Below are 144,179 nucleotides of genomic sequence, written 5' to 3' on the forward strand. Positions count from 1 at the left end.
CACATAAGAAAACCATGGTTCAACGATGAGTGCAAACAAGCTAGGAAGGCAAGGAAAAAGGCAGAACATTATTTCCGTCGCCATCCTATGGTGCATAATTTAAATAAATTTAAGATTTTAAATGCTAAAGCACGGCGTACTTTTAAACAGAACAAACGCCAATCTTGGCAAAATCATGTATCCAAAATAACTTCTCGGACACCCATGTCCAAGGTATGGAACATGGTCCAGAAAATTAAAGGTAAAGGTACTAAAGCTACTGTCCATCATCTTAAACATGGAGATCAATTGCTTACTGATAAATCAGACATTGCTAATACACTGGGTAAAACCCTTGCTAAACATTCTTCTTCTTCAAATTTTGTACCAACATTCCAGCAATATCAAAAACAACAAGAAAAGAAAACTATTAATTTCAATTCCGATAATGGGGAAGATTATAATGAAACGTTTTCTATTCATGAACTCCATACTGCACTTCATCAAGCTCATGATACTGCTACAGGAGCTGATAACATACATTATCAACTCCTGAAGCACTTACCAGAATCCTGTCTGGAAACTCTCCTAAATATTTTTGATGATATTTGGACATCAGGTAACTTTCCTCCTTCATGGCGTGACGCCATAGTAGTACCAATACCTAAACCTGGACGTGATCATACCGATCCCTCCAATTATCGTCCGATTTCATTAACAAGCTGTGTTTGCAAGACCATGGAACGCATGATAAATAATCGACTAGTTTGGTACTTGGAAACCAATAACATTATAACTGATATACAGTGTGGTTTCCGCAAAAACAGAAGTACTGTCGATCACTTAGTGCGTTTAGAATCATTTGTTAAAAATGCACTAATTAATAAACCACATGCTGTGTCTATCTTTTTTGATCTAGAAAAAGCATATGACACAACCTGGAAATATGGTATTTTAAGAGATTTACATGACTTTGGCTTGCGAGGTCGTTTACCTCAATTTATAGCCAACTTTTTAAATGATAGACAGTTTCAAGTTCGAGTGGGTTCTACCCTGTCTGATCATTACTATCAGGATCAGGGTGTTCCACAAGGCAGTATTTTGTCTGTTACACTTTTCAGCAAAAAGATAAATAGTTTATCAAAAGTTTTAAACGATTCAATTGATGGATCCTTATTTGTGGATGATTTTAATATTTCTTGTCGAGGGAAAAACATGCATACTATTGAACGGCAACTGCAGTTGTGTTTAAACAAAATAAATAAATGGTGTCTTGAAAACGGCTTTAAGTTTTCTAAATCCAAAACTAATTGTATACATTGCAGAAAATATAAGCCACATAAAGACCCTGAACTATCTCTAGATGGCACTCCCATCAAATTTGTAAAGGAGGCCAAGTTCTTGGGCCTAATCTTTGACTCCCATTTAACATTTCTGCCTCATATCAAATCCCTTAAAAATAAATGCCTGAAGGCTCTTGACTTGTTGAAAGTTGTTTCCAACTCAAAGTGGGGAGGGGATCAAGCAACCATCTTACACCTATATCGATCACTGGTCCGTTCGAAACTTGATTATGGCTCCATCGTATATGGTGGAGCCTGCAAAAGCAACCTTAAATTTCTTGATTCTGTCCACCATCAAGGCTTAAGACTTTGTCTTGTGTCTTTCAGAACTTCACCTATTGATAGTCTCTACGTTGAGGCCGATGAACCATCTCTTACTCAACGTCATATAAAAGTGTCTTTACAATACATTACTAAATTATATTCTAATGAATCTAACCCTGCCTATAACTGCGTGTTCAATCCCCTTTATGAGGATTTGTATAACAAAAAGTCTTCTCTTGTTCCACCTCTTGGGCACAGAATTAAACCATTTATATCTGCTGCTAGTATTGAGCTGGAAAGTATATCGCCTTCACGTCTTCTTTCTTCGCCTCCTTGGCAGTTGGTTAGGCCACAAGTTGAGCTAACATTAACTGCATTTAAGAAATCAGAAACAAATAACGTACAGTACAAACAAGAATATCATCAATTAAAACATAAATATAGTGATTACAAACCTTTATTTACAGATGGATCCAAGGACGGTGGCGCTGTGGCTTGTGCCACTGTCATTGGATCCAGAACAATATCTTCTATATTACCCGATAATAGTTCTATTTTTACAGCAGAAGCAAACGCCATATTAACAGCTCTTAAATATATTCAAAGACACCCTAAACGTAAACAATATATAATCTATTCCGATTCTCTTTCTTGCCTTCAGGCTATTAAAATATTTCTTGCAAACATCCACTTTTAATAGAAATTATTGAATTGTATAATGATCGTGCAACTGGCCAATACGACATCGTCTTCTGTTGGTTACCCAGCCATGTAGGGATCTCTTGTAACACATTGGCTGACCTTGCTTCTAAGGCAGCACTCAACAAATCTGTGACAGCATTGCTTATTCCTTACAATGATTACAAAGCGAGCATTAGTTCTTAGATCCGTGATTTGATGCAGAAGAAGTGGGACACCCAAGTGGGTATAAATAAATTACATGAGATAAAACCTTACATTGGTTATACCCACTTGGGTTGTCAGTCCAGATTTGAAGAGGTTATTTTACGACGATGTCGTATTGGTCACACTAGATATACTCATTCATACCTGTTAAAAGGTGAGGATCCTCCATTTTGTATCCCTTGTGATGAGAGAATCACAGTCAAGCATATCCTGCTTGACTGTGTTGAACTCTCCATCCCAAGAGATCAATATTTCAATGTCAAAACCGTTAAGGATCTTTTTACAAACGTCAGTTCTCATTTAATTATTGGTTTTTTAAAAGAAATTGATTTTTTTGTTGAGTTTTGAATGATGTGTTCAATAGATAGATGTATTTTAGTTATTGGAAGTTTAATTTCGTTACTGCTTGTTAGTGGCTGTACCCTCGAAGGGGGTTGAAGTACCGTAAAATTATTGTCCTCCTGAGATGGTACATAAGTCCATAAACATTACAGTAAATTTAGACTTTCCACTGTTTTTAGTCGTAGCATATGTGTATTTTTAATTTGTGGCTAGATGTGTCTAAATTGCTGACAGCTGAGGGGACGATGTAAATCCAACTAGGGTCCATGCAGGTAGCAAAGGTACTGTATGTCCCCATGGTCCCTAGTATGGTGATCTACCTTCAGTTGTTGGCAATCTGTAGCCTGATTTTATATTGTATTGTCCGAATAGTGACATAAGTTTTAACTTTCAACGCTAGTTTTAATCCCATTTGTGATATTTTAGTTGTTTTACTGTCCGTCGTTGACAGGCTTTTACTATACATATATTTCATTTCAGTATTAAATGTTCTCGTCACAATATGGCTGAGATATTGCCGATGTGACGTTAAATATTAACTCACTCACTCACTCACTCACAACTTCGAATGTGAGGGTAAACCTGGATTCATCGTTAAAGACGACTCGATTCCAGTCTCTCTGAGTACATCGGAGGTGACGCTGGTCCTACAGCAGACGTTGCCGTTGATGAAACGGCTTCAATATTGGCCCACGATGTGGACGTCGAGAATGGAGATTGGCAGTCCGTAACCGATTTCGAATGGTCTGTCAGGACAGTCGTCATCGAAACATCTCAGCCCTGGTTCGTGTAGCCGGCAGAAATCTGTCACGTAGGTGACGTAGGTCTTCTGTTCGTGACGTCACACTTGGACGACCCGACCTTGGGCGATCATAAGTGGTGCCATTTGTTGTAGACGACCTCCCAAGTTATACACAGTACCACGGCTACTCTTGCAACGTCATTGCTCTTGCAACGTCAATAACTGATCTTCCCGCTTGCAACATGGAAACGTCACGTTTTTCACGTTGCACATTTGACAATCGTGGCACTTAAAGTACTATTAGACTCGTGGTATAAAAGAGGTTTTTTTTCAGTTCTTAAGGCCAATGCAAACATGTGCAAATGAAGAAAACTTCGATGCGAAGATCATTTGATCGACTGCACGTGCAAAACTGATCTGGCACTAACGTCATTTGCCCAACGAATGGATGGGTTTGAGTGAGTTTTACTAACGTTTTTCTAGAGTCTAAAGATAGGGATCCAATTTCGGATACACAGATGTATCATCAGAGAAAAATTATTCATTATTTTTTAAAATTACATTTTGTGAAGCTTCTTTTTAAATAATAATAAAATAAATAAATAAATAAATATGTGGAAAATGTGTTTTTATGCAATTCATGATGGGACTTACTATAGTATCATAAATTGTAACATATTGCTGCATTCTAGTCTTGCTTCATTTTTTACGTTCGAACAATATGTCCGCTTTTAGAGTCAGAACGTTTCGTCTATTAATGCAGAGATTAATTAGGTTTGCAACTGAACTCATGTGGACGTTTGCACTCAGATATCTGTGGGTAGTCTCAGTCTTCAACCACCTGAGTACCTAAACTGTTTACTTTGACTGAAAGAATACGAAAGAGGTTGCTCAGGCTTCCATCTAGCTAGTGAATGGACACAGATGTTCGTTCATGTCAACGTATCGTACCTCAACAAAGGCCCTTAACAAAAGCAGAATCAAGGTAGACCAAGGTAGACAACATGGTGTGTTCTGTTAGTATTGATAGCAGGAGTGGCCATATATCTTCCGTCCATAGTACGACAGATGGTCGTGTGTCAAACGCGTTTTATTATCTAAACTCGATAAGAGTTGACATTTTCACTATTTCCACTAATGATAAAATATGAATCGGTTTCTGTGGTATTTCCAATACTGTGCAAAGTGTGTTTTCTGATATCGTATTTAACATGTTTTCGTCTTTATCCAGTGATATAAGGCTTTCTGAGATGCAGATCTCCGAACAACACATATAGTCGTCTTAGATCAGTGTAAATTGGCCTAGTTTGTTCAAGACTGTAAATTAGGTGGAGGTTTTGACACATTCCGCTGATGAAAACATACAGTCCCATCATGTCACACGAAACCGAATGACCAACGGATACAGCTCACAAATCTACAACACAATTATGAACAATCTTACTCAGTGCACATGAACTTTTTGCTTGCTGAAAAGAGGAATCTTCCGCGAACTGCCAAGCTGTAGAATGGATATTTTGCTTTGCAATGGAAGCATGATGGCGACTTAAACCTTGATATTGTAACAAAATATGTCGAAAGTTTACGAAACTTCCCGATACAATGTACTACCTCCTTTATTCATCAGTTGTGCAAGCAAAAACAATGCATGGAACAAGGCCTGGTATTTTAGGCTGTAACCTGCACCAACGTCCTGCCATGGCAATGCGCGGAGACCCAATGGTCTGGACTTTGGGTTCCTGTCAGGACAGTCTGTTTTCCGGTGTTGAATGCAAGAGCAGAAAGTTGAAGCTGAAAACAGTTGGAAAGAGCATAACTTTATGTGTCTGTACACAACTTAAGGGATAAACCTATTGTATTTTAACCGTAACTGCAGATGAGATATTTATCGATTATGTTTGGAACAAACGTTTTGGAAAATATCGTATATATAATAGGATCAAACACACTTTAACCATCCATTACAAGTGCGCTCAAAATTATCATGCTCTCTTGGGTCGAGCGACAAAATGTTATACAACTGTTATTCGATGTTACGATTAATTAGCCTGACACATGTTTACAAGGTTCCGTCTATGTTTCAAAAAGTCCAAAGATTTGCGACACGAATTGATAGAATATACTCCCATAAACTATTTCATTACATCGGCCGGACTCGAAATTATGAAAACAATTTATCATTAGCTCGAAAATGAATAAACGCAACCATGTTGTGAGACGACATATCTGACAATCTGACGACATTTCAGACCCTAAAGTGCCTGATTTTAGCGATTTGCAACGCATATTACTGCAATTCAATGTCCATAATGTAATGTACAAACGCACGGGGTGATTGTGCAATGTTTGTCATCATCTCTATCATTACCTCAAGTGCCTCAATCTTAGCGGGGTCGTGAACGTCCATCTTCTGGGCGTCGGACAGTGCCCACAGGTAGCAATGAGTCTTGGATACCATCACCATCTCTCCCTGCGGATGATCAGTCAATGGATAGCGATAATGTCGACATACACGGACTTTAACATTTTATGACTGTTATGCCCTCCTAACGGGTTAGCTTTGTGGTATTCAATACGATATACTTTCAATGTAAAAAAACTAGAGTATTAAAAAAATCCAAAATAAACATGTCACATAAAGTGTGCGTGACTTTGTAAAGTTACGAAATGCACAAATACAGTCAATGACTGTAAACTGCATACTATATTCCGGTCATAGGCGAATGAGAAGGAGCCATGTACGGCAGGTCTGTGGACAGCATGGGTGTGGGCCGGATGGGTGTGGTGCGCAGGGGCTTGGTGGGTGTGTCCTGGGTGGTGAGACGGTGTCGGTGCCTGGGTTGTCTGGGCCTGGAAACAAAAAATGCTTCGTAAATACCGTATAGTAATGAGTGAACTGCGTTTAACGTCTGTTATAAGAGGGTTACATCACGGTGTGTCAGCGCTCAGGATATAAGTCCGAAGTGATGCATAGTATCAGCTTTTCACCATTTTGATGACCCACCAGGACGCCTGCTGTCATAAAAAAAACTTGATCAGTGTTGATACTGAACATACAATCATACCTTTTTGAACTACAGTGTAGCAGAATGCCTAACACCCCTAGGACTTAAGGATCGGTACCCTTTCGCCCACAGTTGCATTTCGCCTACAGTGCAATTTCGCCAACACAAGACTTAAATTTCCACCTGATTACCCTGTAGTAGGTCTGTACTCATAAGTGGACTAGTCCAATAACTGTTAACTGTAAAGACAAAGTAGGAATACTAGATTTAGAATAGAAAACAAAATATGCGTTTATGAATCAGAGTTTATTGCGTGATGAATTTTGTAGACATTGCATACAGCAACTGGGGATATTCCAGGATTTTATGTACACCGCATACAGCCAGAGATGTTGCATGATTGTAACAATTTTATCAGCCTTTAAACTTAACTAAGTTTCCAAATGCGTCAAGAAACTGCATAGTGGTCTTAGTTCCTACTGCCAACTGAATCTTAGGGCGTTCTAGGCGACAATCCATTTCTCTGTACACACGTAGGCGAGGACTGGTTGAGGCCCCAAGATCAATTTGAGCTCGCTTGACTCTGTCTTTGGCCTCGACCTTCTTGATGTTGTTGACAAATTCATATATGTTAAGATGTGGTTTTCCTAGACGTAATTGTAACTTGTTATGGAAGCCTTCCAAATGGCTATTTGTTCGGAGACCAACAGTTCCTTGGTGATTCCAAATTGGTACCTTAAATACAGCGTCATAGGCTAACCAAGTTCTTGTCACATAGTCGTTAAAAGCCTGCATTCTCTCTGTTGCTGGGCCGTCGTTCGTGATCTCAATCCAAGCATCTTGGACTCGATCAATGGGTAGGAGTGAAACTCGACGAACATGGGCTTGAAACCCTCCTCTGCTGCTCGCCTCTGGATTGCTTGGGTGTTGTGGAAAAATGTGGAAAAACCTGTTGCCCACCTCGCTGAGACGTAGCATATTTCACACGTTGAATATTTGCCACGCAGGTATCTCAGGAACATGCAATATCTTCATTTATTTCCGTTTATACTCCATACTCTCAGAGTAAAAAACATTGTTGCAGAGATCACTTAGCCATGACTCCACATCTATAATATCTTTACAAAGTCAGGCGTTTAAGACTGCTCTAATTCTTCATAATAACATCACTCTACTCACATATCTGGACATAGCTGTAGTAGTTCAAATTAATCTCTTTACAAAGTCAATTGTCTAAGACTGTTATAATAACAGCCCTGTACTCACAGATCATTAAGCCAAAATGTCAATGTTTCTTTACAAAATCACCTCCGTACATGTCATTTGTTTTAAATTAGGAGATTAACACTACTTATTGACTCATTGTTGTATGGGGGTGTAGGTTTCTGCCACTAATTACTTCTCACCAAATTTAAGTGTAGGCAAACTGCACCTGTAGGCGAAATGAGAACAACCCAGGACTGGCACGTGTGACCACCGTACCACCACACCATATAAATGATCGCGAATAGAACTTCAACAATCCTGGAGTACATGCTCCATCATACATGTGAATGCACGGGGAAGAGAAGTTCACTATAAAATCAAAGATAAGATCAAGAATGGTTGTCCACAACCCGCTCCCCCCAACTCACCCCATCCTTCCCTCACAACAAAAACTCAAGCACAGCCCTTGTAACAGCAGCTATACCTTCTGGTAACAGTCGCTGTAGCTTGTCTATACCTCACCATAAGAACACCTTCCCTTGCCGTCATAGAAGACTTCCTTGCCGTCACAGACACCAACCCTTGTCATAACAGCAGCCTTCCCTTGCCAAACAGCAGGTTGTAAATCGGTGAAGGCCCACGGTAGAACAGGCCTTCCGCAACCCAGACGACTATGCTTGTCGGGGTCGGGTGGTCAGGCTCGCTGGCGTGGTTGAGACATGTCATCGCTTCCCAATTACGCAGCTCGATGCTCATGTTGTGGTTCACTGGATTGTCTGGTCCAAACTCGATTATTTACAGATCGCCGCCAAATAGCTGGAATATTGCTGAGTGCGGCGTAAACATATACTCGCTAACATGGAAGTACGCGCTGAACGGACAGTATCATAATGAATTCTATGATAAATGACGTGTTTACCTGGGCCAGGTACACAACATAGGCAGTCAGTACAAGCTTCAGCATGGTGGTGGAAGAGGCGTAGCTGCAAGTGAAGAAGTGTCACTGGACAGGACCTTTTTCTACTTGTTCTTATCAGGAGTTTTTGAATTCCAAAGATTTCTTTTCCGACACGACTTTCTAAATATATGCACTCGCTCGATTAGGAAGATATTTCTCACCAAGGTTTTCAAAGGTTCACTTAGAAAACAAGCATGTGGTGTTTTAGGTCAGACATACAGTCAAACCCCGTTGTGTCGAACTCGTCGGGTCCAAGGGGAAAGTTCGACTTATCCGAGTGTTCGACACATCCGTTAGCATTGAAAAGACCAAGAACCAACACGACCACGGTGCTTAACACATCGTTATTTTGCAGTAGGATACACATATGTGAAATGAGCGGTTGAGTGAATAAACCTCATTGTAAATATGTCTACAGTACATCATCCATATTATCTAACCACCAGAAGATGCTTTATCAACCAGAGGCAATATTTCTATGGACATTTATGTTTTCATCTAAATCTGTCAGAATCTATTTTCATGGCCTGAAGAAAAGAAAGGAATTAGTAAATGGAATGAATTGGTTACGCTGAGACTGAGCATTTATATATTTAGGAGTTCTTAATGTATACACATGCACAATAGTTAAGCGCTACTAGTTTCATAGTGTCTTGATTTCACCACTGAAGATCAGAAATACAAACTATAAAGGTTTATGACTGAATTAGCCTTCCATTGATTCGTGGACCTAAGATTGTCAACATATGACCAGAAAAAACGTTCTGCAGGTGCAACTCCATTTCCCTGACATCTGAATCTTGAAAATCAAGTTTCACACACTTGGTTTCACCGGTGTGTTGTGAGATTCTCCTTTCACTTTAGAGTTAGAAAATCAGTCATAGTGAGGAGCAAGTTACCTACCCCTGACATGGCATGTGCTAGGCATGAAAAATGCTGTCATGTCATGCAGGGCCATTGCAAGGCAAATGGGTCGTTTAGTTGCCAAACATAATCAAACCAGTGATGTCAGTGTTAGTCATAGATCGTTGTGATAGTTATCCATTGAGTATCCAAAGTAGCAGATCACAAAAACAATGGGTGCCGCTTAACTGTTGTGCATGTGTATAGGTTTTTTATTCTGGTGATCGTGTTGATATCACTTTGGGTGAAATACAGATTTGTAAGCATTGTAGCTGCCACTTGATTATTAACAATAGCCACCGAGAGGATCGCAGAATTTCGCTGCTTTTAAAGCTTTCATAGGAGCGTCGTCTAAAGTATTGCTTAGCTTTTTTGACATCTGTATATATGCCTGGAATGATACCTCATTTATCAAAGTCTGTTGTGATGAGATAACAATACTCACCTGCGTAAGTAAAAGTTTCCACTTTCTAAGGAGTCGTCATCTTACTTTGATTCTGTATGAGCGCGTGTACATGGTTTTACAAACGCATCTCTCTGTTTTGTGCATCTGAAGACAGGTTACGAATAGTGCTGTTGAAATTCACCCTGTAAAACGTATATTCTTTGTACTTAGTGGAATTGTACTGTTTTTTGTCCGTATTTTTTTATTTTTATTTTTAGATATGGTCGAGGTAACGTTCCTTCGTTGTTTGTAAACAAGTGTGCGTGCTGGGAAGCCAGCTCTAAGTTGAGAGCTGTTGCTAGCAGGGCGTAGATCTGGGACTCAAACTCATTGCTGATACGACACGGCTGCTACGGCACACAGTCGTACGGCTACTATCTCAACAGCTTGCTGATGACATGCAGGTGATTCCGGTGATGATAATTAATGGAAAGGTTTTCAACGAATTGTTTTATTCATTTCTGTGTGGCTACTTGGTGAATACAATGGATGTGCTATTTAACGTTCTGTAAGTCTATGGTGTAAAGACATTGTAGATGCTTTGCATTGTTATGAATCATTTAAATCATTTCTGACTACAATTCACGTTATTTAGTGACTGATAATTGCAATTCATTTTAATGTCGTTTGTGGACTTCGCATTGACACATTGTTGGATTAACCTTCCGTTTCTGTATGGATAACGACGGACAACAGAAATCGGCGCAGGAGGAAATCATAAGTGAGTGTGATTTCTCATTATCTTTAGCAATAGATTTGAGCATTTACTGAAATGGACTTCATTAAACACACGTGAGGAATCAAACCCAGGTCTTTAGCACGATGGGCGGAAGTATTATTCATTTTGGTAAGCTCTAAAGCATGAATGAGATCGAAAACTTTGTGTGCTTTTAGAAAAGATACCATCCAGCGAGTTTCCTTGATCGGGTGTTAAAGTGGCATTAATACGGTTAGCGTGAATTTAACGCCAACGGTTTATGTGACAGATATGTGAGAAGTGTCTTGAGGCTTCCTTGGTGTAATGGCACATCGTATGAAATAGTAAATGTCATAACCGACGCTGTGTCTAAAGGCATCCTGAAGACGTATAGAACAAAATGAGCGTGTTAAACCATGTTGCTAGGATGCGGGGATTCATTTCCAGGGATTCATTTCCAGGGATTAACACACTGCACTGTGTAACCAGTCGAAGCTGAGGTCGACCTTATTTTATTGATGAGATATAAAAATCAGCATTCAAGGAGGATATGTGCGGTACTTTAAGCTGTAACCTGCACCATGGTCCTGCCATGACAATGTGCGGAGACCCAATGGCCTGGACTCTGGGTTCCAGTCAGAACCGTCTGTTTTGATGTGTCGGATGCCAGAGCAACTAGTTGAAACTGTAACAAAATGACCAATGCTTTATGTGTGTTTACATCAACTGTGCTCCTCGTAACATCGGGAATCAAGCTCCAGCGGACGTTATGCCTACAAGGCTGCCCCACCTCCCCTAGGGGAATAAGCCCCCAAAGGATTGGAACTCTCTACCCATATTCATTATTACTAACTTATTCGTTCTATATTTATGATTATTCCATTTCAAATTAATGGTTACAATAACATTACTGGCGAACTGAAATAGAACAGTATTCTAAATTTTATTGCATACTTGTTTCAGTGCTTGGACACAGCCAAGTTGTCTCTCGAAACCCCCTACTATATGGTGGCCTTCTACAAATACTCCTAACTAGTCTGCAAATGCTCACAAACTGTCAATATTTCCATTAGACGGCGTCGTACAATATCATTAAGTGAATTACGTGATGATATATACCTTTAGCAAACCGCGGCACTCACTTCACAGTCTAGAATCTTTTAAGGAAGTTTCATTAGAATATACGATTAATACATTGTACCTAAACCTTGTTCTGTTCTTCTTGATTACCAGTTTGAACTTGAATGTCTGATGACGATTTAGCAATAAGATAGTAAAATCACTGCAAAGGATACTGGATGTGGGCTTCATACATTGTAACCATGAGAGGGAACCCAGCCCGGGACTTGGGCGTGACGAACGAACACTTTCTCCACTAGGCTACCCCACTAGCCCCACTAATATAACATTTCTCGCGCCGACATCTCATCATGAAAACTACATTACAGCTACATTACCTCAAGTGCCTCAATCTTAGCAGGGTCGTGAACGTCCATCTTCTGGGCGTCGGACAGTGCCCACAGGTAGCAGTGAGTCTGGGATACCATCACCATCTCACCCTGGTAACATGTGCGAACAATGAGACAATGGCGACCGACATTGCCCGACACATGTTTCAATACATTATGTTATCGTTTCAACAATGACACATCATTGTTATCTCATAATTCAAACAAGAAATCTGAACCCATTAAACGCCGATACTATTCTGAACATATGTGAACGACAAATCAGGCGATTATGGCGTTTTGTGCCAAGTTAACCACATGTACCAACGTGCGACAGCGTCAATAAATGTCACCACCACAAACTTTATATTACTGAATTTCCATCATATATATGTGATAAACACATTCAGCATGACGACAAAAGCAAAACATCAAAATGATTGACAAGACAGCTACACCATATCCTAATTTCTGACTTTGCTGAGAAGAAAAACAGTATACACATCAACTCGGAACTACACATATTATTCTGCTTCTCTGAAACGTTTAAGAATCGCATTCGTTCAAAAATACTTCCAAAATTTTGAAACAAAATACTTACACTGTCTTCGTCGTAGGAGAAACCAAAGGCCCCGTGAGGGGGAGGTGAGGGATGTCCGTGGGGCGGATGAGAGGGGTGGGGTGGGTGGCTGTGTGGATCATGTGGAGATGGATGGACGTCCTGGGACTGGAAAAAAATGTGTCACAATCATTCCGAAATTCAAGGTATATAAATGGTTCTGAGGCATTCTAAACTAAACTCAATACACACACTATATTGTACCTCCTCCATTCTACCAGTTGTACAGGGAATAACATAACTAAACTGAATAAACACGCTGTATTGTACCCCCTCCATTCTACCAGTTGTACAGGGAATAACATAACTAAACTGAACACACACACTCTATTGTACCTCCTCCATTCTACCAGTTGTATAGGGAATAACATAACTAAACTGAATATACACACTATATTGTACCCCCTCCATTCTACCAGTTGTATAGGGAATAACATAACTAAACTGAATATACACACTATATTGTACCCCCTCCATTCTACCAGTTGTATGGGGAATAACATCACTAAACTTCGGAGAGGAACCGAAGTTCTATGAAGTACGAATTTCGTTTGCATTTTATGTGTGGACAAAGGTTAGCACATAAGGGGGAACGGTGCTAAGAGCAGCCATATATAAAGAAGGCATTTGATGTCACGCAGAAGGAATGTTTACCTGAGCCAGGTACACACAAGACGCAATCAGTACAAGCTTGAGCATTGCGGATGTGGGCAGAGGAGTTAGGGGACGTGTTACGTGGCAGCACCTTATATACACCTATCTACCTATCACATGGTCCCTTCCCTTACTGCTGTCTTCTATCACGACATTCCAAAAATATGCAATCTCGGTTTATCGGATTAACAGATGTGAAATACCACATTGTTTTTAAATGCAGTGTTTGTGCATTTCGAAATGAGACTCATGTGGAGATATCAGGAATGTTCAACAAGATGGAGGTTATCGGAGCAGCATACAGTGTTCTCGCAACGTGTTTGTTGTCCTACATCTGCCGGACGCAACATGTGCATTGATATATAGCATTGCCGTGACTGTCTTTAGAATGGAAAGCAGGAAGTATATGGCACTGGGTTAAGAGAAGCACGGATCCTCACATGCTGTCCAGTATATTTACCCTGACCTTAATTTATTTACTCAACGCCTGATATGATAGATAATCATGAATGGCACTCGCATCAGAATATCAACCGTTCACGTTCGATATTGGTGCAAAACGTTTTCCAAAGTTCTCATTTAACATCTGGGTATGATGTCATATGCGCCAAATACTGACCTTGAAAACATTAAATAGACATGGCCTTCATCGTAAATACATATTTTGTCATTTCCATGAACTCTCAAAAACTTGAATGTTAAATTAAGCTTATATTTTCAAGCGTGATTGCGATTTTGCCAGTATGTCTCGTTACTGTTTTGGACAATGAAAACCATTTGTTATCCCCTAATTTCCGTTCTAAATACGTAAACAAATTAAATGGTCAGTCTATGATCGTAAGGACAACGATGCCTGATGATTCGTTATCCTCAGGCAGTTTAGCATCTATTCTATATTGCCATGATGAAATGTACAGTAACCTAAACACACGTTCAAAGCGGACACAATTTTTATGTATTATTTGAAAATAAGTTCCACACTCGTTTCAACATGTATACTTCGCTATGTGTATTTTGTGACAGGATTATTCATCGGGCTCCAGGACTATTCATCGGGCTCCAGGATTATTCATCGGGCTTCATGCTCCCCTTTGACATACAGTGCTGGCAATGGCGTGTATTTAGACTCGTGCGATATTTGGGCAAGATTCCGGAGGGTACTGATGATGCAACCCTATGGGCCATTCCAGTATGTCCTGACTTCGGGAAAAACTTCTGGATTCTTTTTTCTCTGCAAGGGGCGCTAACGCATACCGCGCATCCCACATAGCATGAAGACCGCCATATGTGTGGAAATCACTCTTCCCCTGGATGGTCAGTCTGGGCCCATTTGTCGCATCGACAAGTTTTCATCCATATGTACTGAAGTGAATATTACCATTATTGTATGTATTTCTAACATTATTGTACTTAACTGCCTTTCAAGTAGTATTGCCACTCTGCTTTGTACTGTCACTGTGACTAGTAGAATGACGATTATGTGGCGAAGTGTGTTGTGAATTCGAGACTTATATTGTCATGATCATTGCCTGATTTCATGATAAGATTTACAATTAGACTTTGTTTACTTCAGCATTAGCATGTGCGTGATTACCTGTAGTTTAGAAAGTGTATGTGAGGATGCAATAACAAGTGAGACGACAAAGACCTTAAACAGATTTCACTGGATGCAAAATAAAGATGTACGATTAATGTATGAATCACCTCAAAGCAGCAAAGATACACGTGTTCGGGAAAAAGTGTTTCCATATCCTGCCTTTAGGGTAGCTCATGTCACTCACTACTGAAATACAGTACAGTAGCCTTTACTCAGCTGTACCACACTTGGCATAGGTAAAGTTTTACATTTGGCATGTGCATTTCATATTACTGTACATTTTTTGCATATGTTTTTAATGTATAAACTGACCGACAGAAAAGTCCTCTAAAGTGGTGAAATTGTGAAATTATCCGTTATCCCTATGTTCAGTAACTACTTAATACGATTAAACCAGTACCTCATGCTATAACGGAAGATATCACCTCTGAGTTGTAGAATAACGTGCTGAAAACACAACTTTAAATAATGAAGATAAATATGTCAGGCAGTATGGTTCTTTAACTTAACCAGTCTCTTCGCAGTTAGAATGTGCAACGTCACAGTGATCTGGCTCCAGGAAGAGCGACCCGATTCGTGAAGTGACCCAATAATACATTTAGTTGAAGCTATAAATGAGAAGAAAAATAAACATATCTAAGAAGAAACATGGCGGAGTATTTGACAAACAGTCTGTGTGCATCTCTTATTCACAATCACCCAATTCCAATAGAACTGTGACAAAATGTTTCCAAAAGATTTAGTGGTGCTTTAAAATACTATGTGATGCACTCAGTATACATGACTGTGCTAGATGTGGTTCTTTATGGATAATCCTTGCATTTGACGATTGATATTGATTGCAGCTGTGATATAGCAATAACGCCAATGTGCCAACAACATACTTGAACAGCATTGCCGTGTGCTATTTGATTTTGGCAAGGTGATGAACGTGCAACCTTCCGGCTGGTGCGAGCGAATACGACCTATACTAGGAGTATGCCTTGTCATGACAATTTCACCCAGTGGGAATCATTTTTGCACGCCTGTAGATGAACATTTTACGGAATGACATGTATTATGTAGTCACGAAAACCATGCATAGCAAATTATGCAATCAATATTAATCTTGTCTAGCTCAACACGCAGTTTGCTATAGTTCATGTAGTTTGGTTATGATACGTGTATTGATTGTCAAGATAGCTGGTATGATTACAGCATTAAATTTTTGTTTTGTCTTGGTAAATGTTCCTTGCTCACTTACACCCCTATTCCTCCTCCATCTCCCCACCCAACTCCACTCACAACCCCCCACCCGGCCCCACTCACAACCCCCACCCAACCCCACTCAACCCCACTCACAACCCCCCACCCATGCAACCCCACTCACAGCCCCTCACCCATGCAACCCCACTCACAACCCCCGTGATATTGCACAGTGAGTAGGAATTGCAGTTGTCCACAAACAATGACGTCGTTGGTGACAGAGACAGTACAGCGCCACACCATATTTCTCTGCCTCTTACCTCGAACCGTAGGTCCGACTTTGAAAATGAATGTTCCCTTAAATTGACTGTCATCCCCTCAGAAGTATTCAGTAATGCTCAGTGTGAATGTGGGCTGTTAATATGGATGTAAGTGGCTACAGTGAACACAGGACGACGTTCCACGGTACTTGGTTTCCTTAACTGGCCTACCTAACCTGTGTACAACACATATGTTGTCGTGCCTCTGAGGGGTCAGATTCTACAGACACGACAACCAAACAGAGGAGTTATCTTGGAAATACTTCCAAATAGTCATAAGCAACGCTTAGATAACAAATTCATTTTTAACCATACCTAGAAAGGCGTTCTGTTAATCCTGCTTTGGTCCGCCATGTCATTTGCACCTCTGACGCATCAGTGGCGAAAACGAGAGCATATGCTATCCCCTACTCTGGCCTAGGTACCGCGTCTAGTCATACTATGTCATTACAAAAGCATATATGCAACTTCTAAAACAGTGGAAAGTTTTAATGCAAATTTAAATGCTTATGGCCTTACGTATACTCTCAGGAAGACAATATTTTAAGGTACCTTAAGCCCCTTCGAGGATACAGCCACTAACAATCGAAGGTACTAATCTAAACTACCAATGATTAAATACATCGATAGATTCGAAGCATATTAATCAGAATTCCTCATTGAACGTAAGTTTCCGCCGGCTTTTCATTTCAATATGGATATTTGTACATTGTTTACATGTGGATAGTGAAAGACGGTTTTCGGATTGGATTTTATAATACACTGTTATGTCAACTGTCACAATAAAGATTATAGTCTGTTGATGTTTCCAAAGAGACGTCCATAAAATCTCAAAGCTGCAACATAATCACCAGGGCACTTTGTGTGTGGAAGAGACCAGGGCACATTGTGTGAGGAAGAGATTGTGTTTGGAAATCTGATGTGCGGTATAAAACAGCTGGGATGTCAAATATGTGTTGACTACATATTTCTTAAGTTGTCGATTGATTTCGACTACGAGGCAGCTGATTCGAACTTTTATATTGGGTAAGAGCGGAACAAAGCACAAAAGGAAATATCCACGTATTTGATTTTCCTAACACTGAAATGAGTCATAATTTGAATGTTCTGAATACCTTCCGAAACAGTGAGTCACTCCCAGTAGTCACGACTTGTTGCTCGCAAGTACCTGCCAGTCGACACATGAGAACTACGATGGTATTGTGCTGTGTTTCACACAGACTGCAGGTGTTTCCTGCGTGCGACAGTCACGTTCAACCAACAGTGTTGGATGTGACAGACATACTGTAGTGAGACATACATCACTCACTCACTCACTCACTCTGTCTGATGGCAAGCAGCACGTTCAGGTGTGAGTTTCCATGTGTAGGAAGCAAGCTATCAATGACTATAACAAGAACTGTGGTGTTGTTATACGATACAGGTAACGTATGTTTGGAAACAAATATTCTCGCAATACAAATAATCAAACCAAAACCCGTTGGTGGTTGGTAATTGATGGTAATTGGGTGAAGCGTCAAAGGGTTGACAATCTGAATTAAGGACCACCCCCAGTGTCAGGGAAAAGTAGAGTGACGCTGTTGACGTCATAGTACTTGTCTAAAGCTACTATAGACATGTTTTGGTGCCACCTTTCACAAGCGAAAGCATGTTTATACAGAGAATATTTGTCTTCAACTCTTGTCTTAGTTAAATAGTTTTTTTTTCGATATTTGAGAGCTGATGCGTGTCAGATGCGGTGATGGTCTAGCTGTGTTTGGCAGAAGGTATGTGTATCGTGGACAGAGCCGCGTCAGTGTACAGAAGTTCCTGTTTCTATACAGATGGTATAATGAAAATGTATTGACAACAGTTACCAGAAAAGAACAGTTTGATAAACAATAGCACTTTATTGTTCATTTAAACATTTTCTTGATCGATTGGAACGTCTAAATGCATTTCAATGTAGGTCGAATTTAGCTGCATCTACAAGGGCTGTGAAAACACATGTCAACAAAGTATGAAATTATCAACATTTTCCAAACGACATTTATTGCGATATGTCTAACAGTGTACAAAGACGACTGTGTACATTCAACAAAATCAATAAGAGTTTACGGTTGTACAAACACAATTACTGACAAAACCAATACTTATTACTTCAACATAATAAGCTAATGCATCTACTATTGCAAAGGATTGACAAATTATATACAGGTACCTTCTCAATGAGAAGATTGTGCCGTGTTTATTCAAACTTTCTTTCAAATACACCTGCAAAACATATGTGAAAAGACACACAATTTGTAGTGGTTTAGAACTCAAAGGAGCGTCTCGTAAGCAGGGCCGTTTAGTGCAATGAACACACAACGTAATACACGTGCTATAAATAACTGGTGGTACATGACAATGCAATCTCTTGTCATTTCCTGCTTTCACGAAAGAACCAGCTTTTGACTCACATAAACCAATACGACCTTTGAAATAAAATTATTAAAATGCATCTGATTCATAAAAATACTGTGAATATCATTTTCTGCATCACAGGGATATGTTCTGTGAAGTTTATACCTAATATAACAACAGTGAACATCAGCATTTACATATAAATGCGATCGTAAAGTGCAACAACAGCTCATCGCCACCAGCCCATTGATTTACAAACCTACTTTACCACTTGGAGAAACAGGTGTGCATCAGTGACTTATTATTATTATGTACTTTCAGACACGTCTAGCAAACCCATTCTGCAGTTGTATCATATATGTACATATTGCTAAAAGTTAATGCATTCCTAACAACTGTTAATTAAACTACAGAAGATATCTAATAAAGATATTACTATGTAAATGTCTAACTGTAATATAATAGCATACTTACTATAGAGACAGCATGACAGACTTTCATTTTCACTTTGTTCATTAATGCGTTCTTGTTTTGTCTCACATTACGTTAATCTGCACTGAACATTGACGGGGTGGTACTCCGTAACATGTAATATTCCATTCGTACAATGTTCAAAGCCATGTCGCTCAAAATACATGCTGGAGCATGCGAATAATGGAGGATAGTGCAGATGTCATGTCATATATATCATCACGTTCACTTATATTGTATTCCCACTGTATCATGTCATGTAACATTCAACTCATTCAATCAGAATTACAGAGGTGTCAATGTTGATGAATGTGTGATTACTAGACAGCAGGTGCAGTGATGGCACCTTCGGCAAGTAGGGAGTAATGTTCTCACCTTTTGATCATCAGTGTCTACAGCCCACCACGAGGAACATGCCAGTGATAGATCATCGGGCAGCTCATTATTGGTTGTCTTCAAATTGCTTGTTGAACATGAAACCCTCATATTGGAGGTGTTGACCCAGTGGATAGATCTGTCTTCCAGACAACACCTCTTATTTCAACAACTGACATGCCAAATACACCAAACATTCCTTCACAATTACCAGACGTTTAATCTACCAATTATACATGTGCTTAGTACTAAAGATTATGCTTGCTAGAGATATGACAGATGAAGCATTGAAACATTGAAACTCCGTGATATGTATGTATGTATGTATGTGTGTGTGCGTGCGTGTGTGCGTGCGTGCGTGCGTGCGTGCGTGCGTGCGTGCGTGCATGTATGTATGTATGTATGTATGTATGTGGGTATGACTATATATTGCCATTTGACCTGTGCATGTAAAGAACGAATCTGTAACATATGCATTTATTAGCTTGCAAAGGATACAACGATTTAAATAATATCGATGTTGTGCATATATCAAGGTGTTAACTATACAAGGTAGATGGAATTTACAGGATGTACATCCAACAACTTGTAGATATGATACATATGTACATCCAGCAACTTGTGCATGTTACCGGAGATAGATTTGATATAGTTGACAAATACCCATCACCATTTTCATGATACAGGGGTACAGTTTGGTGACCATGCAGGGCGAGATGTAACTTAGACGTTATGCAGCCATAAAGATGTTAACGGTAAAGGGATAAATGCAACATTGCACACATACATTCCTCGTCGTGATCATGACACAGAGGCATGTGTGACATATATCCACCAACAGTAATATTTTCATGCATATGTATACGTGTGATAACTCATGATTTCTAAAATTACTAGTTTGTAACTCCCTGAGGAAAAAACGCCAAATGGTTGGTCCCTTACCACTAAATCGATACATGTTTTATATGGCGTGTCTTGATGAAACAATTGCTGTTTATTGCAGCATGACGACAATTACAATAGCAGCGCATATATACCAGGCCACCACACGTTAATGCAACCCACCGAGGAACTATCTTCACGTAGCATTCTCAGCATAAGCTATGTACAGCCGCGTCAGTTCTGACGACTTTTCCACTCCATCTTCCTGCTTATGTTACCGCAATATTCAGAGGAGTGCTTTGTACTATACAATTTGAGGTGACGTACGGTCTGTGGACACGTTTATCGTTACTCCAGAGTTCTGACAGCAATAACCGATGTACCCTTGTCGATCTGACTTGACAATACATCAGATAGATCCGGGGAAATATACTTCAATGTCACATTTGCAAGGGAAATATATTCCATTCTGACACATGCTCTCCAGTTCAACAAAACACCTCAATTCGATTGGTTATTGTTAATGAGGTGAATTTATCCCTGCTTTCAAGAGTGTTACTGCTATATCACGGCGCCGTGAAAGATGAATGCCCGCTTTGATGACAATATTAGACGTCCATCTGTTCTTGTGAAGCCCCCGAGCAAACCCAAACCAAACATCGTCACTAGTGGCGATCACATCCAGAAGCATCATACTCAGCTGCGCCCCGGGAATGAATCTGCAACTTGAAGCGTCTTTTCGAATTTGTTTCTCAGTGTCCTATTTGAATGCCCACATATCTACAACGTTTCACGTGATATGATTTCCAGTCCTCGTTAAATATCACAGAGTTTGACAGTTTACAAGATTGTGCTATAGATCTGACATTATTGCTAATCGTTTATTACGTGCAAGATCAACTGAATATTTTACTTTATACCTGTCGTTCATGCGGTAGTTTTGGGGCGAGGCTATCGTAATGCGCTGTGCAGAATAGCGTCCCTTACACAAACATGTGCCATCTGATTGTGGGTTCGAATCCTGGCGAGTCACGTTTACGTTGACCAGTTTTGTTATCACCATGATCCCGTACCCCGTGCCCGTTGGATTACGGTTGTGGTAAACATCGGAGACTCACAAACACTACGCCGTGATACAGCTAGAACACTACACAAAGTGGTGTTTAAAGAAACTCACTCACTCAGTAATTCACTCATGTGCTAGTTGTGTGGTATTTCTTGGAGTTGTTGTTGCCGCTCTCCCGCGTAAAACCATTCATTGATGTTTGAGTGGTATATATCGACGTGTTGGATATGTTGGAGTTGGCTGTACGCATGATGCTTGTGAAAGGCTTGCGACCGGACGTCAAGCAACGCAGCGTGTCAGTGAAGCGCCGCCTGAAGCGCCGGGCTGTGAGAAAGTACAAGTAGAAATTGACTGCATGGTTGAAATCGGAGAGCAGAAATATCAACTGGCTAACCAGGTAATTAACGGCTTGACCATGTGATCCCGCTTCCACCACCCAGTAAGGTTTGGCGATGAAGAAGAGACAGTTTGGTAACACCAGCAAGACAAACACAACAGAGACGACGATAAGCATGATGGTTATCTGGCGCTGTTGTCGAAATTTCTCAGCCATCTGGTCACTTTTGTTGTTTGTCAGATCTTTCTGGATTTTTCGTGACTTCCTGATACCAAGGATGATGAGTCCATTAAACATGACGAGAAGAATGCAGGGGATGATGGCATACAGACAACCATCTATCCAGTACCATACTTTCTCAATAAATTCAATGTGTTCTTCGCTGAAACTACATTGAACATCCTTATGGCCTATCACCTTCACTGTAGACGTCCACAGGAAATGGAGGTCTGCGCAGATGATGATGAAAGCAATGATGACCATGAGGATGATGGACTTAGTGCCGGTACACAGAGTCGTGACGCGAAGTGGGAACCAGATGGCAATGAAACGCTCTACTGACATCGCCACCAGAATCCAGTTGGCATACATGATGAAGAAGGAACCAAAGAAGTACAAGGCCTGACAACCACCTGGTCCCATGTGAACATCATGGAGCGTCAATTGATGAAATAGCAGTTTACATATGATGCCAAGGTTGTCCATCACCGCTAGCGCTGCAACATATCCCGTTGATGACGTCAAAGGAGGCATGCGCAATACAGTCACAAAGCTTGCAATATTTCCTGGGAATCCCACAGCAAATACTACCCACAGATAGTAGAGGTTGATGTAATATCCAGCCCAGAACTCACCATACTGTTCGATGGGCCCAAACCTACCCCAGGGGCTCGGTGTAGTGGTAGGTAGTTCTGTCGTGAGGTTCATGTCGGTGACATTGTCTCCGTTGGAATAAGACGCTGTCACATTAAACACAGGTTCCACGCTGGACATACTTGTCGTCATTATTTTTCAGTAGTCCAGATGCCCCGATCACCTGAAACAGAGTAAAACCATCGATTACTCCAGGACAATATCAGTACCTTTGTAAAATATCAATTAAAACATGATAAATTTCAAACGTCAGAGACAGTAATGTAACATCTAATATTTGGGATTACACTTTCTCAGTAAAGTACAAATTCTAGTACTTTTTTCTGTTGAGCCCCATCCGGGATTCCAACAGATATCCTCACAATCAGGCACCTAACAGCCCGCTCAAAGTCAGCCGTCTAACACATACACAAACATGGAAGTTAGATAACTGGTAATCTATATTACGGACTTTGTGTACCCCTCTGATAAATGTAAATATGTGTGCTGGCGATTAGATGTTTGGCCCTGTGGGTATGGGTTTGAATCCTGGATGATTCAACTAACCCAACAAACACTAGAATTTGAACATAGCACATGTTACAGCTGACCACTTTCTAAATGGCATTGTGCAATCACAGACAGAAATGTCGATTATACACCTTATCATATTGTATAGGGGAACATAAACAGGAACAACAGTTTTGAGAACTGTACGAAAGTATCACGGAAAAATATTCAGGACATAATGTTCGTGAAAGATGCTCTATGCTACAGATTTAAAAGGTAAATAATTCCTGAACAGTGCCAACAACCACCCTCACAAACTCAGTCGACTTAAACGTACGTGTTCTCTTGAGCTGATAAACGACAAAGGTAACCGTTAAGTTTGATCGTTTCCTTCATAGTAAGCAACTGAGACGTGTCATAATTCAGTTACGATATCACTATTGCACGGAGGGTTCCAGCATCGCCGTTAATGGTAGAATCATAATCATCTCTAGTTTATAAGCGTGTTCGATTATAAGATGGTGATATCTGACGGTTGGTGTTTGTTTTGGGTAATAACATCTGAGCTGCGCTATGCCCAGTTAATTACGTTGACCTGTTTTGATGGCGAAATAGATAGTCATGAACGCAAAGCCTGTCCGGTCGATTCATTTCCGCCGACTCTAACTGGAGACCTGTCTCCTATTGCCACTACACATTCGTTGATACGAAGCTATTTCAGCAAATGCAGGCTAATATCGGAATGTATAATATGAACTATGTATTATGTTGTATTTTGAATTAAGTGACATTGTATATCCATGATAACGTCACTTAGTATCGAATAGTCCTTATTAACATGTTTTCTGAACGACAGAACTATTTTATGATTTACATAGCAAATAATGTGATACGTATCAGTCGTCGCGAACATTTTGATCTGTCCATTATAATGCCAGCAGCCGGTTCATGCCGGTTCTGTGAAGATGACACACATGATTTGGATGATGTTATGAATGCGAGTTGAATGTCGGATCGAGAATTGTTCACCCACATGGGGATGTGAGTTGAATGTCGGATCGAGAATTGTTCACCCACATGGGGATGTGAGTTGAATGTCGGATCGAGCATTGTTCACCCACATGGGGATGTGCTTGAGCGTGAATGTGTTCGGGCTTCTGGGCTTCTGGGTGCTCAATTATATAAATCCACCAACACACCATACCGGGAGTTTAAGATGAGCCAGATTCAGTCTGGCATTACCACAAACCAGAAGGGTTTCTGTATGTTGTGTCGACATCGGCGTACGGGTGTCTCGAACAAAAGGGCTTTTTTTCTTTTGTGATCTGTAGTTTGGGGTTGTAAAAAGCCTTAAAATTCTTGACGTATTTGCTTCCTTAAGTAGATGCTTTACATCTGTGTTTGACTGTACAGTTTAGACTTATGAAGAGTCATAACACTACGGGCGAGGCAGAATACTCTAAGACTTATAGTGTCTCTCGGCGTGACAAGGGGATCGAACAACCTACCTAAAGTTCTTCTAGAAGGCGATCTATCCCATCACTGAGGCATTTATATAGATGTTACATGGGTAAAATCTGTCACATTTGCATTTGGAGTTATCGGATCATGTCATTCTGATTCTGTGAGAACAGACTAAGCATTTATATGAGGACAAAAAATGTCAAAACGTATTGGCCTATGAAGCAAGTGATAACGGTGTTAGAACCTACACTCAAACGTCGCTCTCATGGTAACAAAGAAGTTGTTCATCAATGTATTGTCATCATTCCTCACTACTCCAACTTCTAAATGCCTCTCAAAGAAGATATCCTACATTGTTAAAATCTGTTACACATATAGACTTTGTCACCCTGCATCCACCCACATATCCGGACATACATCATCGGTCTCAATGTGTTTTAAAGTCGTATGGGAGACAACCTGTTACAAGTCAGACGGAATATGTCTCTTCTGTAATTAGGCACGGCGAGTTATTGCCACCCAGACTGCTCACAGACGCCATCATCCCACTTAGCCATCACAGTATATACATATATATATATATATATATGAATGACATGAATGTAGATGTCGCTATAGGTATGTACGTTGTCGTTGTATATTATGTCTATTGGACAGATTCGCCCAAATATGTATCTGTGAAGTATGAGTTAGTTTCACGAATGTAGTGGCCGGCTTCCAATTCCTTTATGCCGATGGATATATCATTCCGATAAACCATTCGTGTCGTATACATGCGTATGTTTAGTATACATGCGTATGTTTAGTATACATGTGTATGCTTAGTATACATGCGTATGTTTAGTATACGTGTGTATGTTTAGTATACATGCGTATGTTTAGTATACATGTGTATGTTTAGTATACATGCGTATGTTTAGTATACATGTGTATGTTTAGTATACATGGGTATGTTTAGTATACATGTGTATGCTTAGTATACATGGGTATGTTTAGTATACATGTGTATGTTTAGCGATACAATGACGGCATAAAATCATTCAAATAACATGAGCGTGGCTTGACTTTCTTATAAAACAATAACATGATAAACAGATTAAACGAATGCTTCTCGTGAGCGTCTGTATTGTCTAAAGGTTCAAGCTGAAATCGTTGTACACTGTGGACAGTGTCCTGGACTGATTCTTCCCTACAAAAGATGCATCTTGCTACGTCAGTTATTCTGAAGAACATTTGCACAATGATTTCAAGTTTGTACATCCTCACAACGGTTTCCAGATACTAGTAATATTGGGCGGCACTACGTGTACAGTATTGTATACATGTGTGAATCACACCTTGCACTGGAAAAAGAAATAATCCATAATATATTGAGAAGCACATCGACACTGACACAGCCATTTATCAATAGAAAGTCTTAGTGAAGCGGCAATGGAAGGCCGGACTTTGAGTTTGAATTACCACATGAATGCTACATCATAATTAAAAGAAAGCATGCACTGTTCCGGAATTTCACAGTGGGGCACGGGCCTTTGTAAACTTGTAGTATCTTCATGGGATCTCATGTCTGCACTCAAAGGACACACAACGACATGCGACAAGTTCCAATCACCCGCTTTATACTGACATAGTACACAAGTTACGTTATACACATGACGTGATCGCAGAGGCTATAGGCTATACAGCTATCTCAGAATACTACAGCTATGTTCACCTGTAAATTGTCCTCTTGACTCCGTGAAGCTGCGGTTTAAAAACGGGAAGGTAAAGCCATTGTGTATGATAGTTTCCCATGGCTGGGGATAGTCATGTGTATAGTGCCGTGTGACGACAATGTGCCTGGACATGAGTCTCATTAATATTACTCTGTTAGAAGCACACATCGTGTTTGGGTGGCACCTCGAAAAATCGTCGAATCACACTCCACGAGTTACAGGAGACCACAGGCATTTCACACGGATCCATCGCGCCAATTCTTCATGAACATCTCGTCATGTCTAAGGTGAGCGCAAGGTGGGTGCCAAGAATGCTTACAGATGAAATGAAGCAAACAAGGGTCACCATAAGTAACTCCATGCTAACCAGATACAACAAGAATCCAGAAGATTTTCACTTTAGGCTAGTAACTTGTGATGAAACCTGGATCCACCACTATGATCCTGAGAGCAAACAAGAATCCATGGAATGGAAACATGTCACTTCTCCCAGGACCAAAAATTTCAAAGCCTCCAGATCAGTGCAGAAGGTAATCGCGACAGTCTTCTGGGATAGCAAGTGCGTCATCCACATAGATTACTTACCAAAAGTAAGAACAATGAATGGGGATTATTACACTAACTTGTTGAGGCAAGTGCGACAGTAAATCAAGGAGAAGCGCCGGGGCAAGATCAGACGTGGTATTCTTCTACATCAAGACAATGCTCCAGTACACACCTCTCGCGATGCAGCCGCTGCTGTCCAGGGATGCGGGTACGAAATCTTGCCGCATCCCCCCTACTCTCCAGACCTGGCACCAAGTGATTACCATCTGTTCCCAAATCTCAAAAAACACTTGCGTAGTCGTAGATTTCAGGATGATAATGAGCTTATTGCTGCTACTGAGGATTGGTTTGAGGACCAAAATGGCGCCTTCTACAGAGATGGCATCAGCGCCTGACAGAAAAGATGGAACACGTGTGTTGACTCACAAGGTTACTATGTTGAAAAATAAATGTGGTTCATACCAATATTTTGTGTTTTTCTATGCAAGGCTCAAAACTTATTGACACCCCGTCGTATGCGTAGATGTAAACTTCCACAACTTTAGCGCCGTACGGGAAAGGAGCACCATGTACCAGGCGTCAGCTCGGCCGTGGTCACAATCAACCTACTGTTCCCTGATTGTCTGATCAAGGAGATGGCGGACTAATTGTACATTATAGTTGAACAATAGCATTGGTTTATGTGATGTGATTTAACGTGCAAGCTCATATTGTTGACATGACATCAATCATGTATAATGATAAAATTAATGATTAAAATTAATGGTGTGTCAGCATTCAAATTGACGCCTCAATAAACGCAGCTGTAAGCTTTAGACAAACCTTATTATGACAAACCTTATTATTATAATGACTTCTTGGAAAACATTCATACTCTTAGTATTTCTGATACACAGGTCTATGTTCCGTCAAAGATGGCCCTTGATAGCGTTTAATGGAGGTTACTGCCTGCCATCTACAATGCTCTGTTGCACAACATCAAAACACACGCCAAGCGGAGCCCGCCTTTACTTGGTAATGACCCTCTGAAATACGCATCACTACCTCATTATACTGTCGATTATATCTAAGGGCAAGTAACCCGCCATCATCCACTGCTAAACCGTGTTTCATTCCAACTGCCCACTTCCGGATAAGCTCTGTAGTCACCCAGAAAGGGTCACCAAGTGGTCAGTAGAATGCTTGTTTTTACTTTGGTGTAGGTCTTTCATTATTTCTAAGCCGGTTCATATGGCATGTAGACGATGCGGCAATGCTGTTTACGCTGCAGAACGCGGTGGAGGGCTAACTTTGTAACACACGGCTTTCTTCGCACATTAGAACTGGAACCAATGTGTTTCGCAGTTTAGTGATAGTGTGACGGTCTAGACGTGTTACTATACAAGCATGAACTAATCGAAACTAATAACCCTTCGCAGGCCTGGTTGGACAACGTTCATAATAGATCTTAATACATGTTACTGCGAGGATTTGGGGTATATGTAATGAAACCTCTCCCGATAAGGAATTCTCACAGCTGTAAGCACCCACATATGTCCTGTATGGAGTGAGGAGTGTAACACGATTTTTGCATACAAGAAGCAAATGTTATGACACTGATACAAAGCACATTGCAACAGCCTGTCATGGCAACTGGTACGGTATTGATTGACGGACGTCGAGTTAAATTTCGTTGATAGATCCTGCACCTATGATTGGAACATGATGAAGATTTGACCCTCAGGGTAGACACTGAACTATGTTGTGGATTTCTTCGTTTCATGGAAACAGAAGTAGCATGTGCCCCAAGGCTGCAAGCGTCGTCAATAACCTTCTTATTCAATATGTATGGCATAAAGTTCCATGGAAGTCATCATCATTGTCAGCCACATGGAAGCCGATTCATTTAAATTTTAAATAGAAAAACGCAATAAAGGATTTTAATAAGACTTAGAATTCCTTGGAATAAATCTCATTATGTGGGACAGTCATATGAGATGTGAGGACGGGGCAATTTAGATCAATAACGTTCATACATTATGAAAGGCAAAAAAATCTGCTAAGGATGCTGTGCGATGCAGATCAGAACGTCTAATGAAATGAGGCTCCCCGTGAGGGTTATCTCAGTGTTATGGGTTATACGAATGGGTTTTTGTTTTGTCAATGATCGATATGATCATTATAACAGCGATCAAGTACAAATAACAACCCCTCCATAACATACTCCTGTGTTGTCAGGTTTAATCGTTTCTTCTTGGTTTCCTTTAATTAGATTGTGAACATTTCATGCCGAAATGTTACTTTTTGATCAACTTATTTCAGGATTGAAAGAAGATGAAACAGTACTATGTGCAGCCCACATCCCGTCTGAACAAGTTTCATACAGGCAGACTGAGGTGGAGTCATCAGTTTGCATTGAAAAAATTCTTTGAGATTTATTCTGTGATCACTCTTTGAAAGAAACCATCTCCTATATTTGCCTCCCCAACGATGTTATCTTACATGTCTGGGTTAGGGATCAGAACCAAATCTCAAGTAATAGAATTGTTTCACAAAGGACAAAGCATATGCTGCCTCACTAAAGGATATATTTCCTTTATGTAGACTATATGAATATGAACCTAAAATAAACTAGACAGGCAGGGTTAGAACTGTATTGCCCAAACTTGGGGTTGCGTGATGTTTTGTAAAATGATTTTGGAAGTCGAGCTAAAATTACTTCAAATGGTTCAAGCCCGTCTTATTCCAGTGCGCAGCTGGTTTCAAATACTGTTGAGGGTGGCAAAGGTTCAAGCATGGAAAAAACCAAACGTTAGACACAACATTTCTCTAACCAGAACATTATGTTACGACTGACTCAATCTGATATTGTCTAAACTATATAGTAAGTGACGTTTGATCACGCTCTGTTAAACAATGGACATGTCTGTCAAGATCGCAATTATTATAAATGTATACAGTATATGCTGAGCGTTAAATTTGAAGGGTGACGAGTTTGGAGCGAGGACTTGGAGTGAGCGAGGGCGGTGATGCAAGCGGTGAGCACACTGGTCACACTTGACTGATTTGTGGAATGATTGAGCTGTCTGACAAGTAGAACGTCTGATGCTTGGGAGTGAACCCCTCAGACACCACTTGCATCATAAGGGTTGGTTTGGAGATTGTGAGTTGGCAATCAGTTGGAAAGTGTATGTGTGTCAGGTTGGCTGTCTTCTCTATATATTCAGCTGGTGTGAGTATTATGATTTTGTGTTATCTTTTAATGAGACTAGTTCAATGAATTGTTTGTGTATGTATTCAGGTTAAGCATTCACCTTTTAATATGTAACCATAACTTAGATGAAATATATGTAATATAATTGTCGAAGTTTGGAATGTGAAAGGATTGTGATTTATAATGGAAGCATTTGAGAATGTCCCTAAGCTAGCACGTTGGGGTAATAATAAAGTTCAGACAACAGTTATATGTAAAGTATAGTGATAGTGTGGTATATCAAGTAACTGTAAAGCAGCCGTGTAAACACACCTTGTATGTGTAAAACCCATTTGTGGGACAACATGGGCATGGGGTGCGTTTTTACCCCTGTCCGGGGTAGGTGTTACACCCCGCAAGGCTGTCCCGACGATCGTGAGGGATTCACCCTGACATGCCGCCCGTGTAAAGTTGAACTGACCTGGGTGTCTGGGGAGCGTGCTGTGTCCCGCCAGTACGGCTGCACCAGTTGACCATTAGGGATCAAAGTGACATGCCGACAACGTGTTTGGGGGTTAACACATAGGGGAAGTACCCCTAATATATCACCGAAGTAATAAACACATGGTGACAACAACATCGACTGTGATTTCACAGAGCATGACCTCCAGTTTGGATTCTTCATTTTGACTGATAGCTGTGGCCAAACCTGTCACTACTGCATTCACTACTGCATAGTCCATGATTAATGGACACTATTACTGTCCAATAGTGTGCGCGCTTGTACAGTGGATGCTAATGAGTAATATTATCATTCATTTGTGGCGTATCTACTCCTTCTTGTCAACAACATGTAACATGCATTGAAATGAAATTTATGTATATTGTGTTGAGATACTCTAGGGTTTTATAGTAGTACAAACAATTTTCCTCTTTGGAAATGGAGACCATTACAAGACGAAGACCACTTATACGGAACGAGTGTGAAGTGTTGTGCTCTTGCTTGTGCGGTACATAATTCTACAAGCGTTTCGCACAAATACGACACACTTGTTCGAGTGTAACACTTTCTTTATTATACATTCTACTCGTACATATGCGCAGTAAAACACGGCAAGCAAGGGTGACGACCTTGTTCCCTGATTGTTTGATTGCTTAATGACGCCACAGTCGACGAAATACAGAAACAACGCTTTATATCACGTTGTATCACTTGACAAGAAAAACATTAGTCTGAACTATCACAGATATTTTGTTTGAACATAGATATGAAACCACGTGATTATATCGAGATACTGGGAACCCACATAGGCGGATGCAGGCAAGGGGACCCTCTGTCACAGTATCTCTTTATTTATGTCGCTGAAATACTTGGTTGTATGATTAGATATAATGAGAACATAAAAGGTACTGTTATTTACAATAATAAGTATAAATTAAACAAATATGCAGACGATGTGGGTCTATTTCTAGACGGAAATGAACAAAGCTTAAAGGCTGATATTGAGGAAATTAATATATTTTATGAAATGTCAGGACTTAAGATAAGATAAATATTGATAAGACAAAAGCAATATGGACTGGATCAAAGAGAAATGGCATGGACATATTATGTAAAGACATTAAGATAGAATGGCAAAATGGTGTGTTTGAAGTCTTGGGAATTAAATTCCACACAGATCGTAACAGTCTATGGGTAACCAATACAAGAGAAAGACTAGACGAGATAAATAGACTGCTGTCACAATGGAGGAAAAGAAACTCGACACTGATTGGTAAAATACCTGTCATAAAAACTTTGGCTTTGTCATAACTTGTCCATATATTCAGTACTCTCCCTAATCTTCCCAAAGACTTCATTACTTCATAGGAGAACATATTTCTTAAATTAATTTGGATGACATCAAAAGGACCAATTTGAAAAGAGTATACAAAAATGGTGGTTTAAGGATGGTTGACACTGTAACATTTTGTGACGCTTTGAAACTAGCTATTCTGAGATCTTACTGTAGAAAAACAATGGTTGAAAATCCATGTGATATTCCTTTCGATGTCATTTTAAAATCTGGCAAATGTTGATCAAGTAACACACATCTGTAACCCTTATTGCAGGGATGTTTTGAAAGCTTGGAACAAGTATTGTGAAAACAGTCATGTGAGTTCTGGTAATATTTACGAAATCCTAGCCCAACTACTGTGGTTTAACCATAATTTCAAAAACCCAACATATTACAATAAACACTGGACAAGTAAAGGCATTCTTTCAGTTAAGAACTCATGTGACAATACCTGTGTTTTGTCATGTGACAGGCTGAAGGAAATGTGACATTAAATGCACATACCTGGACTATTTGCACGTCTTGAATATACTTCCTGATTCTTGGAAATATACTATTAGACATTCTAGAAATATCCCAGTTTTTGATTTACTCATAACTGAGTGTCCCTGGAATTTATTGTAATCATGCAAAGGAGCCAGAATTTTTTATGACGTTTTGATTTCCTATCTAGTTTTAGCTAAAATGTGTCTTAAATGGCAAGAATCTTTCGGTCATATTACTTTTGATTGGAATCAGATATTTATCATGGTTTGGACTGAAATATGTTAAACTACTTGATTTCCAATACAAGTTTTTACACGGTATTATCTATACTAAAAATGAACTATTGAAAATGAAACTTGTTGACAAATACTGTTTCCTGTTTTTTGTGATGAGCTGAATGAGAATATTTGTCATGTTTATTTAGAATGTAGAGTTACACAAACATTCTGGAATGAACTTGAAGCTAGAGGAATGATCATACTGAGAATACACTTAAAATAACAAAATATCTTGCTTGGTTTGGAACTATATACACAGGCAAATTATCAAATCATATTATCCTGACTGCCAAAAAGTATATTCATTCATGTTGGATTAATCAAAATACTCCAAGACTTCAAAAGTTTCATGTGTATTTTGAGAGAAAATTTCAATGAAGAAAAGTTCATTGCGTTAAAACATAATTGTCTCCAAAGTCATTACAGAGAGTGGAGGTCTATATTCCCAACTTAGCAAGGACATTTGTCTCTATATTCGGTCAATTTCTTATGTGAAAAAGATAATTTTGTGAACTTTACAACTCTACCGACCAAACTGTAAAATGTAAACTGGTGTCTCATTGATGTACAATTGTCAACAATAAAATATTATATAAAAAGCAAGAAAAAAACCGGCATAGAATTAACGATTGGTTAGAACGATGTATAATTTCACAGATGTGTAATAAAAGTATTACTGCTGCTGACGATGAGTAAAACTAAACTTGTGCTGTTTCAGCCGACGCAGTAGCTAGTAAATATCAGGAGTCAAAAAGTGCCTTTCGTTGTGGAAATAATTACGTAGTACGTTTGGACGATTTGAAGGTTTGTAAGAAGAAACACCATATTTGTGTAGTACCAAGGTTATCAAAGATTCATCACATGCTGTTTCCCTACCTTTGTATGAAAGCTCAGGAGTCAATATTTGAAATATCATCAATACCATGCACACTTGTGCAACAATTTGGTGCAGACATATAACGTGTATTCACTGCACTTTTTGACAAGCTATGTTGATGTCAATTCATACAAGGTTAGAATTTTGAGGTCTATATTGTTAAAGGGTTACTGGTCGAAATACAAAACACATAGCTGATCCCACTGATCTGGTTGTAACAGTTCCCTTACTCGATACGTGAGTTATCGATATTTTCGAATCATATGTCCGTCTCGCGGTGTGGCTAAAATGACGAAATTTTAACAAACCTACGCTCGTTTTAGCCCATAGTTAGATCGATTTCACTAAACGGTAATGCCAAGAGGTGGCCAACGGGTCGCATAATCCAGCTGCTGTAGCTTGGTACATACAGTGTAAAGTAGTGATGTCGATATTTTACTCTATATAACATAATATTGGTCGATACCTTACTCAAAGCATCAGGCTTTCGCAAAAACGGACATCGTCCCGTCCTACCCTCCACCACTTACATTTACACAATGTTCAGGGCAATAGTAACTGCTGCTTTGTTGCCTAACCCAACACTCAGCTATATTCTCTAGCAATAATTGAATAGAGGAAAGAAAATCCATTGGCTGATATTCTGATACCCGGTATAAACCTCGTCTGACCACCTGATCCATCACGTTAAGTCCCAATACACTAAGAGATGTAAAAAAATCAGCGTGAAGGCCGGGGTATGGGATAGAGAGTTGCCAAGCGACAAGTCCTGTTTCATGCACTCATTTAAATGTTAACCATGACACGTCTTGACAGACGGAACCAGGTACGTGATGGCGAAACTTTAACTAAAATTTTCAGCTGTTAACAATGCATGCCTTTCTATGAGAGCAATGAAAAGTTCTGAAAGTTCTGCTCCTGAAAGGAGCACAACCACCAATTTCTGTCTAAGTCATACCTGTTGCCATGGAAACGCCAAAATATTTTAATCAGAATACCCAAATTTCCAACCGGCACCAGTGGACCACTACACCAAGCCATGTGCAAAGTTTGCTAAGGAATTCAGATTTAGAGTTTTGAAGAAAAGAGCACTTGTACAAATTTGAGTCGAAGTCACACTTGTTGCCATGGAGACGCCAAAAATATTTTATTCAGAATACCCAAATTACGAAAAGACACCAGTACACTACCAGATCTATCTATGTGCCAAGTTTGGTGAAGAAATAGTGAGTGGTTTTAGAACTCTGTTCCGGAAAAGAACACTACCACCAGTTTCTCTCGAAGGTCCAGCGTGTTGCCATGGAAACGCCAAAAATGTTTTGCTCATAATTCCAAAACTACCAAAAGTCACCAGCAGAGCTATCTGTGGGCCAAGTTTGGTGAAGAAAATTAATAGTGAACCGTTTTAAAGTTCTACTCTGGAAAAGATAAATGTGGACGGACGGACGCACAGAAGCAGGGACGCACTGACGAAAAGAGCGCAGTTTAATATCCCCCGCAAAACGCCAACTTCTGGCTATTCTTACGACATGCTCATCACACATTATAAATGCCGGGAAAAGAATCCGGTCTACGGCGTGACGAGTGAATGTGTAATCACTAGACTACCCACCGTCCAATACCTCTAAGGAAAGTTCACAACGGCGTAATCACAGAGACACATCGTTTTGTATCTCAGTGTGCATAATTATATATACATGTATGTATGTATGTATGTGTGTGTGTGTGTGTGTGTGTGTGTGTGTGTGTGTGTGTAAATCAAACTCATAACTTTCATACAATCCACCGAACCATTCACAATATTACCACATATCCATGCTAGACAACATAATTAGATTTGCTCGATAGCCGAAAGCATGATCATTACATTATCTTATGTGGGTCACTGAAAGCTTTGCCGTGTCAATTAGATTGAATTTTTCGCCTAATTCGCCATGGAGACTGAAGGTCATGAGTGCTCGGTGGTTGCAGGAGCTGGTTTCAAGAAACAATGTGCTCGAGTTGGTATTTTAACCATATTATTCGTCTGTTTATTCGTCTTACCAACGTTGTAAACGTCTACGATTGTTCCTACTCAGGCTTGGTCATCACACTTCCCTGACTGACAATGTCAGATACATATACACACAAGTCTTAGGGGGAAGTCCCGGGAACGGGGGCTCGTGATCCATCTGGGCATCATGGGGTCTGGTTCTCTGACAACGAAAATAGGATTGCCACTGTTGTCTTCTTCTGTCAAATCACCGAAGGGATCCCGAATGCTAAGGATAATCTCAATTATTTCAACCAAATGGTAGGACGAATACCAGAATCTTCATGTCTTCTAACCATCAGTTGGGAATCAAAGCCGTGGTATCTATCTATCTATCCATCTATCTATCTATCTATCTATCTATCTATCTATCTATCTATCTATCTCCTTAGCAACCTCTGATACCTGAATGTACATGATCAATTGACTACTCAAACTTGTGAACAATTTTAGCCTACCTCTATATCTAGTATGGATTTATTGCCGAACGCTGACCTCTTCAGTACCGTGTGTTGATATATTCATTTGCTATAAGACAGACAGCTATAACTGGCTAGAGCTGACCGTCAAAATACTTTACGAGTCAACGAATAAGTCACTGGGTGAAATGCTGTATTACATGACATCCTTTCGTGCAGTCGCTAGTGATCCCTTAGGATGCATACTACTTCATATCTCTTACAACACATCCAACTGTTCACCACTGCCCCCCTAATTGTACACTCCGGATGATCACTGGTTGTTAAATGTGATATTCTGTCATGGATATGAGAATTACTTGATTCTTACTGGTTAGTGCTCACGGCGGGAGTTCATGTTTAACAGGTATATTTCTCGTGTTTCTCTCATTTAGCACGCTAGCCGTGCAGATCCTGGTTAGAATCGATATTTAGAGGTCCATATCTGTCGTAAGGGGGCTAACCAATCACTTACCGCTAAAGTTTACATGTAACCCCTCGCGTTGTTGTAGTTTCAGATCTATCTGAGCTTTGTAACATCTAGAAGTAATGTAATGTGAGGTAATGTTCTGCATTGTAAGTCGAGTACGTTTATTTCATAAGTAGCGATCCTTGCATCTTTGAGAATCATTGCGTATTCCAACATTGATTTCTGTTTCTATGTATTCGTGCCACGTGTCCAAACATTTACAATCTTTACTTAATTAAGATGGCACACACCTACGGCTACCCGCTGCTGGTAATTACAGGTAAACATGGTACACATTCAGTCGATGCTTTAAATTAGGTTTGTTCTAGTATCTGTTCCCGCCAATTAAGTGTTCATTACTAGACTCATTGTATCACGAGAAACATCAGCTTTCATCCATAACTGCTCCTTTGTTCTTCATTTGAACCGAGCGTCTGTTTAACATGGCGGTATTAATAGTATGTGTCGCTGTGTCCCCTAAGGCAGTCATATACTGATGACCTAATCACTGCGATTCACAGCTGTGAAGACACCTGACTCATGAACTACGTGTAGGTAAGGGCAGACAGAAAGGCCCGGATGTTAATACTTGCTGAAACCATTTCTATGGTTCACTGAACATCAGTACCTACCATGGTTAAACATCACTCCTTTGATAACCGTTTAACAATTAAATAAAAATGCGAGAATCTATTGGTACTAGGATAATACATGTGTGACACTGATGAGAGGGAGTGGCGCCACCAGCAGCAAACAACCGAACAATATGGCTTAAAACCATTTCCAATCATTCTCTGTTTCTCTTTAGTAGCGTTTTCTTGGCGAGAAGTCAGGCGGAGAAAAGGTTTGACACTTAATGCCTGTGCGTGCGACATGTCTGACGGTAGACGTCATGATCCCTTACGAAATATGTGTCCAGACATAAATTGCTTCTGGAGTTAGTGGTGAAACTTCATAGCGGACCATCGGTCACATTCATCTTACGGGGGTCATGTTGATGGTTCTGTTGTGAGCAGCCATAGTGTTTGGAAAAGCTGGTAATTTGACGAATAGGTGGACGTCCAAGTGCGGTTCAAAAACCCTTGTAATACAAGTGTCACACTGCACTACTTTGATAGCTCTGTTACGTTTAGCAACGTTGGAGTAAACGTCAAGTCCATGTCGCCGTATGCGAGTGGAGCAGTTATGATATTGGATAGCACCTCAGGACTGAAACAGACCCACTCACGGAACGGCAACTGGACAGTGCTGTCGGGACAACATGCTGAACAAAATACCTCTTTGTGTTCCATTTTCGTCTTTAAAAGACGAAGGGTGAATACTAGTCAATTGCTAATGTTCAATATCCGCCAGACGTGCCAAATAACCACAAATCCCCCAAGCCCATCCTACCTCACCTTTGCGTATTATCATCAACTGAACAGATCCGCAGGTAAATCCCATAGTGGTGGAGCAAAATCATTCCTAAATCATGATATGACGGGATTAAAAGCTTTCTGTCTAGTTCACAATTTACATTACTCGACATCTATGATATTACGGATTCGTAAAATTCATAAATGTGTTAATAACTGGATCAAAACGACTGGCTTGCTGGCTTGTGGCAACGAACTGGGTATCTATTGCTTATTCAAACACACCTTTTCTGTTGAATACTATGTAAAAACTATTCTTAATATAATCGTTCACATCAAAGTATCCTCAGCAATTTACGATGCGGATTGACTGGAAGTGGAAGTGGGGTTCTTCACTACTCACAACTTCATTAGAAAACATCACCCGCAAATTTAGAAAAAAGTAACTCTGTCGACAATGAGGTTCACACGGTTGATGAGTGTAGCTTTTATACTGACTTCAGGCATGGGTTCTTTAATACACTTAACGTAAATGAAGGATCCGTCAATGCCTTATCTTCAGTTGATAAAACCATTTCTATATTACCCAAAGAGTCTTCAGTTGATAAAACTATTTCTATATTACCCAACAAATGCCGTGCTAGCCTCAAATGTGTCTACCGTGTTTCGGCCGTGGGAGCCGCTCCAATTTACACTTATCATAGGGATACTCAAAATACGCAATCTAGACTACCAGTTGTCCGACTTTCATTAAGCGCATTTTTCAGTGGGTATGACTGAAAGAGTTTAAAAAAATACGCTCCCGAAATCTTTTGAAAATGTTTTAAAAATGTTACGAGAAAAAAAAAACAATAATAAGGAATTTTGCAGAGTATCTAACTAAATGCTGGGTATTTTTGTGCACCCAACAGGAGCCACTAACTTGTAATGACATATACCGGGCAGAATAGTTAGGGATATATGAAATATGCATAATGATCTATGTATTCATTGACAGTCTAATGAAATATCAACCATGGAAATATCAATATCAATATCAATATCCCTAAATTATGTTGTCCATTATACATACCTCTATATCGCAAGGTGAAAATGTAGCGCCGATATGTCATTTTAAACAAATTATCATGGACCCAGTCATCACCAACGTCAATTGAGCACATCTATATACAACGAGACCTGTATAGATGCAAAATATCCCTTACCTCCAGGTGCTAATCATGAGAAGCAAGCAGTTGCGTCGGAAGGTCAGACTCTCCGTATTGGATTATGCTTGTCATCGTATCCCATTTGAGGAGATAGATGTTCACTATACAAATCATCTGGTTCAGACTCGATTGTTCATAAACGGCTGTCAGGTAGCAGGACGATTGTGCGTTCAGCTTTAACAATAACAATTAAGATGTTTACCCAGCACTGGTACCTGCCATACAGTAACATTGCGATATACAGAACTGACTTACCAGAAAGTATTTTCCCTGTGGTTTCCACGTTATTATTATTCACAGTAAAGGTAATGTATGGTACTATAAACTCCTGTGCCACATGCTAAGGACTTGGTTAAACCGAAGTGTCCAAGGAAGTCTTCTGCTTCATAGTCCGCTTGAGTTTATGATTCTCCAACTACACAAACGGCGAATCAATGATGACACTATTTTCTCTATATGGACCAGCTGTGTGTTATTGGCAGATCGTCAAATGGCCCCTGCTCTAACCAGCCCGTGATCAGTGTGCTGGCAATATGCTCCATATGAACCTAATAGAACCTCAAAATCTAATTTCTCTTCAAAGTTGATGGCTGCGTGCTTTCAGCCAATAAGGAGTAAGTATTCCTACACGTGACATTTTCTACCAATAGACATTACCAGAGGGCTTGACCCCGTGGGTGCTTTAAAAGAAATGGTTCTGCTACAATTAATGGTTTTCTATTACGTTATGTTACGATGTGTGTGTGTGGTTTTTTTCTTATTAGTTGTAAGTGCAGATTTAGTTTGAGGTTCTGGGCTCAAAGGGAGACCCGGCAAAGGAACCTTGAAGTATTCTTTATATGTTTCCTCGAGATTCGCATGTAGCATTTAATTCTGAATGCAATAAAATCGAATGGTTTACTATTATGTCATACAGAACATTATTAATGATGGTATGTTAGCATCACGGATACACGGAAAATCAATAATATAATTTCATATATAACCACGCTGGTCTGTGTTAATCTGTTACAAATACAAAATTTACTTTTTTTCTAAACGAACCCTTGTCAGTCATTGTTTTACTCACTTCCACTGTACTTAACTTGGTTTAAGGAAACACGATCGCAAGGTTTAAGTTTAAGATTCTCATAATGATATCTGTGATGACACTTTGGGTCATATTTAACACAACTGGATGCGAATCCAGCTGTAGATCAGGGTCTACCAACTGTACAATACTCTGGACAAAATGCTGGTTATGAATGAATGAATGAATGTTGCAATTCTTACAAAAACAGGGAAAGTAGGTCAATGGATTAATGAATCGTAAGTAATGGCAGGTCACATATTATGAACTGTGTTAGTGTATGTGAAATGACGTTAACCGTGTAAAACTGACCACGCCCTTCAGACCAGGTCATATGACGGTACACAGGCCAACATGCCGTTTATAGGAGTAGGCAAAGAAGCTAAACAGAAGGTGTGTTTAACTGAAACATGTATCTTAAATTGGACTCAGTAGGACTAACATGGTGATCGCTTATTACGTAGACGTTGGTTTCAACTGGTACTATTGGCATGTAATAACAGTGACAACTGACCTACAAAGACACACCTAAATGTACATGGACGTACATTGGAAACGTACTGCTATGATAGTGATGTCGCTATTGTTTATTGTCATAGTTTGTATCGTTTTATTTATGATAAATATGGGATTATGTTCCAATTGTTGATGAATAAAGTCACAATGCTGCCTGCATAATTGAAAATCAATAGAACCGTCTGTAATATTGATATTCCTAGCTCAGGCTGTATATCATAGCGAATACATGCAACACATGTCCCATAAGGAACAATAGAGCCTTATCTAATGGTCATAATCCATGATGATAGCAATCTATCTTTACAGCATCATATATCGAAGAATGTGTATGCAGTGACACAGGTGCACACGAAAGTAATATATTCTTCGTAGAACTTGAAACTTGTAAGTCTGCAGGCTAATCTTTCAGTTTGAATCGCCCATGGTTATAGTACTCTCTTTCTAAATCCTGATTGTTTATGGATTCCAATTTCGTAACCACGCATCAGTTGATAATGACATTTGAAACATATCACAACATATTATATTCCTTCAACATTCACGTCACTGGCATCGGCCAGGTCATTATCTTTCTACCAGGAGACCGTTTCATTTGCGCAAGGGGGAATATATGAAAACCAGGACCGCTTCAGTATAGGTTTTAAAGCTGCTAACTACACTGCAGGCGCGAGGAGACATGGCATTTGTTTTTATGTTGCATCGAAAAATCTCTTTTTTTTCAAAGAGATCTGAAATAAAGACAGAGAATGGACTATGATGCTACTTATGATATTAAATGTTAAATACTTTGTCCTAAAGACATCAGTCATGACTTTTTTTCATATTAGCGACGATGGCTCTGAGAAATGAATAGTTAATAATTTGTGATTTGGGATTCTTTGTAAAAACACTAAGGTACTTTTAAATGAGAGTTTGTGAAAATACACGTCATTGTAGCCCTAGAAATTATAAGACGTCGCTCATCCAACCTAAGGAAATGCACGTCAGTAGATCAGTTCAAATCAATCTGTCGGTCTCACCGAGGCATCTAGCTTCGTCAGTTCTCGGTTGACGCTCTTCACCGACATACACATAGCATTTGTCTTCGTTTACTCTTGTTAATTGACACATGTTCACGCTTCATTAGCTGGGTGAAAATGGTGTAGAGCTCACTAGGCGTCGTGTCATGTTGTCAGTCGGTCACCAAGGTGTTGGTATCTTGATTCCCTTGGCATGACTGTAATGAACAATTGGCGTGATGGTAACTCTGGCAGGTGGAACAGAGACTTGCCAGTGGCGGTTCCGGGGTGATCACTGAGGTCTTTCATACCACCTTTGTCACACTGACTATCAATCAGAATGTCTTGAATGCCCGCGTCGACCTTTTTGTGATAAAGATATTAGCAAAAGGAAGAATCGCAGTCTGTATACTTGGCACGCACGAAATGGTAATGGAGAATCCTCAGATGCTGATATATGGAATCTACCATTTTGTTTGACATAACCCTGACGTCAACGCAGTCTATCTGAAAGGAAACGATCACAAATGGACTTGACTACAAGGTAGCAAGACAAGACAAACACACGGACTGACAACAGGTTGCAGGGCAAATCGACCGTTCGATGTATGTTGAACTTCCTACCTTTTGTAAGGCAGTCTGATCGGCAATTGTTTCAAGTTCATCACTAAATCGCAATGCCGCATGATGTACGTGCAGAAAGAGAGCATCACAATTTAACACGGCGGAATTATTCCCTCGTGTGCGTCCATGTTTGCAGTCACACAACCATTACTTTTTACTACAAGAACGTTTGATTGCACAATACTCTAAAATAAATATAATTACAGATTACATTTACAAACTTCCGCAGACACCGTGACTCGTGTTTTTGTGGAAATTGGTATAAACCGACCCTAAGACACTATAACTGTTTGTTGAATTAGGCAATGGTAACAAATAATTGAAAAAGCGTATTATACATAGTTAACAGGAACGTATAGGTTAATTACTACAGATGCTTCAGTGTTATTGCTCTCAACGTTACCTCCTTTTTTATAAACAGAACAGCGGGGGCTTATCTGTCAATATATTAATAACCAGACCACAGATAACGACTTTATATCGACTTTCTAATAATTAATTTCACGCCAATGCCTATCTAAAAGCTATTATGATTGTTATCAGTCTGCCTAACACATTATTTCCTGGGATGATGTGTCGAATTATATTTGAAATACCTTCAAGCGACCCCAGACGTTACGGAAAATTGTGTTCTTTTTAATGCAGAATTATGGTCTTAAAGAAGCATGAAATGGCGCCACTGATCCTGGTTTTGTGTTTGAATGGACTACTATTTCTTCTTGTGCAAGCTTCCCGCCAGCACACGCTAGCCTCTCCTTCCAGCACTCTCATCAAATAATATCCCAGAGCCAACGACCCTTAGTTCGTGTCGTACCGTAAACGTCAGTGATGCATCAGAGAGCGGAACACTATCGCTGACCACAATCGCTACACAACACGTTCGATAACAATCCAATGATTGAAATCTGTAAGTAATTTCTGGTGGAAAGAGTCGTGATAAGGCCTGTATTCAGACGTGCTGAATGTGCACGATTTGACCAGTATATGACTTGGGTTGACCATCACTGGAAATGTTTACTCAGGAGATTTCTCGGATAAGGTCTGTGGACTGATCTGTTCAGCAATGTGCCCTGTCGAATACTGAAATGCAAGTGCCCTAAGATAACTCTAAAGAAAGTCTACCTTACATAAGTCATTTCCTCCACTTTATTGAGAAAAACAGTTAAGTGTTTTACCAATTACTTACCAATCTTGAATCAGTTGATCAAAGGTTCGATTTCTTGTTATATTTATTTGTTTTGCGTCGCAATCGGACGTATCTCGCCAGAATGTCACTTTATATATACTCGAGTCCGAAAACATAGAGACAGTCCGGTGATTGACGTTATGAGCATCGATTGACACAACTGGCATACCATGAAATTCACCAACATCATCAAATCGGATCAGCATGGACAGATGAAAGCCAAACCCGTATATCTTCACAGGAAACAAGCTTGGAATTGAAATCAGTTCTAAACTGGATCTTCAAAGTTTCGAATTCGATGTTTGTCCCGATTGGAACGCAGCATGAAAATGCCTTTAACTTCCGTTCTTAAATTGTGATGACGTACAGTGGTACTACTGGCATAAAGAAAGTGTCCGTGCGTTCCCACTCATTTCAATGTTAAGTGCCATCTTTTTTAAAAAAGAAATCAAGGTGTTCGTGTTCGGCATTTTTGGGTCGATTTTATCATACTATCTATTACGAATTTGAATATCTTGTGACATACAGGAATAATGAAATTAAAACAACATAGTTGTGTTGTTTAATCGATGTGTCACGGCTTTTCAAAGAAGGACATCGATATACTTATAGCATTACTAATTACAGTGGTAATTTGTGGATAGATATAATAATGATTGCAAGTTTAAATTACAAACATAGCAGTTAGTGGCTGTACCCTGAAATGGGGAGTAAAAATATGTATAATTATTGTCTTCCTGAGAGGACATGTAACTATCAAAACTCTCAAAATAAACACAAATCCTACCACGATGTTTAAAACATAGAATGTTTTTTTCTATGTTTGGATACATGTTCCCTACAGTCGCCAGGGATGGTGTCAATCTGTCTTGGCTCCATGCAATTAGCAAAGGTACTATAAGCCCCATGGTCTTGAGTATGGTGATCTACCTTCAGTTGGCGATCTAGAGCCGGTTTTTATATTCTGTTGCCCAAATAGCACCATTAGTATTAACTTTCCACGCTAGGTTTAATTCTAAGTGTTATTTTCTAGTTGTTCTATTGTCCTTTGACCATAGGTTTATATACAGTACACGTGTTCGATTTCAATGTTAAATATGATCCATGTGGCTGAAATATTGCCGATTTCACGTTTAATAGTTACTCACTCACTCACTCAATAAAAAGATAAGACAAAAACGTATAACAAGAACCCATTTTAAACTGTTACCATTTACTACTGAATGCATTAGAGGTGAACGCATGGACTCGTAAGTGCATACAGCAAACGGGTTCTTGACGATAAATGGATCTCTGGCATACAATCTTTTTCTTTCATGAAACTAGACTATATGTCTATATGTTTTAAAGCATGAATCAATCATTAGTAAGCTAAAATATGGGGATCTGATAAAGCCAGCTAAGGTGCAGGGTTATCCGTAATTGCAATCCGTAATTACTTATCACAGAAATACATTTCTGAATCAGCCAATCACGCAGGTTATATTTGGAGTATAATGCATAAGCGTTTACCGATACCCACGTTAAGGACATAAACGTCGAAACTGCAGATACAAATAGTTTCTCATTAATCAGTAAAGTGTCGTGCGGCACCTCCGAACCTGCATTATTGACACCAGAACAAGGGGTTTTGTTTCATTTTACCAAATACAGCTCTACATATTGTGGCAAGTATGATAGCGCGTGTATGTAATACTGTAGCTGAAACATTTAATCGTTTCGGATTGCGATCCATATTTTGAATGCCCAAGGGGCAAGGGTGGTAACTTGAATGATAGTGGACCATGTGCTTCGCTGCGGCGAAGATGAAACTTTGTGGGTTTACAAATTTTGTAAGTATAATTTTTTAATTACAAGTAATGTAATACGCAGTTTGTATCTATTACAGTTATATGCATAAACCTGCTTCATTTAGTCACAAATGTGCAGTTATTTCAGTTTAGGAACACGTGGGTGAGCCAAACTTAGCGTCATGTTCACGAGTTTATTTTTTTCTTGACTGTTACACGTGAATAGTACCCTCATATTTAGGGTCTTTGGACATGTAGGAGTTGTTCTTGCAGAAATAATTTCACACTCTGTCATGAACTAGTGAATCATAATGTTGCATTACACCAGCCAGTGTTTGTAATGTTCGTTTCTGGCTACTAGAGTAAGTGTATTTCATCTACAAAACATTATCCGAGGATACATTGTTTACCATGATTATGTAATTGGGGGGAAGTTTTGTCAGTAGGTATTATGTACTATAAAGTATAAAACATCATGTCTTAGCGTCTTCGTTTTGTGAATATATATGCACCTCTTGCCTTCATTGTACAAAAACAGCGTAGAATAGGCAACGAATAATGCCATGCGCCCAGCTACCCGAAACAAGAAATCCTCAAGTGAATAAATTCCCTGTTGTGAGGACGATCAATCAGGACGATCGAGCCGAAATCTTGGGAGCTCGGTTCCACCTCGGATTTGCACTAGTATTCATTGACGGAATTTTCTGTCTCTTCTTTCTCTGTACATCACCTTTGCTTTGTTAGTTATAATACTGAAGGTGACTTCAGTTGTTTACCTAGGGACCTAATCCCAGACAGGCAACCTCTGGCTAATGATGAATTGCAAAGCATGATGTTCGCAGTCGTAGTTCGCAGTGTGCCGGTTCTTACTTGCTGCAACCAATTATTATTCATTGTGTCACGGTAAAAGGTCGTTTAATACAGTGACCAATGTATGCAATCCTGCATTTCACATAGATATCTGTATTGTGTGCCTACCGGCAGCATTGTGTGTCAGTGATGTACGTGTCAGCCAGACATGAGACACATGTGAAACCAACACACAAGAACATGTGCCATTACCATTTGTATAAAATTTGAATTTACACACGTTTATACAACACAAACTACTGCAAGTGAATTTCGACGGCGTTACGAGTTCACAGTTGCTGTACCAGATTCAGTGACTGGAAACTGCATTAACAGTGGTAAGTTGGTAACAACGATAAAGTGATAACAATATTCATCTGGTTATAGCCGTAGTCAAGTCCAAAACTAGGGAGATACTGTGAAATATGTGTGATCTGCACAGGCTTTTGGTACTGATGTAATGTGAGTCTAGAGAGGAATGAATTTGTCCCTTACGCATTGTCGTTAATCACATCTTGGCACTTTCGCCGCTTGGCTGGTTTGGTCAAATTGTTGTATATTCTTCGCGAACACACTTGAATTCACTCCAAGTATCCCAACTACCATCTTCACCTGAACAATAGCAACGCATTAAAACGAATTACACCGCCACACACGTCTAAAAACACAAAATAGAAAAAAAAAACACTGCAAACAAATCAGCCAAGCCAATGAAAACATTTGCAGCACTGCCTAGATAGACTCGAGTAGTTTGTATATGCTCTTCACCAAGATGTTGTATCACGTTTGTCTAGGCGTAATTACCTTCATGATGAAACATAAGAACATCGCAATACTTCCTGTTTAGTTTACAGGTTCTTTGTGTAACACAATTCAGGGTATATTCGGCGAGGAAACACCAGCTTGCCACCAAACTGCCTTGTCGGGCTTATTTCATGAAGATAAATACTTTGAAGGGTTTAACATTATTTTGAAAAAAGATTCAAAGTGATTTACTTATGTATGTCTATCGTGGTACAGATGTACCATTTGGTAACATTATACAGAATGTTTGTATCTGCGCACATACTTCTCATAATTACACAATGAGACATATTCCTGTCAGTTATTCTGCGCCTTGATTTTATAAACTCTCTTAGCGCTAAGATAGTGGTAAGTACTATACATAATTGACATAGGTCTATCTTAGCGTGAGGAGAGATTCGAAAATCTAGACTCTATTTGTGCGACAACCATTACTTTTATGATTACGTTGTGCCGTTGAATGAAATGAGACTATACGGCACCAATGATTGCCAGATTAGAAACTAAATCACCCATTAAAATGTCTTGACCACACCTGAAAAGCAGCATGTGCTGTTTGACATGATGTATGTGTTTATACCAGAGTACTGGAGCGGTCGCCACAGATGGCCCTCACCATCAAGCTCCAAATCCCTGTTCCTGAGCATGTTCATTAATGAACATTACACGGACAATGGTAGTCCGCACTTCCCTTTACCAGAAACTGTATCACATAATCCTTGACCAAGAGCAAATCCCCACTCACAGAGGGGGGAATCAAGCAGGTTTGCTACGTCACAGACCCAGATAATACTTGTCTTATGTCGCTGCTCACTTGCACCTACACTGGATGCAGTCGTCAGCATGTCTTGCTTCAAAGCTGACTTATATGTATTGTGTTAATGGACTGAGAGTTACATTCAATTAACATCTACATACAGAATAAAAGTACTCTGAACCAATTCACAACAGCTTTTTTATTTATTCTCAAACTGCAGCCATATCTAACATCACATTATGTTTCATGTAATTTTCCTGGGAAACAAGGAAAAGCTGGACGGACACCGAGAACGCGTTTGCGAAAAGTAGGCGCTGCACGGCATAGAGCTCTTAGAGCATTTGATTTGTGAAAGGTAGAGGAGATGTGGACTAATGTACGTGCACAACCTCACGATGAAATTGCCGCGCGTAGCTGCATACGCCTTCCTCATAAGACTCTCACGTGGTCGGTGTTACGGGTCTGTACAACCTATGCCCCCTTCGCGTACACTGGCAAAGGCCAGTGGCACTCATACACACTAATACAGGTCAGCTGTCAAGTCGGTGCTCAACATATTCTTGTTTGCAAGAACCTGAATATGGTGAGGTAGTCAATTATGGAGTGTCATAAAATAGGTCCCGTATAGATGAGAAACAGAAATTATGTACGAAAATACATCGACTCGCATAATTTTATAAATGTCCCTGGCATTCCCAAAAGATGTTACTGGCATGTCACACTACCAGACCAGAAGAGGCGACACATCTGCTGTGGATGTGTTGCAGAAAGCGATCGGCAATAAAATGCAGGGGTGAAGTGTCGGCAGTTCGATTCCGTTGGAACTGCCCCAACTTGTTAGCAAGTGAACAATATCTTGACGTATAGATCAAGTGATGCTATGGGATCAACGGCCATTTATTTTACCAAGTAGTTAAAGGCAAGATTTGCAAAGGTAGTCAATTACGCAAAGTTTGCGACCGTAAATATTTGAATAACTGGAGGTGTACTCAGTTGATTAGTAGGACGGCTGCCTGCTCAATAAGTGGCACATCTTGATTTCTTTCTTAATCTATGTCTGCATTACAATTTTACTGTGACAAATTATTTTGTTGCTATTCTAATCTGTAAATGAATTACTGACTCTTTAAAAGTTTAGAAAGTAATCAAACTTGGAAACAGTTCAAATAAGAACACCAATCCTTCCTACAGTGAGACTCTCGAGGGGGGTGGGGTATAGTATGGAATTGTAAACATTCTGGTTGAGAATACGCGTGTAGGGATATCGATTTATCATAATTGTGTTTCGACTCATAAATGAATAATTGCTACTTTCAGCCTATAAATTCCGGAGAGTGATCAAAATGTATTTATTTAATCATAGAATTTCATTATATATGCAGTATGTATAAAATCCTGTTTGTGTAGAGCGTTGGTAGAGCTACTGATTTTGAGTGATAAAGTTGCTGACAGCGGATGTCTCCATATCCGAGCTTTATGGGTGGTGATATGCATCATGTTGTCACAGATTCATATAATGCGGTGAAATATTCAACATGTTCTATTTGCGACTTGAACCGATCTCAAGTTCATGGCATGTTCTGTACACATCATAGGTGTCAACGAGGGAGTTATGACACGCATGATGGACGCTTGTGAGTCCCCAGTTGCTTATCCTCGTCAAGCTGTACAGACAAGGGCAGCATGCGACCTGTTACAACAACAATGTGTTCGCGAATTTGAAATATACTCATTGATAGCTATCTGTATGTTTGCCTGGACCATATATTCTTAAGTGAAAATGTTTCAAATAAACGATCACTGTATGTCATATGTAGCATCCTCCAAATATTGCTGCAATGTTACTGTAAATACCGTATACTGGGTCCACATCAGTAAGACATGATGAATGACCGAATGAGGATCTTCCCTAAGATGTAATTCCAAAGGCACGATAGAAGCTTGTGTCATTAATTGTGAAGTGAGCACAATAGAGTCCCTTCAGATTACGGTAATGGGGTATCAGAACAATATTATTGGTTGGTTTTTATTTGGACTATTACTTCAGGAAAAGAAAATTTAATTGTCCACGATCCAACATGGAAATGATGCTTGCAGTGAATGATCTGAAGAAGTTCGATTAATTAAATAGAAAGAAATGCACCTTTAACCAAACACCATCGATTACATTAGGAAAGGGCATTGGGAAAGTTACTGAAGAAAAGATACTTGCACATTGATTGCAATTTGAGTGGTGACAAAAACCACACTGGCGATGTCAATGGTTCCATAATACGAATTTTTTTATTGCCCGAGACCATGATTTGTTTCATTGATCCTTCAACCGTCGGCAAGATTCCTCAGTCCCTCGATAAGGGATCCCCGACAAGGGAACACTACCAATGACACGCTGAGACGATCTTTCGGAAGTAGTAGGTATAAGGTGCTGGAGGATACGACTATTCTGTACGAAATCAGTCCATGGTTGCCCCAGGCAATAAAAATGTGGCAAGTCATCTAGAGTCGCGATCAATGCACCACTGGGAAGTAAGTTAAAGTGGAATTGATGCATATGTTTTGGAGGTTCATTGGTGACGTCTGTGTTTGTTGGATATAACGTTCCATCCTGTTGTGATGGAAAAATCTCTTTTCTGTTGTGGGTGATAGATATATCTTTACGCCAATATATTTCATAATATCTAATGTATCATATTCATAGATTGAACCTATGATGGTAGCGAATTCTGGATGTGCTGTGTAATATTTATGGTCGGACGTATGAGACATTAGTGTACCGTTTATCACGCGAACGCCCCACAAATAATAATGATACTGCTGTCGAATCCACGTTATACCCTTCCCCGTGGACCCTGGCTCGTGTTATGATTAGACGCCACCGGCCTGTTAATGTTCCAGATGAATACCGCACAAAGCTTAATCTTTGCTCTACTTTCATTGAGTTAGATGGAGAAGCAGAATCGGGCGAGGTTACCTGAGTGTGTACACCATATGTGGATGTTCTTTAGGAAGAGACACTGGTCCCAACACCAAGAATCTATACTTTATTATCCTTTGAACGAGTCATTTGACATCAATTACTTTTTTAACTTTAAATCTACTCATACATTCGAGGGAAAAGCCTGGAAAATCTCCTGCATGAAAAATGCATAACCGTAGTTGGATGCTCGTGCTAATTTGAAAAACTAACGAATTTCAGAAAGCGTACTCTGACGTCATAGCATACACACTGGGGACCCACGTCTGCTATACATTCCACATTAATCATTTAGTCAAGCGAGAGTTGTGTAAAACTCCTACTAACTTACTGACACTTATATAAGATGCCTTATGTGACATGAATATTGCCTTATGTGACATGGTATGAAGAAGTCTGCACGACGAAGCTCTTCAGCATCAAGCAATTTTACACAGCTCAGATGGTATGCTGCATGAACTTGGAACAAAGATGAAGCACGGTTTGATCGGGAGTACATTGTGTAGAGGACATATGTTAAGCTGTGCTGTGTTATATCAGGTGCCTAGTACAAGCAGACACACATACGCGTGCACACAAACACACACACACACACACTAATAAAAAGATCCAAACACATTCTCACCTTGTCGACGAGATCTTAAGACAGCCAAACAAGTAGTCTGTGATATTGAAGAATAAATCAAATTTTTTGGGATGCTTAATGGACAATAAATGTCTTAAAGACGTTCAGACCTGAGCAGTTTCGACCGTAATGATCGGTGGAGCCGTTCCGGTCAATGCACCCAGTGGCACTCACAAACCAAATGTCACGTCCCAGCTGAAAATGACGTTTCGAAGCTACGTTATGATCGCTAATATCTCTCTCTCTCTCTCTCTCTCTCTCTCTCTCTCTCTCTCTCTCTCTCTCTCTCTCTCTCTCTCTCTCTCTCTCTCTCTCTCTCTCTCTCCTCTCTCTCTCTCTCTCTCTCTCTCTCTCAGTGACTCAAACCTTTCTGGCACAATCATTGCAACGACACATAGTTGTACACCTAATGGTACCTGACACAGATACGTTGCAATAAATCGATGATAGCAGAGTTGGATCAGTTCAGAATTTATTTCTAATCAGAGATGTGGGAAAGTCGTAGCGGCTCTGGCCTATTACTGTACAACCATCCAGTATATCAAACTCATTTGTCATATGCAGAAACACCAATTCTTAAACAGTCTTGGCGCTTCAGGCGTAGAAGTCATCTCTCTGTTATACCATGGTCCTCATGCACAACGCAATCTTAGCGCTGTGACTATCTTTAGCCTGTGTTGAAGGATGGGAGTTATAATCATTGTAGCGCTAAGATCGCTTCGTGCAAGTCAGCTTAGAATATTTTACTCGATCCGTCTTAAGTTGAGATATAATGCCGGTGAATATTTCCTACATTCGCAAACAAATCAAACGCAGTGCATTCTGCTGCCCAGGGTTTCGATTCCTATGAAAATCTCTACACGCACCGCGAACAGATGGCCTGTGCGTGAGGTCTTCACAGTATCATTTAGTTGCTGGCTCAGCGTCAGTTTTGTTCAATGGGAGAGATCAGTTGCAAGGATTACGCCAGGAAAGCTGTTCTGAGTTGATTTTGGAAATGCATCAACTCATTACAGAGAAAATCTTAAAACGTTTTCCTGTCAAATTTCAGGCTTGATATTATTTGTTTGCTGAGAGCACATAGCCTTGTCAATTATACGATGTAAGACGATATTAATATTCTATTCTCAAAAGTCGTCCATCATGCATTTGGAAGAAATGACGTGTCAGTTTATTCGACGAATGAGTAAAGAGTTCAAAGTTAGAGAGTGAAAAGCTGATAAGCTGGTTTAGAGGGATTGTGTAAGGACTCAGTGTTGATTCCAGCGTGGACAGAGAGTCCGGGCGAGAGAGGTGTGATTTATACAGTTTCCACAATAGCTCACACTCAAAACCATCTTAATTACTATCTAATCACATAAATTCCCTTAATAGCTGGAGGCACGTTTTAGAGAAAAAGTTAGTAATGTCTTGTAGCCTCAGTCTATTCCTGTGTCTGGATGGTTCCACGCCGTCTTGTACGTTATTTGCTAATAAATCTTCCAGGGCGTTTAACAATGTTATCCTGCTAGTCGGTAAATAAGAACACTTTCAATGGTGGACTTAAACTTATCAAATTATCCTAAGTGGCAAAGGATGGATCCTCATTCATGTATATATGTATGGCTTTCAATCACACACGACATTTACAAGCCACGCATAATGGCTATATATCTGAGCAATTATGTACAGTTCTCTGTTGTTCTTAATCGCATTTCCCAATCTACATACACAGAGGCGTAAACCTCATGCAACGCAAAGTAGGCAAAGGCTTCGACAGCTACAATTACGCTACCACTACTGACATGTAAAGCGTTTAACCTATCCTGCTGCAACATCTGGGGAATATGCACTTGTATATGGTGTATACTTACCACCCGCCTGCCCAGTTATCAGTGCTTGATGCATTTACATGCATGTGGGTATGAACGAGGCTCTGCATTGTATTCTGTTTCGATCAGTAGGCGGATTGGTCAGTTCTCGAGTATTTACTGTTATCTAGCTTGAATATTGCCGAGCTCGGCTTTAACAACAAACAAACTAAACCACTCAGTTTCTAAATGGCATAGCATTGTACATTTAATATCTTTCAGATTTCCAAATTTCAAATGTTCACGTCAGCTCAACAATATTTAATACTTCATCTGTATCGGCGGCTAGTATGTTCAGCTTTATGGACATGATTTAAAGTACAGGTCATCGCTGTACGGCTCTGAATCAGGGGCAGGCCTAGGATAATGTCAATCACTATCAATTCGAGAAATTCACCCAAAGGTGTAGCTCGTCAATCATACCAACAATATCTTAAAAACACGACCTGCACATGTTCTGGACACGTGGTGAACATTTGAAAACATTCCAAGGGCCTTCTGAAACCAGGATGGTGTCGTTAGAGTTGGTATAGGCAAAACATGCAAATTCAAGTTTGCGGGGAAAGGTTTATGAAACACTTTTGGCTCTAGGTGCATTTCCACTGCGATACTAGAATAACACTATGACAGCATCCTACGGTATAAGCGTCAGCATGTTCCAGAACATACCCCGCCACCAAGTTACGAACAGCCCCTCCTCTCAACTACCAGGATACTTTTGGGTTCGCTTTTATGTTTCATCCTGATTACGATTTTTCAAACTGATCTTTCATCGTAAGCTTCACTCGGGTGGTTTCACTTAAACCAATGTCCTAAGGTGAGCTTGCATGCTTGAATGCAATTATTTTGAAAGAAATACAAAGCTATCAAGTTAAAAGTCATAGGAAATCTGACCCTCCAATACTTTATTTAAGATCCATTCAAACACTTGGCAGGTCTGCATGTAGCTATACTGATAATATTTTTTTCACTTTTCAAAACATTACATTGTTCTTGCTTCATTTATGCTTTGGGGGGTAATAAAGAAGCAGAGATGTCTTTAAACTGTCACTTTTCTATGTTAAAAGATATGAATACGCATTCTACTTGGTTCGTTAACTGCATGCATACAGGCGATAGGTTCGACATAGTCCGTTACTGGAAACACATGTATTGACTATATTCCTGCACATACCGCAAACAATGGTGAAACGGATCACCGACTATATCAAAGTTAGCCAAAGCAGTAACATAAAAAATAGCTCTCTAAACTTTGCCGATTTGCAAAGTTACGTATGTTGTAATTCATTTGGGTTAAGAAAACACCTTCTGCCAGAATCCATCGATAAGGTCTGATAAATGACTCTTTCAACAACAGACTGTTTACAAGCTACTGCATCTCATCCAAATTGTTTCCTTTCATCATTGTCAACCTTCCAACTGTTCTTGCACAGGGTAATCATATTGAATGGATGAGGCTGTAACCCGTCCAGCTGATTTCCGCTCTCGCATCAGTCAGTTTATCTACCACATCATACTTGAACTGAACCTCTCAATACTTCATTATATGCCACAGTAGTGGTTTTTAAAAGGTAGGTGGGAAGTTTCAACCGTTATATGTTGATGCTGTGAATGCATTTGTCCTAGCAGTTCTGTTGTGTGTGATTGATTAAACAAATAGGTTTTGGCTGCTGTAATGTCTACGCCGCGACATCACGGTGAGTTAATTAGATTTAGGTTGACATTCATAACAGAATATTCTCAATTTAGCCAAATATCACTTCCAAATCTTGTATGTATAGGCACTGTATCGAATCTTAAATAGTGCATGCACCAACTGCTGTGGAAACATCAGGTCAACAAGCTTGGTCTTCTACTTTTTGATAATTTGGCCAAGGTGCCAAGAGGTATTTGTAAATTTAATAACGGAAAAAGTTAATGCCAGATAGCATTTGATGAAGAAAAAAAAGCCCGTTTTCTTACTAAGCCAGATTTGATTTATAGTTGGATGGCAGGCATGGTCAAGGATGCATCTAGACAATTCGAATTAACTCTACTACAAGCACCCCAGTAATTATAAGAATCAGTCATGTTAAATACGACGATGCGGAGAAATGTAAGAGTAATACAGTGTGCATGTACTTCAGAGTCATCAGTATAGCTCGACTTGGGAGTGTCTTCCAGTGTTTGAGAATATTCTTCCTCGAGAAAAAGGAAGAATTGCCTTTTGTGTCATCCAGCGTAACGAAAAATTCAGGATTGCAATCAAGAGACAACGTTGCTCCAGAGGATCACCACAATCAGAGGTAGTCACGGGGGATAGCGTTTGTGAGTAACACCTCAGTCGTGATAAAAGTCTTTCTGTAAAATTCAAGAAATGTAGATATTTCTCTGCGACCTGTTCTCCAACATGAATCCACAGGGTGAACGACCCCAGTGAGGAATCGCGATTGGTTAACCATGTATGCTGGTATCGAGTGAGTGAATCCAACTTCATGCTGCAAATGAAAAACATTTGAGAACCATGGAATCCGGACCAGACGAGCCGGTGAACCACAGTGTGTGTTGTGATTGCAACATTTTTTTAACACGAAATCTAAATACATCTACCCCGTCCACATTTCAGTCAACGTTTACAGTCCAGGACTATTGGAAGGTACTCTGGTAGACGTCAAAGATAATAATGAGTGTTCCTACAGTTACCGATGCAAAGGGTTCCATAGTAAAAGCTCCATTTAACAAAAACTGAACTGTCCTCATCGAGTTTGGCTGTCTTCTGACCAACACGTAGCTTTTACTTTGACAATCGTACTCAACGCAGATCAAGGTTTGTAGGTTTGTATGTCTGTATGTTTGTAGAGTACTTGCTACAGCTCTGAATTTGAAAATTATGACCGACGATATTTCCAAAAGATTTGAACAGATTTTGAACAAATATAATTGCGGTCGATGTTGGGGACGTCAAATTGAACTGCTTCTGTCAGAGGCTGTAATGTCATTTGGAAGCTGGTGTGGACCAGGCAAAACTGAATCATCTAAACGAATCATTAAATTGATTAATGGGAACGAAATAATTTAAGAGTATTAAAGTTTGTAGTAAAAACTAATAGATAAAGCGGGGATCGCCTTGTGACCATCTGTGACGGGAGTGTAGGTGTGCGTGCTATTGTATCAAGAATTGTTTCGCGAAGACCCGTCGCGATTGTGTCAAAACGTTGTTCATGCTGCCATGGCCCCGTTTGCTTGCTCACGACTCGGTAGCACCCAGACTTTTGTAACTACATAGGTGCCTCACACATAAACAACAGTCGATAACTCCCTCTTTAACTGGTGTGTTTTCGTCTATAATAGATCTCATATTGGATTCTATGCGTGCGTAACAACATCATTCCCATTCATCAGTCCGCCTTAGGCTTTGTAGTGATTCAATAAATAGTTTCCTCTCACTAGCTCTATTGCTATTATAAACGTGGAGTGGTATCAGCTTTCAGGGGCCATTGTTTCTGACACTTCATCAGGGCACTTGTTTGACTATTATTACTAGCTGCAGTCCATTATACACTCCACCGAAATCCCGCTACAGCAACTCCTTCAATACGTCCTAGGGGATTTAAAGTGTCGCATCCAACGTTACACTGATGTCAGACAGGTCCTTGAGCTTAGTGACACAACGCAGCTCTCAGCTCTAAAACAATGCTCTGGAGTAAATGATCGCCTGACAGGACTCGATGAATATACATACAGTTAACGAATACTTCAGTGACGTCTGAAGGAAGAAGATCCCTTTAACTTATAAATATACACAGAACAAGCCGACATATCTTCGATGCTACACAACGCGTGTTATCATTTATGGTGTAACCGACAGGGCAGGGGAAGCATAATTAAGGTAGATTGAAGTGTTGAGACTATTAATGAACATTATTAGTGTTTGTGTACGCGGGACACGTGAAATAGCAAATGCTGTTAGCCCAATGACTCCAGACGGGGCAAATGAAGTTACGGCTGACATAGGGAGGTGTCACTGTAGATAGAGTTCAGAGGCCCCCACTATGTCAGCAGTGTGTGTATACAGCTATTGATGAACTTATTTATGAGCCTTTCAGTTGTGTCGTATTGTTATCAAGGATGTATGAGAACTGTGTAACGACCAATATTCTTAATCTATTGACTTAAAACTGTCTGTAAAAGACTTTGATATTCCATCAGAGCGGAACATTTGTGGAAGATAAATAGACAGATACATGATACATATACATATATTAAAACTACAATATATCCTAAATGGTCGAGATGAATTGCACATAAATCCAAGAAATTAAATTGTCTGAACAGCAGCGGACGTATATCTGAATTACATAAAAATATGATACACGGACACTACCTTTAAATACGGTGTTGATGTGGCGATAAAGCATAAGCCTGATTGTAGTCAATATCACAGATTGACGCACAAATGATACAGAGAGTATATACATGATAGATATTTTATGCCAGTGCACTGGTATGCAAGTATTTTTCTTAGGTCAACATAGGCGTGTCAAGACAGTAGGTAGCAGACTGTAGTTCTTTGGGAAGGCTGTGTATTCTTCATGTCGCTTGTCCAGAGATGTGACGCTCCTCCACCCCCACACAAATAGAGTTTGTGTGATAGGGCCGAGAAGTGGCTTGTGTTACCATGGTTTCGCCAAGTCCAGTTGCCTAAGGCTGACAGAGGATCTGTTGTAATAACCCACTGATACGTGATGACCAACTTGTTCACTTCCCACACACCACTTTGTCTATTCTGTTTGACCTGACGTGTAGTTCTGAGAAATATCACATCCACAGACACAATGTATGGATGGGCCACTTTCAACGTCCCACACAGCAGGTGTGTTTTATTGATGGAGTTGTGAAACTCACACACGAATATCCCTTCTGGCTGTTGAAGTTCGTACATCTCACAGGTGTAGACGTACAGGAAGCACTAGTGAATGTCACAGTCACAGTATTGTATGCGGTTAAGAAGCCGAACGTTTTTGTATTTTTCATAAATTGAATATATTTCAATAACGTACAAAAAACCTCGCAGGTTTTACAAGGAAAACAATTTTCAGAACAGAACATCTTGTCGTATAGACTAATTGGACGGTTTGCATGCTATGATCAAAAAGATGTCTCTTCGCAATGAAGGTTTCAAACCCAATAATATTAAATGTCCAATGTCTAACAAAGCTGAGGAATCACAGGGTCACCCGCGCCCGCTGTAATCGTCTTTAATCACAGTTGCGGGTGATGCTGACATTTTCGGTTTCTCGACCTCCCTGGGGGAATTCATATAATGATTTCCGCCAGAAATAGTGATCCCCGCTGGCCCATATCAAGAGTATCTGGGTCTAGCCGTTTCTAAACATGGATATTTTCTCGTCTCAAGAGTGATTATTTGTATTACTCATATAAGAGGTGTCTATTGATGCCAAATATACACCGATGTATGTGTGTGTATGTATGTATGTATGTATGTATGTATGTATGTATGTATGTATGTATGTATGTATGTATGTATGTATGTATGTATGTATGTATGTATGTATGTATGTATGTATGTATGGATGGATGGATGGATGGATGGATGGATGTGTGTGTGTGTGTGTGTGTGTGTGTGTAAATGTGTGTATTACTTTCTGTATGGCCTCCTCGCCACGTGGCTATGTACAAGATGTATATCGATAACCCTTGAAAGAAGCTTCTTGTGATGTTGATTAAATACAGTGACAGTGAGGCCTCTGTGTGTACGGGAGCCAAGAGTTACTCATAATAGCACCATTCCAGTCCTCGGCCTACAATGGTGTCATGTTGGATCATATGGGTTATGTATGTACTACAATTCACACATTTCTAAAGTTACAATTGCAGGTGCATAAATGGAATGGTTATCCTCAGATCAATAATTATACTTTAGTTATTAAGCGGTTGTTCTAGGCACTGGTATGGACTCAGCCATGAGCATAGCTGCTGTGTGTGAATTAAGCTTCGACTGCAGGGACCCTCTACCATGTTATCAGCCATTGTGTTTCATACCTGAATGCTAAACGACTGAGATACATAATTGATTTCATGAACATACTTTTGGCTTTCTTACTTTTAGTATCATGGTACACGGTTTGTTACCCTTGTCTATTTTTGGACGAGATACTGTGCTTAGTGAGTGCATGAAATCTTCCACACTGGTTCCGTGTTATAGCATTGTACAATGTAGTTTTAAAACCATTAGTGACAGAACTCAAACCATTTATACCACATAATTAGAGACAGAATGTGTTTTGTAATATAACGCCATCTGTGCGTCAAAGCAATGCAGTAGGGTATCTCTGACTGCATGGTCTCGGTAATGGCGGACCGTTCTTAGCGTGTGTGTGAGAGAGAGGATTGATAGGATAAAATTTACTTCTTTGGAAACTGGAAGCGTACATATACATATCCCGGGACAACGAAACAGTTCGAGTTTTTGGGGTTTTTTTGTTTTTGTTTTTTTTTGTTTATTACATAAAGCATACTTATGAGGATTTACCAACGGGGATTCACGATATCCAGTCTCTGATATGGTCAATATTAGAAGCGTGATATATTGTATGAAAAAAATACCTCTGTGTTGATGAGTTTCACCAGTCGTCCGTGTAAGTGCTGCAGCAGTGATCTGTCAGCTGCCGCTCTCACTAGCAAGTCGATACGGATAGTGGACAAGCCGGGTTTACCTGCAAAGTGGAAAATATATATTAATGGGTCTATATATTTAGGTTATTTCTGTAATTGATAATGACAGCAGTTTGAGGATTATGATTCAATAAAAGCGAAAAAAACCAGTTTACATTGAGAAGAAATCGCGGCTAAAGGCAGTGTACAATTGTGCCTATATCATGAGTACATGTTTCTTCCGGCAAAATTACACCTGTACGATGTTGTGACTTTCTCTGTGCGAGAGTTTATTTTGACAAAGGGTGTCCATGTGAGTTGGTGATAGAATACGTGCTTGATACTTTTACTTACATCTCGAAATAAGGAATAGCTTCTTCGCCGTTGTCCTTTTACTTTCGGGACTGAGTTTGAGTTAAAAAAGAGAGGATAAGTTATGTGTTTTTTCCGTAAACATTTATTCGTTTGTAAAACAAAATTACGGTTTAATTATTGGGGTAAGACATTTCGCAATAAATACAGGGATTGGGTCTTGTAGGAGACATTGTGTATGCCGAAGGATAACCGTCGTTACATGATGGGACCGGATGTCTTCAGTTTCTGCAGCTTGAATTAATCCAGTAAAAGATGTCAGTTGATAGCTATGATTGTCATCTACAATCTTCCTGTCTGGGGCTTCAGGGGCCTATCTGAGGCAGTCTAACTTAAATCTAATCAGCAACTGGATGGTGAAAATAATACCACACACAGGAATTACCGGCCGATTACAATTCTACAAATGTATACGAACTACTGCAAAGGGCCATTGGAGTTTCCCACAAGACACAAGAGAGGCAAACAGTGTTTGGCATTTCATATTGAATTTGAAGCATTTTCGAACCAGTGCAAAATGACATGAGGCTGCTAGGATACAGAAACACTGAACGCCAACTTTAAAGACCCCGAGTTACATCATCAGTGTAAATTAGCCAAAAGGTAAATCCGCTTGCAGTCGTAAACAGGTACTTGTCATGTTTTAACACTGCGGTGATTTCAGTGACGGCTACTGTCATATCCAGCATTATGGCCATCTTCTGCACATATCCGAGTGAATCAGCCAGTCTAGGGGTTGACATTATGAACATTGAGACAGTGCGATAACGTGCAATGAATATAATGTCGTAGTCAAAAGGTCACTTTAAGTGCTGTAGTAAGTCAGCAGTTGATAGGGGGCACATGTGTAGAGCTGCTCTTTTCCCAGTGTTGTCAACTCATGACTGTTTGGGGTAACAGTTCCTTTCTATTGAAATTGAAATTCCCACAAAGAAATTCACCCAGGGGATAAGCTGAGTTTCGGTATCTTCAAACTGATGTTGACAGACAGACGATTTAGACCATAAAATATTAGACCTGCACACACTATTAAGCGCATCGCAATAAGCGTTTGATTATAAAAGCAGTCTGGTATGACCTACCAGGTTGTATATAACCCCCCTGCTTTAACTAACCCGCTCTGCTGGATCTTGTCTAGACTCCTGGACCTCACCCAAACACCATAACTGTCTGACTAGAAATAATATTTGTCATCACATTACTCTTATGTAGTCAAGACGTGACTCTGATAGAGCAGTTGTAGTCGGAAAGAGTGTATAGCGGCTTGCCATGCGTCGTAAGGACGGATCGTTCAATACTGCAGCGCCCTTATGACTTTCTGAACAAACTTAATCACATATATTCCCAACATCGGATATGGTTTGATAAATAGGGAGATATGGTGACTTATGATACATTTTGGAAGATATATACGTTAATGGGAAATCGTGAAAGTAGCACAGAGACATGTCTGTGGAAGACATGATGATGATGATGATGATGATGATGATGATGATGATGATGATGATGAGTGTTACATGCAAGTGTGCACAACGCGCATCACACCGTCTTCTCTCCCATCTGTGAACACTGCCTCTGTATCACATGTGGGTGTAGTGAGAGTTTAAGACCACACATTTGAGGAAGGGGCATTCCACCGTCTTTGATGACAGCATTCAGATCTACACAATGCAATCCAGCGTTCAATGACACTGGAATCAGTGAGTGTGGTCTAATGAGTACAATCGTACAGCCATCAAGTAAAGTCCTGTCATATAGAATTACCATCGCCTAAAGGTCAGAGTGGTGGGTTACACTGCTGCTGGCAGCCCCTTGTCACAATGACAGAGACTCTACTGTGCTTCCGGACCTTGTGTCAGTTAACCGATACCACGAACCCACAAGTTATATTTTACGTAGAGTTTGTGGTGGTAAGAATCATTGAAATGTACGTATACCATCATTTTATAGTACCGGCGACTTTACCTTGAACACTAAAAACCAAGGAAACCTGAAAACGCTTGTTGTGGAAATATGCTTCCAGTAGAAAGTACAGTATAGAAATATGACCAACAATAGTACACACACAGCCAGTAAACATATTAATAACAACACCTAAGTAAATGTAATTCGTCAACAGACCCTCGTGTTGCTTAGAGGCAAGACAAAATACAAAATTGCCTTTCTTTATATCACTTCTAAGTGCCGTTGACTAATCTTTCATGTATCTTGTAACTCATGGCACAGACAGCCAAACATATGTTTGCTTCTACTGGAGGATCACGTTCCGTTAATGTCAATGATGACATTTCCGTTTGGGCACATTTTCTCCGTGTAACGTGACAAGTTGTGTGATATACATGTCTGCATTGATGCCAAAACGTAGGATTCATTGAGGCGAATCAGACTGAAACGGTATGGTTAAGATATTTCCATTCCAGAAGGTTGTAATATGGCTTTAAATTATGGTGTTCCACTATGTGCTACATACATTACACACAAGATCAGTACTGTTCATTCTCCGTGTAGTCATCCTTCTGGAGATATATTCTACGTTGTTTATTGAAAATATCTTTTACGAGGTTCTACGGTACCATATTCCCTTGTCCCGACCTCGGTATTTACTCAACATACATACGCAACACAGCGTTTGCATCAACTCGGGCCAAACCCAGTATCCTCCAGTCTCCTCTAGCTCCATTAAAGCACCCATTTGTTTCCAGAAAATAGAGCATTGTTTTGACGGAATGTGATGACGCCTTGATTTCGATCACGGCTTGATCCTGATTACTTTTCAACAGTTTTCTTTACATTGCTCCCTCTTGAAAAAGGCTTTTGTATGTGCTCCTACAAGCCAAAACATACTATCTATTGATTACATAAGAATTGGGTTGTTATCGTTGTGGACTGGCGTTTATCACAAACTAAAATGTTTTATGGCACGTGAATCGTTAGTCAAGACTTAAAGAACCTTACCTACACATCACTGGAGCACCACCGTGAAGTCTGTATAATCCATCTAGCCAGCATGTCTCAGTTCTTCATTCCAAGAGTTTACAGAGAAAATCTCAGGTCATGGGTTAATATTCCGTTATATTCAACTGTTTCTGACTCTGTTAAAACATGGGTCTGTCTGATTAGTTGCCACTTGTGAGCTATTATATCAGTGTGTTCACTTCCATTTGAATTGAATGATTATTCTTCTTTATCTCTCTGTCGACAGTTGAGGCTGTGTCTAATATCATAGAATGGTATGCCTGTTGCGGGGTTAACAACAGAGCATACAAATCTCCAGAACCGTCACTAACGCAATCACAAATACTCATTACTCAGAAAGGCCACGACAGGGACGAGATATTTCATTCCAGGCTCAGAACACACTCCTGGAGTGGTGCATATTTACTGTCCACAAATAACCGATGTCCACACCTTCACTTCATTACTGTTAAAAACGCAGTTGCAATAAAATTTTGTCCACGTATTCCTGCCATAAGCTATTTTAATCACAAATTGCACTTCGAGGAAGTAGCGGATTGCCAACGATTTATATTGAACAGACTGATAATTATTTTTCATGAGTTTGATTGTAATCTCCAGTTGTGAATCAATACTACATTCAAATGAGGTAGTGTTGGAGTGGCTTGACTGTGAATCAATGATAAGAACATTGCGCTCTAATTTACAAGACTGCTATGGTTATAATCCTCTTAGCACAAACAAAGGATGAATTTGAGGTCTGCTTGAAATAACAAGTGTTTATTATGCAAGTGGAGCAATCTGCTTTCTACTACGAGCAATGAAATAAGCTGCACGCTTCATGGTTTGTACCAGCATGTTCACTTTTATGAACTGGTTGGTGAGATGCAGAAATATCCCTGTTTTGAACAGCAAGAGGGACGTTATGTAGATATCGATCATGCAATTGATACGTTTCTCTGTCTTCAGAGCTTTGCGTTACCCTGATGTAATGTGTCTCTATACCAATATTTAATATTGCTTCCTCTCGGAGGTGTCAACCGTAAATCAGTGATGTGACAGTTCAATTTAATACACAGAAATAGCGTTTGCCTCTCGCGTCCATATAATCGGTAATGCATTTCCACCCTGGAAGGTTCTATCGCGGGAACTGTGTAGTACATACATCGACTATGCCTGCCTTGTGTATCGCTCTCTCTATGTCAGTATATTGCTATTGTTACCCTGCACTACGAATCAGACTCTACATTACTTCAAGGCTATACAGGAGAGAACTGGTCTTCAGCAGCCATCGCTTGTCGTAGGATCATGGCCAGGATCGCTTACATGGTTGACATATATTATCGTATCTCAACCGCTTGTGTACAGATCGATGCTCACAGCGATAATCACTGGATAATCTAGTCCGGGCTCGATTATTTACAGACTGTCGCTATACAGCTGAAGTATTGCTCAGCCCGACTCAACAGATGAACAAAGACGCAGTAAAAGGTTCAAAACAAAAATAATAGATGAGTTCTAGCTCAATTACATATGAACTTTTCCCACAGCATTGCGACGATACGATCAGATCCAAGACATGCTATTTTGTTTCCATAACTATGTGTGTGCGTGAGTCTGTGACTTATCCTCAGAAGTCAGCAGTGTTATCGTTCATTCGATCACTATGACGGAATAATAATAAAAACACCTCTAGCTGTCAGTCTAATTAGTGTAAAACCTCTTGCAGTGTGCGTCGGCTGTAAAGGGAAGATTGTTTTGCAACAAGTATCGCAAAGAAACCGAAAAAACGGCATCCCCATACTGAATGAAGCTTTGAAGCTTTTTCTTCAAGGTTATCCTTTTTCATCGTCCAAAACTTTGGAAGTTTTAGTACTGAAAGAATATTGGAAACTTTACGCCAGTACTTAGATGCAAAGTAATTTATTTGGCTTTTCGTGACTTAACTAAAGGAAAGGAAAGCGTGGGTAGTTCAAACCCAGATTGTAATTCTACTGCTTATCATGATGTAGCCAAGATGAGTGACCACCAGCCGCGTGGTCATGGGAAGTAGTGCCATATGGATAACAGGATAACAGTAGATATGATAACAGTAGACACGTCAGTAGATGTGTTCCAGGGATAAGTCTGGTTCGTTTCTCAGGTGAACACTGCCTTGTCTTTGCATGTGTTTGTGACGGGGTCTACCAGTTGGGAGGAGGACGTTCTTCTTTATTGAAAGAAAAACAAGATATGACTACTATGTGGCAGTAATTACACAGTATGTAATAAACTTATACTCATACGATCATACAAACCATTCAATGGACTTTAACCAGATATGTCTTATTCTGATGGAACTGTAGTAATGATATTACGGCAACATTATTGTACAAACATATTCTCAGATACCGGCTGTACAAACATATTCTCAGATACCGGCTGTACAAACATATTCTCAGATACCGGCTGTACAAACATATTCTCAGACGGGGAGGGCTGAAGGAGATTTTACCGCAGTGTGAAACATCTAAGAGTATATCGTAGCTTTTTTTGTGGTGAAAGATAAACTGAAACTGAAAAATGCAAATTTAACCTACTCTAAAAATCGAAATAAGCTGTCGATGTTTTTGAAAGCCCGTTTTATCAAGCAGGGATTCCCTTGAATATTTAAATGTTGTTGTCGCAGTTATTTGTTTTTACATTTATGACACTTTCTGTCTGCTAAAACACAAGGTCCGCAAGATCGGTAGAACTGACGCGTCAAAGAGCACGTTATACCGAGATTCAAGGACTAGATGACTTCATTTGCTGTGATGAAGCTCATTACGTCGATGGCTCGCATTGTAACACCCGTCAATTTCACAGTCAGCTGAAGCGTTTTGATCCATCTATGTCTCGTGCCATAATAGTCATAATTGATGTTAAATACTCCATCGTTAACGACATAAGTACGGGAAACACTGGTCATTGCCTCAGGGTGTTCTTCAAAACGGAAGTGCAGGAAAGTTAATGTCGTACTGACGTTAACACTGGGTTCACTGATTTGGCATGAAAAAAGTTCAAATTCCAAATGGGCAAATGTGACTACAGGATAAGAACAAACGTGTAATCAATCTCAAAAAGTCAGAGACGAGACAATGTAACACAAATTCTAAAGGCTCTAACCTGGTTTCCAGTTTCTCACAGAATCACATTCAAGGTTCTTTACCTAACCTTCAAGTGTCTCAACAGTCACTCTGGGACTTTAGCTACAACATTGCTGATGCGGCGTTAAGCAATATTTACCTACTCACGACCTACTCAAGTACCCTAGCTTTTCGCTGCGCTTTGAATCAAAGCAACTCAGTGTGCCAAAAGTCAGAACAACAACTGATGGTCTACGTTCATTTGCTTTTGCAGTCGCATCATGTTGGAGCGCTTTTCCTCAGATGATCTGTCACAGGAACCCATCTTTTCAGATCAGCTTTTCTTCCTAGATTCTGCCAACTGTGTGTCTCGAGCATACAGTTAGCATGGAACTAGCGCTATACCAACGTTATGTTACGTTATAGATTCGAACCAGGGAACCATGAACTGAGACTCCTTTTCGACCAGCTGGTAGGCAGAGTATTGAAGAATAGCCATAAAATATCTATCGACGACAAGGGAATCATTTGGCGACGTATGTTATGTCAACGAGAAAGCAATAATCACAGGTTTGAATATGAACTACGTTTCATTCTACAGAAGCCTATTTTTGCTGTTTACTATTAGACAGCCTGTTATTTGTCGTCCTCTAAGATCCAATCATTCACAGCACTACAATATCTGAACACATCTGGGAAGCATTCATATAGAACTCCCTGAGATTGATCTCATAAAATATCTTGTCATAATAATTTGTTCTTGTTCAATAAAGCTGTTAAACCTCTGCACATCATTGAGAAGACACAGCTTCATTTCAAAGCGCCAGCTCGATGAAGAAAATCAAAATCAAGATGCCACGTCAGTTTTGTTTCATGCATGACCCAGATTCATTATAATTTGAACAGTGCATTTGACTGTGTTCATCTGTAATGTTTATTTGGCGCGTTTGAATTGGCGTGGGGATTTCCTGCGGAATAACGTCAATGCATCGAAGTAAACCCTTCAAAAACTATTTCTCGTAGACAGGATTAGAATATTTGCTCCTTGGGGTCTAATCCACTAACACTATATGTTCGGATGCGATGAAGTTTGTGAATCAAAATGACCATGTTTTTTTTTAAACATTGTTTATCTAGCAAACTTATTTCTGTTAAGATCAACATCACGATTTAAGTTTTCAGTTAATTTTATATAGTCAAATGAAAACAATCGTGAGCTGAGGCATTGACATAATTCATTAGCGATCAAGTTGGCCTCAAAATAAGTATTAGTATTCACCTGCCTCCATGTGAACGCCTGGTTGCCGACGGTTCCCCAGCAGCACCGATTTGTCTGATGTAATTTGAAGTGATCACAGCAGTATTGCGAGGGAAGCCTGGCAACAGTACAATAACCGGTGATACCTGATTCTAATCCCGCGTCCTTCGACTGCATCACAGACGCAATGAGGTCACTCTCCCAGAGTGTTAAAGGACTGATCACGGAGCAGTCGAGTAATCCCATTTCAATCTCGCCACTGACAGATATGGTGACGTGGAAGTTTGGACCCTGTGTAAGCATGAGCCCACTCACAAATTGTAGACATGGACATTTGACCTGACGGTGACATTTGCTACGTCGTCATGTGTAGCGCTTGTGGACGAAATGTATGTTGTCGAACATAAGCAGATCTCAGGCATACCTTAGCTAATAGGGGTTGAATGAATTTGATCGGATCCCTCGGAATAGGGAAGACTAAAATGACAGTAAGGACACCATGGAGATAGAAAAAGATTGGAGTCAAATACGACAGTGCAATATGAACGTAACGACACATTAGAAATAACAGAAACAACGGATCTGAGGAGCCTTAAAGATAACTGAAGCTGCTGTCCCAAGACCGGGTTTGATGCTTCTTAACGGGAACATACATTGTGTCTTGGGCCCGTTTCTCTGAGTATTTGTCGAGTGCACTTACAAGTAGAGCTTCAGAGTATTAGGACAGGGTATGTTAGTATGGCACATCACATAAGCCGATTTATTACCAGGAAATTGAAACATTCAAACTTGGATTGGACACAACAGACGATGTAAACCCCTAAAGTAGATGCATGTGGTGAAAAGCGGAATATTGTCCTGTAAAGGGTGAAGAGCATCAAGTTGATGGGATAAAATGAACATAATAAGCTTCACAGTAATAAGACACCATAGACAGATGTGATGCGTCATATTGATGGCGTGTAGTATAGTGGATTAGTGAAAGATTCTTGTATAAGGACGAAAAGTAGTGAGCACTTACAATGTTAAATATAGAGGTGTAAAGACAAAGTACTAATAAGATGGATGTGAAGACGAATATGGATATTACATAAATTATATTTTGTTTGTAGAGAGCATAATAATTGGTATGAAGGATTCAACAGGAATACCGACAATGATCAGGGCTGTGACCATATACTGTAACCAGTCGTCCATATGAGTGAGTGCGTAAATGTGCTCGTGGGTGAGTGAGTGAGTGAGTGTTTCCCCATGCATCCACTGAGGAATTCAGTGCTCAGTCACAGCGTTTCATTAACTCTACTATGGCTGCCTTGCAGACTGGGATTCCACAAGTGTGACAGTGATGTATCATGCATAGAATACAATTGTGGTAAACTGCCATCTATGGAGGCATTATGAAAATACATATACAAATACGAGGGTTTTCGTCATTGATTCTTGACCAAAGTGACCGACCAGGAACAAATATGCAGACGAAGTTATTAAGTGACAACTGAAACAAGAGGCCACTGGGTGTTGTTCTGGGGTTTAAGTGACCAAACTGGACACATAAGCCATTTGGTGTTCGAAGTATTGGCTGATAGTGGATAAAATGGAGACAGTGATCTCAGGGAAATGATCAATCTTGATTCGCGAAGTTTCCATGAAAATACTGAGACTTTGCCTACTTGACAAATGTCATTGACCACGGGGACAGTAATAATTTGTGTCACTATCAGCAGTAAACGACTTATAGAAAGATTAATGGTCTAACATTTAGGGAAAGAAAATTTTCGATTTGTCTTGTGAACGTAGATGACACAATAATATGGTTACAGTAGTTCGTAAGTCTAACGTCCCCACCGAGCGAACCATGGTTTTCAGACTATACTCACACAGTCATACAACTACACCGTTTCGTACCAATGTGTTGATGGCAACAGTGCTTTCTAATAAAAATGTACCGCGCGACATATGATTCCTTTTCTGTTACAAATACTCTGGAGCTATCTGTGTTTATGAATGTAAGTAATGCTGGCAGTGCCAGACGGTATACGGGTGTCTGCAGTGAATGTATTTACGTCGCCTTCTACGGAGAGCGATACCATTGCCTTGATTGCGAATATTTCCCCCACGCACGGCGGTACGCACGCACACACACGCGAGTGGACAGAAAACCTAATCTAATGACGTTGAATAAGGTCCAATTTCAGGCCAGATTCTGGTGAGAATACAACCCTTCTTAAAACGTATGCATATACCCCTAAAACAAGTCATATACATACCGAACCACGAAAGAAATGTCACCATGCCAAACCTTTTGCGAGATAAGTTTCATCTTAATTTTATTTTTCCCCCCTGTTAACATGGTAGTTAGATCTGATTCGTAGGCAATGTTCAAGAAACTTTGGTTTCAGATTCTGTATTTTATACAAAAACAACCTATGTCTTCAAATCGCAGTTACTAAAGTAATGACGGGACGAGGTTTTTGTGCGTATTTCATGAAAACGACAATACACCTGCATCCCAAGGTGTCATCCCTATAAGAAGAGCCACCGAACACGCGTCGATTTATTTACTGCTCGACAGTATGACGGGAAAAGAAGGACCAAATTTTAGGAAGGCCAAATGCTGGCCAAACTGCAAGATATGTTTAAATCATTTTTATCTGTTCATGTTCGAAAAATATACCGCCTACAGCAGCGAGTCCAAGCCAGTGCAAACATAGCCGCCCGTCCTCGCAGTGGAAGACTGCCTGTGTCAATCGTTTCGCTAGGGCTACAGAAACTGCACGGACAGCCATTGGCAATCACCAAAAACAAATCAGCACCGACACAGTGCGTATGCGTTTGGGACAGAGAAACGTCAGATGTCGCATGTCCTACCGGGGTGCGGTCCTCATTGTTCGACATGGTAAGCTAGTATTGAGTCTCGACGGTTGATGGCAGAGTGAGAGTGTGGCGACGACGCGGGGAGCGTTTTCCAGATGATTGTGTCCTGCAAAGAGACTCGTAGGGAGGTCAGGGCATAATGGTGTGGGGTGCTACTGCTCTCAGTCAGAAACTAGGCCCTATGGTGTTTCAGAATATTGATCCTGCTAGAGGAAATTGTGTAACACCTGCCTGATACATTGATCAAGCGCTGAGACCCTTCGTCATGCTACACTTTGGCTGTCATGGAAACCACGTCATCCTGCAGCACAACGCGCATGCCCATACTGCCAGAGCAGACTTTCTCCTTCAACACGACATACAAACTCTTCAGTGGGGTGCCCTCAGTCCAGACTTAAACCCGGTAGAACACTTGTGGGGAGAGATTTGGAAGAGGCTCAATGATGTGCGACCAATACCGAAAACTGCAACTGAACTCATGTGGCCGTCATCAACCGACTGACCCGCTCTATTTACAGATGATGCAACGCTGTTGTCAACGCTCAAGGAGGCCATAGCTGCAGTTCAGTGTATATCTTATTACTTTGCATAGGTTTATCATGTATCTATATATTGCTCTCAGATGCCCTCACATGTCCTTATGACCCGTGAGCATCCGAGTTAGAACAGTGGTCTTCAGTAAACTATGCTTGTCGTTAGAGACGACTAACGGGATCGGGTGGTCAGACTCGCCGACTTGTCGACACGTGGCGATATTCACGCTGGTGATCACTGGATTGTCTTGTCCAGGGTCGATCATTTACAGATATCCGCAATACAGCTGGGTTGCGGCGTAAAACTAAACTCACTCACTCACTCCTTATAGAGCCAACACTGATTTTCAGTCATCATTGCAATATGCACTACTTCGACCCTTTGTCCATTTACATCTGTGACATAGGGATATTGTAAATGACTAGTTATTCCCTGGTGTCGGCGTGTCATTTGCTGTGATGCAGCTGGTTCCATCTTCAAAGGAAATATCGTTTGCTTCGTTATGCGGTAATATCTGATTATTACCACCTGAAAAAATACACTTTTGATTCATCATTTTGCTTTGTTGTAAAGAACACAACAAAACATTGCACATTGTCAGCGAAAATGGGCTTTTGTGTGCTTTAGTACATATGGCAAGTCAACTCTTCCGTTTGTTTAAAACTTACACATAACGTGATTCAGATAGGGAATTAATTATAACGCAATGCAAAATGTTTGTTGATGAATGTTCAAATGAGTACCAATAAAGTGTTCATGAATTCAATAAAGCCAAATGAAGTTGGTTTAACCTTATTATATTTTGTCACAGCAATCTTCATTTCATTTCAATAAATACAAATCACGCAATCCCTTCCTTTGATCTGTTTATCCAATCAGAAAACTGGCCAGATTGTCAATCTTACATGCACTGACATTTACATTTATTGACGTGCTGACTTGGTAAAAATTGTGATATTTTCAGTGGTTCGCTTTACACTCCATGCCATAAATACCCGAATTTTGATTTAGTGCCTGTTCTACACAAACTTTACTCCGCGCAAGGATAACAGCATCGAGTTCTCATTGATCACAGCTGGGAGTTTCAGTGGCAGCAATCTGGTACACTTGTTCCCGCCTTTTGCCGGGAAGATTTATCTAGTACGTGGTGCTAATTGAACATGAACCACATTGTTGTATGTTGTTGTTTTTTTCTCTCCATTTCTCAGTGACAGGAAGTTCAAAATGTCTGCAGAATATTTTTTAACACGATTCATGGTAGCATGTCTGGTACATTTCAGACCTGTTAAAGATGTACGTAGATTCGATTGGGATAACGACTATGAGCTCGCTTTTCCTCATTGTCCAATAGGCATGAACGTGACAGTTATTTACCCTGTAGAAACCTCGCGTAAGATTCGCTCATACACACGTGTTTTCTACTGCTATGTAGCATTGCTGATTATATATAGTTGTCATGCTGCGACATATCTGTTCACATTGCGTACTGTTGTATGATTTGACCCATTGTTACATAGCCGCCTTGTTGTCGGATACCTGTTCAATAGCAATTTCAAAATTTTACCACGGATACGATTGGATTGTTTAGCACATAGGCGTCTAGGTAGTTCAGATGAAAGTTATCGCAACTAGCAACTAAATTGTTTTTCATAAACCTCGTTGAATTTAGCACTTCGATTGTGAAATATTCGGTTCTAGTAGGACAATAAAAAATATGATTTCTTTCAAGTTAATTCGAGTTTTATTGTTGTGAAAATTATGAGGCAGTGCAGAAAGAACGCGAATTACCTTCAGATCGTTTAGAACTTTAGGGAACACTTTTTTGGTTATCTTAAGAAAATACTATAGTAATTTTTTGGTTATCAAAGAGAACACAGAACTGCTTTTAGCGAGTGTCTCTTTCATGCTGCCGCGCTGCCTTTGTCAGTGATCACAACGGGTATTGGACCTTGCGCCATTAGTTACTGGCATGGTTACAATCCTCTGGGCGTTTTCGGGCACATTTAACCACTTATAAACGTCCCCGCAGTTGAACATGCATTGCTGTGCATAAACTGATCAATCGATCAATAATTAAACAATCACAAAGAAGTGTCAAACTGACACGTGGTAGGTTCACTTGATTGGAATAATGGTTTGGTATTCAACCATGTAGCCAACACACCGTCTCCAAACTGTGCACAATGTGTAAACGGTATGGTTGTAGTGGAACGAACACTTGGACACATTTGACGTCTTTGTTCAGCGATGTCAATTATTTCTGATATCATGCATGGAAATCAGTGTATTCCACAATCAGAGTTCAGTGCAATGTATGTCTGTCGAATAAGCGTCAATATTAGACACGGGCCTTGCCGCAGGGTAGAGTGTCTGCAGTTCAGGCTGAGCTTTCAGGCTTGGCACTACAACCATCTTGGAGATAAGAAAACATGAGCACTGGCTTTATACGAGTGTATCGAGTGTAAATTGATCTCTACTGAAGTGGTAGTTAGTGGTACTGTAGGTGGAGAGTAGCGAGGCCGTGTCCTATCAAATGATCTCTAGTTCACAGTCTGTAATCAAAACAGCAGGGTTTAACGAGTCATCGCTTCACGACAGAATACAGTGAAAGCATAATATGTCAGATCTGTCCAGAAATATACTAGAGAAATTCAAGTGTCCGTTTTGGAAATACGATTAATAAAAATCATCATCCCATATTAGTGACACAGACCCCGTCGATAAATACAAGGACACAAATGAGTCCATGCCACCGATTGGCGCATATATCATTTCACAATTCCTGCATGCTGTCGGTCAGTCATTGTACGTAGACGTGGAGTTTTCATGGAACATGTGTTGTTGTGAATATAATGAACTGATTAGAAGGTCATCATGGGTTGTGTCAGCATATTTACACATGTTGATGTATAAGACTTCTTAATTCACTGCTTAAAACATATCGCGCACCATATCGCGACAACTAGCCCAGAGTTCAGCTCAACTCATACTGCGAAAAACCAAAAAGGAGCATGAAACAATGCAAGCTGAAATTTCTCAGGTCATATATTAATCTTAAATTCAAGTTTCAAACGTGTTTATAGTCCATGGAAATGACATATTTGCCTTTCAGTAGCTTATTATTATCTGCAGTTACTGGTTATGAAAACTAGTCAGTGCTGAAATACCAAGCATCGGAAACACAAAAGGAATCTGTTATGAAAGAAAAATCATTGTCTCCTACATTATAAATGATGAATGTTACCACACCTTGATGTCATTTGCCTTTCCCAAGTCTTACCTCTGTCCATGCTTTTCTTGATCTAATATCCTGTTAGTCATGGACAATTAACCTATTCCCTTCCACTAATATGCCCACTTGAGACCAGAACGTAGATGCGTAGATATGTGTATAAAACTAGAGAGACATGAAATAGCCACAAACATTAATGACAAGAGAAACATCGTCTACTTTCCAAAAGTGAACTTTCTCTTTTTGCTGTGCAGCAATGTCAGACGCTTCAGCCTTCGGGACATATATCATTCAGACATACTACATGTATATTGCAGAACCCTGACACTAGTTGATGAATCTGTGCCTTGTCTTTACATGCTATATCTAGGGAGGGCAATTTGGGGAATTTACAAGTTAGGTAGTCATTATGTTTTGGTTTATGCATGTTCAGATTTGATTATGTCACGTCTCACTTTGAAGCGTTATTTGTCAGTGGATTCACACATCAGGAACACAAGCGCCACGCGGTCTGTTGACACCTTCATTTGTGGTTCAGTTTAGTAATGGGACATATTCCATCTGGCATGATGTTTGTTGTGGTTTTACCAAACATTGCTTTGGATTTTCAATACTGTTATCAAAAGAAAGGACAAGACGTTTTCATCAGTTCTATACATGTTGCTCCTTTTCAGTAATGTATTACAGTATGCCGCCCTGGAAACTCTGTCTCGTGGCGTCTCAAGTTTCAAGTGTTGCTTCTGGTCGATCAGGATTTATTCAGCTCTCCACGATAAATCGCAATTCGGACTTTTGAAAAGCTTAGGACGTCTTCAGTGTTTCCTAGTGGTCTCTCCTCATTTGAAACAGTTTCCATAGAAATGACTACATATGACGTTGTTCCGTTGTTGTTGTGCCAGCAGCAGTTGTTGACAGCGTGGGACAGATAGTTTATCAAAAGTTTGATGCAATGATATTCTGTAAGAGGATATTCAAGTGCTTTGAAATGTGTGTAAATAATCCTCATTTTCTTCGAGGAGTAATATTACTTGAAGACCCTTATCACTGTGCTTTGCTTTACCGTAACTGTATGTAACTCGAGCAATTCCGGTATCTGTGATGACTGTCCCAAGTCAACAGATTTTCCGAAATCGGATACCAGCCCACACTGAGCGGCTGATGGTGTAAGGCTAAAAAAAGATTTTGGTTACATTGGAAGTTTCACTGGCACACGTGCTGCATGAACAACCACGAGAAATACTGTCGCACGTGGACTGCCCATACATTCTGACATTTGTTATGATATGCTACGTTGACACAAATCATTACATCAGAAGACAAAAGACCGCTGAGCCAGAAAACAAGTAATAAAACTGGTCTATAAATTTCTTTGATGTTGAAGATTCATGCATGTTTATATCTGCGTTGCCGACACCAGCAGATATAACTCCACCAGCGGCGACAAACGACATGGTTGTAAATGGGTCTTCTGTGTGTGCTGCTCAGTAATCCAACAAGACCTGGGACGTCCAATTAGCTCACGGAGTATTCGCTATGATGAATTCTTGCCTATGCACTTTGACAGTAGGAAAGCCTAGAATAAACGCGAATGTATCTAAAATGTCTTCATTTCCATATAGATAACTTTACAAAGTTAGTTTTCGGTCTAGACGAGTTCAATCGTGTTATTATTTGGCCTATGGTGATGTGTTATCTGTTACACATTATAAACTATGGATGTCCAGCTGTTTGTAGAGGCGTTCATTATCCACTTCTTCCACTTCAGCAAACTCGGAATAAAACATTTCTCACGATAGTAATTTTATCATTCATATTATTTTGTTCATGAGGGGTTAATGAGTTCCATGAATAGGGAGGATTAAAATATCACTGTCAATGGAAGATCACCTTGAATCCTAGGATTGTGTATCAAACCCGAACGCTACAATGGGAAATCATGTTTTACTATGTACAATCTACGAATGCCAAATGACGTATGGTGAGGGGAGGCGAATGTTTTACTTCATGTTTGATCATGCCTAAGTCAACTGTAAACATGAAAAGTCAGTACCTCTAGTTTTCGCTTACATGAGTTCTATAACATCCTATTTACGACCCAGTGAGTCAGTTGTAACGTCACTTGTAACATTATTCCAGTTATATCACAGCGTGCCAGTAAGGTGTGAGGGGACACATGACTGTCTCAGGCGTTTGCCAGATTGGTGAAACCAGTGGGCGCGAGTATGGTGTAGAGAAACATAATCACGGCGAACCAGGATTCGAACTAATAATCACAGATTCCTGGCAAACCTAACTGCACACCTCTACACAGCGAATTGTGACTACTGGTCTACTGGTCCATCCGCATCCCATTGCCATTGCTGATGAGACAAGAATATTTCCCTCGTATAACTGATGCGAATGGAACAAACATTTATTAAACACTGACAGGACATTTCTGACCACGACCAACACAAACATGTTCCACATAAAGAACTACTTTGCAACAATACTTTGAGGTACACGGAACACTAAGTTCTCTTACAGCACCAAGGCATGTCCTCAGTAAATATGAGTCTAGGATGAGTGACGGATGGGTGACGGATGGGTGAGATCGTACGCCACTGTTAGCAGTAATCGGGTAGTATCACGGCTGGGATCCGTGGGATGAAATTGACGTCCGGTCAAAAGTCAGTTCGGATTATGACCGACCGTAACAGAGACACGAGTTTAACACAAACGCTTCACAAGCTACACAGGAGGATTTGTAGGGACTGTATGGTCAGCATAACGTCTTCGAAACGTGTTCCATAGGCAAGAGATTTGACAACTAACTCAGACGGTGTGAGGAGTTCCAGGCCTGTGAAGTGTGAAGATTCGCAGACCCAAGAAGTGTGATGAATTCCAAGTCTAAGCACTGTGAGGATTCCCAGGTCTAGGTTTTATAAGGAGGCCTTTGGACTGTGAGGGATCCCTGGTCCAGGCAGTACTAGTGTGATGGATCACAGGTCCAGGCAGTGTGAGGGGTCCCTGGTCCAGGCAGTGTGAGGGGTCACAGGTCCAGGCAGTGTGAGGGGTCACAGGCCCAGGCAGTGTGAGGGGTCACAGGTCCAGGCAGTGTGAGGGGTCACAGGCCCAGGCAGTGTGAGGGGTCACAGGCCCAGGCAGTGTGAGGGGTCACAGACTCAAGAATTATCTAGCTGCCGATGCGAGTACGTCGTCTTGCTCTCTAGACACGGACAGATAACGCCTCAAAGTGTCAGACACCTACCTCCAACGACCAAAGGAGGTAACAGTGATGTACATCCATTCTTCCATTACACGTTAACGTTCTGATAGTATTGCCCGGAGAAGTCTAACCTCAGCTTCAGCGGCCTGGGCCTAGACTGTCAAAGCTTTCTTAGCGCTAAGATAGTCTGTACGGCAATCGTAGCGTAGCGTTAAGAGAGCTTCGAAAAACTAGGCCCTGAATCTAACCTGTTGTCTTGATCATGTCAAACATGTCATCGGAATCGGACATACATTGAAATTGTTCGTAGTACGCAATCTCACAGTTCTTGCACTAATAAGGCCTAAACCATCGGACGCTGCGAGCTGTCCAAGTTTTGTCTTGTACGATTTGTAGAGGAACCAGACAGATATTAGCTTCCCAGCGTGAAGTTACTTGTGGAAATCCAGATAGTGGGTGTTCACTGACGTTGCCAGCCTGTTTGCACTCTTTCCATGAGAGATTGCTTGCTCTTCCAGTGAGCACCGAAATGCCTTGCAACAACTTGTACCGTTCCTGTTTGAAACATTCCAGTTTAACGCAAGAGCTCACTCTCATAGGCGTGACTTTGCCAGGATTGGCCATCAACAAGTTTGCTTTCCGCCCTTAAAACACTTAACAGATTTACTGTGCGTTTGAACTGACTAGGCTGCACGTGTGCCACATGCACATCGGATTTTCTGCTCATGCGATTTAATGCAATACCTGGGCTGCAGGTGCGATTTGAAGTTCATTGTATGCCGCCCATCAAAAGGTTTAGACTTACTAGTGTGGATGCAGCCACTTACTTCAGGCAACTATTTTCAACTAGATTTTACAAAACATTCTATACTGTTTGTAGGTCCTGTTTACACATGAACTGATGTACTGTAAAACAAATTCGTATTTAAAAATACTACTGTCATGCGTTCAACAAACAATGAAACTCAAATCTGTTACAAAAGTTACAAAAGCCGGCTGACTTTGTGTGTAACCATATATATGTACATAACATATAGCGACTGCTTTAAGGGAGGCTAATCCTTTAATGGTATCCCAACAAAGCGCTTCTAACTGGTATTCTGGCAATTCTATAAATGTAATGTTTGAAAGAATGCACAGGTTTGTAAACTAGCGTCCAAAAAGAAACGCCACCAAGTATGTTTTTGGTCTAAAACTTAAGCAAAAGTAACATAGTAACATTAAATGTTTTATTGTCAACAGACACTCCTTTAGCAACAGTATAAAATGGATTACAAGAAGAAAGCGACGCAGCTCGTGATATAATATCATATGAGGTGCATCATCCAGTATTCCTTCGCCAATGTATAATCGATTGGGAACTTTTACAACTTTCTGGGCAGCAATACAGGGTGTGGCAACCCCTGGCAGTGATGCAGGCCAGAATCCGGTACCTGAGTAGGTGAGTCTTCTGACATCTTGATTATGGATCCGACGCCATTCTATTTGCACGGGTAGCTGTCAAAGCATTCCTTGTCAATGACTGATCTTGGCGTTTACGAATATGACGTCCCAGTTATTCCCAAAGGTGCTCAACTAGGGATGGATGTTGAAGAGCTGGAACTTGCGTTCGTCAATAAAGCCGTGCCAATTTACACTTATCAGAGGGGTACACAAAGTACGCAGTCCAGACTACCAGCTGTCCGACTTTCATTTTGGTGGAAGTCGCGGTGGCTTAGCGGGCTAGGCGGCTGACTTTGTGTGCTGGCGATTAGGTGCCTGACTCTGAGGGTGCGGGTTCCAATACCTGATGGGACTCAACCAAAAAGTACTAGAATGTGTACTTTACTATGAAAGTGAAATCCCAAATATGGCATATGTTGCACGTGATTTTTGTTTCATCTGTGGCCTGACTGATAAGTTGTTGTGCAAGAGTTTGACCAATTCAACGTCTGAAACATTTTGTTTTTGCCATTTATGTCGAGACTAGACTTCACCTTGTTGTGTCAATAAAACAGTAACTTATTTTGATCCTCTTGTCAGAGACAGAAACTTGCGATACACAGGTGTCATGCTGTGGGCGGACTGGTGTGAAGTCTTTTTCAGTGCATAACTTTGCTTTGTAACATTTCAAAACACTAATATTCCAGACAGGTTGTGGAAATAGAGCATGTTTCCATGTAGTCTTTTTAAGGCATGAACAAACCATCAAAATCAACAGCATCACATTTTATTGACTGGAAACATCTTTATGAAACCATATTGTAAGGGAAGTATATTCTTATTTATCTTGATCGTTGGATTAAAGAATAAAGGAAATCCTCAGAGGATTCCAGGGAAATTTTACTTCCTTACTCATTGAAGCATTGGAGACCTCCTTTCCCAGAAAGACATTTCCACCTGTCTGTGACAGTGTCGTAATGACGTCAGTTCCCAAGTTCCAAAAAATCAATCTTTTTTCAGCAGCTTGCATCAAAATATGTTATCGTTCAATATTGTGCTTAAAAATTCAAAGGGTTCTCTGAAATAATGAAAAAAATACTACATTACAACGTTTTAGTTGAGTTACATATTTTTCAGACAAAAAATTTAAATAGTACAGTATACGTTATGACATTACATATCTTCATCTGATATAGCTTGCGGGACGATAGAGGTAACATACCAATATACGCTCATGATTCAGTTGTGGTTAGTTGCCTCGAGTTGTGAAACATAATAATTATAACACGAATCAGTTTTATATGGTGATATGAGCGAGTCAGATCTTATTGTCACGGGTGTCCTCTTGGCTGAGGTTAGTGCTAACGAGTCATCACAAACGTCCACCCACACTAATCGAAAGCGTCCACCCACAGTCATCGCAAATGTCCACCCGCACGCATCTCAAACTGCAAAACGAGAGGTGTCATTACACATCTTATCCCCACAGTACTTTCCATTTTTCCTTTTCACTAAAGACTGTGAGTTTAGTTTTACGCCGCACTCAGCAATATTCAGGGTTTATGTCTATACATAACCGAATCTGGACCTGACAGTCCAGTGATCAACATGCGCATCGACAAGCATGTGTTACTAAACATCAATTCCCAGATTTTCAAGATTCAATATTCCCAGATTACTATCAAGGAAGTATAGTGAACGGGAACAGAAAACATAACAACAACAAGAACAACAGCGACAACCCCACCACCCGCTACGCGGTGTTCATCGGGTACATATTTAAAATATGTCGCAACACCAGAATAATGAGCTGCATGTGGACGTTTTCATATCAGCTCTCTACTTGAGTTCGATTCGTGTGGAACATTGGCCTGTGACGCCCTGGTGTCAGTAGGGAATATTTTGGGTTATCGTAAACCTGTTTGAAACATTTCCCCTGCATGAATGGTACGTGTGATCCATCTTGCTAATACATTTCAAGATGTTCACTAAATACTAGCGACAAAACCCGTTCCACAGTCATAACTCGATCATACAAGTGCTACTATCATGAACAGATATTTGTAGCAACTCTTGTAAACTGGTCTGAATCAGACAATCCAATGATGCACCGGTTCCGTTCGTCTCTATCAGTTATTCCGGATGTATTAAAGCGCGCACATACATATGCGTGTTCTTACATATATTATGTAGTTAATGTCGTAAACATAAGCCATTTATTTAAAAAAAATATATACATGTATAACATTCAATATGTTATATCAAATCAAATAACATTTCAATATCCATTTGCGTACGAAAGTGCATATCAGTGTTATCTATCACTCTCTTCCAGTCATGTATTTCTATATTTATACGTTGAAAATATATTGTAATCATTAGATGTTATTTGACTTAGCGGAGCAAATCTTATGTGGAATAAGGTCAACACTCCGAATCTGCCTACTCAGCACCTATCGCTATTGTCCCTACTCACTTCCAGTGTCCTTTGGTCATTCATTATAACCAGTTGAAGGAGCGCGCCTTTATTAACATCATTAACTATTTGCATATTCTATTTCTACTGTTTTCATGAATTGTATCAACATGCTCATTCTGTAAGTATCAACATGCTCATTTCGTAACGTGTAGATCGTTACGATTTTCTAATACGACACACCAATTAACTTTACTAGCAAGCCATGGACGGTTGTATCTTTCCAGGGAAGTCCCTCGTTACGAAAGTACTTCTTACGAAATTTAAACGTAAATTGCACCCAGCGAGATGGGAATTATCTGAAGGATGCTTTTGACCTTTCACACCTCGTTGCTGAAAACATGTGTTAATACTCAAGCAGATCTAATTTAGGGGAGTGCTAAAATTATTAAATTCTCTGTTAATTTCTTCCACTCGCCGACATGGGTCGTTGAGGAAGTGTTATGTTTTGTTTTTGTTAGCGCAGCGCATGTGTCTGAGACAGGCAGTGGCGAGGGCAGTGTTATTGACACGAAGGTCATGACCTTAGTATTCGGAGATTAACATGCCTCGTAGAGAATCGTACATCTCTTGTTGTACGGTTAGCCCGTCTGTTGTGGTGCTAAAACCTCTGCATAACGTGTATCTTGGTGTGACAGATAGAGCAATACATTCAGAAACCATAGCTACATGGATATGTTATTGCGTTGTAATGTTTCCTGAATGGCTTTGCCTGACACATAGTTCTTTGAAGACGTCAATAAAATAAATTCTGACTTATATCATAACCTCTTCACCTGCGTCGTTCCCAAATGACCCAATTCGTGATAAAGTCCAAGACAGGTTTTCTATTGCGGCTTTGCATTAACATTCACATAAAAGACTCTATAAATATACTGTAGGTTGATAGTATGGATTCCAGTTTAATGATCAGTTTGATTAATTTGCAGTTCAAGTTTCCCTTTTTTATCCATTTCAACGCCATATTGTACTTCAAAGCTCAGCGGTACAACTCGCTTGTTGACTAAGAGTTCCTAGACCTGTAGAAATCTCTACTGAAAGAAGGGTCGAAGTTCAAAGCATGTCCTGTATGTGGTGAAAACATACGAACACATCCTGCCTTGCCTGTGGCACCCGTTGCAACCGCATGAAGGGGAATCTGAATTAATCAACCGTTAAAGCCAGGGAACACATATTCCCCAGTGGGGTATTGGCCATCAAATAGTTTTGGCCAAGTCATCGCATTTAAGCTGGGTCTAGTCTGGTGATCGGCAATGTTACAGGGAGACGCATCGCAGCTTTTATGTTGGATGTTACTAGGACGGGGAGGTATTCACTCCAAATCGAAACCAACGACATTACTAAACAGTAGACACGTCGGCAGGAAAACGTACTGTTGGTTTATTGACAAGAGCAATACAAATCGGTCAGAGTCTGAGTACACAGCAGATAGTGACCCGGTGTTTGGTTTATGGGCGAAAGGTTACATTAGATGGTGAGGCGGCTTCAGTGACAGTTGTATCCATACGCATAGGTGTGTTCAAGAAATGTCGTATTCCGACATTTTGCAGAGAGGTTTTTAGACACGTGTCTATTTCATAAGCCACATTTTCACATCTGCATAGCCCTTTCAGTCTAATATGTGTTCATTCTGTGCGTTGTTAGTGTACGTGCATGTGGTTAGTGGCGGTCAGTGGAATTATCTAAACGCATTTCGGCCTCTTCAAATGTTATTACTTGAACTATCATAACATGGCCGTCTGTGTTAGAAGTGGGAGCATTACGAGTCGATGTTTCCGTGAGCTGGTGAGGCTAAACCTTTATCACATGTTGGTTGCAGGCGTCATTAGTGATAGTCATATTTACTGGGCAGTATGATAACTGTAAACAGACCAACCGAACACCCAAGCAGTGTAGTACGAGAGGGGAGAAAATTCACTTTCAGATATGGCTGTGAATGCGTTTGTTTGGATCCTCCTGTGTCGTATAACACTTCACACAGAAGCCTATGTAGCCGCGTGTGTTGTATACAATTACGTGTTTATGGGTAACGGTGTATTGTTTAACGTCCCGAACGCTATCCCAGCTACCAGAAGTAGCCTGTATAGTCAGGTTGAATAAGTCAATCCAGAATTATGAGCAAATGATCTATCAAACCCCATAAACGAAGAATCAAACCCGCATATTCGGAGTGATGAGCGAACGCTTACTTCCCCACTCATGTAATGCTCTTCCTCTCATTGGACAGTGCTGTAGGGAAGTAATTACACCTGCTGTCGTCTACACTCTCCCGTGTTATTGGTTCCTGACATCACGATGCCACAAAGCTGATGATCCATCCAGTTGTGTTGTGAATGGAAAGAGGCTAGCAAGACAGCCAGTCCAAAAATACATGCGGAGGATCATGTAAAAAAATAATATCAGTTACATTTTAAGTCCTTTTCCGAATAAATACGGTCTGTTATAAGCTCGCTATCCGATTGTCAAGTTCATTAGTCGACGGTTTTTACTAATGTATCATGTCCTAGTGCGTCTCACAGAAACGTGGTTTATTGAAAGACATGATGGATTATCAAGGTTCCCAAACCATTACGGTTATCATAAACAGTTAGGCTGCCTCTTAAGTTCAAATGTCGTGTTACAAATAACTTAAAAAGCTTTGTCACAAAAACACAGAGATTGATGCCAGTTGTGACGTAACACATGCTCAGTCCTGTGTTGCCATATAATAACCAGCAATTAAATCCAACCAACTGGCACAATTTGCGCACCTGATAAAAGTCATTACGACGTTGTTTTGTGTGATAGTTCTCGTAGTCACGACGCAGAATGTGTACCTCGTGGAGCCGCACGCATGCAGAAAGCGCACATGGAATGGCTATTAGAATAAATGAATGGTCCAGAGTGATACTACCTATCCTTCTACACATGCTGGTAATTTAATTCTTTTGGTGATTTGTGTTGCGTAGCCTGCGAATGATGTCTTTCGTCAAGTGCAGGCAATACGTTTTTATTTCCTGAAGCGAAACATGCAAGAGTAAGGGATAATTGATCAGAGATAATGTTCCTTTTGACATTTTTATGTAATCAACGACGCGATATTAGCCTTGAAAAAAGGACTGTAATGTTTATACCAGAACATTCTAGTCGATCTACGGCTTGACATTATGTTAGCGCTCTTTGAAGAGGAAATGCCAGAATATAATTTCACGTTCAGCATTCAACCGAAAGACTGCTCAATCGAGTGTTATTCAATTAACGCGGCTGACCAACATTTGTTAAACCGGCCACTGTATGTGATAGGGTTTATGTTGACAGTCCTTTGATGAATAGACCGATTTTTCATTCGCTTCAAGTACCGTGTTTAACAGTTTGAGGCGGCACGAAACTACAGCTTCAAATAAAACACTTCTCCTGGGATAGAAACTTAGAGTCACCAGTGATGTAATATACGGTATGTACAATGTCCTGCCTCAGTCTTCGGTCAATAATCTGACTACAATCCGACAGCTTTAGGTCTGGTACAACAGAATCGAACGTGACGGTATGCTCACCGTTGTCCAAATACCAAAGTTTCATACTCTGAAACATTTAGGGAACTCATAGTAAGGTAACAAACAAAGTCCTATTGAGATGTTCGTCGTGAATCAGTGAGGCTCGGAGCACGGATGATAAGGTAACGGGAAAGGGTTTCACGACATGCTCCAGGTTATCATGTGTGTATATGAAAGAAAACCAGGTTCTATGGATACTCAACTTCACTGCAATAAGTGCGATGGAATCGGGCAACTGGTAGTCTAGACCACGGACTTTGTGATAAGTGTAAACTGTCACGGCTACCACGGCCTTCAGCTACGAGTACCTACAGTGGTCAAATGTACCATATGTTATAAGTGAGATGACACATTGTTAGTAAAGTACAGGTTCTAGTACTTTTGGGGCTGAATTCCATCCGGGATCCAAACCCACACTCTTTAGTGAGAAAGCGAAATCCAAAATATAACATATGTTACATTCCCTAAAAGACATTGCATATTCACATGTGTCACAGGACTCATATTTATCATGTGAATCGAGAATGTCATAGGATGCATGCACCAGGTTAGTGTTACGATAATTCCAACTGTGCTCAGCTGACCCACGTGTAGAGCCAGTCCTCTACAGCGACCACGACTTCCGCAGTCCATGTGTTCCCGTAGCGTCTAGCAGACCAGGCACTTACCTAAGTAAGTGGGAACAACCAGTGCCCTCAGTGACAGTACGTATATAAGGGGCAACGGACATTGTTCATTTAACACTTATAAAAAAATAAAAAGCTTCAGTTTGCATCACAAATACCAGTCATCTCTCAGTTGAATAATTAACACTCAACAAAGAAACAACCGATGAGTGGTTGACATGTCGCCGGAAAATGCTTCCAATTGGATATCTCGAAATAGGTCCCTTTCATGTTGCCTTGTAGAAATATCCCTCGACATTTCCTTCTTCTAAATAGCATATAATGGGGGCTGGATTGAATGTACTATCAAAGACCAACTTATCACTGGATTCAGTTTGACAGTGTAGCCAGAAGGTCATCGCGACAGAAACATCAAGTAACAACTGTACCATCTAATCTCATTAGACTGCGCGAGCGCTATCGTCAGAAGATCACTCACTTCTTTCAGTGCCCAACTGCGTGTTTTGTGGAATCCTCCAGCGAACTAAGCACAAGGTTTGCTCATCAGTGTTCTGGTGCATTAAACTAAGCAAATCATTGCAAGAACAAGTGTCTATGCACTAACGTTTAACACTTGTAAGACAAGAGGGTGCACGTGGAATATGAATATGCTCTACATTTAATAAAGGCCCATTCATTTAAAGCGGCGTAGTAGTTCATCTCTGGAAAGTAATCGTGGCTGTTGCGGAACATTTGTAAAAGGTAGAAGAGGGGGTTTAAACATCGGGTTTCGAGTTTGACGCTCTGCAGACACGCAGAAATAACAAATCATTGCGACAGTAGAAGGAAGGGTAGATGATGATAAAACCACATTCCAAGACCTGGAAGCATGCGATACGATCATGAGTAATGATAGCCTATTAACTTGGGGTTGATTATGTGCTCCGACACATCTGTGTTACATTGCTGTTTATCACACTGTAAACTAATGATTGAATCTCTATAGTTACCAACACGGATAGCGCTATGTAACGTATTTCTCGGGAAGTTTTATTCATCAAGACTTTTTACATGTCGGAATTCATATTACGCTACTCTATAACAACAGCTTCCAGTAATGTGTATAGTGGGGAATAGATCATGTTACACCGAGTCACTTATGATTCAATTACAATTGTTTTAAAAAATGTTTCTACTAATGCATTTATTACACAAAACGGTACTTTCACTAATCACTGGCCACATTCAACAAATCCTTCACACTGATAACTTCATAAACCCGCATGAGAGATAACTAACGGGACGAGGTGTTTAACCTATCTGGCTTGTTTACTGCATGCTGCTGTGGCCACATTGCGTAGATTGATGACAAAGATGTCAATTACATGATTGCCTGTTCCAGGATCAACGTTCCTGAGCAGTGAGATCGTTTCCAAATGTTGCTGGTCAGTCGGGAAAACTCCTGAGCTAGGAGATCCTTTCCAAATGTTGCTGATCGGTCGGGGTAGCTCCTGAGCAGTGAGATTGTTTCCAAATGTTGCTGTTCAGTCGCGATAGCTTCTGAGCAGTGAGATTGTATCCAAATGTTGCTGGTCTGTCGGGATAGCTCCTGAGCTAGGAGATTGTTTCCAAATGTTGCTGTTCAGTCTCGATAGCTTCTGAGCAGTGAGATCGTTTCCAGATGTTGCTGGTCAGTCGGGATAGCTCCTGAGCTAGGAGATCCTTTCCAAATGTTGCTGATCGGTCGGGGTAGCTCCTGAGCAGTGAGACTGTTTCCAAATGTTGCTGGTCTGTCGGGATAGCTCCTGAGCTAGGAGATTGTTTCCAAATGTTGCTGTTCAGTCTCGATAGCTTCTGAGCAGTGAGATCGTTTCCAGATGTTGCTGGTCAGTTGGGATAGCTCCTGAGCAGTGAGATCGTTTTCAGATGTTGCTGGTCAGTCGGGATATCCCCTGAGCTCTCAGATTGTTTCCAAATACCTATGCCTGACAGTTACTACCAACATACCGACCGACACACGAAATTAAAATGTAGCATCTAAGTGAAAGTGCACAAAAAAACAGATGAGAATGAGATGTTGTCGGCATGAAATGGGTGTCTTCATTAAGCTGATAATATCATAAACAGTTTTACCAGGCTTTAATCTTGAATGATTTAAAAGTGTATTATAACTTAACAATTCTATGAGTATGATATATTGATAAAGCAGCCATTAATACTCACTAGCTATATCTCTATCATTCACTATATCCTATAACTGTGGAGATTTACTGGCCCGACTGGACCTTAACAAGCAACGGGCTTGTAGACCAGTGGTTATTTCGCACACTCTTTCTGAGTGACCTGTGACATAGTAAACAATCAAAACGTCGTTGCCAGGCACAACATCAGTTTGTAACACGATCACAACAGGGATTTGCTTTTGAATAAGGTTTCACGCAAACGCTCGGTATGATCAGTATTTGGGTGTGGTTCATAAACACGTGCCCAGATATAGTCGGTATTGCACAATCGCCAAAGCCGTTAGTAGAGATGTCCTGTGCATGGTTCTGTATATTCGAATTCTAGAGACACATTGAGGGATCCTGTAACGAACACACATCTTAAGTGCTCTAAATGAACAGGGTATGAACAGGGTATCAGGTAGTCTAAACTGTTTGTCCACCCGATTGGAACCACTGCAATCAGTAGTGAAACAAGACTCGAGTGATGTCGATCAACAGTGGTGTATAGCACCTACCTACTGCAGCCGAGGGGGTATTATCTTCATAGCCACGGTAAACATGCTAGTAATGCTCCGGATATCATCTTCAGGGTGTACATGTAGAATGTATTCCTCCCTTTCATGTATACAAATGCTTAAGGGCTATTAGGAAGCACAATGTACGTTTATGTTCATATTACTCACAAGAAATAGAAGTATTGAAAACTCGGTAAATGAATGGATGATAAAGTACCCAGCTGTATGACAACATGGATGATTTTCTAGTTATCAATTTCCCCTTCGTGTCGAGCGATATAACACCAGCATGAGCCTATTGTGTGTACACATCACAACGCCTGAGCTCTCACCGAACATAGGCCCCAAGTTTCCAGCCGGATTTACGGCGAGGTCCCGTGTCGTCGGATGTTAAACCGCATCGCCATGTAGCTGGAATATTGTCGATAGCGCTGTTAAACAACAACTAACGTTTACACACCAGTTCCTCTATTGTGTCTTCAGTTTCAGGTGTTTAAGTACTCTGGCGATTGTAAATATAAAAATTATCGGGACCATAATTTTTTTAAAGACATTATTTGCTTAGAACTCAGGATTTCCCTCCAGGCTTCCCTTGAAAGTCCTGGTCAAGCCAGTCAATGAATTTTATGACAGGATATCAGAGGCATTTGATAAAAATAGAAGACCTCTCACTAAAATGAGCGTTGCAATTCCATACTACAACTTTCAAGTCATGTGTCTCTTACACCGGCACTTTGTATTGATAGCTGGGATGGTCATGAGTGATGTTAGGGCTGACGTCAAATCGCCGTGTCACAATATTGTTGATCGTTGCCTGTGATACTGATCGCTGAATCATCTTGTAGCCGACAGGCCGACGTCGGGAGGCATGCGTTAGACAACAGATGTCTAACTAAATTCATCTTGCATGCAAGTAGCGGATGTTTTGTTGTGGCAGGTTCATATCAACATCTTATGCCTTGACTCTCTAGTCACATAATTGCCCTAACTATTAATCCTAACAGAATATATCTTTTCATCAGATACCCATTAGATCCTCTGGCGTTGACCCGTTGACGTTTACTCTGAGTGTTGACGTAAAACGTACTCCTAGTCCCTACTCCAAAATAGGGACCTGAATATTGCTAATACATTACATTGTACCTGCCATGATGATACATGTGTGTCTGAGATCATTAGGGGCACATGTGTTTCTGAAATACTCTGACAGTTACAAGGTTTGAAGGATATCTGCATGTCCAATGCGTTCTATACTGAGCGGCAACCGGTGACCAACTCAGTCTCCACATGAACTAGCCTCGATATGTGTATATAGAATATCTAACCCCTTGACTATAAAATATGTTATAATTCCTGAAATATGTCAGTTACATTGCACTTAAAGCGGTTGTTCCGCCCGCTATCGCCTTCATTTGTTCATTTGTCTGTTTCTATGGAGACATCCATGTACACACAGACATGGAGGAGCCTTGCCTCACCATTGAACACCAAGACGGGTCCGATTTGAGAGATGTGTAACCTGTACATTACAATTTTCAACCTAAACCACCAAAAAATAGAATTTAATCCGAAAACGCAAGGTCATATCCAAGGTCATAGATCATAAATGGTGTAGGCAGTTCCCCGGAGGGTTGAAGCTACCATTATTTTGTCCCCGTTTGCAAAGTCTAAGATGTCTATTGTCAATGCCCCCTCGTTAGGTCGAACCCTAACTCAAACATAAATGTGAATATGACTTATAACCCTATCCTACATTAAATGTGATAACGCGATCTGTTTGCAAAAGTCGTTCCTCACCTCAGTCAGTGACAGTAGATGGCGATGGCGAATGTCAAAGGGCAAACCTATAAGATCAGTAAACTGTCATACTAAAAATATTAATTCAGATATGTCAAAGAGATGTATAGGTTTACATGGTCTCTTTACTTCATGTAGTGTGATCATGAATATGTAAATAAGCCGGATGGTTACTCCACAAGTGTCTATGCAAACAGCGTAACCCCACGTGTGCCATTACCATCATGTAATGGCTAATCATGGTCTTCTTACTTTATTTAGTTGAGGATTTTAAGTCAGTGAAAAAAGGCCGAGCATCCCCTAGAGATAGGCCTAAGCATGATGGAAGACCTGTTATTTTCATGCTAAACTTCATTTTGTTATTTCTTCAATCTGCCGTTGCAAATTGCATTTACACAAAGTTCAAATGTAAGACTACCGCACTGGACGATAGCGGCGTCTTGACAATTTCCCATCAAAACCAAAATTGGTTGAACTCTACTTCACTGCGGAAAGGTTAATGGCCATACAACTGTCTTCAGTAAGTATTGGAGTGAGTGAGAAAGACAGTGAATGTTGGAATGGCTTTGAACAGTATTGTAAGAATATCATGGACTGTTGGAATGGCTTTGAACAGTATTGTAAAAATATCATGGGCTGTTGGAATGGCTTTGAACAGTATTGTAAAAATATCATGGGCTGTTGGAATGGCTTTGAACAGTATTGTAAAAATATCATGGGCTGTTGGAATGGCTTTGAACAGTATTGTAAAAATATCATGGGCTGTTGGAATGGCTTTGAACAGTATTGTAAGAATGTCATGGGCTGTTGAAAGGCTTTGAACAGTATTGTAAGAATATCATGGGCTGTTGGAGTGGCTTTGAACGGTGTTGTAAGAATATCATGGGCTGTTGGAGTGGGTTTAAACAGTATTGTAAGAATATCACGGGCTGTCATCTTAAAACAGGTGGGGAATCTGAAAATGGACATTTGTACATAAATGATTCGTTCGAATATTGTAAGCGTTATATTGATTAGCGTTAGAAGCATGGTCGAAGCATATGGGATAATCACCCTAGACCTTTCTTGTGTGTAACTGACAGACATTTACAACATGTCATCAGCTGTTGTTATCTGTCACAGAATACGTAATGATGACCAGCCACAAGGTACGAACGCTTCTAACACAAATGAGTCAAGGTCAAGTCAGTCAATGTCAGTACGGAAGAACTCATAAACTCAATAATCAAGGCAATGGGTTAGTAACTATGTTGAAAGAATTCAGCAAGTATTTGAGTAAACACTTCGATACTTCGATAAACTTCGATGAACGATGATCACACCCCTTGCTCCTCATGCTAACAACAGTGCATATGTCATTGTGTCAATATCATATGTGAATCAAACTGTAGATCGGTTCCTGAGTGAACACATCATAAGGTAGTCACAGATTATGGCCAAAGAGATCATAGGACAGAATGTTTTATGAAAAAAAAATAATAAGCATTTTGTATATAGCGTGTATATGTTCATATATCATACATGTTTGAAACGAAAACAGTTCTACATGTTTCAAACTTATCAAGCTGCATTCTATTCTACAGAGACAACGTCGTGACAACACTTTTTATGTGCTCTTTTGTTGGTATTTGTTTGGGAGTTGGCATTTGTTTTCACTGGTTTCATTTTTTCGCATTTGTCAAGTAACGATAAAATAATCTGCAGGGGTTAAATATGAATTCTGTGTGATCGTTTTCAGAAATACTTTATTTGGGTTCCTTATTTATATCAGTCTGGAAGATGGTACAACATTGTTTTGTTGCATTTAAGCAGTTCTTATTTTAATGAAGTCAGCGAATTTGAGTGACATGTATTTGTACTCGACTCATTTGCTCTCTGAAACCGCCTTTCATAGTAAACAGACAATGTGTAGATTACTTTGATAAGGTTATAATTGATTAAATAGGTGCATGTTTTCATCCTTACCTGACAGCACAAATATCACAGAAGTCGGCGAATAAGCATGAAGAGTGATCCTTACCTGCCGATTAGATACAGGCGATAAACAAGCGTTCAGCTTCACAGGTAAACAGGTATGCCACCCTTCGCCAGGTCAGGTACATGGTGATTGCTCTCTCCCCCAATACACGACATCGGATGCAGCTATCCAATCAACTTGTAGAGGATCAAATCAATCTTGAGTGACTGGGGAAATCGCTTGTTCTCACACTGTTCCTCTCGACGCTATCGTTGTTGAGGGAAAGTCTCGCCGATAGAACCTGTGCCGTTGCCGTTAAGTCTTGCTACTTTCAGTTCGGATATTAGATGGGAAGTGTTGGCATTAGCCCGCCCACTCAAGGCCGAAGAAGCGATTGGCAGGAGCTCCAGTGCTCTGATTGACATATTGGCTTTTATTTTACAACGAAGCCAAAATCTATTTAGTTATTATGCGTATGGCATGTGAAGTCACAGAAAAGACGAAAGTTGTTGCAGAATGTTCCGTGGTTGCACATGCACGTATATCACGACCGAGGCAACTTTCAGCGTATACTTTCAGGCTACTGGCAGCGTTCGGGACCATTGGTGTAGAGCATAACTGACACTGTCTGAAGTTAGAACCAGTGGATCAGGAACTTCTGCCATGGATAGGGTTCAAAATAGATGCGAATGCAGTCTGTTTGGGCAGTCGTTAAGGGGCTCAATCCCCGACACCTTGCAGTGAATGAAGGTTGAATATGAGGGGAAGATAGAGTAGGGGCGTAGAGGAAAGGGATGTGGGCGTTTGCTCAGCGAGAACATCAATAATAGGTTAATCTTTTAGTGGTAACGTCTATGATTGGGTTCTTATTTGTGGGATCATAGACCTCCACGTTCATTATTGTGAGACTACGGAAGGTAGTATTGTAATTATTCGCGAGAGCATGGATGGTAGTGATGGTATCAATTGGTTAACATGGATGGTAGTATTGAAATCACTGGAAAAACATGAGTGGTTTGCGTTGTCTATTGTGAAAGCATATATGGTAGTGGTGGAATTCATTGTGAGAACATGGATGGTAGTGCTGGTATTTATTGTGAGACGAACGGATGGTAGTGCTGTAATATATTGTGAACGCGTGGGTGGTAGTTGTATTGCTTATTGTGTGAGAATGGGTGATGTTTGCATAGTTTGGAGAGATCATGGCATTGTTGTTATTGTTTAGCGGGAACGGTAGGGTATATGTACAGTCTTGAGCGGTCAATGGATGCATTAATGAGGAGCTGGTTATCGCCTGGTAAGATCAATGACAAAGAGAGGTTGCATATAACCGAGGCCGACGATATCGCTTTGAGGAAGTCTTCGTGAGAGGATTACCTTAAACAGACCAACAATGAAAAGTAATTTATAGCTTAGTGTGATCGAGATAGAGAGAGTTTTATCTCTGTTGAGGAGCGAGGATCAGAGGGGCGCTGTCGCGTTGTGTGGACATGGGGTTACCATAAAAACCGATCGTGCACGTTAGGGTCGATATCCGTGGTTCTGACAGGTGATGGGATAGCTGTTAGTAAGTAAAGCGTAGCGCTTTATATATAATATTGCACAGTATTGATAGCGAGAAAGTGAATGGGGAGTGTGGTATTGGGAAGTGAAAGCGTGTATGAGGGGTGCTGTTATCGGCAGGGTACGAACGAGTGAGTTGTACCAGTGAAGCGGGAGAGGATAATCTAGAAGAGAAAGCGTATATCAGGAGACTGTTATGTTTAGTGAAACATAAATGTTTCAGCTAAGCGGGAACGTACACGAGAGTGTTATTGTGAAGTGAGAGCATTATCCTCAGAGAGAGGTGTTATCCTTAATCGGATGATGTGTGACCGTAGTAGTGTTATGTGGTAGAAATGATTGTCGTTTGTATTGTGGATGGACGGAATCGTATGGCTATGTGCTCGAGGTAGATTTGGAGACGGAGCAACATTGAAGTTCCGCCGGTGGAGAGAACAGGTGGGTGTATGATATTCTGTACTCCACCTATCCAACAGCCACACAAACCAAGCATGAAAGTCCTACTGGCCTTATATCCATTTCAACCCAATGCACGTTCGTATTCCCATGTCGGCCAACTTGTGGGAACATCATTATCAATCGGGCGCATGCTAGCTAACAGCAAGTAAACTGATGCCAGATGAACTTGGACCAGATATTTTGAGTGCTATTTGTACTAGGAGCGAAAATAGAAAATATGTTATCAATATGCTTTCAAATCATTGCGATTGTACGACGTGTACAGTTGTACACTTGAGTAACAGCTTTCTTAGACACTATTGGGTCATTTCTTAGGAAGAAACAAACAACAAGAGGGAGGTAGGTGTCGAAGCTTTGACACAATGATGACCCAGTTCCATTTCAAAACTCGTTTTTAGGATTTAAATTATTTCATTGTACCCATCTTACTTTGTAATTACTCTCCATCAACCTATTCTTCATGCAAACGTGTGCACCCTGGTTACATATCATCAGGTTCATAAGCTGAGGAATCGCTGGGCACATTGAAAACAATAATGTTCCGATATTGAGCCCGTACAAGTCACCCCACACGGGTACAATGTGTGAAACCCACTTTTGGTGTCCGTCTGTAGTTCCGTTGCTGGAAAAGCGACGTCAAAACATACTCACTCACCCTACTCACTGTACAAACGGTTAATGGATTACTGACAGGTACTGTTATGTCAGGTATAGATCGAGCTGTTGTTTATGATATATGTGATGGCATTAGACTCGGGAACCCCAAGTGAGAGGTTATTTCGACCGGTCCACATTCGAATACATGACTGACAGAACAAGGTAGATGTGCAGAGACTGTGAATTAGGCAGTGATCAGTACGTATTATCGTCTTGACAGAATTGTCGATGAGAAGACATTATCGCGTCAGCAGCGCTCGCAGAGCATTACGAAGGCAGATATAATCTCCCAAACGCTTTCGGTATACTTCTATACATCAGTCGTCTTTAATAAGAACTGGATTTTTCGGTTCATCGATAATTTAATTATTTGATTAGGTACGCATGCTACGGATACCGATGTGCGGAGCCAGGCGGGCGGCAAATACTTCCATTTATCGAATGGAGAGCTTACCCTCTCCTGAACACCTGGTGTCAGAGCTGATATTCAGTGATTCGTTCATATAATGCTCACAGCTACCTAGCTGCATTTGGTCCGGGTTAAGGATTGGACGGGCCTTTCGCAGCATGAACAATAGAAGGCGTAGAAGGGTCTGTTACTGGCACAAGAGAAAGGATTAGAGGATCTTGTATCTATCAGAGGGGAAGTCTTAGAAGGGTCCGTTACACTGTGCAGGATGACATGGTTACTAGATGCGAAGGCTTTGGTAAATCCTGTTGCATGTATCTGGCAGTGGGAAATCTTGAGATGAACTGGTAAGTGTCAGTGACTCCGTCTGTTTAGTCATGCACAATTATCTGTGCACCGCATTAGTTTATGTGTATGGTAAGCCGAAGCCTCTATGTGTATATGAAAATGGATATTTAATTGTCTGTAAATGACGAACAAAAACTCAGAGCAAGTATAGCACCCATCAGATGTTTATTGTTCCATTCAGGTTTGTTCATTCAACATGACAGTTTGAAAAGCTATTTAATAATTTAAAAACACACATGTATACTTCACACGCTTAAGCTAAACAGTGTGATGCTTGCTTTAAGCTCTACTTGGCTGATATTGGCATAACTAGCACAGCTGCACAAACGGTTGCGGGATAAAGAAGAGCAGTGGGAGGGAGAAATATCCCTTTCTTTTCAATGAAGTGCACATCAGTTGGTCTATTACTGCAGAAGCAGATACATGTGTTACCCAGCAGTCTTCTGTTACCTGACGTTTAAAAAACTGAAACTGAAAGATGAATCCTAAAATGATTGGTACAGAGCTCAACAATGACATCAGACAATGCCATATGACAGGTGATATTCAAGCTGTTTGATAGTACTGTTAAATCTGGGTTATTATATCGATCTAGAATCTTGGGATATGAAGAGAGCAAATCGGTTGAATTAATTGATATAGCGTTTGCGAGTGTGTTCTTGGTGCATGTTTGTAGCAATGGAGTTTTAACACATTGCAGAAAATTAAATATGTATGTTTATTATTATGTCAGATGAATAATCTATTTTATATAAAGAATAAAATAATTGATTGTAACGAACTGCGTTGTTTGGTAATGTAAACCAATCGTCTCATTTGATTTACGTTAAAGAAATAGTAAAGTACACATTCTAGTACTTTTTCTGTTGAGTCCCATCCGGGATTCTAACCCGCACCCTCACCTAATCACCAACACACAAGGTCAGCCGCCTAACCCGCTCAGCCACCGCGACTTCCACAAAAAATGGAAGTCGGACAACTGGCAGTCTGGACTGCGTACTTAGTGTACGTATACCCCTCTGATGAGTGTAAATTGGCACGGCTCCCACGGCCGAAAGTTATGATTACACAATGACATGTAAAAAGTAGTCAAATGTAACATATGTTGTTTTTGGGATACTTTCTCAGTAAAGTGTGCTGATGATTAGGTGCCTGACACTGAGAGTGCGGGTTCGAATCCCGGACGAGACTGAACCAAAAAATACTAGAATTTGTACTTTACTAAGAAAATGTAATCCCAGATATGAGATATGCTACATGTGGCCACCTTTTAAATGACATTGTGTAATCATGTAACTCTTAGTGAAGTATATGCCTTTTTAGACACCATTTCATCCCTTTTCGGTGAAATATTAGAGTTGTGAACGCGCACATGTATTGTAAAATGTGTGAAGATCTTTTTGAGTGAAAATGCTATACATTTTTTTTGTTTGGATGAATCGCTTACAAAATAATTAGAATTAATTGTTCTAACTGCATCAAGGACGCATTTGCTTATCGGAAAAAGTTACATCATTAGCTATTTAATAAATGTGCTTTGTAAAGTTTCACCTTATCCACACAATTGTACTCTTGTCTGTTCATATAATTGTGCAGACGGCCGATGGCCTATAAACCAATATAAAATGATTGAAATGAACCCACTCTCACCGATCTTCGTACCTGTGCTGAATATACTATTGACCTTATCTACAGACATCTGTGGATAACGATTTAGTGTCGCAAACACAGACATCCACCTAGCTGTATGATAAGGGGTCGACAGCAACGTTCAAATCGCCAAGCTTTCCTTGAGTCGAGCAATATTTCAGCAGCCCAATCTTTCAATTTGGAATAAAAAGGAATAGTGAGTCTTTCCATTTTTTCACTGCCGGGATGTGTATTCCCGTACACATCAGACAAATATCAGTGGCCAGGTGACACCCGCGAACACCTGGCATCGCCACTATTTAAAGGCGATTCATGGGTACAAGCTCGTGTTATGTTTCTGAGTATGGATATGAATATGGATGCCTTGCGTTTCTATCAAGAACATATTGCATACTCTGTATCGACTTTAAAGATATATATTATGCATTACGTAACAACGGAATTATTTCAGGCGTTTCACGCTACAAGACGCGAATGAATAACAAATTTAGATATTATCTTATTGATCGAGCAAACTGTTGACGAAGTCAAGATAACCGTACAATGTCTTTGTAATGCGGCCTCACGCAGATGTTCCCTTCAATATTTTACATCCTTGCACTTATTGTTCTCTCAGACCATTTTTATGGCACTTCGGATTCTCTTAGAAGATATTTTTTAACACAATCAGCAGCACCTCCAGAAAAACTTCTGGACCAATGAAGCCAAAACCTACCATTCCTGGTTCCATCGGTGATCACTCTTCCAATTTGGCAAGAGGTTCCAGTCCGATTTTCACGTCACCCACACGTTTTTGGCGACCTTTGTCACGTCTTGTTTGTAGTGCAGCCCAGCACAGAAGAATGTTCCATTGTATATAGTTTCGTCATCAGTTGTTAGTGTTTCTGTCCTGTGTTCACTCGTGCAGATCAATACATGCACACATGAATCTGAAACAGTATCTCAAAGAGAGGTCTTCTGTGGACACGAAAGCATCCATTACACTTCAACGGCTTCGACAAATTGTAAGACTTCAAACCATATTTTAACACTTGTTTTAATTGTTGCTTTCTGTGTATTGTCCAAAATTGAAATGCTCTTCAGAGATGAGATTAAAGGAATAGTGAGTAGTTTTTCAGTTCAATGTACACAACGTGGTTGGAAGCTATACGATCTTCGGAGCCTGTCGTGGACAGACTTATAATGCAAGGTTATTTTTGAAGGGGTTGTTCAAATATAGTGTATAGATGTGGCAAGTTTGCTGTAACATACCTTTGGCTCATCATTGGCCCATTCCAACAAACAATGCGCATAAAAACAAAAACAAAACATCTAAAACCATTTTCGGTTTTGACGACCTTGCCAAAAGTTATCAACAAGAGTCAGCTGTGTTTTATCGCGCACGTATTTTATTATTATAACAGAACCAACTTTATTTTCAGAGCTGAGCTCAGCTGCATTATGCCATATAGTGATTACCACATGTAATATGTCCAATTCTAACATATACGTGTACAGATCTGGTGCATGAACAATCCTGTGTTGGCTAATGTGTCGATGTAGCTGTAGCGAGGCGGGCATGGTTGTCGCCAACTGTGAATGTTGGCGCCAGTATATTCAGTCAAGTTTCCAGTCACGGGTAAAACGCTTCCGAACAGTACGATACGAATAGAACAGTTTCACAAAGACCCAGGAAGATCCGTGTTGAAACCCATGCATGGCGACTAATGGGGTCATGCTGTTGATCACTGGACTGTCTGGTCCAGACTCAATCATTCATAGACCGCGTCCTTAAAAAGGAATGCGGTGAAAACGGCTTAACGAACAACCAAATCATATCAAACAAAAATATCGATTTTTTTCAATCACTTCGGAAAGCATCAGTAAACAAGAAAGTGCGAGTTATTATTGAGATTGTCGTAGAATTCTCAGGGCCAAATAACCTCTCTGGTATGTGCATACCTATGCATTTGACATTTGCGCCATGGTTTCCCTGTACAATAGGAGGGGCCAGCAGCGCGCAGTGATGACATTTGCGCCATGGTTTCCCTGTACAATAGGAGGGGCCAGCAGCGCGCAGTGATGACATTTGCGCCATGGTTTCCCTGTACAATAGGAGGGGCCAGCAGCGCGCAGTGATGACATTTGCGCCATGGTTTCCCTGCACAATAGGAGGGGCCAGCAGCGCGCAGTGATGACATTTGCGCCATGGTTTCCCTGTACAATAGGAGGGGCCAGCAGCGCGCAGTGATGACATTTGGTAAGATGTGGTTGAATACTGCAACTATATTGATGTGCCACGCACGTATGTGTATGGATTAATGGCCCTGTTCCAACTGTTGTGTTCGCTGCACGTTTTTTTTTTCAAGCCCATACGCTTTAACGTAATATTATCGCATAACGGTTACTATTACAGAGGAACACATTCTTGGGATAGACTACTTCTTTACCGCAGTGGATGTAAAATGATGCTTAGTAACGGTAACGGTACCGGTATTAGGATATACTCAACACTCCAATAGAGTTGTCTATCCCCAAAATATGTTCCTCTTCATCATACAAGCTTCTGAATGTCACGTAATATAATTCTATATTAACCAACAGCAAATACGATACCTGGGACAAGTACTCCCAGTGACCTGATGACCTCTGAAAACGACCGGATGTCGGTCAGTATTTTTTTTCCCCTAATGTAAATTTGTTTCTATTTGATTTAATCCATTTATCATGAATTCGCACAATCACTTTATTTGCCTCTTAATCTTAATCTCTTAATTTGTTTCGCATAATATGTAACGGTAATTTCATTTAAAGCAAGCCAAACCTCACAATAATACAGGAGTTCCCAATTGCTCTTTCGCCTGCTGTTTGGTAACCTAAACAACAGCAGTGTAGGAGGGGAGAAATCGATGAGTATGACTGTGTGGTATTTTGGTGAATCAACAAATTTAACACAGTCAGTGCAGATGAATACTGAATCTTGATTATGGTCAGCAACAGATTCTATTTGGTGTTGAAGAAATGTTGACGTGAACTGTGGTACATGTCACATTTAGATGCAAGATACAGATAAACCACACAGTACTCATGACTTCACATCGTTAACCGTAACCGCCCTTCCTCGTTCTCCAGATAATCCATCTTCGATTAACCACAGACAATTTTGAACTTTAGTTGGAATTTGCAGTGACAATTTTAAACGAAGGGAAATTATATTAATATACGACAAAATGCTGTCAACTTCTTTATTGTTTTCACGACGTTTAGGGCTATTCCTTGCCCCTTTGTCAGGTGGATACTAACTAACAGTTAAACAGAACACAGAACTTCGGTAGAAAAATCTAAAGTCAGCCCTTTTTGGACATATTGGGAACAATCCGTCACACTCCATTGACTGGTAAGTAACACCCATCATAGCATCGAACATCCATGATTGGCGACGACGCAAAATCTCAGAAGCTATCAATATCAAGAGATTAGCCCCACAGATAAAGAGAGACCAAGGGGTTTACCTACCCAGTGTCTGAGGAATCAGTTAGACGCAAGACTTGCAGCATCATCCCACCCTTAGTATCGTATCCTATTTTTTGTATATTGCTAGACTATCATTCCCCCACTATCGTACACCAATCAAATACACTGGCTTCTATTGCTTAATCCATTGTAACAACACCATACCAGCTTTTGTATATTTGAATTCTCTTTTCAACTACTATATATATATGTTTTAATTGTACATACATGCTTAAAACATTACTAGTATATACATCCTGTTTAAGTGTTAGTTAGTGTCAAGGATTAGCCCAGAAACGTCGTGAAAACATTGAAGGAGAAGTTGACATCCATAACATTTTGTTTGTCTTCCAAATTTTAAGCATATTAGTCTTCCAAATTTACTTTTTAGAACAATTCCATAAAGAAAACATCCAAGAGGCATATATCATATATCAATTCATATTAACAACAATAAATACTGTCATACGATGTGAGTAGCTTCCAAGTACACGTTGAACGAAGAGCTTTTGAAACGGCGCAAAACAAAACTAGCCCTGAACACTTCCATCAGACACAGAACCGTTACAGCAATAACTATTTTCATCAATTTACCACCTTCGACATGTGAGTATTACAACACTCCTGCTCTGCTGCACTTAGAAAAGGTCGATATTTCCTGGAGCGGTATCACCAGTGAAAGCATGTTCATGTGCTTTGTGCGGTTGTAAGGAAACTCGATGAACGGTTTCTCCATATCTTCCTGACAAAGTCATTAAAGTTTTTTTCAAGTTGCGGTATATTTTGACATCTCCGTGGTGAAGCACAAGTGCCCTATGATATGCCGAGTAAAACATTGATATGTACATGGAGCTCCTCAGCGATTTATTCCGCCCACGTGTCTTGTTATTTCAGATGTATGTAGAGGAGCCGATAGCAAGTCAAATCTCACAAAGTAACAAAGGTCAGTTACTTTTTTATGCAATGGTTATAAGAAGACGTTACACCGTTTTCAATTCGTGCACAAAATACCGAGTGATGAGTGATGTTAGCTCATTTCAATGGCGTGATGAGCGAACAATTTGACCACTGGGCTAATCCACCGTCTTCAATAATGTCATGACTGAGCCGCCACGGTAGCCAGCGACATTAATGTCAATGATCTGTTGGGCAGTCTTGCTGCAGCGACATGTGCTAGAAAGCATTGCTTGACCTTCCCAAGCGGCATCTACTGTGAATGTATTTATGAATGATAAATGTTAGCCGCTTATACCGTCATATCTCTGACCAGACATGAGCATGTACACATATTTCACCATCTCAGCCACAAGTGAAAGGGACCGGTTTCATAACACGACCAAGACATACAAATACCAGGGGACAACGAACTATCCACAGTCGGGATATCTTTGATTTTCTGTCGTCAACCTTCCAGCTCTGCAGGGAGAGATATCTGAGACATATAACGGTGGAGCACGGTCGTAATCGTCCTTCTTCTGAACAACTGTCGCTTTCTTCTCTATAGCAGCAACATAGGAAATGCATTCTAAGAAATGTCTCTCAACACTTTCTCCTCAGTTCTTTGATCTGTGTAATAGTATTGTAACAGCCCCTTGTAACAGGAAATGGTTCACTGTGCTTCATCATTCCAAGTTCCTCAGTAGTCCTGTCCTGAAACGTGATTCCTGACGTCTGCATATACGACAAATGATAGCTTAGCCATAAACGAAAGGTGAAGTTGGCACAATCTACCAGCCTAGGTGTGATTTAACCGACAAACACCTACTCTCTCCTTTGGTACAACTGTTGTTTATAGGTTTTTGGAACAGTGTCATGTTATTGTAAATCGCTCAAAAACCATATAACGGTATCCCCCTGAGTACTTGATAAATGGGTGATAACAATCATGAGTGATACATGTCCCTATATTGACCAGTGCCTTCTGTTCCCGTGGTGTTTCACCCAACGGTTTGCCCTTGCATGTGTTTTGACGTGTGACACATCTTGGACATCTTTTCGCTACTAGCATTTACTACTTGATAACTGGAAGCGCAATCTGATGAAGCCCCCGGAATCTACTTTCAGCCTGGATTCTTGATGATTATGGAAATGGTTTTGTCTCATTTGTCATTTCAATAATCCGACGAAACGCACATGACTCTTCAAAATAATTGTTCAAGAAGTACGCTCATCTGCAATTACACACAGTCAGAAGAACAATTGTGTCATCAATCATGTCATATTGAAAATGAAATTTATTGAAGTTTGGTATAAAGTTCAATATGAAGCATTTTGCGCTTGTTTAATGACACATTACGGCACAGGGTTTTTCAAGCCATTGTCTGTTGGCCTTGGCTCCAGCCTAGCAAACATGTCCATTCGTCTTTCATGTAATCTACCCTGTGGCTGTTATCGGGATTGTGCTAAACATCATTAGTCTCTTGATTTGTGTTACGTAAAGACGGATTTTGAGATTTTGTTCATCTTTCGGCCTGAAATAATTTATTTCAGCCGCGATAGTACGTTTATCCTTCGGTTTTATCATACTATAACAAACCTCGGCTCTGTCAATATTACTGGTCAACATTCCATTACCTAATCTGTTAGGGAAAACGTACTGAATACTAATATGAACCATACATGAAAACATTAAAAATCACTCTACTGTTCTCGGTTTACTATTTGAAATTGATACTTCACATATTTTATCGTTCAACATCTATGTGTATAACACAGCTCTGCAGTAAGACGGTATTAACGGCATATGTACTTCCTGTTCCTCATATTAACGGACTACCCTGCTCAGGAAGATGGGGAGATCGCATAGCTTTAGGTGTACAGTATTATTTTATTAATCCAAATTTAAAATGTAGGGGCTCTGAAAACGAGATGACTGGTTTAGTTCACACACGCACGCACGCACGCACGCGCACACGAACGCACGCACGCACATACATACACACACATACACACACACACATACATATACACACACACATACACACACACACACACACACACACACACACACATACATACATACATACATACATACATACATACATACATACATACATACATACATACATACATACATACATACATACATACATACATACATACATACATACATACATTATTTCATGACCTGATATTACCGATCAGGTGAGACCCACCTAATAACACCAATCAGTAAGGTGAGGATTTTCTAATCATGCAACCTCCAAAAGGTTAATCGGGCATTACAAGTTGCAGTTGTGTGCTGTTAGCTGAACCCCTAAATACTTTTCTACCATTTGTATCTGGCTGCAATGAGATACACATCCAACAAAGCGGACAACGAAAGAGGCAGACACTCTCGACCATTTATTACTCAGTCCATTTATTTCGAATTTTGTTTGTATTTTCAGAAGATCAGTTCAAATCGATCTTAATGTACAAATTACCCCTAATGCAACACGTTTTACATTAGGTCTTCGTATTATCTGTTAATGTGAAAGTGATTATGTGAAGATTATATATTTTTTTAGAACACTCAGGGCTATAGTCGTACAAATTATACCTTATTGTCCTGGAGGCTTGTAATATCTCCTTATTTAAAATAGACTGGACACACGAAGTACTTTTGATAGGTATTTTTTAACATCTCCAATGGTACGACCCCTGTGTCTTGGCTTGATTTTTTCGTCTGTTTTCCTTGTTGTATTATCGTTTTCTTACATGTAGTAGGAATATATACATTTTTTCTCAATGCACGGTTTAGAGGGGGAATTAGTTTAAGTGCATGCGAGCTTTCATTTTCCTCAACATTTTTCTCAACATCGACAATCGGGTACTACCAGTTGTTTACATGTTTGTGCAAACAGCAGTCATTATTTTTGTACATACAATTAGACGTATTGTTACGAGTGTGTATTTTCTGTACATTTTTGTTATTAATTCAGTAATAATTATTATTGGGTCACAACATTTAGTGTTTTGAATATTAATTATGATGGGTCACATTTCGTTTTAATAGCTGGTCAACACTTTTAGTATTCTGGTTTTCCGGAATTTATCTTCTCCTAGTTTTCTATGTGTTCACTTCCGGGATACTGTTTCGAGACCATTCTACAGTGTTGACGATGTTCGATGACGATGAAATGACTTAGTTTATGTATAAATAGGCTGGTTGCCGTGTGGAGGGCGACACTCACACTGACATTCATTCATATTGGCTGGAGTTACCTCGAACACTTGAAATCCCGTCAACACCTAAATCTACATTAGGCGGTGAATTCTTAACCATAACAGCATACTTTTGTTTCTGGATTTGTATGTCAGTGTTAATCACTGCGATACAATGCTCCAAGACCATTTTGTGAGAGTGGACATGCAGTAGGGGCCAGCGTTCCACAGGGTAGCGACGGGATCAGGGATGTATTACAATGCAGGTGATGCTGATTGGAGAGTGTTCAGTTTGGATTTTACCACAAGCCAGCTGGATTAAACTGCTTTTTTCGGCACACCTAACCATCGTCTACCAAATGAGGTCTGCCGCTGAAATGGCGTACCTTTAAACAACCATATACATTCTCTCTGTAATACTTCTCTTGGTGATAAATAACATGCAAATTTAGAATGTCCCAATTTTGCTGACTCCAGAAACCAATTATTAAAACCTGACTTTTAGAAAAGACCAAACACTGTTAAAATTTGTTAATTGTTTAAAAATGAAAGAGTTTGTTTACGAAAACTTTGTACACTGTCATGTCCAGGAAAAGTGAGTCACTGGGAACGTGAATCATACAGTTACCTTTATTCTGTAGAAGTTATCTGAAAATCTAGGTGTAGGTCCTTTGTGTAATATTTGTAGTTTATATGATTTTCCTGTACTCGGACTAACAGCCCTGTCACCGAAATGTATACATTTGTATAATCACTGGGATTTTAATATGCCGTTTTTACGGCATGAAAAGCAGTGAAATCCTGTTTAGTTCTGTCACACATTATTATATAATTTGCTTAGTGAGCGTATTTTACGCAGCCTATTTTTCGCTTTGGGGTGTGTTTGATATGATCATTATTGAGGCACATTATACAAAATATCATTGAATAGTCTTGTACAGGCATGCATCTGTCGGTTAATACGGTGGATGGCACTGTCACAAAATATATATTAGTAAAATGAAGCGACGTTTATATAACGTGTCTCTTGGCCTGCTCTGTGAAAAGGGTATGTAGCAATATCCACGGAGTATATAACCATCGATCAATAAAGCATTACTGGTACAACAACTGCCTGCTGGTGACGAACGTATGGGCATTCCGCGGTTTTTGAATTATGCATTGAAGCTACAGAGGCTAAACTGTCCATGTAATCGGTGACATTTGAGGGATAGCCCATATCAACACACTCCAGGGAACAGTTTGATATCCACTCTGCGGTTAGTAGGTGAATACAAAAGACATAATAGACAAAAACAAGCAAATCTGACGATGAAAATGCCCATGCTGGAAAAGACTGATAGGTTACTGTTTGCAACTTACGATATACGTTGACACAAGTAACATGTATAGTCTGGTTCATAATTATTGAGAATTTTTCTTCTTACTTTGAGCTATCCTAACACCTCAACTGATTCACTGATACTTAAAACTAAGTAATGGTATAAGGGAGGTAACTCATCTTGGCCTACTGAGTATAGTACAATTAGAGTTACCTCCCCTGAATTTGTAGCAGACGTCATTTTCCTAAGCACTGTCAACAATGTCTGCTGAAGATAAAAGAAGGTTGATTTTTGAGTTGTGTAATCAAGGAATTGATGATGTAAATACATTGGCAGAGAGAACAGGAACTCCTCTTTCTACTGTGTATAGGATTAGGAAGAATTTTAAAGAGGGAAAGGATTTGGGGCACCAGAAAGGAGCAGGGAGACCCAGAAAATTGGACTTCTCAGATCGCGTCCGGCTGGGAATTTTAGCGTCTAAAAAGCAAAGGGCAAGCATCTCCAACATCAGGTATGAAATGATAGAAAGGGCATCAACAGTTGTATCAAAATCTACAGTTAGAAGAAATTTGATTGATATTGGATGGGAGAAAAAGACTGGAATTCCTTCTCCTCTCATGAAACAAGAACATAAAGACAGGCGTGTTGAGTGGTGTTTGGCACATGAAAACTTTGACTGGGAAAATGTGATTTTTACTGATGAAAGCTCAATATGGGTATATCCCAATAATGTGAAAATATGGACAAAGTCTGCGTCAGCACCGTTGTATCGACGACCTAAATACAGCCCAAAGTTTAATGTATGGGGAGGGATATCCTTATTAGGAACGACCCCGCTGTGTGTGTTTGAGGGAAATCTGACAAGTCAACGCTACACTAACATATTAGATAATTTTCTCCTTCCATGTGCACATGTGTTTTATGGAAATGACTAGATTTTGCAGCAAGATAATGATCCTAAACACACCGCAAAACATGCCAAGCAGTGGTTTCAGGAGGAAAATGTGACTGCATTACCATTTCCTGCATATAGTCCTGACTTAAATCCCACTGAGAACATTTGGGGGATGATGAAGGAATGTGTGAATCAAAAGGGGTTGACAAAAATTGAAGACATGAAGAGAGAAGTGGTCCGATACTGGGACAGCATAACTCACGAGACACTAACCTCTCTGATAGGAAGTATGCCTACCCGTCTTAGACTGTGCTGTGAAGCTCAAGGAGACTTGATAAAATATTAAATTGTTACCTACACAACATGAAAAGGTCAGTTCACTTTCACAATACATTCAATTTTATCTGATTTGTTCTCGTTTAATAATATGAAATGCTTTAGCTATTCTCAATAATTTTGAACCATACTGTATATCTTGAATATTTTGACTTACGAGATGACACAAGTAACATGTATATCTTGAATATTTTGACTTACGAGATGAGCATGTGCGTTATCTCAACTGACTTAAAGACACCATGGTGTCCCCGATAGCATGACCCACGTGCTACATTATTTTCAGGATACCAACAAATGCAGTTTGACCAACCGGTCCTCAAATTAGCTAGGCCTGGACACGATACCTTCCTCACATTTTGACCCTGAGACGTGATGATTACGCCTGTTTGCGAATCTTTTGGCATGTGATATCCCCAAAACGTTACGATCCTCACAGTCTTAAGGGTCGCTTTCTACATAATAAACTATGCTGTTGCTCGTTGACTGTTATTGATCACAAAGCACTGATCAATATTCCAGGTAGATGAACAAAACATTTAGGACCAGACAATCTAGTGACTGACTTCATAAACAATTAACGAAATTGGAATACACCACAGCTCTTCTTTTAAATCCCTCAACGGTTAAACACTTACACACTGCTGACAATAGCCAGTTGGACACGTATTTACAAGACGTTTGGGCATTTACTAAAGGCAGAACATCCAAAGAACAAAAAACAATGCACAGCGAAAGTTCAAACTGTTATTCCTCTGTGGCTGCATCATATCGTTTCTACTGTCACCGTTACGGGACCGCCTTGTCTGATTGTGTGATACTGTGGGAGTCTAGTGTTCTTGAAGAAGAAACGCTTTCCCACTGACTCGTTAGAGATTCGTTTCTTATTCAGCTAAATATTCTTATTGTTCGTGCTCATGAAATCGAACATATTTAGTCAGACAGTTTATGACTTCCTCCATGACCTGTGTTTTACATGGTGCCCTGTCTGTGAACGAATCTATACTGCTTTTAATTCAGAAGATTTTTTTCAAGGCATGTACGATAAATTCATTCATTTGAGAAAAACATTGGATGCTTTTACATTTTTGTGAGTATTTAATATGGTAAACGCTAAATATGAAAGACCACTGAAGAAGGAGTCGTTGTGGACATGATAAAACGAAGACGGAAACTGGATGGCGTTTTCAGAGGTTAGAGTTACCTCGGTTACCGTTACATAGTCGGACGATCTTCATGACAGGATGTGATATTGGAAAACGGCAGGTACATATGGTCGCCTTGAGAATTGTGATAATATTCAGTGAATAACAATTTACACACACGGTATTCAAAGCAAGTAATACATGATGCGGAGAAGGAATCACATCCATGGAGTAACTGTGGGAATCTGTGTTCTAGAGCAGTGAAACAACAAGGTTGATGAACACAAATGACAAATGAAAGAAACGAATGTTTGATGTTATAAACACAGACAGGACGTAGAAAAATATCACACATTTCCTCCATGTCATGATACTGGATCTGACTCGAAAGAAGAGAGCATATCCCCCAGAGTCTCAAATAGTTGTATTTATTTCTTCCATGGGACGAGGAGATAATATCAATTCTGTACCAGTGTGCATTATCCAAGACTTCTTTGTCAGTTTTAATCGTTGTGTTGATACGTAGGTCTTCCTAGCCAGAGAATGAACACGTTGATTGTCATTACAGTGTCAAGAAGGACATGGATGGGGTTAGTTCCCTTTGAATCGGTACTACCTCCAATTCACTTTGCATCAAATTACTCTCCAGACCATTTCACACAATAATGTAATTGGATGCGTTGACCAAGTGTTCTCTTTCATTTGAGATTTTCTAAAATATTAATACAACGCTTGCATCGATATGAAGTTATTAACGATAATAACAGCTGCTTATCATGTTAAACTTGTGTCAGGTAGAGATTTGTCAACAACAAGATCGATGTTAACATGACGGTTGCAATTTGTTTAAATGGGTGCTCGCACAGTAGCCATGGTGTAGTTTTACACCGAAAAGGACAGGTCACCGTCTTCCGATTCTTGTTTGTTATGACTTGAACAAGGTTCTATACGTTTGTATAGGTCATATGTACAGGTCATATGCACAGGTCATATGTACAGGTCATATGTACAGGGTGTGGGTGTAAGGTTATAAGTCAGGGTGTAGTTGACTGAATAGCGTTTAAGACAGTATAGATTTGTTTGTTGCTGCATTCATGCGTGCATGAGTGGTGTAGGCATCACCTGGGAATGAACTACGAATACAAGTCTAGTCAAATCAAGTTTATGAGCTATCTGTATGCTAGTTTCAACTTTACTATGACATCGTAGTAAACTATATGACAGCGACTGCCATTGCAGGGAGCAATATGTGGGCACATCCACACGGAAGCCTCACACTCATGATTGCAGGAGAAAGTGGACTATTTTAGTGCCATACCTTGTCATTCAATTTGTATTAGCATGTACAATGAACGAGTGAGCTAATATTTAACGTCACATTGCGAATATTTCAGCCGTATCGTGACGACAGCATATTTGACATTTAAATGGAACATATAAATAAATAATAAATAAATTTATAAAAACCTGTCTACGAAGGGCAACTAGAATATTACAGTAAGAATTAAAACCAGATTGGAAAGTTAAAACTAATTGCACTATTTGGACAATGCAATAAAGCTATAGATCGCCAACAACAGAAGGTAGATCACCATGGGCACTTACAGTACCTTTGCTACCTGCATGGAACCAAGTTGGATTTGCACCATCCCTTCAGCCGCTAGCGATTGTAAGACGTGTCAGCCCAAGCCCAAATAACAAGAATACTACGTTTAAAACTCCCGGCAAGTTTAAATTGACTTTGAAAAGGTTAGGACTTACCCTCTCAGATAAGTATGTGCAGTTTGACCAGCGATCGAACTAACCACGTTTTAAGATAATATTTTCATATTTTTGTTTTCTGTTTCAAATTGCCATGCTCCGTCAACGAGGAATAAAATCTCTCATAGCCAAAGGAGAATGCACACATTGCGTGCCAGTGTTTATCTAGTTTCCAGGAAGGAATTCAAATAGCTGTGTCCCCATGGTTTTACGCCCGTTATAATAGCTCAAGAATATCACATGAGCCGATGTTAAACAATAATCTGACCCAACGGACCTCTTATCCATATTTTCAGAAACGTCTGTCTTATCCGGACATCGACACATTTGTCAGCTCCTATCAAGTAATTCATGTCAGCAGTTTTGAACTTGCAGAAATCATGTCCCCGAAACAACCATGCATATTTAGCAACACGCTATTTACCCACATTGCTTTGTACAAATGAAAATAGATATCTGTGATCTACTAATACTGATGAATGCAACTGACGTGATCTTTCCTGATCTCCTGATGCTGATTTTAGTTCATCATAGACATTCACATTGATATAAATTATTCCATAATTCTTCTTCTCCGCTTGGAAGAATGCTTACGAACATAAAGTAACTTTTCATATTAATTTCAAAGATGCACCCAAATCTGCGGAGGGTGATAAATGCAATATCTGCATGGCTACATCCTAAGGTTGTTTATCATGAACGGTAACCCATGCTTGTAGTAAAAGCCGACTAAAGGGATCGGGTGTTGAACCTCGCTGACATGGCTGACACATGTCAACGTTTCCCAACTACGCAGACTGATGCTCGTGCTGATTGTCTAGTCCAGACACGATTATTGAGACTCGGCCATATAACTGGAATATGGCTGAGTTCGGTGTAAAACTAAACTCACTCACTCAAAATAGTGCAGCAGTACGGGTTGAGAGATCAATGCAGTGGTTACAGCAATATAAGCAATGATGACAATATCAACCTGTCGCCAACAATAATCTTAAATAATTCCAGAAAGATTAAGACAGAGTGTGCCAAGAGAATAATGATTCACGTGTCTTATTTGTTGTACATTCCATACCTGTGATGCATTCGTCTAAAGGCCCAGACGATTGTCAACCACTGAACAGTTCAGACCGAAGACATAAATAGCATGTGACGAGAGTGATTAATACTGCAGTCATAAACATGTAGAACAGACTATTCGTATTCAAATACCGGTCGAAAAAGGTCTTGTCACATCCAGCAGATCAAATTTCAGCCACTAATTTACATTGCTTACACTGCCACTTCACCGCAGTTACGTGGTGGCTGCGGAAGACCTGAAATCCACTTTCAATATACCTAGTACATATTTCATTGTCAAAAACGTTTCTAAATGTAGTTTCTTCTGTCATACATATTCGTGCATCATATATTGGGACGAATCGTGATACAACGACATCTAACGATGTTAGAAGTTTTTGTTTTGTCTTTCTATCTTCTGTTTAACGTTAACCACAGTAGCGGTTTACGACCTAACCAGTCCGAATGTCTACAAGTGCCTATATTTCCCATAATGACAAAATAATACCTTTTTAGGGTCACGATTCGTTTAATTTGGAATCACTCGTTGAGATATTTTATAAAATAGACATTTCGTCAGCAAATTGTAACGTACATCGACGTATTTCTTTCCAGTGTCTCGGATTCATATGCTTCCCTTAATTCAAAATGGAATTCCACTAAATCGTCTCATCGGCGAGGAAAACATAATTACTGGTTTGAACCAACAACTGACCCATAACCTTGAGCTCCGGGTGTCTTCATTACCACGGTGACACAATGCGTCTGTCTAACAAGAGGTTACTGTGTGTTATGTAGATAGTGTGACATATGCACGGAAGCAATTAATACCTTTAAGCAAACATACACAATTTTCAGTTGTGTTTCATGACCTGTAGTGTAAAGTATAAATGTTCACATGCAAGCCCAGCCTCCATTATTCTATATGACGCATTTTACAAGTTGCCATGAACCAATGGTGACAGACATACATTCATATGTGTGGTCCTCGTGATTGGGTTTTAAATATTAACTCTAAAGCTGATATTATTGTTGATTACAGATTTGAAGTTTGGACGAATGCAGTTCAAAGTCAAATGGCCGCCAAAGAACGAACAACATCTAAATAAATTCCACAGGACTCGAATAGTTACATGATCACCCTGCTGTTTGGCAAAATGACAACACAGAAATGAAGCATGAATAGAACAATAAACTATAAATCTTTTACACAGGAAATACATTTCATGTCTCTCCGAGCCACAGCTTTGGACAGAAAAGACATATATCGGTCAGCCAGATGGAAAGGGAAATTATTTTTCCATCCATGTGTGAACGTCTTCAAAACTAAACTTGTGAGGATTCATTAACTGCGTTATCTGAATTTTTTCGTGTGATAAATCAAGGATAACATGTTATGGATCATTTTTAGATTTTCAATCGGTCGTATAAACAATAAACTGAAGATATTTTGAGATCTAAAATGGTCGAGTCTAAAGCCAATATATCTGGTATCTTGCTGCATCAGTTGGTATGCACCTCAGGTGTAACGAAAATGTGACCGGAAGTGTCGGAAGCGCTGTCTTGTGTTATTCAGTAAGTGTTGGAAGAGCTGTCTCAAGACTGGGGTATATTCAATAGGTTTGGGAAGAATGTCTCATGTCCCCTGCAAGTATATACAGACACAGTCACACAGACTCAGACACAGACACACAGACAGAAACAGACACACACATATATACACACACAGATACACAGATATATATGTATATATAACTGATGATGATTATTACTGTACACCATTACAAACTGAATACGTTTTACAATAACATAGAATGCTTTGTCTCGTGTATGTGGCACTTCATACGTTAGCTGTAGGAAGATTAAGTAGATGTGGGAAGCTTTTGTCTTATTTTTGCGACACATTAAGTAGGTATAGGAAGATTTGCCTTATGTCTGCGGTACATTAATTTAAGTAAGTTTGGGAAGCTTTGTCTTATGTCTGCGATGCATTAAGTAAGAGTGGAAAGCTTTATCTATGTCCACGGTACATTAAGTAGGCGTGTCATGTTTTGTCTCAGGTCTGCGGTACATTAGGAGTGTCATGCTTTGTCTTATGTCTTTGTCTTGGTAACAACAGCTCAGCAGTGGGGACAAAGTATGTAGTCATCTTCAGTGATATGAGAAACATGTTGTTTGGAGTATATTCTTAATTTTTCATCAGTCGAATGTAAACTAACAAAGAAAGAAACTACTCTCGTCATGTTGCCCATATTGACATCCATAACACACGTCTGTAAGAATACAAGGATAATAAGGACCAAATGTACTTAAACTGGACGGTCTCTGACAATACATTTGTCAAAATTCAACATGCAGTTATCATGAATATATGCTAAGGATGACAAATGAAAAACACATAACGACATTCTTTCCGTCAACTTAGAATTTAAATGATCTCGCCAATGGGCAGAGTTCATGAGAATGTTTACGTTTTCTCAATATTCACGTTTTGGAGGTTGCATATGAATGAAAGCATCTTTACAAGCAATATGACATAGAATTCAATTCGTAATTTAATTCGGCTAATTGAGAGCTTTAGTAAAACATCTCATTTGCTCAAAGCTGATGTTTCTTATTATTGCAGTAATAGCTAAAAATACATTCCAGTGTCATGACTCATAATTCAACGTATTCACCTGCAATTCTGTTATTACATTTCGCCCATTTTGGTTCGAATAAATGGGCGACAATACTGCCCTTTCACTAAGACGTACCTCATGATTATGCTCAAATGAATCCGCTGTGTAAGGGCTTTGTGAAACCAACAGACGATCCACAAAATGGACTTTATTGACAGATGCCATGGAGACAAGAGCAACATTCCATATAATATCATTAATTTGAATGTATGTGTATAACTTCTAAACACCCGTCAATGTGTTTGACAGCACCTCAGGTTTTGAAAACTTGAAAGTCAGCGTAACAGACATCTTGCTAGCAATCATGGTAACAACATCTGTGACAATATAAGAAACATTACAATAGTTTCAGATACATTGGTTTCAGCAGTAGTTTGATACCTGATCAGTCTATGACATGCGCGAGGCAGATAAAATATTTTCTCATTAAAGACGAGCAATACTAAACGAATCAAAGCATTCTTATCTCAAGACGTCATACCTGCGTGTATGATTCAATCAAGAAACGTGCGCCATGGGCAAAAGTAAAAATATGCTTGAAAATGTTTCATTATTCAAACTGTTTCGAAAAACGGAAATGTAACTCTTTCAGGAGCACATATGGCAGCTGACATATTTAACCTATTCAACAACAGCCGGGCAGGATGTCGTGAGCCTCTAGACGCCCGAGGCAGGTTTTCCTGGTCAGAGTGAGTGAGTGAGTGAGTTACTATTTAATGTCACATCTGCAATATCTCAGCCATATCGTGACGAGAACATTTAATACTGAAATGAAATATATGTCTACTATAAAAACCTGTCAACGAAGGACAGTAAAACGCTAGAATATCACAAATGGGATTAAAACTAGCGTGGAAAGTTAAAACTAATATCACAATTCGGACAATACAACAAAAAAACAGGCTATAGATTGCCAACAATTGGAGGTAGATCACCATACTAGGGACCATGAGGACTTACATAACCTTTGCTACCTGCATGGACCCTAGTTTGATTTACATCATCCCCTCAGCTGTTAGCAATTTAGACACATCTAGCCAAAAACTAAAAATACACATATACTACGACTAAGAACAGTGAAAAATGATTAAAATACATCTATTTACAGAGCATATTATTAACAATTCAACGACAAACTCTTTCTTTTTACAAACCAATAATTAAATGAGAACTAACGCTGGTAAAAAGATCCTTAATTGTTTTAACTGTAAAGTTCTTATCCTTTGTGATGGCGAATTCAACACAGTCAAGCAAAATATGCCTGACCGTGACTCTCTCATCACATGGGATACAAAACGGAGGATCCCCACCTTTTAACGTGTATGCATTAGTAAAACTTGTATAGCCAATACGACATCGTCGTAAAATGACCTCTACAAATCTGGACTGACAGCCCAAGTAGGTGTAACTGATATGCTGTTTTATTTCATGTAATTTATTTATACCTACTTGGGTGTCCCACTTCTTCTGCATCAGATCACAGATGTAAGTTCTAATACTAGCCTTGTAATCAGTGTATGGGATAAGAAGTGTTGTCACAGATTTGTTGAGTGCTGCCTTAGGAGCAAGACCGGCCATTGCTTTACCGGAAATGCCTATGTGGCTGGGTAACCAACAAAAGACGATGTCGTATTAGCCAGTAGCAAGATTATATAATGCAATTCAATAATTTCAATTCAAAGTGGATGTTTACAAGAAATATTTTAATAACCTGGAGGCAAGAAAGAGAGTCGGAATAGATTATATACTTTTATGTTTAGGGTGTCTTTGAATATATTTAAGAGCTGTTAATATGGCGTTAGCTTCAGCTGTAAAAATGGAACTGTTGTCTGGTAAACTAGAAGATATTGTTCTAGAGTCCAATGACAGTGGCACAAGCCATTGCGCCACCGTCCTTGGACCCATCTGTAAATGAGGATTTATAAATGCTATATTTATGTTTTAATTGATTATATTCTTGTTTGCATTGTAATTCACTAGTGTCTGATTTTTTTTAAAATGTAGTTAATGTTAGGTCCACATGGGACCTACCCAATTGCCAAGGAGGAGAAGAAGGAAGACGGGAGGGAGCTATATTTTCCAGCTCAGTGATAGAAGCAGCAAGCAATGGCTTAATTTTCTGCGCCCAAGAGGCGGAATTAGGGAATACTTTTTGTTATACAAATCCTCATAAAGAGGATTAAAGACACAATTAAATGCAGGATTAGACTCACTAGAAGCTAATTTTGTAATGTATTGTAAAGACAGTTTCATACGGCGTTGGTTGAGAGAAGGCTCATCAGCTTCGACGTAGAGACTGTCAATAGGAGAGGTTCTAAAAGAACCAAGACAAAGTCTTAGGCCTTGGTGGTGCACAGAATCAAATAGTTTTAGGTTGCTTTGACAAGCTCCACCATATGCGATGGAGCCGTAATCACGTTTAGATCGCACCAGTTATCTATATAAGTGAAGAAGGGTAGTTTGATCCCCTCCCCATTTTGAATTAGAAACAACCTTTAATAAATCGAGAGGCTTCTGGCATTTGGCTTTAAGTGATTTGATATGCGGCAAAAAGGTCAAATGTGAATCGAAAACAGGTCCCAAGAACTTGGCCTCCTTAACCACTTTGATTGGGGTACCACGTAGACATAGTTCTGGGTCTTTAAGAGGTTTGTATTTACGACAGAAGTGTATACACTAGGTTTCTGAATTAACAAAATGAAGCCGTTTTCAAGACACCATTTATCTATTTTGTTTAAACAAAACTGTCGTTACAGTTCAATAGTATGCAAATTTGTCCCACGACAAGAAATATTAAAATCATCCGCAAATAACGATCCGTCTATTAAATCGATGCTAAAAAGAGTGACAGATAAAATACTGCCTTGCGGAACACCCTGATCCTGATTGTAATGATCAGACAAGGTAGAACCCACACGGACCTAGAATGAACTGTCATTTATAAAGTAGGCTATAAATTCAGGCAAACGACCTCGCTAGCCTAAAGTCATGTAAATCTCTTAAAATGCCATATTTCCACGTAGTGACATATGCTTTTTCGAGATAAAAAACATAGACACAGTGTGTTGTTTATTAATTAGTGCGTTGTTAACAAATGATTCCAGGCCCACAAGGTGATCGACAGTCCTTCTGTTTTTACGGAAACCACACTGTATATCTGTTATTAGGTTATATGTTTCCAAGTACCAAACAAGCCGATTATTTATCATGCGTTCCATAGTCTTGCAAACACAGTTGTTAAGGAAATCGGACGATACTTGGATGGATCGTACGGTCACGTCCAGGTTTAGGTATCGCGTCACGCCATGAAGAAGGAAAATTCCCGGAAGTCCAAATATCATCAAAAATATATAACAGGATTCTGATTAGTGCTTCAAGAGTTGATAATGTATGTTATCAGCACCTGTAGCAGTGTCATGAGCATGATCAAGAGCAGTATGGAGCTCATGAATAGAAAAAGTTTCATCATAATCTTCCCCATTATCTGAATTGAAATTAATAGTTTTCTTTTCGTGTTGGTTTTGATACTGCTGGAATTTAGGTACATAATTAGAAGATAATCCTGGTCAGGCCGTAGTCAGAATGGTATATAATTTTAGGAACCTACGTGACATATGAATCACATATTTTCACCTATCATAGTATCTGAAAACAGTTACTACATAATTATGTTTGACCATGATTTTTTGACATCGACAAATTCAAATCTTGTTTCGGTAATATTATTGAAAAGATCAATATCCTCACTTGCTAAGTCTATGGCTCCACATCTAAATAGCCAAACAAAACCTTCGATCCTTATTGCAGACGGTGGCGCAAATTCGCCATTAGAAAGCAATTCCTGTCCAATGTGGCCAATGAAATCGCTCCATACTTCTGAAAAATACTCCTGGCAGGGTTATGGCGATGGCTTTGATGTTCAGAGTTAACGTCACCATCAGATGTGTGGCTCCAAACTGGTTTATCGCCATATGTTTTCGGATGCTAATCTTCATCTGAGGCACATGTATATGTGCTTCCGGTATGTCATTCTGCTTTCAAGGCACGACATTCAGACTTCCGTAGGAGTTACTTCACAATATCAGAATTGAACATAGTCGGTAGTTGATTCAAACAATTAATCTTTGACACGCAAGCACATTTTGCAACATAACGTTCCTTGAAATATATAACAAGAGAGACGAATTGGGCAGTGGCATAGTTAGCTACACAAATACGAGTAAGCCCCTGAAAATTTTGTTATATGTCTGGAATGTTCCTTATTGGACACCAGGTGGCGCCTCTCTCCTATTTGCTACGAGACACGACAACCGACTCCATATATTTTCCACAGCATTGATCATGAGAGCCTTCATTATTTCTTGCCTTTCCAGATTGTGCTGTGATAAGATAGCACGTATCAATCAGGCAAGGCCATTTAGACATTTGACTATATAACACTTTTCTCATCTGTACAAATAACCGAAAGATATTGGGTGTTTTACAGATTTATGCATCAACATCACATGCACACGGACATAATTAATGTACGCTTTCACTTTCGTTTTAACTTATACAATACTACATGAAAAGCACAATGTATAGTTCACAAGAAATCCATTGAAATTATAATTTCAGATGAAACATGTTACAGTTTTAAGGTGCAGTCCAAATTGCAATTTTCGCCTTTAAAACCTGTAATTCGTCTTTTTGTTCAGGTTATTTTACAAATGGTATGGCGATCGCCGTCGGGTTCTGTCTTCAGTGATGTATGCTGTGTTTTTCAGAACCAGATTTGTGTAAATTCCTCCTTCAGTGACCATTACAATGACAAAAAAGTCCAATTTGCAAGTGTCATCCCTTTAACAGCCTTATCTTCGAAGCCATTTACGGCTCCGATAACAGGTCATGTGACCGCAGGAGAGAATGTCGTCATTTGGCTTACTTCTTGATGGCATATAATAAATATTATTATCTGCATAATGATTCTCGTGTGCCTGTGGGCTTCTGATGCATCTGAAAGCGTAATTATGTACAGTTTTTTCATATAGCTACAAACTCAACATTAGTGTATTTAGTATTGTTACTACTGTTACTAATATTTAGTACGTATATTATTGATACGAAGGTCAAACAGAGAGAAGCAAGAATGCCTTGATAAGTTATTGATCTCTTTGCATTCTGAGATTGGTATTTCATACAGTGACGAAACATAAGATGTTCTCCCTGTTTTCCAAGACCAACCAACACATTGTGAATCCGGGATTCCTCATGCATTATGGAAGCGAAATGAATTTACAACGAATTGGGACAAATCGGTCAGAAGAAATAATTTGCCAATAGCCATACTCTTGACATGAAGGCAAAAAGAACATTGATTATAATTGTCAGAGTGTGTATGTTACTGAACAAATCCTGTCACCATTGTTGCTGAGTCACTTCTGTTACAGAAAAGCCCCACTGAAACAACTATTTCAGTGAAAACGATATTCTTGTTAATGCCTGTGCGAGCCCGGCCGACTACATAGTTGCATTCACTGTGATGATCATTCAGTTTTAACTTGTTCCGAATCTGCTGACGCATATAGCTGTTCATCCTAGATAACACTGCAAGTTCCATGGCCAAACAGATATATTGTGGAACATCAATAAATGTATATGAGGACTGGAAGTAAATAGAAAGGGCATTGAATTAGACACATGTCGACGTGTGGCATCCCGTGAGAACATCCGGTGAAATCAGGACTTTAGTCAATACTAAAGCCATCTTGAGAGACCAGATCAATGAGGACTGCGACGTGTGACCTCATGCATTGTGTCACCGTGACCTCACGCCGTGACTGATTCGTCTTGGAGAAACTCCGGAGCTCCTGGTCATTTTACCAGCGCAGGTGGATACAGTATCGGTCTCTTACATGTTGGAATGTTAATGGACGCCGAGGGCGTTGGTGACGGCGAAACAAAGGAACCAATATGTTCCTCGGGACTTCATCCACATAACGGTGTGCAGTCAGATTGCCTTGGATGTCAAGCACATCACTCTTGAAATGTACGTTGATGGCCCCGAAACCATTACACTAACATAACCAAATCGTTTCCTGTGTGTTTGACACATGGGCCTGCATAACGTTCGTGCTGCTGCTGCTGTTGCTGTTGCCGTTCTTATAAGCCATCTCGAACGTGCTCCTGCCGCCTCTGTCGATCTTGCCTGGCTGTCGTAACCAGACGTCATTCTGGTCGAGGGCGTTCGGCAACGCTCCCCGTCATCTGGTGATGGCTGACAAGACGGCTAATGGTGGACCGGTTGACATTAAGGCGCATGGCAACAACTTTCTGTGAAATACTGACTAGAAGGAATCCCAGAGCATGTGCACGTTGCACGAAAACTAACAAGCAACACGACGAGAAGACGTTTACCAAAATTATATTGTGAACGGTTGCTGTCTGTGTTGGACAGAATTGAAGGAGTATTAAAGACAGTTTCTTTGATCGAGTTGTCCGACTTCCATGTTTATAGAACCCGCGGTGGCTGAGCGGGTTAGGTGCCAGTCTCTGGGTGTGGTGGCTCGAATCACGGATGGGACTCAACCCAGGAAAGTACTAGAATTTGGACTTTACCGGCAAGGTGTAACCCTGAAAGTAAAATATGGTACCTTTGATCACTTTCTAACTGGCATTGTGTGTTCATAAAATTGACATCGCATCTATGCATCAAACGACCCCAATGACTGGTGGGTCGTTCCATTACGTGGTAAGGGCAGCCATGCTGGACATGTTATCGTTGGGCAAAGATAATGTTTTAGGTAGAATCAAGGTTTACTTTTGGCTCCCATCATTGTCTGTATTATATTACCAAATGCTCTTGTCTCGTCTAAACTTTTGAATTTGCACTGTCACTCAGTTTTGTACTGTTCGGAGACACACTCACGCGGAGTAGATTTGTAAACGTCCCATCTCACATTGCATTTCAAGTCTAAGTTGGATTATTGCCTCTAGATTGCCAAAGTCTGCTCTTGTTTTAAACTGTTATGTGTTGTATTCCAACTGGTGTACGTTTGTTTGACTGGTATTGATTTGTGAAATTAGTTAACTGAAGTTCGAATTGAAGAATGAAGAATTCTTCGTTACAGCCTATTCCTTTTGTCGTTTTTTGCCTTCATGTTTTACGGGCAATTCCAGTTTAACTGTTTGATGTTAACTCGTTTGAAATGTTGTGTCACAAACGAGATGCCACCACATTCTAAGCTACACCGAACAAACACCCGCTTTTGACAAAGTCGATCACCTGTATGACACTTAGCCAGATGGCACTTAGGGCGCATTGCCTGAAAACTATATCAGAAAGAAACCCACCAAAGCATATCTATCTGATGATACAAAACTTGATACATGTACAGAAAACTGCACAAACTGTGCTTTATCGTACTCAAGCTATAACATTACCATCAGGCTAAACAATATACATGTTTTGATAAGGTATGGTAATTATATGTATTTAAGCAATGCAGAGTGGGTTGTAAAGTGTTCTGGATTTCAGAGAACAAATAAGTGTTCTGTTTCGTTCCAACTTTTAGCAAAACGCCGTTGGTGCATGAATGTTGATTTGCGCTCATTTGCATTTATGTTCAGTCTGCTGAGGACATCAACCACTGGTATTTGGATTATTGCTCAAATTGCATGTGCTTTGTGTAAAGCAAGGCCATTCAACATGCAGATGTCTAACAGACGACAGATGATGATGCTAAGTCACTAACGACCGACAGTGAATAGGCACATGGAGACGGACAAATGCATTTGACCTCTGCATTTACATCTTTTTGAGACTTTAAATCTACATGAAACGTGGCGGTTACGGTAAAACAATCCCAACGCTCCGAGGTGGCAGTAGATAGAAAACGGTTGTAACATGAGGCACAGGACTAAAGTCCGTCGAAATAGGCGACAGTTCTTTTCACTGCAAATGGATAGGCAATCCATCAAATATGAATGATTCTCAGGCAAATATGACATTCAAAGATAAAGCCTGAGTTTTGAGAAAATTCTATTTTTGCCATGTAATTTGTTTTCTTATAAAAAAGCTAAAATGTGCTAAACTGTTGTTATAAGATCTGCTAAGGGATGAACGTTATCATAAAACCGTTTTGTTCCTCTTCCGTGGAAGATATTGCAGTGTAATATGTTAACGGCAATATTACAGCAGTGTAGTATAGTTAGACGTATGACATCCTGATGATTCACAATTATGATGTTACAGTGCTAATGCCGCTGTCACAGTGGTACTAAGTCATGTTACATTCGCGGAAAGCTGGACGTCGTCACACTGTGGGCACTGTAGCGGCAATTTCTATCAATATATTTGAACAAAATACTAAACTCACTTCCCTGAAACACCATTTCTATTTTTGATACCATGTCAGCAAATTGTTCAATGACAATGGTATTACACGTGGTTTAGTATCCTATATATCAGATCGTGTGTTTATGGACTATGATGTGAATCTGAAACGCGTGTACATGAAAGTCATTTTGGGTATGTCATTTGTATCCGCCATTAGAGTGACACAATAATACAATGATTGTCAGAAACTGATCTGTATGGTTAGCATTGTTACTTTATCAATTTTGTTAATTGTTGATGTGTTGACCATGCCGATGTCAATAAATTATGCATTTACACTGTATTTCGGATCGACTCTCTGGAGATACGCTTTCAATCGTGCACTCCCGTACTAATTTCTCACTAACGACTGTCCAAACTGCTGAGGACCGACACGTCTATAGGTCATATTGAACAAGAACCAGCTTCTCCTCTTGAGATTTAAGTGTTGATTTGGTGAATTAATTCTGTTTCTGATTGACAATAGGCTTCCTGTGGCGCACACATTACGTTATTCGGCGCAAAGCTATTACATTCAAGGAGAAGCGTTTCACAGGGAGGTACTTACAATATAACAACAGTCAAAATGGTAACAAAACAATTTTCATTATGATCAGAATCAAAAGAGTTGGTGTATAAATGGCTATCAAACAGAGATAATATTTCAGAAAAATACATGAGCCTATTCTGAATAGAAGTTCGCACCAGGGTAAAAATAATCCCATGAGATTAAAATTGTGACTGCAGAGACAAACGCCACTCTATACACTGCTTGAAGATGTGAAGGCTATCCGTGATGTCATACGAGTTGATGTTGATGATATCGCTGAAAGATTTGAGGATCTTGAATCATCCTCTATATCCATGATATCCACAAATGAATCCATGGCGAATCTGGTTGATATAATGGCTTATCAAGAGGGGAAGCTTGGTAGACAGGAACGATATGGTACTCAGCTAACACAAAACGTTTCTAAATCGTTTTCTTGTGGTTTCTCGTGGAAATGTTTTTGAAACTTTGGGTTTTTAAATGTTATTTTGAAACGTTGAGAAAATGTTTCAAGTAATGTTATTAAGACGTTACTAAGAAACAAAATCCAAACTTCTACTCACCAACGGTTCAGAAACGTTATTGACATGTTGGCGAATGTTTTCCGAAAGTTTTATTGAAACCAAATCACAAAGTTAGTGAGTGAAACGTTACTGAAACGTTTTGAGCTTAAATTGTCCTCATACTAATTCTCCGTTCACCGCATTAACTTGAATTTCATGGTCATAGAATTACACCTGTACAAAGGTATTTGTGAGAAAACTTAACACTGCTGTGAACATTTTGTTGAAAAGTTGGCTTCATTAGTATCACATGTACAACATTGCATTGTAAATTATAATCCCCCGTTTGCTGCTGCGCGCCTTCCCTGGTGGACAACTTGCTACCTCGTGTCAACTGGCAAAAATGTTTCAACATACTTTATCAGGTCAGGTCTGGGCAGGATTCAAACTCGGACTCCTATATAGCAGGCATGAAGTTCCCTCACACTGCTGGATGTAGAACATTGTACATCCTATTCTTGTGACAAGACGACAGTTTCCTAAAAGAAGGCATGTATTAACATTATTATTATTCTACATCTTGCCCTGTGAACGTTCATCCTTTGTTTGCAACTGTATGTATTCCTATGATGTTTTCTCGACATATGTGTGATAGATATTACTTGTGGTATAAAATCTGTGTGACGTAGTGTTAGGGCTTACTACATGTCCATCAGTGTTCACAGGATCAAAATCACCAGTATAGGCAGAATGAGATAGCCGTTTATAAGTTTATATTATAGATTTGCAGGGTGGTAAATCAATAAATGCACATTCTTATCCAAACTCTGTCACAGTGTATCTGTGTCTGCTAATATTGCAATGTAGAGTGCATGGTGACATCAACTAAATTACAGAAATATCAACTATTAACTACAATATTAAATTACCAAAGTGTACACATGTTTTTTCCCTGTTTCCTCCATCCCATATCCAATGTGCAGACACAGTCTTGGTCACGTAGACAGTCTGGCTTGTCAGCGATGTACAGAAACACGTGGGGTAACATTACATTCGAGTCTGTGACTCTAGTTCGTTATATTGTAGCGTAAACAATACGTCACTTCCCTAACAACTAAACCACGATTCCTCACGACAAATATCACTTCGTTATAAGTAAATATATACTGTGCGCTTTGTAAACAAGATATCAAGATGTGTCATGGAGATATACGTTAAAATAAGTTCATCCTGCCATTGCAAGGCAACTGATCATTTTTAACCTGGACCCAATGTAAGACATACACAGTATTCAGCTCCGTATAAATATTGCGAATAGAAACCACCTTATGTAAATGAAGCCTGTATTTTGGGAAACTATCATACAAATAATCAGATGAAATCACTTGCACACTCTGGCAAATTGTTTTTATTTGGTTGGTAATGACTAAATTCCGATGGTATGTGATTGATGGTCTGTTGAGGTTGATTGGTCAGCATTTATGTTATAAGTTTTAAATAAATAATCATGGGAATTTGATCTCCTCAACATGGATTCAAGCCACAGAAAGTTTGGTTAACATCAATTTAGCATCATCAAGAATAGAGTGACATATTTCTTTCTGTTCATTACAGAGGCCAACACAGACGGAAAACAGTCCGGTGACAAAGATGACTGATTATTTTCTATATGTAAGGATGAAATGAAGTGTTCTTTTGTTTTCATTTCACTAATAATAATGCATGTCGTGATTAGCAAATTTACTTACGTACATGTATTAATTGGACGGGCTTCAAAACACGGTAAATTAGCCTTGCACCGCTATCCGAAGAGGATATCGTTTCTGACAATCGCAAGAAGTTTCAAAGAAAACGTTTCTGACACGTTTTGAAAACCCCATAACAAATAATTTTGGGGGGTTTCTCGTCGTCGTCGTTTCATCACAACCTTTTTAAAACATTAGAAAACTCCAAAATATTAGGTTTTAAAAACTTTTTTGACGTACCCAATGTATGTGCTCTCTTATAAGAGAACTATCAATCTTCCTACATCATTCTAGATTTGTAAGGAAATACACTGACTTATTGTTATAGTGTTTTTGTAAATATGCACAGATTGATCATATTTATGTCTTCTTGGTTTGACTACATTAAAGTACTTTCTTGTCGTAATTTCATTTTACACTTAACTGTTCATATGACTGACTGACTTTTTCACACTTCTAGCAATTTTAACATATTCTAGCAAATTCACGGCGGTGTGTGTTTGAGTGTCTGTGTCTGTGTCTGTGTGCTGATATGAGCACGATTTGTATGCTGTCATGTATTTTATTCAAAACCTAGAACCATATATCAAATACTTTACAGAATATCGAAAAACACTAGCTCAGGGTCGGGACTTGTGTGTGTAATAAATGTTCATTATATATTGATATAAATTGAAAACGTTCTTCTCGACGTGGGATATGACTATATTTTAGGGTGCATTATCTATAACAATCTGAGATATACACAGACCAGCGAAACTAATAAAGAGGGGCAAAAATAAATTAAAAGTCCCAAACCATCGACACGTAAACACTGAGATGATCGTGAACAAATTGTCATCTTGGAATCTTATTGATGACAATATACAAAGCAAACAGAAAACTCACAGGCAAATACTAACGAAAGCATTCAGTCACGCAGACAGGGAATATTAAGCGTTTCGTTTAATTGTATGTTCTTCAGTTGTTCTTTGTTATTTTCGCTTAAACGTCGGGTTTGGATGATCGATCAACGATGTGATTGATAATCCCGGTGTAACCCCACAGAGGTGATTAGGTTACAGGAAAGTCATTTTTGTTGTTGTTCATTATTACTTAGCCACTGTGCATGTTTGTCCGTTCTCTTTAATTCTTGACACGAGGGGAAATGAGTTGTAATGTAGCGTGTAAGATTATTCATTTAATTAACGTGCGGAGCGCGTGCATACCCGCCTGTAACTGCCAGTCGTCGTCCGGCCCGGCGGCTGTTTGATACCATGCAGCAATGCAATATCACAGTGGTTTAAAAGTGAAATACTTTATTCACGAGTATGTAAATTATGCATGTTTACAGAGCGGGATATCGAGAGTCTTCAGACCATGAAGGCCAGTTTGACATCACCCTTACAAAATGTTGCAAAACGGATTCGGTGTGGCCATGGGCAACCCATTGTTCTGGCGTACAATGTCTGGAAGCGTTAGAAGGTGCACGGCATAAGTTACAATTCTGAGAGATGGTGTTTTCGACGAAAAGCAAGTGACACCAATGCGACTTGTAGTTTAATGAATTCTTCATTTTTTTAATCACGAACAAAATAGAATCGGCGCGAGATGAGTGTACACATACATGACAACGGGTCTCAAGAATAATTATTGCTTCCATCGACAGATCATATCTATCTGAGAACAAATGAACTACCTGAGATAGGCCATTAGCCATACCTTGAACATACGGACTTGACTATCAACTTGAAGGCCAAACAGTCACTATGATTTTCATGTAGCTTACGGTATGTAGTTTATGAAATCACGTGAAGGACAACTCCTGTGCCTCGCTAAATGCTTTTTGGCGACTATTTCTGAAGAGAGCGACATTTTCTTTAATGCAGCCATCTGTCTAAGCTAAAACTTTAGGCACCATACATATGTATGTGAATTATGTTCAGAATTCAGTTTCACACATTTCATATGTAATCAGTGAGGATTCAGAATGATTATATTTTATCAATTGGGGAAAATGTATGAACGCAGTCGAGACTACCAGTTGTCCGACTTTCATTTTTGTGGAAGTCGCGGTGGCTGAGCGGGCTAGGCGACTGACTTTATGTGCTGGCGATTTGGTGCCTGACTCTGAGGGTGCGGGTTCGAATCCCAGATGAGATTCAACCAAAAACGTACTAGAATTTGTACTTAACTGAGAAAGTGAAATCCCAAATGTGACATATGTTGCATTCATGTTCGTTTTATTATTATCGAAGATTAGATTAGATGAAATTGAAAAACTCCACCAAGGAAACATCTTCCAATCATTTTTCTAACATATTGGGTGGAATATGTGTTATGGTTTCAGCAAAGCAAACCCATGACATCCATCAACTTGAAATTGTCCTTGGTAAATCAAGTGAGCTCTATCAATGTATGAGTCAGGAAAAAGAAAGAGAAATGCATTCAGGGAGAGCAGCTCCTGGTGGAAATCTGCAAATTGTTAACAACTTTTCTCAATGTTTTGCGCCTCAAAAGGGGACATCTTCCATCCATCTGGATGACCCACATTGATGTGTTGGAAATCCTCCTTGGAATGATACTGCAAATAACAACTATTGCCTCCACCTCCTTATATTCATAACATGATACCTTCTTAGATGATTATATGCTTTACATACGATACAAGATACCTTCCTGTTCACTATGCGGTTCGATGAAACGTCTCCACAAATGTACAACCATTTCCATAACAAGCGATTTTCAGTTCACCTTAATAATACAAATCCCTTTGGACAAATTGCTGCTGACTAGCCACACAGGAAACAGTTAGCAAAGATACAGAAACTGCCGATGGAAATCGAGGCTTCAGCATGATACAAGAAACTGTGTCTCGTTACTGCCTAACAGCAGAGCACAAAGTGTCAGTCCCCCAGCAACTTCGTCATCAAGTGTCGTTGAAATCACAAACCTGTGACATGAACAGAAAAGGACACTCTTGAATGCAGCCGTACAGCCATCAGACGTGGAACCAGAGCTACTATCAGACTGGTTGATGTACGTAAGCTTTCTTCAGCTGTAGGGATTGAGGTTTGTTGTGCTCTAGTTGGATTACATGAATCGACTTGTTGTGACTCGGTAGGTGCTCTGTCTGGATAAGGAACGCTCGAGATATTGAAAATGATTCTCCAGCACCATGGGTTTAGGAAAGTATTTGTGAAACTTAACAGCACATGGACTTTGACGGTGGTTGAAGTTGAAGCTTTCTAAGTCAACGAAATTCGCTAACGCAAGTTTTTTTTTATTGTATAGGAGGTATTATTTCAATAAAAAAACCACACACTTGTCACCTCCTGCTGGTACTTTCAAAACACATCGAGCAGGTATTTGGAAGAAAAGTCTCGATAGGCATCCAGGTATTCCAATCGCCACAGATGCACATATGAAATAAGTAGGAATCTACTCGCGAAAACGGATGACAGTACATCCAGCTCCAGAAATTGTTTTGGAACTCCAAGAAGTTGTCCAAATGTCCAAGAAGTGATCATGGCGTCATACATGTGTGTTGAATGCTCTGAAGTGTTCAGAAGTCGTTAGATTGCTCCAATATGGAAAACTGAGAGCCACGATGCCGACATCTATGATGATGATGATGACAATGATGTTAGTCAGTAACCACCCATGACAATGACCAAGTGTGGGTACTGGCTATCAAGCTATAACCAAGGAATCCTTAACAGTAAAGTGTACGTCTAATTACATTGTAAGCCTGAAGACTCATGAAGTATTTCAATACATACATATCAACACCTCACTGACTGATACCACATGTTGTGATTTTGTGAACATTCGGTATTGAGAGAAAGGTATTTGGAAGGAAGCACAATCATTTGAAAAACATGAGCATTTAAACTTTAAGACTCTGTTCGTCTCTCTAAACATAACGTTCGATGGTAATGTACAGAAATATACAGTATGTCTCAGAAAGTTATTATTATGTCTATTTTTAACAGGTCTTTTTCTAAATTCTTGTAAAATTCTTGCAATTGGATATAAAAGAAATCTTTGAAATTCAATATGCATATTTTATCCCAAGAACATTGTTTTCACAGGATGACGGCCATTTAGGGGTGAGTGGATGTCCTTTATTGAAAACAGGACCTGTGAAATGAAACCAAATATATTTTGAGACATAGACTTTCTAAGTTGTTTAAGGTTTCCTCTCAATGATCATTTCACGGTATATTTATATGTCTAATGCTTATAGTTTTAGCTGTTGCACAGTCTTTGTTGATTGAAAGTTGGATTCATGAAAATTGCGGCCATCTTTAGAAATGGCCGAAAAAAAAATTTAGCTGGACATGGGAGGTGTCCACCGCGTGATTTCATAAACTACATACCCAAAGCTATATGATAATCACAGTAACTGTTTGGTCCTCACTTTGGATGAAGCTCGTTGTAATTCTCTGTAATATTACCCTGGAAATGACATAGTGTTTATGGACGATCAGCTCACACGGTCACCTCGCCTTTCCCAACATCTCATGCCTGTAAACGGTATAAGCATCTATGCAGAAACGTTGCTATTGTACAATAAAAAAAATGATCATCCATAAACACTGTGTCATTCCAAGAGTAATATTACAGCTAATTACAATGAGTTTCATCCTCGGCAGTTCACGTATACAAACCTTTCATGTTATCTGATATAACCGGTGTTTTGGACAGCTTAAGCACCCAAGTGTGACGTGTAAGGAGAAAGTACCAGAGCGAATTTGGCTTACCATACTGCGTATAGTGTCCTGCTCATGGCTGTCCTATTCAAAATAGCCGCTATCCGAAATACTTCAGTGTCGAACATCTTCACGAATCACAAACTCTAAATTTGGCTTTGAATGCCTCCGATTTATCTTGGAGTATCTATTGAAGCTGCTTACGTTACACTCAGGGATACCTTGCTCTTGTACTTCTCCGAAGACGATAGTAACAGCACAATCATTGCATAGTGCTATAGATCGTTTGTCGGAATCACCTACTACACACTATGAAGTGAGAATGCATCTCCCAAAATCGCCATCAGTTGTTATGTTCACGTACGGTGTCAGCTAACCTGAAACATGCGGATGTTGTGCATCCTTGTCTGAAACGTAGTCTGCGAGTTTCAGGAATTAAGAAATACAGTTTGTTCTACCACCATGTATAGTGTAATAAAGCACACTTTCGCCCTGAACTCGGACGCTTATGCTTTACCTATAATAGTTCAGGGCGAAAGTGTGCTTTATTACACTATACATGGTGGTAGAACGAACTGTATTTCTTTTCTAAGATGCCGTATTTAATGATTTCTAAGCCTAATTTCGATTCGTCTATGGCAGAAAACATACGGCGGTTTCTGTGACCTAAATTAAGAATCCTCGCACGGGGCTAATTGACGTGCTGTTCTTTTGACGTGTCAGCCCCCTGCGTTAAGACAAACGTTACTAGAAAAACAAATGGTGAACAGTTAGGTGAAGGTTTATGTTAGGGTTAAATATCTTCTCTAGATCATTTTAATTACATCTGCGATTCTCGTAAACCATACAAGGCAAAATGACCGTTTCATTTCTACTACCTACGAAAGTTCAGATCAGTACCTTTTGCTGAAGCTGACTAGTAATCCGACATTCCACGATTGCATTGTGGGAAAGTAAACATTGCAAACATGACCATGTCTCTGTAAAGTTTTGAGTCGAACTATGCGGCAATTTATCCTTCGGAAAACATAAACATAATGTTTCCACCGCTGATGTTAGCTGTTTGATGCAACTGCAAACCAAGAAACGGTATGCGACGAAGCAGTTTACTGTGGGAGGCTACATGGCAACTGACATCCATCGTGACGTCGGTTACATCGTGACGTAATGCAAAAAAGTTCGATTACGAGGGGGCAGACTGGAATGGTGCAGCGACGTCAACACATTGAGGCGTAATGCAAAATGTGGACATTATCGTCTGATAAAGTATTGTCGGCACCTTTGATCTTTCACCGAAGCATCTTAGAAAGGCAGTACATATAAAACACATCATATTTTCTCAAAATTAAGATAGTGTGACTAGTGTGACATGTATATCCAGTGTCTATTTCCTCAAGTCTTAAAGCATTTGTTTTCATTTCCCCCTCCATTTCTCTCCAAGGAGTACCAGCATCCATTATACAATGGTCTGATAAAGTATTGTCGGCGCCTTTGATTTTTCACCGGAGCATCTTAGAAAGGCAGTACATATAAAACACATCATATTTTCTCAAAATTAAGATAGTGTGACTGGTGTGACAAGTATATCCAGTGTCTATTTCCTCAAGTCTTAAAGCATTTGTTTTCATTTCCCCCTCCATTTCGCTCCAAGGAGTACCAGCATCCATTATACAATGGGTGTTTACCAGTTGGAATCTTTTTTTTTATTTACCTTTTATTATACTTACGTCTCTGTGTCTGTTGGTTGATAATGGTTACAATAGCTCGGACAACGACATGAATGACGCTGGCTCCCTTTGAATCGGCACGAGCTCCAGTTCGGATGGGATCACAATACTCTTCAGAGAATTTCACACAGTATTGTAAGTTGAAGCATTGGCTGAATGGGCCCTTTCATTTGCAATGTTCTGACAAAACAATAGTACTTTTTTTTACATTGATTCCAACAGGCTTTCCAGTATGACAACAACAATGTGGGAATGTGTCTTGTAATTAAGTTTTGTTCAGATAGTAACATGATGTAATTGATCAGACATGAATAAGTCCAATTTTTCCGGCTCGTGTTTAAAGTGATTCGACGGATTGTTCAGCCACATGAAACAGTTTGTGCAATGACACGTACCATCAAACAACATTTTATACGTCCATTAGTCAGTGAAGAACGACGTCGGGTCATACTTCAGGGTGTAATTAACTGAGGAGTTTGAAACGATATCAATTTAATTTATTACAGCAGGGAAGTACAATAATGAGGCAGATTTCACTCTTCACGCAAGTCAGCAACTGGCATACTAGGCTGGTTAAAGCAATGTTTTGACATTTCTCTTTACTCGCGTTACAGCTGTGCCAAAGTGTTGGTACCTATAGGAGACATGTACGGGCACAGCTGCATGTCTGCCTCTCACTGATGATAAAGGGAGAATGTGAACCATGTTCATGTTATATATATTTACATGATGATGTGTACAGCCTGGCGAGTATTCTAGCTCTAAGCACCACTTACAACGTGTCCACATGCTTGCCAAATTGGGAAAAGAGAAATGTACTCATTATTACAGCAGCACTGTAAGAACAGCAGCTTTTGTCAGAGTGAGGGAGGGAGTGAAAGACAAATGTTTTCCCATGCCGGACAAGGTAAATGGGTTGCCCACTGTTACGAGTGTGTATTTTCTGTATAGTTTTATATTAATTTAGTAATAATTATTATTGGGTCACAACGTTTAGTGCTTTGAAAATTAAATATGATGGGTCACATTTCGTTTTAATAGCTGGTCAACACTTTTGGGGTTCTGGTTTTTCGGAATTTGTCTGCTCCTGGTTGTCGATGTGTTTACTTCCGGGAAATGACTTAGAATATATAGGGAGGCTGGTTGTCGTGTGGAGGGCGACACTCATTCATATTTGCTGGAGTTTACATCACTGCCACGCTTGAAAACGTCAACGCCTCACCTACATTATCTGCTGTCAGACAGATCGCTGTGTTGACATTCTGCATAGTTGATTACCTCTCGCACTGAGACTTTGGTGAGTTTGATATATTATATTTTTGTGACACACTGACTTAGAATTTTGTCTCTCTTGAATTGTATTTGTAATCAGCATTGTTATATTTGACTTGTGACTTTGTATACCTTGCTCTCGTTGCATAATAATACAATTTGAACGTGTACGACTTGTCTTTGTTCTGTTTTGCTGGTTCACAAGGGGATTTCTTACATTGTTGTTATGGTGAATTCTTAACCGTAACACCACACCGAATCCTTGTTAGACATCACGTCTGGGGAGGATGTGTTAACACTCGTCTGTCCCTCCGTCTATCGTATCCGCATGTCATGACAACTGAATGGTTAACCTTTCACGAACGATCACTTTTTGCTGGCACATACACAGGCCACGGCATCGCATCTGTCTCATCAAGAATGAAATTCCGTCTCCAAACCAACGAAAAACAACAACTTAAAAAGGCAGGACAAAAACAAAACAAAACACAAGTATACATCGAATGCATCAGTGCACTATGTTAATCAACTCATTATACTTCGGTACACCATGCATTAAAACATGAGACGTAACTATACTGACAAACATGACAGATATGAACTGTTTACAACGCCACATAACCTGGCGTTGACTTAAAATAATAACCGCATTTTTTACGATGTTTATGACACCACAGTAACATTTCATGGACCTTGCGTAGATGTTTCAAAGACTAACTACGATAGCACCTTCCACAACCTAAAGTTGTCGGTAGTGACTCCAATATTTCTAAGGACGCATTGTAACTGTCTTTGGTGTTACTGATGCAGAGAGGCAAAATTAATCAATATCTTTCTCTAAAATCATGGGAAAATGTCTCCCTCCAGGATTTGATGAGTTAAAATAAGACAGAAAATTGTCCACGCATATGAAAGCGAGATCAATCAGATTGTTTAGCCATATCAGTTGCAGTAACTGCTGACAGAATCAAATGCTCTCAAATAAAGTTCCTTAAAAGGATATTAAATTAGCTCTAAATTGCAATCCATTCCATTCTCGGCAAAAAGCAATGCTATTCGCAGCTTATCTCTAAATCGTTACAAATAAATTGCATAGTTTTTCACAAATGACGACATTCAAACAACAGAGTATTAAATTGATGACCTCGTGGAAATGAAACAGAGATCACAGGTGTCAATTTACTCTCTGTTGTATGAAGAACGAGTTTCCTTTGGAGCAGTTTCATTTTTTTTAAACTTAATGTGTCATTTGCACTGTATAAATTAAATCCGATTCAAGCAGACAAATTAAAAACAGTACAGGAATTTGTATCAAATAACATTTTCATACGTTTCTGTGCTTTGTGTAAAGCAAAATATTTTATATTCAAATAATATTGTAAAGCAAACATTGAAACCATCAGAAATGAAATTTAGTCTCTCATTACAGCAATTCCATGATCACCAGGGACAAGAGCGTGTTCCGAGGAAAACACCGGGTTCATGCGTTCATGTACGTGGATGGAAGTCGTTCTGACCACATAGGCCAGAACGTAAATTTGTAACAAAACGTTTGACGAACAATCTGGCTACGACCCATCGTTTAACAAGATCTTAGCCTTAACGTCGATTCCACGGGAATCTCTTATATTTTCCCAACATATCAGAATACATCCTAAAAATCCACTTTCAGTGAGCAGCCAACTGATCAATAATGAAAGCACTCCAAAGCGCAAATGATCCAAAAATTATTTCTAAACTCTCTCAAGTCACATTTATCGTTTCGGCCAACTTCACGAGCAATACATGATGTAACATAACATAACTCTCTTTATTATATACCCATATAAACATAGGATAGCAATACATGGGTGCAAACTCCGTATTGCATCCTCAGATTCCGTATTGAAGCTCTGCTGGTTCTACTGTCTCCAAAGCTTATGAAAACAAATAAATACATAATGGGAAGGTATATAATAAAAACAAAACCTCATTGCATTCCGATGTTTTGTGATGACCTCGAAGATGTCGTTGTTTCTCTGCTGCCATGACATGCTTAGACGTTCAATACAGAACATCCAAACGCACCACCATGACGTTATTCATATTTATCTCATGAATACAGAGTAACTGCCATCCATATTCGATTGCAGTCCGAATCCTCATTGTTCTGTATAAACACCGAGACGCCTATCTGCCTCTAATAAAGAAGATGTACAAATTACATTGTTGGAATATATTTATAGCAAGTATATAACAACAGGTGGTTCGTACATGCGCTGTGTTTTTCTGTGATACAACTGTTCGTTACATGGAACTCGATCAGAGTAAACACGCCCAGTTTACTAAAGGAAATGCTGCATACATCATTCTAGGTATTACACAGTGTTTATCTTACATTCACTTTGAGTGACTAAATGGAGAGTTGATATTCACTGAGAGAGGGCCAACAATTGAACGATAAATAATCCAGTGTCACTAATGTTACGAGAGTCTATTTTCTGTAAATTGTATTATTAATTAAGTAATAATTATTATTGGGTCACAACGCTTAGTGTTTTGTATGAAAATTATGATGGGTCACATCCCGTATCATAGATAGTCAGTACTTATAGTATTTTGGCAGTAGGCTTTCAGGAAGTGCTTTAGAGTTACCTCTCCTTTATGTTTTGATTATTTGTGTTACTTTTAGAGCTTTCCACGTTAGTGGCGATGATCACATGTGCTCGAACTTCGAGGAAATGACTGAATATATACATAAAGGCTAGCTTCCGCGTTGTCGACACGGAAATACACATATATATCTGGAGTATATTATGGCTTGACCCATTATAGACTGACTCATTTGTATTGTATATGAAACCTCTCTTGTGAATGTGTATATTTTTGCCTTTGTTTGCTGAATACAATGTTGAAAATATCAAAGTTCTCAGTGTTATATATTTTGCCGGTTCTGGGGGGATTTGTGACACCAGTTTTTAACCGTAACACTAAAAATGACAGTAATTTTGTAAAATAAATTTGAATAATTTCCAGGACTCTTTTATTGCTGTTCAATTTAGTTTTCTAATCCACTGTCGTTATTACATACGCAATAAATGGTAAATGTGTTCTATGTGTCTGGTTATAAAAAGAAGAAAACATTAAAAATCTTTGATAAATTTAGATGTGTTTCGTAGATATATGCAATTGGTAGTTTAACTTAGAGTCAGTGAGTGAGTGAATTGAGTTTTACGCCGCACCCAGCAATATTCCAGCTATATGGCGGCGGTCTGTGAATAATCGAGTCTGGACCAGACAATCCAGTGACCAACAACATGAGCATTGATCTGCGCAATTTGGAACCGATGACATGTGTCAACCAAGTCAGCGAGCCTGACCACCCGATCCCGTTAGTCGCCTCTTACGACAAGCATAGTCGCTTTTTATGGCAGGCATGGGTTGCTGAAGGCCTATTCTACCCCGGGACCTTGACGGGTAGTTTAACTTAGAAACTGAGATTGTTATCGGTGATTTTGTAATGGTTTTGAATTTGCTGTAACAAAAGGATTGTGAGTCCCATTTAAACAACAAAATATAATACAGACAAGTCTGCAGTATTCAGTTATATACTATTCAAAAAGAACAGAATTTTGACGTGCTGTTTTGGAGTTAACTTACTGATTCAAACATGACATCATTGCTCAATTACAGTAAAACCACCCCTTTACAAATTTTATCAACATGATTATAGAGAAAATGTTTGGTACATCTATAGAGGCACATGATGAGAGTAAAATGTCGGTATTTAGTGTGACGATCATGAGCTTCGGTAACGGCTTGTCACAGGTGATCCAGAGAAGACGGAATATGCCCAATGCTGTCTTGAGGAATATTTTGACACTTTTTCTGAAGTGTTGTGTGTAGTTCCTGTAGTGTCTGAGGTGGAAGATAACGCTGGAGCAGGCGTCGATATTTAATGCGGGACTAATCGTGTGATCGGGAGGCGATTGCTTTGCAGGAGGAGGTAATGTCAAACATGTGAGGTCGTGCATCGTCATGTTCTAAAGATCAATCATTGACGTTGATAACGCGAATGACGTGACGTTCAACTGGCCTTAATGAAAAATTCTCACTTCCTATAGTCAATTGCGCACTGTTTGTTTGGAGATTCGGCGCAGTCTAGGGATTTGGATTGTTGTGGATGATGCGACCCTGGTGTTTGAACAAGGATATCTCAGTCGGATGTAGCGATCCTGGTGATTGCAACTACAGGTCGACCTGACCCTCCGGTTTGAATTACGTGAAACATTGATTCAGTTTGTGAAACATGAATCAAACTGCCAATCCTACATATGGAATGGGTGAAAATGTAAGTAACAATACGGTTACAATATTGTTCGGTAGTGGGTATTGACAGGTCTGGACAGATCTATTGCTTTTCCATTAATGCTAAACAATACCATGATGATTCGTAGAAACTGTTTCATGTTTACACAGTGAACAAAAGATCACCAGCTATATTGATCCATTCAATGGTAACGATGAATAAAGATTACATGTGCATTTAGAGGGAAAAATTATCATTTCGAAAACCGGACATTACAACATTTTGACATGTATTTCATCAGTGTTAGCACATTACATCCACAACCGTCAATTAAACGATGACTGTCGCCCATCAATGTACCGCCACTCAACTCTCGAATCAAGACCATATAAAAAAATCCGCTTCTGATTAAGTCTTCTTCTGTGGCACGCAGCTCAAGGACCCTTAGCAAGACACGTCGTCTGGACAGAAGATCAAAGCATCTTTCTCTGAGGAGACAAAACGTCATACCTGCTTCCATGGTTCAATCGAGACATGTGCGTATTAGCTACGAGAAAAACCTCCTAGAAAATGCTTGGAAAAGTATTCGTGATTCAAACTGGTGAAAAGAAGGGAAAATGTAATTCTCTGTGAGAAAAAAACAAATAGCAATTTGTCTTTTGACAAAAACAACAATACCTGGGCTGACAGATTTAAGTTAGACAAATGGCTTTCTTTACAGTTCTAGTTGAAGAGTTTCAATGTAGAAACAGAATGTCATATGGTCGGTCCTTAATGCTGCAAAATATAGTCCGATGACTATCAATAGGGTATGTTTTTATTGCTTTACAATTCGATTCATTTCAGTCCGCGAAAGACATGCATCAAATATGAGTGCATTTATAATCCATATTGTTCATGTGAAAGTACAAGTCGATGGAGTCAAGATGAAATATTTTTGCAGCGTTCAACAGTGTTGAATGCCTAACCCAGGGAAACGACATAATGAAGGATGTTATTCCTGACTCCATACTAAATACGGAATATTATTTGAACGTGAAATGATGTGTAAATGATTCAGGTATCTGATTCAGCATTTTTGATGCGACACAGGAAATCGGTGCCCGATGTGTAAAAATGTACTTTAATAAGTGCTTGATCCTCCGTTAATGGCTATGTCAGTGAACATGTTTTTACTCAGTTCTACGGATTGACTTTCCAGGGAACTGCCTTTAGTTCTCCACTCATGCACCACTTCATCGATACCAGTTGTCTAGACCGCTTACGTCAGACATGTCTATTGGACACACTGAACAAGAATCAATTCCCTCTCTTGAGATTTAAGTGTTGTTTTGGCAAATGAATTTCAGTAGAATGCGAACACTCAGCTTTCTAATTAACCAATGATTTTAGTGATTCTGATATCTTTATTTTCACACGTGTGTTATTCGGCGCTCGTTTCCCATAGTGGTGAAATATTTATTCTTGGAAATAGTAACCGAAGTATTAGGACAACTATGTATATGAAACACAGTGTGTCCGACAATTTCACATTCCTGGGTGAAATAACAAATAGCACAAGTAAGGGTACACTGTACTTCAACATTCCTTTTGGCACCATACATGATCAAAGTAGGCAGTGACATAAATGTGTGTTCATACCTGTCTTTTACATACAGTCGTGTTGTTTCAAATCCTGCTTTACGGTATAGGGCCCGTCCAATATGTAACTTTTACAGGAAGGATTTGTGATACTTACATTGGCATTTTTCTCTTACGGTCGGTATGACGGTCTTTCCCAGCTTTCGCTTCAAAGTTGAATGTTTAATCTTTCAGAACCGTGTTACGACCCCTTTCATTGACAATTACAATGACGAAAAAGTCAAGTTGGCAAGTTAAGTGCCAGAAATTTCCATATCTTCAAAGCAATGTACGGCTAAGATTACATGTATGTGAGAAGAAGGGGAAAGTCACCTCGTGACTTTCTTCCTGTAGATACAAAGTTGGCTCATATTCAGTATAATTATTGTGCTTGAGTCTGTACTTTCATAATTGTGCACAATTCTTGTATGTAGCAGGCACCCTAACGACATAATCATATTTGTGTATATTATTCACGCTGTGGTTACAAACATTCTTCATTTGTGAAAACCCAATTTACTGTTTCTATTTCTTACCGATTGAATATCATTACTCTAACATCCGAGGAAGGGTGTGATATGCACCATATTCTTCCATGAAAAACACGTAGGTTTAAACCTGGCACTTCCAATCAATTTTGAAGCAAACCTAATTTAAAATCGCTGACAGGCAAAACACATTCCAAAATATTTTGCCGCCAACGAAACTCTGAGATGAAAACAAAAAGGTCTTCTCTTGTTCATTATGTATTGCTAGTGCCCCTAAACGTATCCTGTCAACAGTGTTGCTACAGTCAGTGCAAAAAACATTGGTCTTGAGAGGCTTTTGAGAGCCGACTCTATAATTATACCCAGTGTGATGCCAAATCATTTTAGTTTATCGTAAATATGTCGACATATCTCCAATACATCTTGCGATCATCAGTAACACGTTGCCAAAGTGTCTATTTTTTTCTGCCACCGATAAGACCTTTTTCTGAAAGTATATGTAACATTACGCACATGACCAATGTCAAATACTGGGGAAAACTGGTGACATGAGAACCTTGTTTAGAGACCAGATCAGTGAGGATGTATGACCTGATGTACTGTGTAATCGCTCCCTTACACCGTGATTTGTTTGTCTGGTCTGAATACTTTCCTACCTGGGCTGCAGCCAAATCCAAGTCAGATGTTACCGTAGGCCTGTTATTCAATTTATGCTGTCCAAATGCTGTTTTTGTTTTCTCACGTTTTATTCGATCATTTGTTTTTAATGAGTGAATGAGTTACTATTTATCGTCACATCGACAATATCGCAGCCATATCGTGACGAGAACAATAAAAAATACATGATATATATCAATAATATTTGAAACAATTTAAAACCTGTTGACGAAGAACAGCAAAACCACTACTATATCAGAGTCATTCATTTAGAAACTAGAAATGATATCAAAAACAGCTGAATTACTGAAGGCACTACAATATAAAACGGGCCATAGATCATCATACTGGGTACCATGGGGACTTACAGTACATTTGCTTCCTTCATGGTCCCCAGCTGGATTTACACCGTCCCTTCAGCCGTTAGCAAGTTCGTCATGGCCATATATTAAAATTACATGTATGCTACGAGTAAAACAGTGGAAAGCTTTAATTTACTTCGAATGTTATGGGACTTACGTACCCTCGCGCGGGGACAATAATTTTACAGTACTTTAACCCCCCTTGAGGATACTGCCACTAACAGTGTCGGTTACTAATTTAAACTTCCATTCGTAAAATATCTATTTTCACCTCATATAAGAAATCGAACACTTTTGTAAAAGCAATAATTAAATGAGAGCAATTGTTAATAAAAAGATCCTTCAAAATTCGTGATTTAAAACTGCCAAGGAGGAGAAGAAATCAAACGGGAGGGAGCTGTGTTGTCTAGCGCTTTGCTAGCAGCAGAAAGGCCAGGTTTCACTCTCAGTCCAAGAGGTGGAAGGGAAGGGAAGACTTCTTGTTATACAAATCCTCATACAGAGGATTAAAGGCACAGTTAAATGCGGGGTTTGACTCGTTAGAATATAATTTTGTTACATACTGCAAAGATAATTTCATACGGCGTTGTTTAAGAGATGGCCCATCAGCCTCAACGTAGAAGCTGTCGACGGGTGAAGTTCGAAATGAGCCAAGAACTTTGATTTGAACTTGATAATGAACAGAATGTAAAGGATCTAGGTTGCTTTTACAGGCTCCACCAGAGACGATGGAGCCATAATCAAGTTTTGAACGTATCAATGATCGATAAAGTTACAGAACTTAGCTTCCTTTACCACTTTGATAGGAGTGCCATTTAAAAATAGTTCGGGGTCCTTACGCGGTTTACATCTTCTTCAGTAAATATATACAATTTGTTTTCTATTTAGAAAATTAAAAACCGTTCGCAAGACACCACTTGTTAATTTTCTTTAAATACAACTGCAGTTGCCTTCCAACAGTATGCATATGTTTACAGCGACAAGAAATATAAAAAAACGTTCACAAAAAGTGACCCATCAATCGAATCATTTAAAATCTTGGACAAACTGTTGATTTTAATGATTGTAATGATCAGACAGTGTAGAACCCACTCAGACTTGAAATTGTCAGTCATTCAAAAAGTTGGAAATAAATTGAGGGAATCAGCCTCGCAATCCAAAGTCATCTAAATCTTTTAAAATGCCATATTTCCATGTAGTGTCATAGGCGTTTTCTAAATGAAAAAATAATAGACACTGCATTTTGTTTATTAATTATGGCGTTTTTGACGAATGATTCTAAACGCACTAAGTGATCCATGGTACCTCTGTTTTTACGAAAACCACACTGGATATCTGTTATGAGGTTACTGGTCTGTAAGTAACAAACTAGTCTATTGTTTATCATGCGTTCCATGGTTTTGCTAACGCAGCTTATAAGAGAAATTGTTCAGTAATTTGCGGGATCAGTATGATCAGGTCCAGGTTTAGGGACTGGGACTACTGTAGCATCTCGCCATGAGGATGAAAATTTTTCCGAAGTCCAATTATCATCAAATATATTTAAAAGGGTTTCTAAACAGGATTCTGGTAGGTGTTTCGGGAGTTGATTACGTATATTGTTCAAGAGCATTATGGAGCTCGTGAATGGAGAATATTTCATTATAGTCTTCACCATTATTTGAAATGAAATTTATAGCTTTCTTTTCTTGCTGTTTTTATATTTTTGGAATTCAGTTACATAATTTGAAGACGAAGAGTGTTTCGCTAGGGTTTCACCAAGTTTATTTGCAACATCTGATTTGTTAGTCAATATCTGATCCCCATCTTGAAGGTGTTGAATGCTGGATTTAGTGCACTTACCCTTGATCTTCTTAATCATGCTCATACCTTTGATAGCGGTGTACGTGCATTGATCTTTGACTCATGCATTCGCCAAGAATGGCGTGTACTTTGCTTGAAATTACGCCGAGCTGAGCTTTAGCATTAAGAATTTCATATTTGTTCAAATTGTGGACCATAGAATGGCGGCGGGAATGATGTTCAGCTTTTTTCCAAGCCTTCCGAGCCTGTTTGCTGTCATCGCTCAACCGCGGTTTCTTAATTTGTGGAGTTGCAGAGGACTTAGGGATACGCTCATTGACAATGTTGTTCACCTCATCAGTAAAACACTTTATAGCGTCAACAACATCAGTGAAACGTTCAGATTAAGTTTCTCAGCACAGAGAGTTTCATATAAAGGCCAGTTAGCCTTCTTAAAATTCCATCTGGAGGAACATCAGAAGGGGTTAGGTTACAGGTGTTAGAACTGTAGGAAAGTGATCACTTCCACAAAGGTCGTTATGGATGGACCATTCAAATCCATTCAGGGGGATTGAGTCAGTGACAGATAAATCAAGAGTAGAATAAGTACCAGTCCCAGGATGTAGATAAGTGTGTGAGACGCCCTTAAAAATGCATAACTCATTATTTGAAGTGAATTCTTCAAGTAGCTTCCCTTTATTGCTTGTATGCACACTACCCCATAGTGGGTTATGACCGTTGTGATCACCCATAATGATGCAGGGCTTTGGAAGTTGGTCGTGAAGCGCTTGAAGATCAGTTAATTAAAGCAACGATGTTGGAGGAATGTAAAGAGAGCACAAAGTAAAACCAATGTGCAGAGTTATTCTAACTGCAACAGCCTGAAGATTGGTGTGAAGTGAAACAGGGCTATGAATCACACCCTGCCTGAGTAAAACGGCAGATCCACCAGTAGCTTTAGTCCCTTGTGGTGGGTGGGTGGGTGGTTTGGGGTAGGTACTGTACTGTCGTAAATCAACGTTATCAGTTTTTTAAGGTAAGTCTACTGTAGACATATTGCTTATCATCTTGCATCAATAAATGCAAATCATTGAAATTGGTCCTAAGACCTCTGCAATTCCACTGAATAATTGAACTAGAAACGCTCATGTTAAAGGTGGTTGTACAGGGGATCTGTGTTACCCTTTTCTAGTCGACTTTCTGGTGTTGCGCCGATGAGAGAGAGGAGACCAAAGACCAAATGTAAATAAATATGTATTGGTCTTTATGATGTCATTTTCTCATTTGGAAGTGAACCGCTTAACAGCAGTTACACCTTATGAACGTAATTCTGAAATAAGGACATGTAATGTTTGACAAATCAAAAGAGTCGAGGCCCCAAAATAACAATACAGTTCATTCAGAATATAAGTTGTTGTCCAAATACAAGTAATGCACAGGGCTCGACATGACCAGCCGATCGGTTGAACCCTGCCCATATGAACCACCCGTCTGGGTGAAGTCAGGGCCAAAGTGGTGTGTTGCGCAACATGAACAAAGTTGTTGGTTCCTATTGCCCTCAATCAACAGGATCCCTTCCTCCGCCGTCACAGAGCCGCAACCCACTGCAAACGGGTTGGTGGACCAAATGTCCCCCCCACTCCCCAGGTCCACAACGGGGATGAACGGCTCTTAGCGTTACCCAGGACCCACCACGAGGAGGTGGCCGTTCACGGGTGCCCAGATGGTATGTTGGAGTTGCCTCTTAGCCCGTTCCTATGCCAGTGGTACGTAGCAATATTCAAAGAGTACAATAACCATCTACCAATGATTACAGCTACAAACCTTGCCAGGTAATGGTCTACTGGGTATTTCGCCTTTTCTGAATTTGTCAACAGAAGCTTCTGGAGCTTAGATGCAATTGGTCATCTTTGAGTGACAATCCATACCCAGCACACTCCTGAGGACAGTATCATATCCACAGTAGGGTTTGTTGATAAAAGCACAGTGCAATTTAAAAATAATGCTGAAATGTGATTGTCATTGACTTTAACAGTTGAAATGTATGCTGAATTAGT

General features: G+C 39.8%; 3 protein-coding genes across 3 annotated transcripts; all 3 read right to left on the bottom strand.

Moving 5' to 3' along the window:
- Window positions 1-5,177: 5,177 nt before the first annotated feature.
- Window positions 5,178-8,772, bottom strand: LOC137299110 (uncharacterized). Its single transcript, XM_067831613.1, has 4 exons — window positions 8,707-8,772; window positions 6,280-6,426; window positions 5,945-6,046; window positions 5,178-5,367 (listed from the first exon to the last, which is right to left on the bottom strand). The coding sequence occupies exons 1-4, from the start codon at window positions 8,749-8,751 to the stop codon at window positions 5,245-5,247; spliced, it is 417 nt and encodes a 138-aa protein (XP_067687714.1). The 5' UTR covers window positions 8,752-8,772; the 3' UTR covers window positions 5,178-5,244.
- Window positions 8,773-11,265: 2,493 nt separating this feature from the next.
- LOC137298446 (uncharacterized) lies at window positions 11,266-13,574 on the bottom strand. Its single transcript, XM_067830710.1, has 4 exons — window positions 13,512-13,574; window positions 12,840-12,965; window positions 12,248-12,349; window positions 11,266-11,475 (listed from the first exon to the last, which is right to left on the bottom strand). Exons 1-4 carry the CDS (start codon window positions 13,554-13,556, stop codon window positions 11,353-11,355), a joined length of 396 nt encoding a protein of 131 aa, XP_067686811.1. The 5' UTR covers window positions 13,557-13,574; the 3' UTR covers window positions 11,266-11,352.
- Window positions 13,575-18,482: 4,908 nt separating this feature from the next.
- LOC137297968 (probable G-protein coupled receptor 139) lies at window positions 18,483-92,402 on the bottom strand. The gene is made up of 3 exons (XM_067829974.1): window positions 92,222-92,402; window positions 60,041-60,150; window positions 18,483-23,165 (listed from the first exon to the last, which is right to left on the bottom strand). Exon 3 carries the CDS (start codon window positions 23,132-23,134, stop codon window positions 21,920-21,922), a length of 1,215 nt encoding a protein of 404 aa, XP_067686075.1. The 5' UTR covers window positions 23,135-23,165; window positions 60,041-60,150; window positions 92,222-92,402; the 3' UTR covers window positions 18,483-21,919.
- Window positions 92,403-144,179: the final 51,777 nt, after the last annotated feature.

This window comes from Haliotis asinina, chromosome 10, assembly GCF_037392515.1.
Source record: "Haliotis asinina isolate JCU_RB_2024 chromosome 10, JCU_Hal_asi_v2, whole genome shotgun sequence".
NCBI classification, from domain to species: domain Eukaryota; kingdom Metazoa; phylum Mollusca; class Gastropoda; order Lepetellida; family Haliotidae; genus Haliotis; species Haliotis asinina.

Bases quoted from the DNA above. Each gene is read 5' to 3' on its own strand.
- LOC137299110 (XM_067831613.1), bottom strand. From the start codon at position 8,751: ATGCTGAAGCTTGTACTGACTGCCTATGTTGTGTACCTGGCCCAG. The intron at 6,047-6,279 runs GTATGCAGTTTA...GATCATCCGCAG, and splicing joins TCGCCTATGACCGGAATATA to GGAGAGATGGTGATGGTATC. The intron at 5,368-5,944 runs GTAATGATAGAG...AACTGTTTTCAG, and splicing joins CTAAGATTGAGGCACTTGAG to CTTCAACTTTCTGCTCTTGC.
- LOC137298446 (XM_067830710.1), bottom strand. From the start codon at position 13,556: ATGCTCAAGCTTGTACTGATTGCGTCTTGTGTGTACCTGGCTCAG. The intron at 12,966-13,511 runs GTAAACATTCCT...ATTTTTTTCCAG, and splicing joins CTTGTGTGTACCTGGCTCAG to TCCCAGGACGTCCATCCATC. The intron at 12,350-12,839 runs GTAAGTATTTTG...ACATGTTACCAG, and splicing joins TCTCCTACGACGAAGACAGT to GGTGAGATGGTGATGGTATC.
- LOC137297968 (XM_067829974.1), bottom strand. From the start codon at position 23,134: ATGACGACAAGTATGTCCAGCGTGGAACCTGTGTTTAATGTGACAGCG.